This window comes from Oncorhynchus masou, chromosome 31 (genome assembly GCF_036934945.1).
Source record: "Oncorhynchus masou masou isolate Uvic2021 chromosome 31, UVic_Omas_1.1, whole genome shotgun sequence".
Taxonomy (NCBI): Eukaryota; Metazoa; Chordata; class Actinopteri; order Salmoniformes; family Salmonidae; genus Oncorhynchus; species Oncorhynchus masou.
In genome coordinates, this window is record NC_088242.1 from 51491614 (window position 1) to 51613509 (window position 121896).

The window sequence follows — 121896 nt, forward strand, 5'->3', positions numbered from 1 at the left end:
GAGTACAACAATACATATATTTGAAATACAGAAAACATAAGAAAGTGGAATTGTCATAAATTACTGATAATCAAGTACCGTCCAGTCATTTGTGTGCTGCATGTATTATTTATGAAAGAGTTTTTACCATACATGCATACAACAAAAATATAGTTCAACCCTAGACCAGAGTTCCCTTTAACCCTGAACGTATACTATAGATGTGCCTTCTAACCTCAGATTCCCTCTCTCTGAATGGGTTCCTCTCAATTCCTCCAGTTTACCTTATCGGCGGTATACACTGTAGGTTAAGTTGCAACTTGTAAAACACAGAAGTGTGGCAGCGTCATATGTCACGCTCAGAAATATGACAGAACGACATATACTGTAGAAGACACAGAACAAACAACAGCACAATCCCTAGAGCTTGTACGTCCACACTGAGGTAGTAAAAAACGAAATCAATTAGGAATGGAAAAACAACAAGTGGTCTTTCTTACGTAGAAATACTGCCGTAACACACACAACTCTGACCAAGACCACACGACAAATTCAATGTAGAAACCCATTTCTGTGTCGTTGAGTTTTTGTAAGTCCCAATTGTCATTGTATCTGCCAATAAATGACTAATCATGGGACCTGTAATTAACTTTGAATGGTTTGGACCTTTGCCGTCATTGTCTATCTTTTTGATGCCGAGACACAACTCTGACAAACTTGGGCCAGCAACTTCTTTCAAAGTAACACAAGTAAGACGAGGACATGTACTGCACAACCATTGCCGCACAACAATAACTTAAAAGCAGTGCAAGATCCATTTGACGTTTAAAAAGAAAATGTTCTCCTCTCAAGACACTTATAGCAGCGCACATTCAATAGATTTAAAAAATAAAATAAAATAAAAAAAGTCATTTTTTTCATGTTCCCTTTCTACGTAATTCCACTTTCCCAAAGTATAAAAAGTCTCAAGAATCATAAATAAACTATTTAAATATCTCACTCTAGAAAAACCATTTGAAAGTGCATTGTTTCCTCTCTCTCTCTCCTCTGCCCTCTGTTGAAGGCACAGTCTGTCTGGAATCATTCAGATCCTCGGTAAGAAGTGTGTCACTGTCATTGCTGGTGTTACCCGGTTTCCTTTTTTGGTTTTACCAGTCTTACTCAGTCCAATATACATCCCTGGGTGGGCTGCAGATTCATACGCGTTGTAGTTATTTGCCAAGAGGCTTTCCTTGAACTTGCACTCGTCATTGTAATGACCCTAGAGAAAGGATGAGAGAGGAGAGGTTACGGTCTACGTTAAGAGACAATAAAATAATGCAATGAACAGCAGGCTATATGGAAGCTGATGTCGAACCTCTGTTGGCAAATGACCCAAATCACACAGATCAATCTCAACACTTGGGATTTTGTGGCCAATTCAACTTTACTTGGAAATACCATATACTGTACATGGACTCTAAGGAAAGGACAGGTTATATTGAACGCACCTGTGATGTAGCTTATAAAGTACATAAAGTACATTGAAGTACATAAGCTACAAACATGTAAAGGCCCGCCAAGACATTGACAGTCATTTTGCTGTGGAGACCTTTCATGCAATAAAGTATGTTGTGACCCAGAAATACGTCCCAGAAAACACATCATGTACACTTACAGAGCCATAGAGCTTCCCTTTGCTGTTCATGGCTAGAAACAGACCACTTCGGACTCCAAAGATGGTCACAATCCCTCTCTCCACAGGTGATATCTCAAGGAGACCTGAAATGAGATAAAGAATATTACTGAAAGGTTTATTCTGTACACCATAGCAAAGTTGTGTATAATCCATTGTTTATGCCAGTCTTGTAAAATAGATCCAGTAGATAAGGAAGTCTGTAGTTGACACAGATCTATTTAGATCTATTTTCAAACTGTTACTAAAACACCCTGCAAGGAAATTGGTGCATTTCTCCCTTGGCATTAGATGACAACTAGGCTACATATGATATAGACTTCCCTCTCACTAAAATTCCCAGTATGAGTTCCTGGCAGTTTGAAGTTCTGAGAAAACTTCAAACTGTTATTTCTACGGTTTACATAAGATCAATAATAATAATAATAATAATAATGTTGTCTAGTCTCTGTTATTCTCTTGGATGAATGTATCAAATGTATGTATCAAAATACAAGACTAATGTGTTAGGTAGGAAGAAGAAAAAAAAGTCGAAAATTGTCCTGACTTTATACTGGACAGTCAGTATTGAATAACTAACCCAATTGCACCCCAATATACTGGTAACCAACAGTTATCGTCAAGTCCAAACCCCCAGATCTGGTACTATCCGTGATTTATTTTGACTCTTCAGAAACATGTACTAAAGCCTTGTTTGTTGTTGTCGTTGAAACAGAGCCGCAAACAATTTTCAATGTTGCGCAAAGAAGACGAAATCATACTTGGCTAAAACACTCCTTCCTCTGTCCTCATGGCCATCGGACGAAAATACTAACACGTGATGTCAATTGGCTAGTAGCATAATCTAAACACAATACTATGTTGAAGTTGGCATGGTGCCCATTCACACAACCCAAACTCTCAACATGAAGTTCTAAAGTGGTGGCACATGGCACAAACAGGTTTCCAGACGAAGAGAGGGGCGTCCAACACGTGTGCCCAAAGATGCTGGTTTAAATAAAAGTATGAAACTAAACTTACTGTATCTATTTTCGTTATGTATTCCAGTTATCTTTCCGTCTGGTAAAACTTGAATATGAAACCCAATGCCGACGTTGCAATAGAGACGCCTAAGTCTTTTGATGCCCATAAGATATTCACCATCCCGGGTGATTTCTCTCTTTTCCCATGGGTTCCGAGCCAGTGATCGAGAGTAGAGCGTTTCCCAATGCCGCTCAAGAGCGCCGTTCTGCATACCCGCTAACGGGGCAGTGCGCACTGAGCTGCAGACCAGTCCCCACACCAGCAGCGGTACTGGTAGCCAGGACGCGTGGACAGACATCCTTGTGTGGTCAGTGCGGTCTCACGTGTTTGAATTTGTTTTACAATTTTGCCCAAACCCCTCTTTCCCCTGTCCGTGGTGCTCACAGGTTGACGGAAAAGTTGTGGAGACTGTGGGACTGACTGAGCCTCCAGTGAACTTATTTTTGAGTCTGCATTAAGTATTTTCTGTAGGCTACTTCAAATGGCTCCGCTGAATTACTCTATTCCGAGATGCTTTTAGATCGAGTTGTAAATTGTCAGTCGTGTTGCAAGACATAGCCATGTCCCTCTCCTGATGATACTTATATGTGCCCCGAAATGACATCACACGCCACCTACTGTAACAAAAGGTTGCTCTCAACTCAATCCACATGCACGCTAGTTAACTCCGACGCAAAGTCACTCAGAAATCCACCTCCCCTTGTGCGCTCTGATCTCGAGTGGCAGGGCGCACCATGCACAACATCTCAATGAACTCAGTAGTTGCCACTGTAATTTTAGTGTGAGCTGACACATGTAGCCTCTACAACGTGTTTTGCTCATCCTTTATTTAGTCTATTGTGTCTTTACGCCGCGCAAACTTCTCAGACTCCTCAAGATGTGTCCTGGCGACAGGGAGGACTACGCATGAGATCTTTGTCTAAAACTTCATCCAATATCGACTGAAATTAAATAAAATAATGTATTGCAGGATGTAGAAAAGTAAGCTGAAACGCCAACAGACTGTTACACAGGGGACAGTTCTATAAGTGAATCCATAAGTAATTCAACCGCTTTCTTAATATGAATTTCTACTTTTTGACTACCGAAAATATAATCATGAGACAAAATATAACATGGTGCACATATCTCAAGATTACAATATCAACAAAATGTGTAATATGTTGATGCAAGGCTAAAATACTTTTAATCTTAAAACAGTTAGTGGCCTTATCAACCCAAGCCTCCTACTGTTCCATGAAGATGAGCTATATAAATTAATCGGATACAGTTCTCTTTTGCCTATCTGATCAACTGAACACAATGTAATACCCGTAGACTGTACCAAGCACTTATGTACAATGTAGGCTACTAAGTTGTTACGCATAGGATGTTGAAAATGTCCGTTATAAGACTGAACTTCTGGCCCACGGTTAGTGAAGTACCCATGCGTAAAACACCCATATCAAAGGTTCACTCGAGATTTGAACCCCATGTGTGACCATCCACACCATGAAAAGCCTATTGTCACTTAGCCAGTGTAATACACAACCACCAACCGAGATAACATAGAGGTATCAAGTGACACGCAAGGAGCAACGACTTTTGCACCTGCTCACAAGTTTATTCTTTTCTTTCGAACTGGGGAATTACTGGTGGAAACAACGCGGCTAATTGTTGTTAAATTATACCTACAACTAACCATTTCGGGAATTTGTGTGGCAAATAATATCAAATTATAGACGTCTTCTTTCATTTGATGTTTCAAAATATTACATTTTTTATTCAATAGATTCAAATTAATCGTTATTATTTGGGGCTGAACGTTGAATACTTATATATATGTTTTTAAATAAAAGCTAACTTCTACACTCTCAAGTAGACTAAAATTAATACATTATCATAAATATTCTATAGCGTTTGTTGACAGTAGAGCCTACCCATCTTTTGTATCAATGAAGAGCCAATATCGCAATAATAATTTAAGATAGGCTATTGAATTCCTGATAGTAGCGTCAGAGTTTTCTCATGTGGGCCAGGCTACCTGTTCTCAGCCGCTCTCCAAGGTGCTGCATTTCAGTCGCGTGGTTTTGCGTTATCATCACCTCACTGTGTTGGCCAGGGTGCTGCATCAGTGACGTCCTTGTTACATTTTGTAAGTGATAATACCTTACTGAGATTAACATATTAACAGGCCCTACAACTTTCTTACAGTATCATTACAACAACAAAAAACAAATTACCTTTATGTTTTTGGTGTCATTGGGGAACAATAGTTTTAGATTAAAGTAATGTTGCTCTCATGGAATTGTCATTTCTTGGGTACAGAACCTCTGAAGAGAGAGAAGATGTTTGACTTGCTGCCTCTAGAGTGCAGTGTCGACAAAGGAACAGAACAGATCCAATCCTATGCTTAACTCCGAAATCACACAGCCCACATGCCAATGAAACGCAATGGTAACTGACACAACATGCTAGCAGCAGCCCTGTGTTCAGAAAAATCTCAGCACTGCATATCCCAACACTTTCAGTCTGGTAGTCTTTATTATTCAATTGTCATATAGATATTCTTACTATTTATTTTAAGAGAATTCTTCAAAAATGTAGGTTAAAATACATTGGGAGACTGAATAATGAATAATGAAATTTGAGCTTCATAGACTAAAAAACAATATACAAAAAGACACAGAAAACGTGTTTATGATATAACAAGTAATGGAGGCAAATAAACAAATTAACAACACAATGGCAGTCTATACACAGTGCATTTGGAAAGTATTCAGACCCCTTTACTTTTCCCACATTTTATTAGGTTACAGCCTTATTCAAATAGATTAAATTGTTTTTCTTTCCTCATCAATCTACACACAATACACCATAATGGCAAAACAAAAACAAGTTTTTATAAATTTTAGCAATTGAAATATCACGTTTACATTTGGAAGCGATTACAGCCTCAAGTCCTCTTGGGTATGATGCTACAAGTTTGGTACACCTGTATTTGGGGAGATTCTCCCTTTCTTCTCTGCAGATCCTCTCAAGGTTGTCAGGTTGTACGGGGAGTGTCGCTGCACAGCTATTTTCAGGTCTCTCCAGAGATGTTTAGGTTCAAATCTGGGCTCTGGCTAGGCTATTCAAGGACATTCCGTTGCTTGTCCCAAAGCCACTCCTGCATTGTCTTGGCTGTGTGATTAGGGCCATTGTCCTGTTGGAAGGTGAACCTTCACCCCAATCTGAGGTCCTGAGCACTCTGGAGCAGGTTCTCATCAAGGATCTCTCTGTACTTTGCCCTTGGCATTCAGGCCAAAGAGTTCAATCTTGATTTCATCAGACCAGAGAATCTTCTTTCTCATGGTCTGAGTCCTTTAGGTGCCTTTTGGTAAACTCCAAGCGAGCAGTCATGTGCCTTTTACTAATGAGTGGCTTCTGTCTGGCCACTCTACCATAAAGGCCTGATTGATGGAGTGCTGCAGTGATGGTTGTCCTACTGGAAGGTTCTCCCATCTCCACAGAGGAACTCAGGTTCTTGACCATCGGGTTCTTGGTCACCTCCCTGACCAAGGCCCTTCTCCCTCGATTGCTCAGTTTGGCCAGGCGGCCAGCTCTAGGAAGAGTCTTGATGGTTCTTCTTCTATTTAAGAATGATGGAGGCCACTGTGTTCTTGGGAACCTTCAATGCTGCAGACATTTTTTGGTACCCTTCCACAGATCTGTGCATCTACACAGTCCTGTCTCGGAGCTCTACGGACAATTCCTTCAACCTCATGGCTTGGTTTTTGCTCTGAAATGCACTGTCAACTGTGTGACCTTATATAGACAGGTGTGTGCCTTACCAGATCATGTCCATTCAATTGAATTTACCACAGGCGGACTCCAATCAAGTTGTAGAATCATCTAAAGGATGATCAATGGAAACAGGATGCACCTGAGCTAAATTTTGAGTCTCAAAGCAAAGGGTCTGAATAGTTATTTAAATAAAATAAGGTATTTCTGTTTTTTTTTAATTAGCAAAAAATTATAAAAAGCGGTTTTTGCTTTGTCATTAGGGGGTGTTGTGTGTAGATTGATGAGATTTTTTTTTATTTCATACATTTTTGAAAAAGGTTGTAACTTAACAAAATGTGGAAAGGGGGCTGATTACTTTCTGAATGCACAGTATATATATACTGTATATATATATATATATCTTTGCAGATGATTTCAAAGTGACTTACAATCATGCTGGGATTCATATAGGTGGTCCCAGCTGGGATCGAACCCACAATCCTGGCGTTGAATGCATCAAAAGCTACTAACTGAGCTACAGAGGACAATTATTAGAACAAAGTGCTTTTTGTACAACATATTATTGAGTAATCCACATGCATCCTTCCAGACATCTTTGTATGGAATGGTCCTCAAGAATAATTACACAGGACATTAACTGCATGTATTTCCGATAATGTGAGTTAACAATAACAGTACAAAGATACATTCAAGACATTGACCACTTTATTCACAAGACAGTATGCTGCATGCATTCTCTATATAAGGTTGTACATTATTCCAACAGTATCATTATGCCAGTTTAAAGGAGGGAAAGGCGTGCTGGTATCTCTCAGTCACCAGGTAGGTAGTCAGGCTGTGGGCAGTGTGGAATGACATGAGTCAGACTAGTCATCAAACTGCCTGGATATGGAAACATGTCTCTGTCTCCGTGGCCCTGTCTTTCCTGCAAGTCTGAGGGCAGTCTGCCTGTACCCGAGACTACTGTTGAACAACAGGTGAACCATGTCATGGTCCTTGTGGCCAAGGACCCTGGGCAGGAAGAGGGAGGCCTTCTCTGTCCTGCGAGTCTTCAGGCCACGCTTTGGCCGGCCCTTTCCATTGATTGACACGTACCACAGCCTCTCAGCGCTCGCCCTTCGCCTGCTGCTGCTTCCTGTTGAGGTGGAGGGAGGGGTTGTCTGGTAGTTGCGAGAGGCGTACGTGTTGTAGCCTAACTCATGGATCCGCTCCATGAACTCACACTCCTGGTTGAAGGCAGCCTGAGAAAAGAGACATTTAGTTGAAACCAAATGCATTACAACGAAAACATTATGAAGATGTTATATTAAAATGAGACTGAACATGAATGGTAGTCAATTGTCCAATTAGAGAGAGAGTGAGAGGGGGAGAGAGAGAGAAAGAGGCAGACAGACAGACAGACAGACAGACAGACAGACAGACAGACAGACAGACAGACAGACAGACAGACAGACAGACAGACAGACAGACAGAGAAAGACCCCAGCGATCATGCCACATTTACCGATGCATATAGTCCTCCTTTTTCGTTCATGGCCAGATATCTATCAGAGAACAGTCCTTTAATCACCACCACTCCCACATCCACTGCTGCTATCTCCAATATGCCTGGACGGAAAAAAATGTATTCATTCTCATTTCCTGCGACACCAAACGTCATGGCAATGTAATAACAATGCCATTATAATGTAGAGTTGTAGAGTCTCTACAACCATGCTTCTGTCTTCACTTTTTGAAGTTGCCTTCTGATCACTCCAATTTACCAATGCATTCGTGATGGGCAGAAAAACCAACAGCATAATAACGTGCGCAATTGGTAAGAAGTGTTCTTGTTTACATGATCTATCCAGGCCTACTTTAAAAGTGTTTCTGTATAGGCTAATCTTATTCGGCTATAGCCTATATAGTGACTGAACATAAACTTCAAATGCATAGCATATAACAAGGCATAAATATACGAGAGTAAGTTATATTGTACTCACTGAAAGGGTTATTCTCCTCCAGGGTCCCGTCTATTCTCCCGTTGGGATGTATTTGTAAGTGATACTTTGTGGCACAGTACAACTTTCTGTGTCTCGGTGCTCCACCAAGGTGCTCGTACACTCCCCCACGCCCCGCAGCATCCCTGCGCTGCCTCGGGTTAAAGCTCTGATGCTGTGGAGTAGATGTCCTAAGCGTCATAGAAGAACGGGGCTTTTGGTGACTGGGATGCATCAAATTCAACAATAACAAAACCAGTATTATAACCATTATGGCATGGCCGAAAATAGTATTTTAGTCCTTTTCCATGAGTGCCAAAATCGGAATCAATAGTTTCCATCGAAGTCTTATTAGGTCCATTGATTAATCCACCCCGAAAAAATGGGTACTTTTCAAACATCTACTTTTGATTGAAACAGCCTCTCGTGACAAATATAGCGCGCAAGAGAGAATGCCCAAGTTGCGCGCAAAAATCAAATTATCATCATTCAAGGCAAGGTACCGTTTTGTGTGAGCTGTGTGTGCAGTATGCTAGCCTATGGATGGATAAAATTACATGACATTACACACAGAGGCTCATTGCTGAAAGCCGCATCACAAAGGGCGAGCCCGCCATCTAAGGGCAGGGCTCTCCTCTCAGCTTTACTTTTGATGGACCAAAACGCCAATTAGACATTCCCAAATTAGACACTGGGTTTCGACATAAATATTCTCTTGGTCAATTCCATTCTTGGCCACTTGGTGAGAATAAGCTTAAACGAGGACATGGGCTGCGAAGATAGCAGAAATCGTTTGAAATTCTAAACGTTATTTAGATGGCAGACATAGTAATACAGTATACAAAGAATGCATAGGCTAGACCCCTAACACGATATTGGTAAATGTTATGACTGATGTCTGTCTGCTTGTTTTTCAGTGTCAAATACATCTGACTGAATAACAAATGTATATTTCGAAGAGTTGGATGTATAGAGTAGAGTAATGGGTTATGCCATACAGTAACGATGCGTGGTTAAAATCACTGGGGAAGCCAGCGTTGTTTGCTATTAATGCATATACCTTGCGACCATGATATATAGGCCTAAAGTCAGAGACAATAATAAGACAGTGGCAGAATAAATTCAATCACACCTTTGGTTTATCACAAAACCGAATAGCAACCTCTCTCCGGTGAAGTCCACGATGCATATTGCATGTACCAGACAGTTGTTTCCGACATTTTCGGACCACCAAACAACTATTGATTTAGAACCATAGCAAGTTGCAAAGAAAACAGCAGCTGCCTGAACTATTCCAGCAACTTCCACATTTCGGCATCACCAAATCACCCCTGCTTAGTCTAATACAGTGAAACTAATTTAGTCCTATCAATATAAACTAAATATGACGTGGCTGTCCATGGTTCTGATTTCTCCTTGCGTGTGTGCATGCGTGCGCGCGCGTTCTGCAAGTAGAAAAACATGTTGACCCAGTCTACTTGTAGAGAACCGCCAATGCCATCCTCCTTGCTTTCATGTTGAGGAAACATCTACCACTATGCCATACAGTACATACAGTACACATCTATATTTTATGTGTCCTAGGCTACCTTTCTATGCTTGCTTGCTCACTTCTATGCAATGCTTGCTCACTAGAAACCCTAGTTAACGTTAGTCTGCTACTGTACATCCAGCTACTGTACATATTGAACTTAAATCCTCTCAGGAAAGGGGCAGGACAATGTATGAATTAATGGTTGGATCAGAATTGCTATTATAATCATTGGCCAGTATGGATAATTAAGTAAAACCACAAGTCCAAATCCCTATCTGTGTCCTTGGTTAATTTCGTAAAGGGACAATTTTAGCTAGCTAGCCACCGGAAGACAACAACAACAACGAGATGCAACAATTCAAGTTGTTTCTGTTAATGATGTATGCCCATCAAAGAAATTTGATAAGAGTGATTTGATAGGAGTAATGCCAAATCCAAGCTGGCTTCCCATGACACTTTTATTTTCCCCGCCAGGACCATTCACAGTTGAGCTCGCTCAGTTTAACTCAACGCAGATTGGCACATTTTTTCTACTTTTTTTTTGTCAGAAGTGGCAAAATACTCGCTGGCTTTCCTTGCATTCAACGCTACAGGCGGCAACAATGTCGTACTTTTTTGGACCAGACAGTATCAGATAGATGGCCTACACGTAGAGAGACAGGGGGCGCTGTTCCTCTCGCTCGGATGCTTTCTCCTGTGAGATACATTCACCCTCTTGCGAATTGAAGGGAAATTATGAGACACGGAGAGATGAACGATACATTATTTATGTTATTATTGTTTGTTTTCTTGCATTCCTTTGTGGGAAGCCTGGCTTCCCTCGGCGCGCATGAATATACGCCACTGATGCGATATTGACTGCAAGTGTAAAGGACGTCACGCTGCTTTCTTGGCGAGTACCGCTTCCTCCTGATTCAGGTCATACTGAGGCTTGAACACAGGATCTCTGCTTCTCAAACACATCTGACCACCTTCCTGAAGAATCTGAACCAGTCGCTCCGCAAAAAAGCTATCTATCAAGAATCGCAAGTGGAGACAGTTCAGGGTGATGATTGAGTTTCACAGATCCCCATCTGCTACACAAGCCAGTGTTACTAAGATTGTCCCTGGTCACCAGGATAAGGCAACACATGATCAGCCACAGAGCAATGCCCCTGAAGCAAGTTAAATGCTTTGCTTAAGGGCACAATGGTAGTTGGTGGCACCTGATATAGTCAGATTTATACTGATGGCAGATTCAGTTAGCAGCTCACTCCCACCAAATATATCCAGTCAGCACTGGGACTTGAACCGGCAACCCTCTGCTTACTGGCCTGTTTCTCTAAGGCTCATTGTTACTGTCATTTCACCTCACTTGGACATTAGACCGAGGATTGGGACTCCATGTTCTCTCCATTCTTTCTCACACGATCCTAGTTCACCATAAGATATTGAAGTTCGCTGAAGCCAAGATTTGAACCCGCAAATTACTCCTGCTAAAATTGCTTCCATCTCGACAGCGTTGTGGTCACAATCTTGATAATTAGCACCCCATCGTTAAGCTAGATATACATCATGCCCTAGGCGTTATGTGAGAGTGGGGCGCTTGCTCACAAAGCCATAGATCCATGGCATATTGCACAGAGCGTACTCACTGGATGGTGTCGATAATTTGTCCGGCCCTTTATAGAATGCCTGTTGGCCACACTGTTTACCAGGGAAATCTGTTGTGTAGTTTGTTCCACTGTTTAGCTCATAGGCCTTAAAAACTGACTATCGTCTCATGTTTTTGCTGGTGACTGTGTCTCTTTGATGTGGTAGGACTGAGAGTATAGTTAGATGAGGCACTTTGAAGTATTTTTGATCTGAGGGCCCGGTTAGGGTTGTAGAGAATCAGGGCTGTTGGGCTTCAGGGTTGGAAAGTTGTGAGGCTGTAGGGTTGGAAGGCTATAGAGTTGTAAGCCCTTCTGGCTATTGAGCTAGGACTGTATAGGGGTTGTCTGTCTTTGAAAGAGAGTAATGTCATTTCTTTGTAATTTTCTGTGCTATTCATCCGGTCAGTCTGGATGACGGACAAAACAATATTTTTCTCCTTTACTGAAGTCTGTCATTGGAGATTAATCTTGAGAGAGAAGTCAAAAGTGCCTACGTCGAGTCGAATTGTTTTAACGGGTTCCAGATTGCAAGAGATAAACACTTGTTGATAGAGATCGCCGACCTCACAGATTAGCTAGCTGAAAATACTTACCACCCTCAGGGCACCGCAACAATTATCACTCGGAGTAGGAAATCACCTGAGATAAAAGGTTCTGAACGGGTCTATGTATGAATATAAACTGCAGGCAGGCTGTGGAAACACGACACCTCCAGGGTTAAAGGGTTAAATGTTGTTAGCTTGTTATAGAGCTTTGGCCCTTGGCCCTGAATCTAATGATTGGTATACATCTTGCGTATTCATCAACTTTGTCCAAAGTAGAGATGATCCCAATATCAACAAAAAAATGATATCAACTGATTCCCTATATTGTCTCAGAGAATGACACCCCTTAACAATAAACCCATGCAATGAACATACAGGCAGATCATCGACCTTGCAGGTTATCTCGCTGAAAATGCTCACCAGGGCACAGTGACAATTATCTTAAGGAGCAGGAAACTATACAAGTGTAGCCTAGTACATCACTTGGGCCAAGCTTCCTGCCATCCAGGACCTATATACTAGGCGGTGTCAGAGGAAGGCCCTAAAAATTGTCAAAGAGTCCAGTCTCCCAAGTCATAGACTGTTCTCTCTGCTATCGCATGGCAAGCGGTACCGGAGTGCCAAGTCTAGGTCCAAAAGGCTCCTTAACAGCTTCTACCACCAAGCCATGAGACTGTTGAACAATTAACCAAATGACCACCCACATTATTTCCATTGACCCCCTTGATCCCCTTTTGTTTTTACACTGCTGCTACTTGCTGTTTATTATCTATGCATAGACACTTTACCCCTACCTACATGTACAACTTACCTTGACTAACCTGCAGCCCCGCACATTGACTCGGTCCCAGTACCCCCAGTATATAGCCTCGTTATTGTTATTTTATTGAGTTACTTTTACATAATTTTTTACTTTCCTTTATTTCGTAAATATTTTCTGAACTCTATTTCTTGAACTGCGTTGTTGGTTAAGGGCTTGTAAGTAAGCATTTCACGGTAAGACCTATTGTATTCGCATGTGACAAACACAATTTGATTGGATTTGATTTGATTTTAGATAAATGACTCTGAAATGGTCGATGAACTATTTGTTGCCTGAGAAGTTTAGCTTTGTTCATCTTCAGGTCTATTGATTATGATAAATTATTTATGGATATTTGGCCTTTGACCCTGGATCAAATTTTTAGTATAGCTTACATATAATTCTTCCATTTACATACATTTTAATATGATGTGATGATCCATACATTTATAAAGATTATCAATATGAATCTTTGTTGCTTATAGACTAACACCTCTGCTTTGGAAAAAAAAAGTAGTGAAACAATCAACAAACCTGTACACAGCTCATATAGAGGCAGTTGATTTGGATGTGGTAAATGATCATATCCATCTGGTCTGCTCCTTCAGGCAGATCTGATCTGAGCTACAGGGAGAATGCAGGGAGCATGCACCCAGCATGGGGGGAGGACAGACATTAAATAAGAAGCAGAACATTGTTCAATGAACCAGATGCTTTCTAATCTGTAATTAAGGAAGTGTTACATTTTGATGCTCTGCGTACTCTCAACCGGTTGGTTGGCTCCTCTCTCTGAACGTCATCTGGAAAGGAGAAACGATGACACATCCTGGTGTCCCTACAGTATTATCAGAACATTATAATGGTTTTGGAAGTGAGAATTCTAACAGATTGTCTCACAAATCGCAGCAATGCAACATACAATATAAATAATTCCAGGAGGGATCTTTGATATAACAGATATGAGTATGACTGAAAGGGGTTTGTCATCAGGTTCACTACTCAATCATGGTATTATACCTCCTTGATTTTTGTCTCTTGAAGTCATCCGTAAACATAGCATAGCCATGATACAGTCGGGATAACTATTGCCTCCACAGTGGCCCTCGGGGGCAAAGTACCTCCCCACCCGGCACCCCCCCCATAGACTTAATTGGTACGTAGAGCACCGAACCCCTCCATTCTCAATGCAATTAAGATCACTCAATGTTCAAACAGTATTAATTCACATGCCAACCAAGCAGGCTTAAGTACTGCATACACAGTCCATTATCATCCACTCCAGCTTTACAAAGACACTGCCTTTGTCTCCATAGTCTAAGTGCGTGTCCCAAATGGAACCCTACTCCATATGGGCTCTGGTAACAAGTAGTGCACTGTATAGGGAATCGGGCGCTATTTGGGATGCATCCTAAGTATGGAGAGGCTCTACTTATCAGCTCAATAGAGATCCGGTGTTCATACTTACTACAGAGCCCTGCCCAATCTTAATTACCCCATTCACTGATATTTTTAAAGCATTTTATAGCTTCCCATTGATGTCTTAATTTTGATTATGGCTGATAGCCTATGTGCAGGAGAGAGAGGCAGAAAGAGAGGCGCAGCTGCATCTACGACCCTCCAGCCCAACTCCTTCCACTCTTCAGTCGGGAGGTGCACGTGTGTCAGGGCAGGAGCAACACAGGTAGTCTCGACTCTAAATAACCAGCATATAGTCAAATATCCACACAAGCCAGGAATATATCATGTGTCAGAGAACTTTAGGAATATTTCTGTAACAAATTAAACATTTTGGATTCAATTCTCCCATCCTTTAACAAAATAAACTAAGTTAAAGAATGGAAATCAAGCTCGTGGCACAGAACTATCCAAGCTGTAGATACATCTCCTTTAAATGTTGTTATTTGGTTGTGTTGTTAACCGAACATAATTGAATATTACTTTTGGTAATACAGTAAATAGCAGAACGTAGCGTAATGTTACAAACTATGTGACATTCAACTTTAAAATGAGTAACACATCCATGGGCACATTTTGAGATTACTGTAACTATACATTTATTCTTATGTGATCATATAAAGCGTGCATGTTCAAGATAGCATGCATAGGTCGTTGCAGGTCTGCGGAGACCTTTATAATTGCTGTAATAGTCTGTGCAGAATCTCGAACAGACAGCATTGATCACTTGAACCATGTATTTCGAATGTAATCTCAACCCCAATCCAGGTCCTTAGAAGAAGCACTGTGAATAAACGTCAATCTGCTGTATAAATACACAAACTATCTGACATTGTATTCCCGTTTGAATTTTGCTGTGCTTTCAAATGGTTGAAAAGCATAGTGATAACACATTGGAAATGAAACTAACTTTTGGCTGTCTTTTTGCGTGGGGGAATGCAGGTTTCATTGTAGTCTCATTGGTCAACGTCTCAACCAAATATTACACAATTATCCACAATTATCCCAATTATCCAATTATCCATTGAAATGACGTGGTGTGCCCAGTTGATCTGCTCTTTCAGTCTGCTGAGAATACCGAGCCACCTACAGGGATTTCTATACTGAGCCACCTACAATGGTTTCTGGTTGGTTGACAACAGCCACCTACATAATAGTTGGAACAATATGCCTCACACAGTCTCTCTGCTTCAGCAGCTGTAAGCGAGAGAATGACCCTCTTGGCTACACTGAAAGAAGAGGAGGTTGAATGCAAGTACGCATGCCAGAAATTGTTCACAGCTTTCAAAGGAAGCCACATTTCACAACAGTGTGCTAAGGTCTACCATTCTGCGGTTTGAAGTATTATGGTTTTATTTCACTCTGCCTCGGATTCCACAAATGGTTGGCACAGAAAACGAACATAAACAACGATAGTGAATAATACGGACCATATTTAGAAAATGTCAACAGCAGCGTAGGGAGTCTTCTGGATTGCTGCCCTTTCTTGTCAGGACAATAGAGACAGTACTCTTTGTCAAAATCCAGCTGTTAAATCACTTGCTTTTCTTGTGAGATGGCACATTTCATACTCAACATGCTGCTTCATACTCCCCGTACATACGACTGTAGTTTACTGTATGCTCCCTCATGACCTTTTATTCTGGCACGTTTCGTACCAAGGAATGTTGAGGACTGAAAACAGATCACTTCATCTAAATCTTCACTGCAGTCACCTTCGTGAACACTTGTGGGTGGTGACCTTTGAGGACATTTTTTGCTCTTGGACTTCATCACTTGTCGTGTGGCTTCAGTTCAACGACCCACGACCCAAGATTCTCCCAGCTGCTCAATTCAATCTGTTTTGGATTTAGGCTTTATATTTGAAGTGTAATCAAACGTTTTTTACTATTTCCATTGATTTATATTCAGTGACTCTCCAGCTAACATCAAATCAAATCAACATTTATTTGTCACGTGCGCCGAAAACAACAGGTGTAGTAGACCTTACAGTGAAATGTTTACTTACAGGCTCTAACCAATAGCGCACAGAAGGTATTAGGTGAACAATAGGTAAGTCATGAAATATGTATTGACACAATGCAAATAGTCCAGGTAGCCAACATGTGGCTTAGCAACAAAAAAACACAAAATATTGGATTGCTGATTCTTCGGGGAAGACTACTTTCTAGGCACGTTAATGAATTGTGTGAGCTATCCCTTTAACACCAGTTGCATCTCAAATATTCCAGAACTGCTCCCTAGTGTCTGCCATTGCTATGGAGAGAGAGGGAGTGAGAGAGAGGAAAACAGAGAGAGACGTCCCTGTACACGCAGTCTTAATGTGTTATTGGTTTGGTTCTTGGCTCTCTCTTTCTCTCTCTCTCTCTCTCTCTCTCTCTCTCTCTCTCTCTCTCTCTCTCTCTCTCTCTCTCTCTCTCCCTGTGTGATAAAGTGTGCAGAAAGCCCCAGGCACCCTGTATCCACTGACAGATGTTTATCCACTCGTGTTATTTATTACTCATTACACTAACAGCGCACACATTTTAGATTTCAACTTTCAAGTTTTAATGTCACGTGCACAAGTACAGTGAAATGCCTTCCTTGCAAACTCAAAACCCAACAATGCAGTAATCAATATCAATGTATCACTAGAAAAAAACACATGAGAAATACACAATCAAGTAGGCAAGCATACTATATACAGGAAATCATTTTTTAAAGTAAGTTCCAATACCATATGTACAGGAACACTGGAGTGATGGAGGTAGATACTGTATGTAGAGGGGTAAGGGGACTAGGCAACAGGATGTAAGATACACAGAGTAGAAAGCAGCTTGTATGTCAGTGGGTGTGCAGGTGTGTAGAGTCAGTATTTTTTTATTTTACTTGGCAAGTCATTTAAGAAAAAATTCTTATTTTCAATGACGGCCTAGGAACAGTGGGTTAAGTGCCTGTTCAGGGGCAGAACGACAGATTTGTACCTTGCCAGCTCGGGGGTTTGAACTTGCAACCTTTCAGTTACTAGGCCAACACTCTAACCACTATGCTACCCTGCTACCCCTATACATGTATGTGCATATTATGAGCAAGTGGGCAAATTATGGTGTGTTTGTGTGTTTGTGTGTGTGTTGGAGTGACAGTGTGTGTGAGTGTGTAGGGCCCTGTGAGTGTGTAGGGCCCTGTGAGTGTGTAGGGCCCTGTGAGTGTGCATAGAGACAGTGCAAACATTTAAATTAAAGGTCCATAAAGATACGTTGTTAACTCAGATAGTCCATGTAGATATTTTGTTAACTATTTATCAGTCGTATTGCTTGGGGATGGAAGCTGTTCAAGAGCTTGTCAGACTTGATAAACCGGTACCTCTTGCCGTGTGGCAGCAGAGATAATAGTCTATGGACTGGGTGGTTGGAGTCCTTAACAATTTTTGGGGCCTTCAATTTACACCAGCTGATACAGAGGTCCTGGATGGCAAGTAGCTCTGCCCCAGTGATGTACTGGGCTGTCCACGCAACCTCCTGTAGCGCCATGCAATCGAGGGCGGTGCTATTGCCATACCAAGCAGTGACCAGTCAGTCAATGTGCTCTCAATGGTAGTGCTGTAGAACCTTTTGAGGTTTTGAGGGCCCATGCCAAACATTTTCAGCCTGGCACTGTCCCACCTTTTTCACGACTGCGTGTGTATGTTTGGACAATTTGAAGTCTTTAGAGATTTGGAGACAGAGGAACTTGACGCTGTCTACCTGCTCCACTGCTGCACCGTCGATTTGGATGGGGGCGTTGTCACCCCCCCCCCCCCCCATTTCCTATATGTCCCGATCAGCTCTTTGGTCTTGCTGACGTTGAGGGAGAGGTTGTTGGTCCGGCACCACACTGCCTGGTCACTTACCTCCTCCCTTCAGGCTGACTCATTGTCGTCGGTGATCAGGCTTACCATCCACGTATCGTCAGCGAACGTGATGGTGGTGTTGGAGTCGTGCGTGGCCATGCAGTCATGGGTGAACAAGGAGTACAGGAGGGGACTAAGCACACACCCCTGAGCGACCCCTATTTATGTGTCAGTGTGGCAGAGGTGGTGTTGCCTACCCTCACCACCTGGGGTCGGCCTGTCAGGAAGTCCAGGATCCAGTTGCAGAGGGAGGTGTTCAGACCTCGAGTCCTAAGCTTGATAGCGAGATTGGAGAGGACAATGGTGTTGAACGCTGAGCTGTAATCAATGAACAGCATTCTCACATAGGTATTCCTCTTATCTAGGTGGGTGACGGCAGTGTGGAGAGCAATTAAGATTGCGTTGTCTATGATCTGTTGGGGCGGTATGCAAATTGCAGTGGGTCTAGGGTGGCTGGGATGGTGGAGTTAATGTGTGCCATAACCAGCCTCTAAAAGCACTTCATGATTACAGAAGTGAGTGCTACAGGGCGGTAGTCATTGTGGCATGAAGCCTTCGAGTTCTTAGGAAAAGGAATGATTGTGGTCATCTTAAAACGTGGGGATTACAGACTGGGACAAGGAGAGGGTGAAAATATGCCTGCCAGCTGTTCTGCGCATGCTCTGAGAACTCGCCCTGGAATACTGCAGTTGCCTTGCGTGTGTTGACCTGATTAAAAACTCTTCTCACGTTGACCTCAGAGAGCGAGATCATTCAATCCTCTTGGTCGGTGACAGTCCTCACACCCCAGGCTCGATGTTGTTGTTGTCAATGCGTGCATAAAATGACTTGAGTTTGTCTGGCAGAGAGGCATTGTTGGACAGATCACGGTTGAGCCTTCCTTTGTGATCAGTAATGGACTATAGTCCCTACCACATGCGGCTGCCATTGGAGCCTGTGTAATATGATTCCACCTTATCCCTATATTATCCATTTTGCTCATTTGATGACTCTGCGTAGGCCATAGCAGGACTTATTGTACTTATTCCTGTCCTTGGCTGTGGCATCAGGGTTGTCTAAGAAAGCTCTGTGTGTGGTAACCTTATTCTTTACTTTAGTGCCATACTCTGTGTTAACCGAGGGCTTTTGATTGGGGAAGCAGCGAACCGTCACCGAGGGCACAACGTTGCCTATGCATTGTCTAATGAAGCCGGTGACGGAGGTGGGGAGCTCGTCAATGTTATCAGCGGAGTCTTGAAACATATACCAGTCAGCACGAGCAAAGCAATCCTGTAGAATAACCTCTGATTCTGTTGACCATTTCTCGACTGAGAACTTCGGGTACTTCCTGTTTCAGCTTCTGCTTTTAAACAGGAAGCAAGTGAACGAAGTCATGATCTGATTAACCGAACGGCGGATGAGGGAGAGCCTTGCATGCTTGCTTGTGGGTAGAATAGCAGTGGTCTATAACTTTATCGCCCCTAGTGACGTTGGAGAGGTGTTGATGGAAGTTGGCAACCAGAAGGCAGCCTCTGGGTGTAGGATTTCCTGCTTGTTTGTAGCCTTGTACAGTTTTTAGGCACCTGCTTCTTATTTTTACTGTCCTGAGGTGGAATGTATACACCGGTCACAATAACAGCTGGAGGTAGAAGGGTCGGCATTTGCTCATCAGGAATTACAAGACAGGTGAACAGTGGGTTGAAACTTCCACCGAGCTGGAATTAGCACACCAGTTGGAGTTGATGAAGAGGCAACCCCCCCCCTCGATTTCCCCGACTCCACTGTCCTGTCCGCCCGGTTAACGGACAATCTTTCGAGTTGGATAGCCGTGGGGGGGGGTTATCTAGTCCGAGAGCCGTGTTTCTGAAAAGCAAAGAATATTGCAGTTCCGAGAGTCCCGTTGGTAGCACATCTGCGATCGGCGGTCATCCATCCTATTATCAAGTGAATGGAGGGAAGAGGTGGCCGGTTTTCCCTCCGCCTTCCCCCTCTCTTGCCTCTATAATGCCAGCGTTTCCTCTAGGGTAGGCCAAAATTATTGGGTTGGAATTGCAGAGAGAGCCCCGGGCAGATGAGTCAAAGCCTAAGTAGAACTGGGGCAACTTCCGATCTAATGTTCAATGGTTGTTGTCGGTTATACAAAAAAAATATTAGCGTATACATTCCATGAAACTAAAGTAAAAATAAACCACAAAATAATCACAAAAATCAAATCCAATCAAATCAAATTTTATTTGTCACATACACATGGTTAGCAGATGTTAATGCGAGTGTAGCGAAATGCTTGTGCTTCTAGTTCCGACAATGCAGTAATAACCAACAAGTAATCTAACTAACAATTCCTAAACTACTGTCTTATACACAGTGTAAGGGGATAAAGAATATGTACATAAGGATATATGAATGAGTGATGGTACAGAGCAGCATAGGCAAGATACAGTAGATGGTATCGAGTACAGTATATACATATGAGATGAGTATGTAAACAAAGTGGCATAGTTAAAGTGGCTAGTGATACATGTATTACATAAGGATGCAGTCGATGATATAGAGTACAGTATATACGTATGCATATGAGATGAATAATGTAGGGTAAGTAACATTATATAAGGTAGCATTGTTTAAAGTGGCTAGTGATATATTTACATCATTTCCCATCAATTCCCATTATTAAAGTGGCTGGAGTTGAGTCAGTGTCAGTGTGTTGGCAGCAGCCACTCAATGTTAGTGGTGGCTGTTTAACAGTCTGATGGCCTTGAGATAGAAGCTGTTTTTCAGTCTCTCGGTCCCAGCTTTGATGCACCTGTACTGACCTCGCCTTCTGGATGATAGCGGGGTGAACAGGCAGTGGCTCGGGTGGTTGATGTCCTTGATGATCTTTATGGCCTTCCTGTAACATCGGGTGGTGTAGGTTTCCTGGAGGGCAGGTAGTTTGCCCCCGGTGATGCGTTGTGCAGACCTCACTACCCTCTAGAGAGCCTTACGGTTGAGGGCGAAGCAGTTGCCGTACCAGGCGGTGATACAGCCCGCCAGGATGCTCTCGATTGTGCATCTGTAGAAGTTTGTGAGTGCTTTTGGTGACAAACCGAATTTCTTCAGCCTCCTGAGGTTGAAGAGGCGCTGCTGCGCTGAGCTTGGAGGGTACTATGGTGTTGAATGCCGAGCTGTAGTCGATGAACAGCATTCTCACATAGGTATTCCTCTTGTCCAGATGGGTTAGGGCAGTGTGCAGTGTGGTTGAGATTGCATCGTCTCTGGACCTATTTGGGCGGTAAGCAAATTGGAGTGGGTCTAGGGTGTCAGGTAGGGTGGAGGTGATATGGTCCTTGACTAGTCTCTCAAAGCACTTCATGATGACGGAAGTCAGTGCTACGGGGCGGTAGTCGTTTAGCTCAGTTACCTTAGCTTTCTTGGGAACAGGAACAATGGTGGCCCTCTTGAAGCATGTGGGAACAGCAGACTGGTATAGGGATTGATTGAATATGTCCGTAAACACACCAGCCAGCTGGTCTGCGCATGCTCTGAGGGCGCGGCTGGGGATGCCGTCTGGGCCTGCAGCCTTGCGAGGGTTAACACGTTTTACTCACCTCGGCTGCAGTGAAGGAGAGACCGCATGTTTCCGTTGCAGGCCGTGTCAGTGGCACTGTATTGTCCTCAAAGCGGGCAAAAAATGTATTTAGTCTGCCTGGGAGCAAGACATCCTGGTCCGTGACTGGGCTGGATTTCTTCCTGTAGTCCATGATTGACTGTAGACCCTGCCACATGCCTCTTGCGTCTGAGCCGTTGAATTGAGATTCTACTTTGTCTCTGTACTGACGCTTAGCTTGTTTGATAGCCTTACGGAAGGAAAAGCTGCACTGTTTGTATTCAGTCATGTTACCAGACACCTTGCCCTGGTTGAAAGTAGTGGTTCGCGCTTTCAGTTTCACGCGAATGCTGCCATCAATCCACGGTTTCTGGTTAGGGAATGTTTTAATCGTTGCTATGGGAACGACATCTTCAACGCACGTTCTAATGAACTCGCACACCGAATCAGCGTATTCGTCAATGTTGTTATCTGACGCAATACGAAACATGTCCCAGTCCACGTGATGGAAGCAGTCTTGGAGTGTGGAGTCAGCTTGGTCGGACCAGCGTTGGACAGACCTCAGCGTGGGAGCTTCTTTTTTTAGTTTTTATCTGTAGGCAGGTATCAGCAAAATGGAGTTGTGGTCAGCTTTTCCGAAAGGGGGGCGGGGCAGGGCCTGATATGCGTAGCGGAAGTTAGAGATAAAGTGATCCAAGGTTTTTCCCCCCCTGGTTGTGCAATCAATATGCTGATAAAATTTAGGGAGTCTTGTTTTCAGATTAGCCTTGTTAAAATCCCCAGCAACAATGAATGCAGCCTCCGGATAAATGGTTTCCAGTTTGCAAAGAGTTAAATAAAGTTTGTTCAGAGCCATCGATGTGTCTGCTTGGGGGGGGATATATACGGCTGTGATTATAATCGAAGAGAATTCTCTTGGTAGATAATGCGGTCTACATTTGATTGTGAGGAATTCTAAATCAGGTGAACAGAAGGATTTGAGTTCCTGTATGTTTCTTTCATCGCACCATGCCTCGTTAGCCATAAGGCATACACCCCCACCCCTCTTCTTACCAGAAAGGTGTTTGTTTCTGTCGGCGCGATGCGTGGAGAAACCCGTTGGCTGCACCGCTTCGGATAGCGTCTCTCCAGTGAGCCATGTTTCCGTGAAGCACAGAACGTTACAGTCTCTGATGTCCCTCTGGAATGCTACCCTTGCTCGGATTTCATCAACCTTGTTGTCAAGAGACTGGACATTGGCAAGAAGAATGCTAGGAAGTGGGGCACGATGTGCCCGTCTCCGTAGTCTGACCAGAAGACCGCCTCGTTTCCCTCTTTTTCGGAGTCGTTTTTGGGTCGCTGCATGCGATCCAATCCGTTGTCCTGTTTGTAAGGCAGAACACAGGATCCGCGTCGCGAAAAACATATTCTTGGTCGTACTGATGGTGAGTTGACGCTGATCTTATATACAGTAGTTCTTCTCGACTGTATGTAATGAAACCTAAGATGACCTGGGGTTCTAATGTAAGAGATAACACATAAAAAAACAAAAAACTGCATAGTTTCCTAGGAATGCGAAGCGAGGCGGCCATCTCTGTCGGCGTCGGAAGTACTGAGGGCAAAGTTGGGTTGGAGCTTGTAAAAAGACGGCCATTCAGTACGGCTCCATCTTGAGCCATTTTCCCTCACATCAAAGACAGCCTGCAAAGCTATTGCAATACGATGAAACATCCTATGATGAACATTTCTTAGCAAATGCAATTTCTCAAGCAACATTTTTGCTCGGACTGTTTTGGAATGGTCTGAGAGCGGCGTCTAATTGGAGGAGCCGAATGGGAGGCATGTGTAACCTGAAAAACCAGCTGTTATTGGCAGAGAAGAGGGAAAACCCTCTTTGTTATTGGTCTATAAACTTATATCACCAGGCGATGTCACCAGGCCGGACGTTTCTGAGATACTGGAATAAAGTCACTTAGGTCACTGGTTTTGCCTTTTCTAACATTTAATCGAACAGTAACTGAATGCCTCTCTGCCTGTATTATATAGCCATGGCCACGTGACTCACTATCTGTAGAAGCAAACCATTTTCGTGAACGGGGCGGCGTACCTAATAAACTGGAAATCACATTTTCGACTGCACCGCCACATTAAATGAGCCACAAATCCCCTTGTGACATGGGGAATGGAAGCTTGTTGTGTACAACAGGGATGGGCAATTGAATGCAAGTTTCAAAACAAAACCAAACAAAATTCTGAAATGACTTTGTCAAAGCAACAAACTTGTGGAAATGTGGGGTTAAGTGGGTTCAAATCTTCCTAGACGGAAAACATGAGGAAGGACATTTTTTATAATATAAATATCTATATAAATATCTATATTACAGGGCACTTAATTAAGTATGAAATTCAATATTGTTGCACAATTTCTACTGAAAAAAATCAAGGTGACTCAAAAGGCACTCTTTTCATGGAAAGACCAAGTTATTACGCTCTTGTTGATCAAATTTGCACTTGCGAAAAGTCAATCCAGTGTTTTTTTCATTCAAGTTATAAGATGGATGTCAAAAACAGTTATAGCTGTCTTTACAAGCAAGTGTAACTCACACTACAACAATCCATTTATGAAATCCTACAACATCTGTGCTTTGAAAGTGAAAGTGAAAAGTAAAAACACTGCCATCTACTGTGTTTTTGTTGTTGTATTGCCTCACTTTGTAGTTGGCTGCTCTGCCAGCTTTAATCCATTTTTTTGCACACCATTATGAACTGCCTCATGTTGCGAGTTTATAGAATATGTGACTGTAGGATGTTAGATATGAAACTGGAGATGGGGTCCATATTCCACAGTGAAAAATCCAGAGAACCTTGTAAAAGGAAGCCATCAACACAAAATTAAATCAAATTGTGTTTGTCACATGCGCCTGTGAAAGGGCAGTGTGGAGTGCAATAGAGATTGCATTATCTGTGGATCTGTTGGGGTGGTAAAGCAAATTGGAGTGGGTCTAGGGTTTCTGGGATAATGGTGCTGATGTGGCTGCAGACACGAGTGCTATGGGTCGGTAGTCATTTAGGCAGGTTAAACTAGTGTTGCTGGGTACAGGGACTATGGTGGTCTGCTTGAAACATGTTGGTATTACAGACTCAGACAGGGAGAGGTTGGAAATGTCGGTGAAGACACTTGCCAGTTGGTCAGCGTATGTTCGGAGTACACGTCCTGGTAATCCGTGAATGTTGACCTGTTTAAAGGTCTTACTCACATAGTCTGCGGAGAGTGTGATCACACAGTCGTCCGGAACAGTTGATGCTCTCATGCATGTTTCAGTGTTACTTGCATCGAAGCGAGTTAAGAAGTCATTTAGCTCATCTGGTAGGCTTGTGTCACTGGGCAGCTCTCAGCTGTGCTTTGTAGTTTGTAATAGCTTGCAAGCTCTGCCAAATCCAACGAGTGTCGGAGCCAGTGTAGTACGATTTGATATTAGTTCTGTATTGATGCTTTGCCTGTTTGATGGTTCGTCGTAGGGTGGATTTCTTATGAGCTACCTGATCAGAGTCCTGCTCCTTGAAAGCGGCAGCTCTACCATTCAGCTCAGTGCTAATGTTGCCTGCAATCCATGGCTTCTGGTTGGGGTATGTACGTACGGTCACTGTGGGGATGACATCATCGATGCACTTATTGATGAAGTCATTGACTGATGTGGCATACTCCTCAATGCCATCGGATTAATCCCGGGAACATATTTCAGTCTGTGCTAGCAAAACAGTCCTGTAGCGTAGCATCTGCTTCATCTGACCACTTTTTTATTGACCGAGTCACCTGTGCTTCCTGCTTTAATTTTTGTTTGTAAGCAGGAATCAGAAGGATGGAATTATGGTCAGATTTTCCAAATGGAGGGCGAGGGAGAGCTTTTTATGTGTCTGTGTTGAGTAAAGGTGGTCTAAAGGTGGTCTAGAGTTTTTTGATTGCACATTTAACATGCTGGTAGAAATGAGGTAAAACTGATTTAAGTTTCCCTTCATTAAAGCTCCCGGCCACTAGGAGAGACGCCTCTGGATGAACGTTTTCCTGTTTGCTTGTGGCCATGTACAGCTCATTAAGTGAGGTCTTAGTGCCAGCATCGGTTTGTGGTGGTAAATAGACAGTTACGAAGAATATACGCTCTAGGTAGATAGTGTGGTCTACAGCTACAGCTCTGCCTCAGGTGAGCAAAACATCAAGACTTCCTTAGTTATCGTGTACCAGCTGTTGTTTACAAATATACATAGACCGCCACCCCTTGTCTTACCAGAGGCTGCTGATCTATCCTGTCGATACAGTGTATCACCTGCCAGCTGTATGTTATTCATGTCATTGTTCAGCCACGACTCGGTGAAACATAAGATATTACAGTTTTTAATATCCAGTTGGTAGAATATATGTGTTTTCAGTTCGTCCACTTTATTATCAGCGATTGTACGTTGGCCAATAGTACCGATGGCAAAGGCAGATTAGCCGCTCGTCGCCGGATCCTCACAAGGCACCCCGATCTCCTTCCATGAAACCTCCGTCTTTTTCACCTGCGAATGACGGGGATAAGGGCCTGTTTGGGTGTCTGGAGTAAATCCCTCTCGTCCGACTCATTAAAGAAAAGTTCTTCATCCAATTCGAGGTGAGTAATCGCTGTTCTGGTGTCCAGAAGCTCTTTTTGGTCTTAAGAGACAGTAGCAGCAACCTAATGTACAAAATAAATAACAATGCAAAAAACTAACAAAATAGCACGGTTGGTTAAGAGCCTATAAAACGTCAGCCATCCCATCTGGCCATCCCACCATCCTATCAAGTACAACATGTTCAGTAGAGGTTTTATGTTAGTTTGAAGTCTTTCTGCAGTTTGTGATGGTGTTATTTAGGTCAGTTTAGGGGAGAAGACTTTGCTAACATATTCCCTCAGTGCACAGGACAGGTAATGTGATTGGTCAATGCACTCTAAAAATAGAGCGCTTATGAGTCATGAGCCGTCGGCTGTATGTGTCTTAAAGTGGACCCAATTTTATTTTATTTATTTATTTAACCTTTATTTAGCCAGGCAAGTCAGTTAAGTTCGTATTTGCAATGATGGCCTCGCATTGTGACACCGTAGCTTTCACTGCTGTCATTTAGACTTTGGTGATAGTCATTTTACAAAGTGTAATTATAGTTAGAGAATGTGCTCGTTCGATGAGCACAGGAGCTTCAGAAATGTGATGACGTAAAACACAATTTGAAATGAGTCTGGTGAGAAAGTTGCAGCGCATCAATTTGGTCCCTGATATTTTTTAAATGTCAGCAGTGAATCATTTTAACACCTTCAGCCCCTGTCTCTGTATGAGGTGATATTACCTGCGGCTCAGAGACACCGTGAAAGGGGAATGAACCTGCAGACCTGGGTTCAAAAAGTATTCAAAGAGACAGGCTTAGATCAGATGCTCAAGTGAAATAAAAAATAATATTTGAACCCAAGTTTGGAACCCTGGGCAGTTCAGGCTGCAGCACTACATTGGAGGAAATGGCAGGAAATGACCTCAGCGGGTTACAGAGAGCCTCAGGGCGCTCCATGTCCACTCTGCTGGCATTAGGACTGTTCGGTTGGCCAAGCCACTCTGGTCTGCCACCATTTTGTATAGGTCAGTGCACCAGGGTGGCTGACGGTGGCTGTGTGTGCTTCTGTGTTGTACGTATATGTGTGAGGAGAGGAGAATGTAAAGCTGTGCTGTGGGAATAGTGACTCACCACCAACCAGTGTTGGGCATTAGTCACCCTCCATGTGCTCTGAATATGTACCAATGCTTTAGTACTAAATGTGTGTATATGAGTAAATGTCTCTTGAGTTTGTGCATAGGTGTGTGAGTGTAAAGAATGTCAACATTTTGTAGAAATTATATTATCTTAGATTTGCACATTATTTAAATAAAACGTTTAAATAAACATGTCCCCCCCCCGTAACATTTCTACAAATAGCTTTCTCTGCAATCAAATGATTTAACATGCATCACGAATGCAATATGATCAAACCGAACATTCAGGTTTCGTGTTCGGTCAGTTGGTCAGTGAGCATGTTGACCTGTTACATAAGACCAGTGGCTTTGCTAACACTGGAGTGACGTGAGTCTGTAGGGGGAAAGTGTTTATGAAAACCCCAGCAGCTTCGATCGTCACCAAAACTGTATCTACAGTGTCCATATTAGGACAGCTTCAGTCTCAGCAGGAACTCCCCCATCGGTGTCTGTCCTTATCATCTCTCTGGTCTTTATTTGATTTATTTAACCTTTATTTAGCTCGGCACGTCAGTTAAGAACACATTATTATTTATAGTGACAGGCTGGCCTGATCTGTTTGATGTTATAACACAGTTCCCATCCTGATGCTGTCGACCCGCTCAGGAGGACCAGCCCTCCCCTGTCAGCCTTCAAATGGAAGTCCCAGGGAGATGTGAGGACCTACCGCTGCTCTTTACCCCTCTCTGACGCAGCCCACGTCTGGGAAAATCAGCCTCTCCCTCCTCCTGGTGCATATATTTATTTGTCTGACTCAATTTGTTGGTGGAAATACGTATGCTCGAACAGACTCAATACAGCCACAGGGCCCACGTTATAGGACATAGTTAGTCATTCACAGTCACTAGGTTTCAAAGAACTGGAAATAGTTGAGGATGAAAAAGTTGCTAAGTTTTAGACATTGATATTGTACACACAGCATAGCAGCGTTGTTCAATTAGGGTCCTGGAGGGTTGGAACACTTCTGTTTTTTTTTCTGATTGTTAATTGTTAATTGTTAATTGCAATCACCTGGTGTCCCAGGTCTAAATCAGTCCCTGATTAGAGGGGAAGAATGAAAACCAGAGTTCTACTGTAACTGGATCAGTATAGGCTATTGTACCGTAGTGGTGGTCGTCAATAATACGGATCTAGACGTTATTAAGTATATCTCTAGCCCAGTGTCGGTCGGTGCCGTTTAAGATGAGGGAGGACAATTTATTTTTTCATGAGAATGGCCTTATTTCTATTACAGCATATTGGATGGCTGTCACTCATGTTCCATTCACCCAGTTCAATGTAATAACGATAAGTTTAGGCTACTACATGATACTCAAATTTTCCCTATACCCATCATGAGGTTGCTACAACCTAGCCTATGAATGAAAGTTTACAACGTGGGTGCACATAGGCCGAGAGAAAAAATTTGAGGTGACACAGTGACACATTCAATACCGCCTTGCACACTCTTGCCTGCACTTAGCTGATCTAGGGTGTAATCACTAGTCCAACAGTTGAAAATGAGAGTTTCTACTAGACAAATTCCAGTATGTTTGTCCCCATTTCGTTGCATTTCCTTACGTTACATCATTTTTTTTCAACAGCATTGATAGAATTAATACACCACCCATCACACGTAAAGACAGTTCACTATCATAGCAGCGATGTTGTATTGCTTCTCGCATCTATGCACTCTCCTCCTCTCAACTTTTCCCTTCGCTTGTGGGCTTCAATGCACAACACATCAGCTGTATGTGACCAGATGAAAAAACCTTTCCAAGCCAAACAATATCATAACCACTACACACAGCCTACTTTTGTCAACATAGCTACTAGAGGCCTCCTGGGTGGCGCAGTGGTTAAAGGCGCTGTCCTATCAGAGTCCCTGGGTTCGCGCCCAGGCTCTGTCGTTACCGACCGGGAGGTCCGTGGGGCGACACACAATTGACCTAGCGTCGTCCGAGTTAGGGAGGGCTTGGTCGGTAGGGATGTCCTTGTCTCATCGCGCACCAGCGACTCCTGTGGCGGGCCGGGCGCAGTGCGCGCTATCCAAGGTTGCCAGGTGCACGGTGTACCCTCCGACACATTGGTGCGGCTGGCTTCCGGGTTGGATGCGCACTGTGTTAAGAAGCAGTACGGCTAGTTGGGTTGTGTATCAGAGGACGCATGACTTTCAACCTTCGTCTCTCCTGAGCCCGTACGGGAGTTGTAGCGATGAGACAAGATAGTAGCTACTACAACAATTGGATACCACAAAATTGGGGAGAAAAAAGGGGTAAAAATTCAAATTCAAAAAAATACAAATAACAACATAGAAACTATCTACAGTCATGCAGTAATGTTACAATGAACAGTCATTAAGCAGTTTAGCACTAAACTAGTAATACCAATAGCTTACCTTGACTTGGAAGAGTTCCAGGTGTTGTGTTGGATTGTCATAGCCAGCTAGCAAACATAGCATCCCTCTGTTTGAGAAGCTGCATTTGCTAGCTAAGTAAGTGAAACTACAAGTGAAAAGAAATGATGAAATCTCTCTATCTTGCTTCTCCTTCATTTTGGAAGAACTATTGTCTTTCTCCCTCTTTGAGTTAAGTACACACCACATTTTATGCAGTGCTAGCTAGCTGTAACTTACTGTATGTTTTTTACTAGATTAATTCTCTGATCCTTTGATTGGGTGAACAACATGTCAGTTCATGCTGCAAGAGCTCGGATAGTTTAGAGGACGTCTTCCAGAAGTTCTCATAGTTACTGTGTAAGTCTATGGAAGGGGTGAGAAACATGAGCCTCCCAGATTTTGTATTGAAGACAATGTACCCAGAGGAGGGCAGAAGCTAGCTGTCCTCCGGCTACACCATGGGACTACCCTACAGAGTGCTGTTGAGATAACTGTTGGCCTTCATTGCAAAATAGTGTAATATTGTTTTCTATAATCCATGCACTGGACACAATGGATTGGAAGTGGTCCTTTGTAGATCAGTTGGCAGAGCAAGGTGCTTGTAACTCCAGGATAGTGGGTTCAGGACTTGTAAAATTAAGCAGACATGACTGTTGCAAGTGATAAAAGAGTCTGCTAAATGGCATTTGTTATGCTCTTCACATGGTTTAGAGGGAATCTTTGGATAACTCCCGAATAGAAAACTAGCCTGACCAGATCCAACACTACCCCACGCCTCCACATTTCCACTTACAATAATTGGTGGCAGCGGTGAGATCTGAACCCACCCCTCCAATGACTCCCTAGGAAGACATACTGGCCTACATATTCTCACACAAGACTCCAAGGTCTTCTCCAGTAAAACGTCCTAGTTACGCAGTCAGGACTCCTTTGTTATCATACACAGGACTTACCTTACCTACCTTCTCAGTCATAGGACTCCCTAGGTCTTCCCCTCCATGACTCCCCTCCTACATGGTCAATAAAGGGACTCCTTTGTGCTTTCACTGAGGACTTCCTATCTGGTCAAAACATGACTCCCTGCCTTTGTGCTGTCTCTGTACTACCTAAAGGAGTCAAAGGACTCCCTGTGTGCTCTCAGGACTCTGAGGACTCACACAGGGAACTCCTACCGTGTCATACCAAAGACTCCCAACCTACTTGCATGCTCAGTCTCAGGTCTCCCTATGTTGTCATAAACACAACTCCCTACGTGCTCTGTATCAGAACTCCCTCTGTGTCATCAACAGAGTAGAGGCAGGAGCCGGAGGCGAGGGTTGCACCTCACTATGAGATGCAGAGAACCACCCAGGAGGCCAGCGAAGAGCACCGGCTGGGGGTATCCCCACCATGGCAGCTTGTCACCCCTGATCTGAATAGGCCCCATCCAGGCCCCATTTGGTCGGTCACCCAGGCCAAGTTTTTGCCCACTGGTCTATCTTCAGAGGGGCCTTCTCTCTCTGTGGGTGATGGATGATGTATTGGGAATAGGTGTGTGCGTGTGTGGTGTGTGTTTGGGGGGGGCTATGGAAGGAAGTACTCAGCCCTCCTGGAGATTCCCATGAGGGGGCACAACAAGTGATGCGTCATAAGGAGCCTCTTCGATGGACCAAGGAGCATCTACCTGGATGCTTTGTAGGATGATTGGATGAGGACCCCTACTGGTAAAATAGGTGAATGCAGTTTTCTGTTACTACAGTGTTATACATCTGTTCAGCGACAGAACTATAGAGTTTCAACTGTACTTTGTTCAATTAAATATGGTGACAATACCTAAGAAAATATTTGCATAGTAAATTATTTAATAATCCTAAACAGAACTGGAGATATACATAAGCCTTTTCAGAATGCTAAACTATGGCTCAGATTCCAACACATAGACATATAGGTAACTGCCAAAATAAAGGAAACACTTGGGTAAATGAGGGATGCAAAGTACATTGAAAGCAGGTGCTTCCAAACAGGAATGGTTCCCGAGGGAATTAAGCAATTAAGGGGCTTGTATAAAAATGTCCAGTTGACCATTATTTTGGCTACCATGGCTAGAAGAAGAGATCTCTGTGACTTAAGCCCCTTTCATACCGGGCGCTGACATGGGTTCTCTGTCCTGAACTTGTCTACATTCTGATCGTGCCCACATTTCCAGAAATGTGTATACACATGGTATTAAAATGTGTCTGTTATCTGTCCACTATGTCTGCATTGTGACCAGATTTCCTGGTCCCTTCCGTTATGCAAATTATTTCACAGCTATTCTTAAAAAATGGTATTTGTTTATTTATTGTTAGACACATAATATGATTTTAGAGTGCAGAATAAGGATGATTTAAATGGTTTCTCTGTCTACACTCGTAAGATATCCAGACACAATTGCGTGTCTGACTACCTCCGGAGGTGGGCAGGTTGATCTGATCACAATCAGATCACAATGTGTCTTTTGATTATCTACATCAGTCAAAAGATGTGGGCACAATCAGAATCAGAACCAGATCAGGACATAGGATGCAAGTTAGAACCAGGTATAAACGGGGCTTCCGTAACCAGATCTCAACCCAATTGAATACTGGGAGATTCTGGAGCAGCGGTTTTCCACCACCATCAACAAAACCCCAAATTGTGTCGCATCCCTCCAATATAGTTCTAGACACATGTAGAATCTATACCAAGGGTGTTGAAGTTGTCCTGGGCTTGGGGTAACCCAACGCCCGACTAAGACACTTTATGTTGGTGTTTCCTTTATTTTGGCAGTTACCTGTATGCCCCACACTGGCAATGATGAAGTGATTACTGTATAAAGACCACTGTTACCATCTAGTGGTTATAAGGAATAAAGCAGTACATACACAGTACAGTATATGCATTGTGCCAGCTGTGCACAGAGGACCAGGTAGTGTGTCATCCAGACACTTGGCCATAGTGAGTTAGATAAGCCACCAGACACTTGGCCATAGTGAGTTAGATAAGCCACCAGACACTTGGCCATAGTGAGTTAGATAAGCCACCAGACACTTGGCCATAGTGAGTTAGATAAGCCACCAGACACTTGGCCATAGTGAGTTAGATAAGCCACCAGACACTTGGCCATAGTGAGTTTGATAAGCCACCAGACACTTGGCCATAGTGAGTTAGATAAGCCACCAGACACTTGGCCATAGTGAGTTAGATAAGCCACCAGACACTTGGCCATAGTGAGTTAGATAAGCCACCAGACACTTGGCCATAGTGAGTTAGATAAGCCACCAGACACATGGCCATAGTGAGTTAGATAAGCCACCAGACACTTGGTCATAGTGAGTTAGATAAGCCACCAGACACTTGGTCATAGTGAGTTAGATAAGCCACCAGACACTTGGTCATAGTGAGTTAGATAAGCCACCCTAACATACCACATGGGTGCAGGAATATTGAAAGAATGTTTTTTTTAAAGCACACACACAAGCAAAGAGATATTTGCTTTCATTCAAAGATGACTGTTACTATACCATAAGGCTGAGCATTAGGTTTTGGCAAAACATTTGAAAGCATAAATATTTTGGAGCTAAATTAGTACTGGCAGGTTTCCATCCAACCTTTTCATTACAGTAAAGTACATGTTGGATAAAAATTGTTACAACAGCCCTGATGGAAATAGCAAATTTGTCAATAAACTTTCCAAATGTCTACAAAAACAAAACACGCTAGACAAGGTGAGATCCTTTTGTGTCGGTAAAATGAATAATGCCGGATATTGCGGTAGAAAAATTGATATAATATCCATCATATCGAAGTAAAGCTGGAGTCTTGTGGTCCTCCCATTACGACTATGGAAAGCATACAGTTTATTAGGCTACATATGAAATATGCTGAACAAAAATATACACGCAAAATGCAATGATTTCAAAGATTTTACTGAGTTACAGTTCATATAAGGAAATCAGTCAAATGAAATCAATTCATTAGGCCCTAATCTATGGATTTCACATGACTGGGAATAGAGACATGCATCTGTTGGAAACAGATACCTTTTAAAAAAAGGTAAGGGTGTGGATCAGAAAACCAGACAGTATCCGTGACCATCATTTGCCTCATGCAGCACGACACATCTCCTTCACATAGAGTTGAACAGGCTGTTGATTGTGGCATGTGGAATGTTGTCTCACTCCTCTTCAATGGCTGTGTGAAGTTTCTGGCTATTGGCAGGGACAAGAACACGCTATCGTACAGGTAGATCCAGAGCATCCCAAACATGCTCAATGGGTGACATGTCTCATGAGTATGCAGGCCATGGAAGGACTGGGACATTTTCAGCTTCCAGAAATTGTGTACAGCTCTTTGCGACATGGGGCAGTGCATTATCATGCAAAAGGAGTTGGTGGCGGATGAATGGCATGACAATGGGCCTCAGGATCTCATCATGGTATCTCTGTGCATTCAAATTGTCATCGATAAAATGCAATTGTGTTCGAAGTCAGTAGCTTATGTCTGCCCATACCATAACCCCACCGCCACCATGGGGCACTCTGTTCACAATGTTGACATCAGCAAACCTCTTGCCCACACAACGCTATACATGTGGTCTGCGGTTGTGAGGCCGGTTGAACGTACTGACAAATTCTCTAAAACGATGTTGGAGGCAGCTTATGGTAGAGAAATTAACAATCAATGTTCTGTCAACTGCTCTGTTGGACATTCCTGCAGTCAGCATACTATTTGCGCGCTCCCTGTGTTGTGTGACAAAACTGCACATTTTAGAGCGGCCTTTTATTGTCCCCAGCACAAGGTGCACCTGTGTAATGATTATGCTGTTTAATCACCTTCTTGATAGGCCACAACTTTCAGGCGGATGGATTATCTTGACACAGCAGAAATGCACACTAAAAGACATTTGTGCAAAACATTTTAGAGAAATAAGCTTTTTGTGAGTATGGAACATTTCCGTGGATCTTTAATTTAAGCTCATGAAACATGGTACCAATATTTCACGTTGCGTTTACATTTTTGTTGGGTGTAAGTTATGATACTCTTTATTCGGTCCACTATCTCATCACACAACAAGTCAATTCGATGGAACATTTGCATATTTAATTTTTTCGGATTTTAGAAAATCCACAGGAAAATCTGAAGCCAATTGGATGGAAACCTAACTAGTGATTGAAAAAAACAACTTCTGGGAAGATCCAGAATTCTATCAGTTTGCTTTATTTCAGAAAATATTTTGTATTTTCCTCCAAAAAGTAAGTTTAGTCTAAAGTCTGAAAATATATATCTCTTCACAGTCCGTTTCTGATCTTTGGGTATGATTTCCAGTAAAAGTTGCTTATTTTGTCTCGTCTTAAAAAATGTCATGAGTGCTATCAAGCCAAGGAGAGGAAGTTCCGTTGTAAGCTGAAATGGAACATTTCCCTTTATTTACATCAAGAAGTGCTTCCTCTGAGTTCCATCTCCTGAAAGCTCCATTAAAACTATCTGTCCTGTCCTGGGTCAGGCCTGGCCTTTCTCAAATAACACCGGTTCCAGAACACTGCAAAGTGTCTAGGATCCTTGACTGGCTTGGCAGGATAGTAAGTTACAATAGGATTTGGTAAACACCGTTTTGATTATGTTATCAAATGATGTACGGCACTCTTACATTTACAAATGTTACTATATATAGCAGGTACACTCTATGGCCAAAAGTATGTGGATGCCCCTTCAAATGAGTGGATTCGGCTATTTCAGCCATACCCGTTGCTGACACCTGTTATATGACAGGTGTATAACATTGTGCACACTGCCATGCAATCTCCATAGACAAACATTGGCAGCAGAATGGCCTGTACTGATGAGCTCAGTCACTTTCAACAGGACACCATCATAGGATGCCACCTTTCCAGCAAGTCAGTTCATCAAATTTCTGTCCTCCTAGAACTGCCCCGATCAACTGTTAGGGCTGTTATTGTGAAGTGGAAACGTCTAGGAGCAACTCTCCAAACTGCCTCTGGAAGCAACGTTAGCACAATAACTGTTCATCGCTTCATGAAATGGGTTTCCATGGCCGAACACAAGCCTAAGCACTATGCACTATGCCAAGCGTCGGCTGGAGTGGTGTAAAGCTTGCCGCCAATGGACACTGGAGCAGTGGAAAAGCTTTCTTTGGAGTGACGAATCACGCATCACCATCTGGCAGTCGGACGGATGAATCTGGGTTTGGCGGATGCCAGGAGAATGCTAATGCCTAGTGCCAACTGTAGAGTGTGGTGAAGGAGGAATAATGGTCTGGGCTGTTTTTCATGGTTCGGGCTAGGCCCCTTAATTCCGGTGAAGGGAAATCTTAACACTTCAACATACAATGACATTCTAGACAACTCTTTGCTTCCAACTTTGTGGCAACAGTTTGGGGAAGGCCCTTTCCTGTTTCAGAATGACAATGCCCCCGTGCACAAAGCGAGGTCCATACAGAAATGGTTTGTCGAGATCAGTGTGGAAGAATTTGACTAGTCTGCACAGAGCCCTGACCTCAACCCCATCGAACACTTTTGGGATGAATGGGTATGCTGACTGTGAGCCAGGTCTAATCACCCAACATCAGTGCCCGATTTGACTAATCTCTTGTGGCGGAATGGAAGTAAGTCCCTACAGCAATGTTCCAACATGTAGTGGAAAGCCTTCCCAGAAGAGTGGATGCTGTTATTACAGCAAAGGGGGGACCAACTCCATATTAATGCCCTTGACTTTGGAATGAGATGTTCGATGAGTAGGTGTCCACATACTTTTGGCTGTGTTGTGTATTTGAACGTTGAATGTCGAATAAAAAAAACTGTTTAAACAAACTGGATTCAAAGAGATTCTATTGCATTTCACACCGATACTCTATTTTTAAATTCTAAGTTACTGCAAAGGCCGCAATCCTTTTTGGAATACATTTCTCTTCCAAGCTTAAGAACATGACAGCATTCAATAGCCATACCACGTTGTTGTTTACATTCAATTTAATGCATTATTTATTCAACATCACATCAAAATGATTTACAACATAGTCAGTATCAATACAGTAAAATATGCTGCTATGAAATTACTCTCATTTTGAATGAAGACATTAGTTTGACATATAAAAGGATCAAAGTGTCCTTGTCCTCTGAAGAAAGGCAAGTAAAGAATGAGAAATATTATGTTTCTTAGTATATCCAGTAGACAGAAGTAAGTGTAAACAATATACCATTTTAAGTACAACTGAAAGGTTTCATTTTTATTGCTCCACATGTAAAAGAATATCCTGATTGGCTTTGAAGCGTAGAAGTCACATAGTATAATGTATGTATTTTGGCAGAGAAAGATTTGCCTGAACTGTACATGTTACAACAGAGGTATATTCTTACAACACTGCTAAGTCATATATATTCTGAACTAAAGTGATTCAAAGTATTTTGCTATGTTTAGCAGCATTCTAGTCATCATATAGTGCTATTTTACTTGTATACTGTAACGCAATAAAATACTCTACTATCAGCTTTTGCTATATGATAGCATGGGAGCCCACAACCAGGTGATGTATCAACCATGCTCAACTGTGTGCTTGGTAGCTAAAAACATTTGAGATTTTTGAATCAAAGACATACAAAAACCTGTCACCCATTTAAGATGATATCCTTTGCTCTACACACATACATTTCAAGATATCCAAGTGAGTTTTTTTTAATAGTTAAAAATACAAAATAAAATAAAAATCTAGGTAAAGAAAATAATTGTTCATTAGTGTTGTGTAGCAATTGAATACAAAGTTTAGCGTTTATGAGAGTGGTTATTCGCACGGTTGCACCATGGATATGGTTGAGTCATAAGAGTAAAAGGATTATGTATTATCTACATCCTGTTTATAAAGAGGCAAACATCGAAATACCTTGTGTGCCAGATATGCTGTAACGTAAAGCACGTAAGGAACATTTTAAACAAAAATTTTCTCTCTTCTCTGGCTGCTCTGAATATGGTATATGGTCCGCCACATTTAAGATCATCCCTCAAAACCATGACCCCACTGGCTGGCAGTTCGTTAACTGGTTGGCAGATAGCTAGTTAGTTATTCACTGAATGGTTTGACAGGAAGGCATTGTGCACGGGGACTGTTTCTGTTTCTCGTAGTTCGGCCTCCGACAACATCTTGAAGGGAACACTTCTCCCTTGCTACGGAATGTCTGGACATGGATAAAGACACAGAGAGTAGTAACCCTTGGCTTAGCTAGCAAGGCTACACCTTATAGTAGCTGCTAGAAGTTGTTGGCATGCGTGTGACTGTGTGTGTGTGGGATGGAGCGCGAACGGGATATAGGGGCGTGGTTGTTGCGCCCCTTGCCGTCGCAAGGAGTCATGCTGTCTATGAACTGCATCTTGCCCTGCTCCTCCTTCATGAACAGCTCCACCATCAGGATCTTCTCCTTGTGGATCTGAAGGCTGATGTCTTTAGGGATGTCTGGGATCAACCAGTCTACGATGTCACTCATCAGCATCACCACGTTCTACAGGGAGGGAAGAGAGGTAAACTTTTCAAATATCTTTTGCCGAAATAATATTCACTTTCTTTTCCCAAATAATTGTAAATGTGTTAGCTAACATATTTTCTATTGACGCACTAATGACATCAATATAGAACATCCATATTTGGTCGGTCCACTAAGTCACTCATCAGCATCACCACACTCCACAGGAAGTGGAGAGACAGCATGTCATTGGTCAACCAGCAGGAAACAGGAAGTATACCAGGGTTCCCCAACTGGTGGCCTGTGGGTGTGGTTGTATTTGTCCCCCCATGTTTTTGAGCAAAAACTTGTTAGAAATAAAAGACTGTAAAAACACCAGGAAATCATCTCCAAGTGATTTTAATTCGGGAAATCTGTTCTCAGGGATTCCCACGCATAATAGAGAAACACATGCGATCATATACAAATGTAAGCAAGATGCGAAATGATGTTTAAGTTGCATATTATGTCTGTTAGGCCATCTTGCGGTCAATTTACAGTCTACAAATGATTTGTAATTATGTTCCGGCCCCCCAACCATCCACTCAAGAAAGGAAAATTGACCTGTGGCTGAGTCTAGTTGATAATCCCTGCTGTATACTAATCTCACAAAGCAAAATGAGTGTGTCTTTGAATACCTCATACACATACACTGTAGCTGTAAAATCTGGCACTAATTGTACACTTCCATCAACTGCATTCTTTCTTTTTTCATGCTATATTTAAACAGTTCAGGTGGAGTAAGATGAAGAGGGGAGAAGCAGTGGGAAGGGGGGGGTGGAAACAGGGATCGAACTCCGGTCTCCGGTGGGGAGGCATATAGAAGTGCTTGCAGACAAGTGTGTTACCAACTACAAAGAGACTTCTCCTCCACTCACCTGAAAGACTATGACGAAGGCCAGTCGGGCGGCCAGGACCGCCCAGAACTCTTTAGAGACCACATAGGGTGTGTTGGACCATGGAGGCTCCCTGTAGTCCTTATACCTAGAGTCAAGAGTCAACTGATCAAAGACTAAAGCAGATAGCAGAGGTCCGTGGAACAGACGACACCGCAACAACTATTTATTTTTTATGCATGACAAAAACTGGTAACACTTTTTTTTTACAGTACAGAAAATGAAGACATTACATGGTCATTACACTGTAATTACAACAATTGAAGTTGTTGACCCAGTGCTGTGTGTTATCTCACCTACACATCTCCACCTGGTAACCCAGATGATGAGGATCCATAGGTTCTTTACCATCCTGGAAGTCTGAGACGTTAAAATAGGACATGGTGTGGTTGACAAAGCCGTGCATGGAGCCATCTGGGCTGTACATGTACTGGTAGACTAGCCTCGGGATGAAGTCTGACGTGAAGGAGATCACAAACGCCTGGCGAGAGACCGACAGTGATCAATGAGAAAGCACCTGAAGACAAGTAAGAATGTAACAAATGTGACCCGTCTCAAGAACCTAGGCGTATGTCACACATCGCTTCTTCACATTTGAACGTTTTAATTTAAAAAAAATTCATATATGCTGGCTGTGGCAAGCTACTCACCGTCAAACCACCATGCCTACTCTCTCTCACATTGTGACTGAAGGCTGAATGATGTTCAATGAGCTGCTGGTAGAGCCAATGGTTTCTTCTTCAGAAAACCATTGAACATAACCAAAAAAATACAGCAAATGAGCAGACGTATTTGTTTATTCAGTACCAGTCAAAAGTTTGGACACACCTACTCAGGTGTATTTCTTTATTTTGACTATTTTCTATGTTGTAGAAAAGTAGTGAAGACATCAAAACTATGAAATAACACATATGGAAGCATGTCGTAACCAAAAAAGTGTTAAACAAATCCAAACATGTTTTATATTTGAGATTCTTCAAAGTAGCCACCCTTTGAGCCAATCAGTTGTGTTGTGACAAGGTAGGGATGGTATGCAGAAGATAGCCCTATTTGGTAAAAGACCAAGTCCATATTATGGCAAGAACAGCTCAAATAAGCAAAGAGAAACGACAGTCCATCATTACTTTAGGACATGAAGGTCAGTCAATCCGGAAAACTTCATGAACTTTGAAAGATTCTTCAAGTGCAGTTGCAAAAACCATCCAGCGCTATGATGAAACTGGCTCTCATGAGGACCGCCACAGGAAAGGAAGACCCAGAGTTACCTCTGCTGCAAAGGATAAGTTCATTAGAGTTAATTAAGAAATTGCATCCCAAATAAATTCACATCTCAACATCAACTTTTCAGAGGGGACTGCATGAATCAGGCCTTCATGGTCGAATTTCTGCAAAGAAACCACTACTAAAGGACAACAATAAGAATAAAGTATTTGCTTGGGCCAAGAAACACGAGCTCAGGACAGACAAAGTAGGTGACACAGAGTAGGTGAACGGATGACCTCCACATGTGTGGTTCTTTGACCAAGAAGGAGAGTGATGTAGACCTGGCCTCCACAATCACCTGATCCCAAACCAATTGAGATGGTTTGGGATGAGTTGGACCGCAGAGTGAAGGAAAAGCAGCCAACAGGTGCTCAGCATGTGTGGGAACTACTTCCAAACTGCATCAGATGACCTGGCCTCCACAATCACCCGATCCCAAATCAATTGTGATGGTTTGGGATGAGTTGGACCGCAGAGTGAAGGAAAAGCAGCCAACAGGTGCTCAGCATATGTGGGAACTACTTCCAAACTGTTGGAAAAGCATTCTAGGTGTGTCACGTTGGTATAAATGGGTCGGGAGACAGGCGCAGGAATGCATAATAGGGTTTTTTATTTCTCAAATTAAAGTGTGCCGTGTAAAGGCATGGGGGCGAAGACCAAACAAACACGTAACAAAACACAGGGTAGAAACCAAAACAAAAGAGCGAGGAGTACATCGAGTAAATACACAATCGCACAATGATTTTCAAACGGGACGAGAACCGCAATCATCTGCATAATATACGTGGCACCAAAGCCAAAACAACATAGCACAGGTACTCACACGAACCAACAGACATTGTAACAATAATCGACAGGACAATGATGAACAAAGGGCACACTTATACAATTACTAATCAATAGGGGCCAGGTGTGCGTAATGAAAGTTCCGGAGGGATCCGTGACAAGGTGAAGCCGGTTGAGAGAATGCCAAGAGTGTGAGCTGTCATCAACGCAAAGGGTGGCTACTTTGAAAAATCAAAAATCAAAACTATATATTTGGATTTATTTCACACTTTCTTTGGTTACAAAATGATTCCATGTGTGTTTTTTCATAGTTATGATGTCTTTAGGGTAGCCTAGTGGTTAGAGCGTTGGACTAGTAACCGGAAGGTTACGAGTTCAAACCCCTGAACTGACAAGGTACAAATCTGTCGTTCTGCCCCTGAACAGGCAGTTAACCAAGGCCGTCATTGAAAATAAGAATTTGTTCTTAACCTGTTACATCTATGGGGGCGCTATTTCATTATTGGATAAAAAACGTGCCCGTTGTAAGCGCAATATTTTGTCACAAAAAGATGCTCGACTATGCATATAATTGACAGCTTTGGAAAGAGGACACTGACGTTTCCAAAACTGCAAAGATATTGTCTGTGAGTGCCCCAGAACTGATGCTACAGGCGAAACCAAGATGAAACTTCAACCAGGAAATGAGCAGGATTTTTGAGGCGCTGTTTTTCATTGTCTCCTTATATGGCTGTGAATGCGCAAGGAATGAGTTTGAAAAATCAAAAATCAAAACTATATATTTGGATTTATTTCACACTTTCTTTGGTTACAAAATGATTCCATGTGTGTTTTTCATAGTTATGATGTCTTTGGGGTAGCCTAGTGGTTAGAGCGTTGGACTAGTAACCGGAAGGTTACGAGTTCAAACCCCCGAACCGACAAGGTACAAATCTGTCGTTCTGCCCCTGAACAGGCAGTTAACCCACTGTTCCCAGGCCGTCATTGAAAATAAGAATTTGTTCTTAACTGACTTGCCTGGTTAAATAAAGGTAAAATAAATAAATAAAATATTCTGCAAAGTAGAACATAGCAAGAGCAAAGAAAAACCTCTGAATGAGTAGGTGTGTCCAAACGTTTCACTTGTACTGTATAATATTTGCACGTTATCTGTGGAGTAAATACTGACACAAATGTTTCTGTTAAAGGCAAATTTCAGCAGATAATATCGGCCAACGGCTTTATCGGTTGGGCTCTAGTAATGCTATATTGGTTGAATATAGGGGTCAACTTCAGCAAAAGGAGCGCTGTCTTCAGTGTGCTTTATACCATCTACAAAAATGGAATCCCATTTTATTGGTCACATACACATATTTAGCAGATGTTATTGTGGGTGTAGCGAAATGCTTGTGTTCCTAGCACCAACAGTGCAGAATTCACAACAATACACACAAATCTAAAAGTATATTAATGGAATTAAGAAATATATAAATATTAGTCGGAGTCGGAGTGGCATTGACTAAAATACAGTAGACTAGAATACCATAATACAGTATATACATATGAAATGAGTAAAGCAGTATGAAAACACTATTACAGTGACTAGTGTTCCATTATTAAAGTGACCAGTGATTCCATGTCTATGTATATTAGGCAGCAGCCTCTAAGGTGCAGGGTAGAGTAACCTAGTGATTGCTATTTAACATTCTGATGGCCTTGAGATAAACTCAGCAAAAAAAGAAAGTCCCTTTTTCAGGACCCTGTCTTTCTAAGATAATTCGTAAAAATCCAAATAACTTCACAGATCTTCACTGTAAAGGGTTTAAACACTGTTTCCCATGCTTGTTCAATGAACCATAAACAATGAATGAATATGCACATATGGAACGGTCGTTAAGACACTAACAGCTTACAGACAATAGGCAATTAAGGTCACAGTTATGAAAACATAGGACACTAAAGAGACCTTTCTACTGACTCTGAAAAACACCAAAAGAAAGATGCCCAGGGTCCCGGCTCATCTGCGTGAACGTACATTAGGCATGCTGCAAGGAGGCATGAGGACTGCAGATGTGGCCAGGGCAATAAATTGTAATGTCCGTACTGTGAGACGCCTAAGGCAGCGCTACAGCGAGACAGGATGGACAACACATGTAACAACACATGCACAGGATTGGAACATTGGAACATCACACCTGCGGGACAGGTACAGGATGGCAACAACAACTGCCCGAGTTACACCAGGAACGCACAATCCCTCCATCAGTGCTCAGACTGTTCACAATAGGCTGAGAGAGGCTGGACTGAGGGCTTGTAGACCTGTTGTAAGGCAGGTCCTCACCAGACATCACCGGCAACAACGTCGCCTTAGCGACCGCAGCTGCAAACGCAGGTTAGGAAGGAACAGACAGAGTATCCCATCTACCACACAACGGTGTTCTACCACACAACAACGTTACTAAAACTTATTCAAGTGACCACCAGAGACATTCTTCAAAGGACAAAGGACTCGGTTTGGCAACACGGCCTTCCGTCTACCACCAACCTACTGAAGCGCAGCTCAGAGTAAATATTTATTGCATTTTCCTTTTCCAAATGGCCGGTAATTTAGAATGCATAAGATACTGTATTTACGATAGCACAGCTTCTTCCCTTTGTTCCACAGTCTCCCGCTCTTTCACTCAAACCCAGCCCCTTTTCCTTTGTGTAACAAGCTGCCATATCTGTTCCGGCCGCTAGGGATGTTTCCTATGAAGTAAAGAATTATCCCAGTATAATTAATTCTTTGTATATGTTATTCTGTGTGATTAGTTAGGTATTTAGTAAATAAATAATTAAACCCAATTTTGGTGATTCAACTTGTTAGCCAGGATTCTTGCAGATAACCAAGAATTTACAACTTTCAGAATATGAGACTGAAGTAAGATGATGATTAATGTTGACTGCTATTGATGTAAAATATTGCTAAATCTTTAAGAGTTTATTCGGAAGATAACAGCTCTATAAATATTATTTTGTGGTGCCCAACTCTCTAGTTAATTACATTTACCTGATTAGCTCAATCAGGTGATATTAATTACAGAGAAAGTATTTTACAGAATAGCATGTCATAGCAATTAATCCGGCATAGCCAAAGACACGACAACAGGAATGTCAGTGTTCTGCCATGGCCAGCGAAGACCCCGTTCTCAATCCCATTGAGCACGTCTGGGACCTGTTGGATCGGAGGGTGAGGGTTAGGGCCATTCCACCGAGAAATTTCCGGGAATTTTCAGGTGCCTCGGTGGAATAATGGGGTAACAGCTCACAGCAAGAACTGGAAAATCTGGTGCAGTCCAGGAGGAGGAGATGCACTGCAGTACTTAATGCAGCTGGTGGCCACACCAGATACTGACTATTACATTTGATTTTGACCCCCCCTTTGTTCAGGGACACATTATTCCATTTATGTTAGTCACATGTCTGTGGAACTTGTTCAGTTTATGTCTCAGTTGTTGAATCTTGTTAAGTTCTTACAAATATTTACACGTTAAGTTTGCTGAAAATAAACAAAGTTGACAGTGAGAGGACGTTTCTTTTTTTGCTGAGTTTAGAAGCTGTTTTTCAGTCTCTCGGTCCCAGTTTTGTTGCACCTGTACTGACCTCGCCTTCTGGATGATAGCGGGGTGAACAGGCCCTGGCTCGGGAGATTGATGTTCTTGATTATCTTTTTGGTCTCCTGTGACGTCGGGTGCTGTAGGTGTCCTGGATGGCAGGCAGTGTGCCCCGGTGATGCGTTGGGCCGACTGCACCATCCTCTGGAGAGCCCTGCTGTTGCGGGTGGCGCAGTTGCCGTACCAGGCGGTGGGTGATACAGCCCGACAGGATGCTCTCAATCATGCATCTGTAGAAGTTTGTGAGGGTCTTAGGGGCCAAATGGAATTTCTTCAGTCTCCTGAGGTTGAAGACGCACTGTCGCGCCTTCTTCACCACACTGTCTGTGTGGGTGGATCATTTCAGATAGTCAGTGATGTGTATGCCGAGAAACTTGAAGCTTTCCACCTTCATTGCGGTCCCGTCAATGTGGACAAGGGCGTGCTCCTTCTGCTTTTTCCTGAAGTCCATAATCGACTCCGCCAGGGCCCTCGCCTCCTCCCAGTAGGCTGTCTCGTCATTGTTAGTAATCAAGACTACTACTGTTGTGTTGTCTGCAAACTTTATGATTGAGTTGGAGGCACCAGAAGCGGGAGCCTTTATTCATGTCTGTGGAATGTACTGAGAACCCAGCTGGCTGAATGGACGGGGACAGTATATCCAGAGAGAACCATGATTCTCTGAAACAGAGTATGTTACAGTCCTTGATGTCTCCCTGGAAAAATATCCTCACCCTGAGCTCATGTACTTTATTCTCCAGATAGTGAACATTAACAAGTAAAATACTCGGAAGTGGTGGATGGTTTACCCGCCTCCTGAGTCGGACTAGAAGTTCACTCCGAATACCTATTCTCCGCCGGCAGCATCTTGGAGCAGCCTCTGGGATAAGTTCAGTTGCCCTGGGGGGTGCAAACAAAGGATCCAATTTGGGAAAGTTGCATTCCTGGTCGTAGTGCTGGTGAGTTACCGCCGCTCTGATATCCAAAAGATATTTCCGGCTGTATGTAATAACACAAAAAAAGTTCTGGGCTAATAATGTAAAAAATAACACAAAAAAACAAATACAGCAAAGTTGCTTAGGCGCTAGAAGCAGAGCTGCCATATCTGTCAGTGCCATCTTGCTGTTTCATCTGCAACTCTCTGCCTGCCAGCACATAGGGTGACTGACTGTTAACAGAAATGTTAGCCCTAACCCTAACCTGTGAAGTTGGCCAGTACCCACGTGATATTTGGTTCTGGGTTCCGCGATTTGTCAGCACATAAACCTACAGTGAATCCAAGGCCTTAAAGTAAAAACACATTGACATCCTGTACTGTTGAAAACCTTATCAATAAGAGAATGGAGGTGATGAAATCCCTCCCTCCCTTCCATCTTGATTGAATGTCATAAATAACCCAGATCTGGATCTCAACTCACCATTGCCATGACGATTGTGATCCCTTTGGAAGTGAAGTGTGAGCCCGGTGTCGGATTTATAACCAAGCTAGCTCTCTTTCTGACCAAGTATGGTCTTCTCTGCACAGAGGGGCAGGCATTTAAAAGCCATATTATGAACTTTTACAAGTAACCCCCCAAAAGTGGGGGTAAATTCCCAGTAAATGTTGTGTGGACCAGGGCTGAGCTTCAATGAAATATGTTCTAGTTTTAAGTGCAGACTTGTTATTGTTGAGGGGGTTGTGGAATGGATAAGATGGAATAAAAAAACAGTACCTTTGGCAGAACATTCAAAACAATCAAAACAGTATATGTTAGTCAGATTTCTTTTACATTTTTATCATTTGGTCACTGTTATGTTTTGCTGGGATTACAGGAATGACTTACGTTTATGATGACGGCCACTTTAGCCACACCTCGGAGAAGGTTGTACCATATACCTAGAATCAGAGAAGCAGAATCACATGAGAGTTAGAACTCTTGATGGTAATTGATATTACAATCTTATAACAAATATATTTGTTAATTAAGGCGATTATAATCACACAGAGTTCCATTCATTGGGTTCCATTCCTCAACAATCATTCTCTTCGGGTACATTTTAAACATGAATAGCCCCATTTGACATGGATTTTCGTTATAATTTAATTGTTTTATCAAGGAATATCAAGGTAATTTGCTTATAAATGGTTTCACACCAGTTCTGTCTAAAAGCCCAGCTTCCCTACTTCAAAACACTTGGCCTTGAATGACTATGGGGTATCGGGTTACAAATCCACAGCCATTAGAGGCTCGGGAGTCCCGCCTTAATGGTCATTTGCTGATTGGACGGTCTGTTAATTTGTGACGAAATGGTACGTTACAGGTACAGCGATAGGAAACAGTCGCATCGTTCTATGACAAACACACATCAATTTATATTGAATCAAATAAAAATAAAAACGAACACAATTGCAAGATACAAAACCACTTTGTCTTCATCAAAAAAAAGGACAAATCAACTCATTCACAGGGCTAGAGACAGCAATGATTAAGAGCAGTGCACCACAAAATAAGTCAGATTTTCCCTTACCGGTAACTAAATACAAAATTATTACAGTATTAAGGCAGCTGAAATCTTACATCATGTCAACTTCATAGTTGATTGTGAGTATATGTATATTATATGTAGATGAAATGTTTCAAGCCCTTTTCCCCCATGTTTCATGGGTAGGTTGATCATAGCATACGAAATTTGCCTACCGCCCTGACTGATCCACGTACGATGCAATCGCCATTGGCACTGCACACTGCCCTCACCTACCTGGGCAAAAGGAACGCATATGTGAGGATGCTGTTCATCATCTACAGCTCGGCCTTCAATACCATAGTGGCCTCTAAGCTCACCACAAACGGCAACTGGGTCCAGGACTTCCTGATGGGCCGCCCCCTTGGGTGGTGAAGGTAGCCAATATTACCTCCTCGACACTGATTATGAACATGATAGCCCAACAACAGTGCGTCCTCAGTTCCATCCTGTACACCCTGTATACCCACAACTGTGTGTCCTCGCACAATTTGCTGATGACACTTCAGGAGGAACCAGGCTGGGCACACCCCCATCCACATCACTGGAGTCGCCGTGGAGACGGTCTGAAATGGTCAAACCACATGGACACAGTGGTGAAAAAGGCACGACAGCGACTTTTCAACCTCAGGAAGCTGAAAAGAAATTGGCCTGTCTCCGAGGGGCCCTCAGGGCAGGCCACATTTTTTTCATCTTCCTGAGGTTGAAAAGTCGCTGTCGTGCCTTTTTCACCACTGTGTCCATGTGGTTTGACCATTTCAGACCGTCTCCACGGCGACTCCAGTGATGTGGATGGGGGTGTGCTCACCACGGTGTTCATGTGGTTTGACCATTTCAGCTCCTCGGAGATGAGTATGCCGAGAACCTTAACATTTTTGACTGTCTCCACGGTGAGAGCAGAGCACCAGAGCACCATCGAGAGCATACTGTCGGGCTGAATCACAGCCTGGTACGGCAACTCCACTGCCGCGGACCCCAAGGAAATACAGAGGGTTGTACACTCAGCAAAACTTACCTTTCGGAGCACACTGCCTGCCCTCCAGGACACCTACAACACCAGGTGTATCAGGAAGCCCAAGAAGACCATCAGGGACCCCAGCCACCTGAGCCATGGCCTGTTCTCCTCATTTCCATCACTCAGATGCGGGCAGTAGAGTAGCATCATGGCAAAAACTGTAAGACTGGCTAATAGCTTCTACCCCCAGACCATCAGGCTGCTGAATAGCCACCACTAGTCAGCCACAGTACCTACTCCCCCCCCAAAGAATCTGAGCTTTCTAACCGCTTAAAAGTACAGGGCTATGTTTTATATGTTTTATATGGTCATCCACTTAACATTCACACTCCAGAGCATTTGTGACTATGTGCTATACATCCGTCATTCATTCATTCCTATGATAATTGATCTCCTGAAGAAGCTATCCATTTCCTTTCTTTCTGTGCGCCCAAATGTTTGGATATAATGGTCAAGTTATCAGGTTCTTAGCTAGCTAGCTAGTTAATGAGGTACCATACATGACGGAAAAAGGTGTAAAACAAATGGTTAACATTCCCGCAAACAGTTTTAGAACAGCACCCCAACATGGTTTAAAATGACATTTGGGCTAGAAAGATAAGTTTTCACTGTAGTAATGCTGCAAGCATTACGCTAACGAAACTGCGCTTGTGAAACAGCGGTACTGCGAAGCCTTATAATTCCAACCATTATTATAAAAAAATTATAATCCCAAATTCAAACTACAGGTCGCAGAGCAAGATATCGCACACCAAATTGGTCGCACTGTTGAAGCCCTGGGTTACATGGTAAGGAAAAACTCAAGGGACCGAAGAATCCCAAAGACAACAAGTGTTTTTTCCCCTTCTTTGTAAATTACTTGTATTGGAGTGACTTCAATATTGTGTTTAAGGAATCAATATAGGAGTGTAATAAAAAAAACGAACCTGTGTGCAGACAGAGTTTGAACAGTAAACCCACCAATGTCTTTTGCCCTCGCAGCAACCGGCCTCCTGAGCTCAGCCACAAACTTCTTGGCATCCAGGCGTATCTCGATGATGTTGTTGAGCAGGGCGAACAGTGGGGCCAGAGGAAACGACGCCACGAACAAGGTCACAAACCCAAACTGGATTACTGCAAGGACACAGATATACATCGCCTTCATAAAGTATTCACACTCCTTGACTTTCTCCACATGTTGTTGTGTTACAGCCTGAATTTAAAATGGATTCAATTGAGATTTTGTGTCACTGGCCGACACACTATAACCTATAATGTTAAAGTGGAATTATGTTTTTAGACATTTTTACAAATAGATCGAAAATGAAAAGCTGAAAGCTATCTTGAGTCATTAAGTACTCAACCACTTCGTTATGGAAAGCCCAAACAAGTTGAGGAGTAAATATGTTCTTAATAAATCACATAATAAGTTACATAGACTCACTCCATGTGAGTCTATGTAGGAAACTGCTCAGCAACTTCACCATGAGGCCAATGGGGACTTTAAAACAGTTACTGAGTTTAATGGCTGTGAAAGGAGAAAACTGAGGATGGATCAACATCATTTGAGTTACTCCACAATACTAACCTAATTGACAGCATCAAAAGAAGGAAACCTGTATATGCATCCTGTTTCCAACAAGGCAATAAAGTAAAACTGCTAAAAATGTGGGAAAGAAATTAACTTTATGACCTGAATATAAAGCCTTATATGTTTGGAGCAAATCCAAAACAACACATCACTGACAACCACTCTTCATATTTTGAAGTATGATGGTGGCTGAATCATGTTATGAGTGTGCTTGTCATCAGCAAGGATTAGGGAGTTTTTATTTAACTTAAATAAATGGAATAGAGCTAAGAAAAGGCAAAATCCTAAAGGAAACCCTGGTTCAGTCTGCTTTCCAACAGAGACTTAGAGACAAATTCACCTTTTATCAGGACAATAACCGAAAACACAACACAATGGAGATGCTTACAGTACCACGATGACATTGAATGTTCCTGTTTGGCCTAGTTATAATTTTGACTTAAATTGGCATGATCAACAACCAATTTGACAGAGCTTGAAGAATTTGTAAAACAACAATGTGAAAATATTGTAGAATCCAGATGCAAAGCTCTTGGAATCCCAGAACGCCTCACAGCTGTTATCACTGCCAAAGGTTTTCAATATATTTTCTAACATTTCTAAAAACACGTTTTTTTTTTACTTTGTCATTATGGGGTATTGTGTGTAGAGGTGTGTATGGTGGATAACTTTTTTTTTTTAATACATGTTGAATTCAGGCTGTAACACAAGACATGTGGAATAAGTCAAGAGTTGTGAACACTTTCTGAAGGCACTGTAGAGAGACATCCTATGAATACAGGCTCTGATCACTCGACAAGACTAAACAAATCAATCAAAAGAGATTCTCTGAACCTCACATCACACTGCAACGAGCACTGAAACATGCTCATGTTAAAGGTTTCTGCCCTCATCACATGTAGGATAACAAGAAACACTTGAATGACCCTTGTAAATGTATAAATAAACTAAATAAGAACATTTGTTACGTAGTAACAACTTTGACCTTTAGGTAATTCAAAGCAACATCATCCTCCTAAGTGGTTAACTTATTGAAGCAGCTGAAGATAATTATGGGAGTGGACCAGACCAGAGAGAACAGAACAGGGAGACTCTTCATTGGTCTTGCAGAGAGAGGAGACATAGGGAGGGGGCAGGCAGGGAGTGGACATGGTGAGGGAAGGGGCATGGACATTTGAGGGGGAGGAGAAGGTGAGGGGCAGGGAGAGGCAGGGATGAGGGAGGGAGGGGCAGTTACCATGGAGTAGAGACAGTGAGGGGATGGAAAAGGGATGGGGGCAAGAGGGAGCACGCAGGGACCTGAGAGGGGGTAGACCGGGACGCAGGCCAGAGGAAAGCTGATCGGACCAGAGACCCAGGCTTTAATCTCTACTGACATGGAGCCAACGCATGACCAAGCCCAGAATGCCACTCTCTCATAAACCCAGTTCTACCCCTGTACCCCTAGTACTCTGTAATGTCACATCACAACCTCAGTAGTACCCCTCATACTCTTTGATCCACACAGCAAGGGTACATTGAAAAACACTTCAGACAGGTTTTGCATTGTAGTGTTTTCACTGTTAAATGTTCTCTCTCTCTCTCTCTCTAGCCACACACACACACACACACACACACACACACACACACACACACACACACACACACACACACACACACACACACACACACACACACACACACACACACACACACACACACACACACACACACACACACACACACACACACACACACACACAGTTCTCAGTTGAGTTTGAGAAGCAGGTGCTCTTCAAAAGCCATCCTAGGGGAAATCGAACACCACAAGGTGCAGCATTTTGTGAAATTTTGACAACCCTTATAATAAATGTGTGGAACTTGGGTGTGCCTGGTGAAGGTTTGGACTACTAGACTCAATGCCTGCAGGTTAGGAACATTGGATAAGAACATTCCTCTTACAATCTCTTAATACCCATAATGTGGGAGCGTGAAACATATGCGATGCCATGAAAATGAAGTTAAGTCTTGAACTCTCTGAGAATAGACCTACTCACCGGGCATTAACTGAGAGTCACTGCATCTTCTGAGAGTGACGTAAGTTAAAAAGCCCTGGAACTGGGGTCTCCTATTGTTTAAGACATTCTCAAGATTACAGAGAGCAGACAGAGAACAAACAATGTATGTCTTAAGAGCTGTCTCAGCAGTTCTCTTAGATTGCAAACACACGATAATCTGAGAGATACAGATGTAGGATCTTCATTTGAACCAGTTTGCTACAGCAGGAAAATAATCCCGCAGCAACAGGAAATGTTAATTGTTATGTAGATTATAATTCATGGGCATTTCGGTAAAAGGGTTGAAACATTTTTCTGTGAAGGGAAAATCAAGTCTGAAATTTCTAAATGGAAATTACAAACTTCAGAAGCCTTTTTAAACCTCAAATACACGACACATTTCACATTTCCTGTACCGCAGAAAAGTTCTCCTGCTACAGGGTTATCAAAATAAGATCCTACATCTGTAGATCTTGAAAGAGAGAGAGAGATGGAGTATCGATACAGTTGAGAGAGATAGAGAGAGAGAGTGAGAGATAGATAGAAAGATGAAGCAATCGAGACACTTGAGAAAGAGAGAGAAGAAGACAGGCAAAGCAAGATGAGGGCCACAGGACCAGGGCCATTTTGACTAAACTATGGGACAGAAGAGGTGTGTGCCAACAGGAGGATCTGCATAAAACACTGCTGTCTGTCGTTGAGGAGAAGGCCCATGGTGTAGGTTTGGTACAGAGTAAGGAAGTAATTCATTCAATTAGTTATGTGCTTGGCTTAGGAGCAATTCAATTATAAAACGGTAATGAGTTTCCAGGATGAATAAAAACAATATTCGTCTAACTCCCACACGAAGAGGAAGTATGTTTCTTTTAAATACTGTATCTTGATGCTCCAGATATTCTTGTTTCACTCAATGAACATGAGCATCAAGTGCATTTGGAAAGTATTGAAAACACTTGACTTTTTCCACATTTTTGTTACATTATAGCCTTATTCTAAAAACATTTTTTACAAAATAATTATCTTCCACAATCCTTCACACAATCCTTCACACAATACCCCATCATGACAAAGCAAACCAGGTTTTTAGACATTTTTGCAAATGTATTAAAAATCAAAACCAGAAATACCTTATTTACATAAGTATTCAGACCCTTTGCTATGAGACTCGAAATTGAGCTCAGGTGCATCCTGTTTCCATTGATCATCCTTGAGATGTTTCTACAACTTGATTGGAGTCCACCTGTGGTAAATTCAATTGATTGGACATGACTTGGAAAGGTACACAACTGTCTATATAAGGTCCCACAGTTGACAGTGCATGTCAGAGCAAAAACCAAGCCATGAGGCAGAAGGAATTGTCCGTAGAGCTCTGAGATTGTGTGGAGGGAACAGATCTGGGGAAGGGAACCACACAAATTCTGCAGCATTGAAGGTCCCCAAGAACACAGTGGCCTCCCTCATTCATAAAAGGAAGAACTTTGGAACCACCAAGATTCTTCCTAGAGCTGGCTGACGAGACAAATTGAGCAATCTGGGCATAAAGGTCCTTGGTCGGCCTCCTGGGTGGCGCAGTGGTCTAGGGTGCTGCATCGCAGTGCTAGCTGTGCCACCAGAGACCCTGGGTTCGAGCCCAGGCTCTGTCGCAGCCGGCCCATGGGGTGACGCACAATTGGCCTAGGATTAGGGAGGATTTGGCCCGTAGGGATATCCTTGTCTCATCGGGCACTAGCGACTCCTGTGGCGGGCCGGGCGCAGTGCACACTAACCAGGTCGCCAGGTGCACAGTGACACATTGACCCGATGGTCACTCTGACAGAGCTCTAGAGCTCCTCTGTGGAGATGGGACAACGACCCAAGTCTCTGAACGTCCTTGAGGGGCCCAGCCAGAGCCTGGACTTGAACCTGATTGAACATCTCTGGAGAGACCTGAAAATAGCTGTGCAGCAACGCTCCCCATCTAACCTGACAAAGCTTGAGAGGATCTGAAGAGAAGAATGGGAGAAATTCACCAAATATATGTGTAGTGTCATACCCAAGAAGACTCACTGCCAAATATGCTTCAACAAAGTACTGAGCAAAGGGTCTGAATGCTTTTTTAAAATGATAAATTAGCAAACATTTCTAACAACTGTTTTTGCTTTGTTATTATGTGTGTAGATTGATGAGTGGAAAAAACAATTTAATCCATTTTAGAGCAAGGCCGTGACCTAACAACATTTTGAAAAAGTCTAGGGGTCTGAATACTTTCCGAAGGCACTGTACAAGTGACTCTACACACACGCACACCCACTCACATACAACCATCATATACACTGCTGCTACTCTCTTTATCATATATCCCGATGCCTAGTCATCTTACCCAATATACATATTGACCTCTATCACATCCTCCATGCCTCCAGCACCTCTGTACTGCAAATATGGTACTGGAACTTACTAACCCTGTATATAGTATGCTTACTTACTTTCTTGTGTGTTTTTGTTTTACTTTATGTAATTTTTTGTATTACACTGTTATAGATTTCTGCATTTTTAGGTTTAGTACTTAAAAGAAAGACATTTCACTGCACATTAAAAACTGGAATCTTGAACATTGCTTTTTTTGAGTACTTTACTCTAAAATGTCCATACTTATAGTGCAGGAAAAATTATGTCTTAAATAATCGATATTCTACTCAATCAATGTTACTTTACAGTAAACACAAATACAGAATTTGAATAATAAAAAAACTTAAGATCCTATCCCCAAATCTTTTTTCCCCCCATACAGCCTTTGCAACACATTATCCAATACCCTGTTAAATATTTAAGTCATACATATCTTCTACCAGCTCATCAAAAGACATGGGCTCTAATTACCTAGCTGAGGAAAAAGGCCTGTGGGTCTCTCATCTATTAATTGTGTCTATCTTTGACATTTGCCAGCCACCTGAGGTTTCATCAGCATTCAAGTCAATACAAAATAAAAGCCATCTCCATCTAATTCTTGAATCAATCTATTCACATCTGCCGGTTTGAAGCTGGAGCCAAACTCAGTACAGTGAGACTAAAAAGCTTTGCTTATTTGATGCAATTAATTGACCATCATTTCTAAACCAACATGAAGGCCTATCAGAATTCTCTCACGACGGGCTACATCTAAAGATCTCCATAACAACAAAAACAAGGATATTTGTTTTATTCATCACAGGGTCTCACTGGTCCTCTGGCCAACAGAAATAAACCCTGAGTTTACTCAGTAGAGACCCCAGTCCTCACAGTTTCCACAACTTTACTGTGCCACTTCCTGTTGACATGACAGTGTTCCAGGCCGAATACACTGCTGTCACACTGCACGCATCAACCAATGGCTGTGTGGCACGTCATTGACTGCTTAGTCGGGCACCTCGGCATCAGATTGCTAGATCATATGATGTGGTCAGCTGATTTGTTAAACACCTATCCAGGTGCTATGTGATCCGTCATGCGACTGCAAAATAGTCTACCTAGAATGCTACCATTCTGCTGACCTTGAAAGGGACCTTCTTCCACCTGCTGTGACACTTGTCTTTGAATGAAGGTGCCAACTAACCAGCTTGTGGATTGTGCTACCAGTGGTCCTTCACATGTTATCACCTTTTGAGGATAACATGTATTAAAGCATTTATAACAGTGATATTGTCCTACACTCTTGGAAAAAAGGGTGCTATCCAGAACATGAAAGGGTTCTCCGGCTGTCCCCTTAGGAAAACCATCTGAAGAACCCTTTTTGGTTCCAGGTAGAACCCTATTGGGTTCTACATAGAACCCTTTCCCCAGAGGGTTCTACATGGAACACAAAATAGTTCTATGGGGACAACCAAAAAAATTCAAAATTCAACATGGGAATGGAACCTTCTTCACAGTACAGTACAGCTATTTTGGACCAAAGCCCACTCGAATTACCATAGCAGTGGTGTGCAGTGTGAAATATCTACCATACTAAAAACATGTCACAGTCACAGTGCAGCAGCAGAATGGGTTTGGTTACCTCACACCTAGAGGTCAGGCAACAGTTCCCTCACATCTCAATTGGAACATAAAGGAGAATCGGAAATGCTGTTGTTACCTTGCTTTCAAACCAAGGTGCATGAAAATGGAGAAAACAAGCAGAGAAAGAAGAGGATTTTAAAATAAACTGGACAATGTAGACAAGACATGCATATCCAGTTTACGATTTGCATGGCATTGAATGTATTTAAAGTCGACATTCTATATTCAAAACAAATAATTGAGAATAGGGTCTGTCTGACTGATTGGCCTTGCTACCGAAGGTCTCACAGGGTGCTCTGGCAGTGTCAGAGGGTTCAACAAACGCACACATAAACGCGCGCACGCACACATAAACGCGCGCACGCACGGTCGCAAGCACGCACACTCGTACGCACGTCCACACACACGCGCACACAGAGAGAGAGACTCACTCATCTCCATGTACTCTGGAGTGAGGCCTGCGAAGGGCTCTAGGAAGTGGTCCGTCTCATAGCGCTGTAACTTCTTCTCCCTCTCCTCTTCCTGGAAGGACCTTCTCTTAGACTTGATGTACCTGATCAACTTCTTCAGCTTCCTGCACACAAAGGATCACAATCACAAGACGCCATACAGCATATAGGGCAGTTACAGACAGGGACACAGTCACAGACAGGGACACAGTCACAGACAGGGACACAGTCACAGACAGGGACACAGTTACAGACAGGGACACAGTTACAGACAGGGACACAGTTACAGACAGAGACACAGTTACAGACAGAGACACAGTTACAGACAGGGACACAGTTACAGACAGGGACACAGTTACAGACAGAGCCAAAGGCAGGCAGTGGCACAGGAACATAGTCACAGTGGAGGGACAGGGACACAGTCAGTCATGATTTGGGATCAAATCAGCATAGAAAAGTACTTATGGGCCTGGCATTTGCATCCTTGATATTTATTTATATAATGTATTTAACCTTTATTTAACTAGGCAAGTCAGATATGAAGACTTTGTTTTGTGGTGTGTGTAACGAGGCTGGCGTGTGCGCTTGTGTGTGTACTAACGGGATGCCGATTTCAAATAAATTGTTCTGGATGAGTTGCTTTCCCAACATGGTGATACTGAGCTGAATACACAACTCCATCAGACATCCTCCATGAGCACACTGCAGAGAAGAAAAACACTAGTTAAACACTTCTGTACTGTAACACACTTCCATTACAGAAAGACTAACATGATAAAAGACAAGTACTAAGGACGGGATTCGAACAAACCCAGATTTACGACTTCCTCACAGCAAAAGGCAATTTCCCTGACATTCAAAGAGATCGAAGTTCACTGCAAACGCTGCGTATCGGCTCAAGAGAGACAATCGTAGCCGTTTATCTATGTTTGATTGAATCCCAGCCTAACACTGTTCGTAGCGTTTTGATTGACAGCTTCAAGAGAGCAGCACTTGAATTCTACAGATTTATTTTGAATATGTGAACTCCTAATTTATGTTCCTAGGTTAACTAACAGTGTTTAATTCGTAGCCACCTGCTCTTAATGACATTATACTTCACTATGCAATATGATAACACGTATGAAAATTAAATATACCTGTATAACATGGCAAATAATGTGATAAATCTTTAATAAAACTCTAAAATTACTGAGTTTTCTCAGAGACTGAGGAGGGTTTATAGTGAAAAAGAGTTTCACCTCTTCCATGCGGTACGACTCAAACACATACAGATAACTTCCAGGTCGTCCAACAAGCCTGTATGAGGAGACATGAGGAAGGAAGTCGGGAGAGGCAACACCGAGAGAAACTCTACGACCTCTCACTGACATAGACTGTGACATTAAAATGGCACGACATAAGAAAGCATAGCATAGCGGAAAAGCATTGCATAACACCACATTGCGTCACACCCCACATCGCATCACAAGCTCACACAGAACAATTGGGGGTGGAGAAAGCAGGTGCGGGAACTCACCTGCCTCTGAAGAATGCTATGTATATGATGGGAGTAAAGGCATTCACAAACTTTAGGACGAACGTCTTGAATATCAACCTCTCCTCAAAGCTCCTGTCTGTCTTTGGGACCTCTGAGAAAACAGACAGGAGATGAACAGACGTTAATGAATAACTTAGAAGGCCATTGCTGCTCAAGACTTGACTCGAAAAGAGAATATTAGGATCAGCACGAGGCCTATAGAGGAAGAGGAGTGTTAGAGGGTTTCCGCATAAGCGCTTTGTGACCTCTGCTGATGTAAAAAAAAAAGTACATTTGATCGATTAGATCATTCATTACACCTAAAGACGGTACGTTTGTTGTCACTTCAATGCAAATACATTTTGGAGCTATATTCAGTGGGAAAAGTCGGTGGCACAGTGACGCAGTACATTGGCCTGTTGTTAGCAATGGCCAACGGAAATCCTTGCTAGCGGTGACACAGCTAATAGGGAAGTTGGCGGACTGTCAATGCAAAATGCACACTTTACTTTCTGTAAATGGGTCTTGCCCGAGGAATTCTTCAAACAAGTTGTCAGACTGACCTAGGACACTGATAAATAGAACCCAAAATGCCTTGTTGATAGCTTGGGACAGTCTTTAAAAGCACATTAAATGTGCTATATGCATGTATTATTATTATTACAGTATCGGAATTAGGTTGTCAGGCTGACATCCCGAGGACATGCAAAGATAGGGAATCTTTCTTCCATGACTTGATTTTGTATACCATGTACTGTACTTGATGGTTACTGGATGTGCATGCCCTACTTCTATACAAGTTGCCAGACGTACCGAGGACAGTGAGCCAGCGGGCCACGGCTCCGTAGACCTCGTCCAGGATCAGAATGACCACCAGGTTGATGATTGCGGCCGTTGTTTTTACCATCAGACGGACGTTGGATCGCGTCGTGGGGTTGTTGCTCATGTGCAGCGCTGCCGTGATGGAGATCCGGTAGAGGATGACCCCGAACACTATAGCAAAGGTCACCCCGATCTGGAAAGAGGTGACAGGGATAAGGCCTCCCGACAAGGTCAATACTGGTAGGTTTGGTTTTGAGAATCTTTTCCAGCGTGCCGTCAAACGCTTAGGTACAGTATCATCTGTTACACAGTTTAGGAATTGTAGGTCTAAGCCCTTAGATTAAAATATCTACTAAGCTAACGTATGGAATTCTTTTAAGATGGTAATAAAATTCAGAATTTATCCATTTGATTTAGAATTTTAGGACCACTGTAGGTATAAAAATATATACATATAAAATATTTGATGAAAATTTGACCTTTACTGCTTCAGCCCATAGAGACACATTGAATAACACATCTGTGCATGGCAAAACAGACAGTCAGAAAATAAATGATAAGGAATAAGGTTTCAAAGTGTCTGTCCCATATCTGAGAGATAAAAAAAACGTTGGAAAAATAATGTTTCGACCCATGTTTACTCACGTCATTCATGGCACATTTCACCCCCTATACACTTTTTGACATTTTTAAAGCCCGGTACTGTTTTACCTTCAGACCACTCCTCTGAAGCCGACACCTTTGTGAGAGTCCCGCCTTTCAATATTGGTCACATATTACTTTGTAGTTCCGCCGGTTCGGTCTGGAGAGTCAGGTTTGTGAGAAAACCTCTTTGAAATGAGGACATCCACGACAGAGAGTTCAGATGACTGCCGGAACGTTTTTGGATGTCGTAGAGCCAAACCACCAACACTGACTTGTTTATGAGTCTCATCTGTCGATGGCGGTGACATATTAGTTTGTAGCTCAAAACGGTTCAGGTTTTACAGACAAGTTTGTGACGATATTTCTTGTCTGGATCCTCTCACGTGTAAGAAAACACCGCTTTCACAAGCCCCATGTTATGGAATAGGCACAAACTTTATATCGTCGGAAAGAGGGGATTGAGATGCAGCCACTACAAGAAACGGTACGTCTATAGAATAAACACACAGGGAGCTATTCAACATTCAAAATGATGCCATTGTTGACGCACGGGTTTATTTTATGAACAATGTACAGTATTAGAAGTCTGTACAATGCATGTGGTTCAATCTTAAATGCCCCTTGGCAGTTGTGCTTTGCTAAATGGGTTGGACTCACCATCAGAAGCATCATGACTATGTTGGCCATGTATGCTGGGAACCGGTCTCTGCAGGTCAGCTTTTCTTTTTCAGTCTAAAAGAGGGGAGAAAATATTAAGATCTATGGGAGGTGCAGCCATGTCTACTGTTACTGTTTGCACGTGGAAAACATCGCAGCCAGTCAGCAGAAGAATCCAAACAGCAATGGAGGAGGAGGGGAGAGAGGAGAAAAGCTGGTGTTTTGATGCTGACAAACCATTACGCCGAAATAAACGTTTCAAACTGAATTATTCAAGCCTGGAAGTCAAGACGACAGTGTTCCAACAGTTTATTCACTGTATTTCAAGCATTTAGTCATTCATCGTTCTCATCATTCCATTCTCTATGCAGCTAATCTCAGGCAGAACATGACTAGTGTCTAAAATGGCACCTTATTCCCTACATACTGTAGTGCACTATTTACGACCAGAGCCCCGTAACAAGCCCTACGGCATCGGTCAAAAGTAGGGCACAGTATATGGAATGGGGTGGCATTTTGGATGCAACCAAGTCAATGAAGGGGTCAGCACCTTCCAGCAGCCATTTTGGAACAGAACAGGCTAACATGCTGTCCATGGAAGTACAAGAAAACAAACCATACAGTCTCCATCTCATTACCAGGACATTTTCAACATGCACCAAGCACCAGGCACTGTCACTATGGCGATCCAGGCACTATCGCTATGGAGAATTCAGATTTATTTACACAGAATAGAACAACAACAAATAAAAGAACAAGAAAGAAGTGCACTGGTTCTGACAGACGGCGACAGTGTGCGTATGTGCATGTGTGTGTGTGTGTGTGTGTGTGTGTACTGTGTACATGGTCATTTGTGTGTGTGTGTGTGTGTGTGTGTGTGTGTGTGTGTGTGTGTGTGTGTGTGTGTGTGTGTGTGTGTGTGTGTGTGTGTGTGTGTGAGATAGTGTGAGTGTGAGTGTGAGAGAGAGAGTGTATGTGTGTGTGTGGGGGGGTCTTAGTGAGGGGGCTGTTTAGGTCAAATGGACAGAGATGTCAAGTCACATCTTATACTCTATTTGTACTTTGTACTGGGAATTGTTGTGAAAATGTGCAACATGCTTTACAGACAAGAGAGCAGTTTCTCTCTATTCATTGAAATAGGCCAGGAGGAGGAGGCGAGGACACTAAAAGTACCAGTTTAAGCCCAGCCATGGCAGATTGAACCGTTTGCTTCCATTTGTTTGTTGGTTCTTCTGCTATCTCTGTAGGCTTCATAGAGTCAGAGGACACAAACACAACAAACCACAAGACAAAGAGGTAAAAGAAGACAAGACAAAACACACGCTCGTCATGTAAAGGCGTAAAGACTGTTATAAGACATACAATCTCACTGTAGTCTTTTAAGACCCGTGTGGTACGAGTGTCACGTCAATCTACCACAGGAGAGGATAGAATCATTATGTAAGAGGCAAACACTTTTCCAAACATCAGGAGTCAAGAAGAGACTGCAAATCAATTTACAGAAGAAGTTGGATGACAGTAAAAACCCAGGAATAAGCAATCAGTACCTTCTGCGTCTTGTGTTCTTTCTTCAGGGACTTCTGCATAACGCAGAGCTCGTACTCAGCTCTCGGGTGGTCCTAAGGATGTAATAGAGGCAGAAGCACTTAACACTGTATGAGGACTGACTGGGATACATAGAATCATCCCATCAGGTGCAGAATTTAATACAGCCGTTAAGGAATGTCACTGTCCGTCCAACTGGGTCAACAAACCCGGCGTCGATGTGAGGTCATACAGTCAAGTCAAGTTCTACAGTATAAAGTAGGTTGAAGATTTAAAAAGACTACAGTTGTCTACAGTTGCTGGTACCCAGTCAGGTTCTAGCTATTTCTACTGAGATGGAGAGGACATTATCACAAAGACAAGGCTGCAGTTGCTGCTGGTCTGGAGCAGGATGGATCTTTGCAGAGGGGACAGGTCAGGGAGACAGAGAGAGACAGAGAGAGGACTGGCCAGGCCAGGAGATTGTGGGCTGGTGAGCTGGACCTGGCATCCGACTCCAAGGAGATAGGATGTGTCAGGTGCTGTAAAGCAGGCCAGAAGCAGTGGCCATTAGGGTTGTAAAATTCCCAGGTATTATACAGCAATCCCCAGTTGGATGTTTGCAGAATTTTGTAACCCTAGATGGCATTCAGAGAAGGAGTAGTGGTTCAATGGGTCGTGGTAGTTTGTGGGTGCTTTAGGAGGGCGTGAAGGTGTCCATGGACAGTCTGAAGAAGAAGAGCCAGTGTGGGGGGTAGCAAAGCCAGATGGTGACCGAGGGGGAAAAGGATATTTGTGTAAAATGAAATGTTCCAAACCTTCAGCTCTTCCTGTAGGTACCCACGGGGGAAAGAGGAGGACAAGAGAGTTACAAAAATCTCTCAACCTTGAAATCTTTTTGAAAATGGACTTGAAGAAAAAAGAAATTCTGTCATAGTCTATTGTGACAGTTAATATTACTGTCTCCAAATAAAACAACACTGACAAGACAACTGAAATGTAGTTACACCACATTTTCTCTTCTATTCAGTTTTCCATGGCTCGTGATGGAATTATGAATAATTAACTATTTGTGGAGAAAATATTACTGGGAAGTAAGAGCAGTATTTTGAAACAAACAACAACTCGCGGCGTTATTTGGTCAGTCTACAATATGGCGCTCCCATTCACAAACAAATAGCAGTGAATTGCAAGACACCGACAGGAGAGCACTCACCTCCTCCTCCTCGAAGCCGGTCAGATCCCATTCGTAGTTGAGGCGCATCTGTCTTCTCTTCCAGTGCTCCATGAACATGGCAGCTGCAGAAACACGACGCGGTTCAGAGTTAACGCTAAGAAACCCTTTGAACGCACAAAGAACATTATCCACAATATCAACAAGAGTGTCAGTCCCTCCATCTAGAGTGCTGTCTATGAACTTTGAGAAGGGTCACACGTCCAAAAGCCTCATCCCCCAGCTGTAAGCACCAACAAGGTGATGCGGCTGCTGTTTTGATGTTTTTTCAAATCCCGGATGGTACAGTTTGCGCTTAAGCTGTCAGGGTTATGGGTTCAATTCCTGGCGCCACCCGTAACATAAAACACACGCATGCATGACTGTACGATGCTTTGGATGAAAGTGTCTGTTAAATGGTATATTTGTATTAGTTATTATCAGTGACTCTGGCAGTCCAATTATGGCTCCTCAGCCAAACTAGAAGGATAATTAGTGCGGCATAATAAAGGTGCTAAAATTAAGATTGCAGTGATCAATTATTACATGTATAACGAGCAAAATGATCAATTGCCACGTGCGTGGGATGAGGGGCTAAACGTGTGAAACTCAGTGTGGAGATGACATGGATTGAAGGTAGGTATTTTCTAGTCCAGTGGAACAGCAAGGGCGGTGGCAGTCTATATGCAGACAGGCACCTGGGGCGATAGCATGTTCTACATTTCCTCCGTATAATGGTCATCCACGATAGCGTCTTGGCAAGAGTGGATACGCCGAGACTGGATGAGTGACCCGGGATGAAGGAGCCTGGATGAGCGAGACGCCACGACTATACTGTTTCCCATAGTGTTGACGTTGAGCGACTGAATGAAAAAGAACCCCTATGTGGAGGATGACAATGTGTACAGGTATCTGACTACAATAGGGATGCTGGTATGTACATTTGTGGATAACCAAAACATAATTTTTGTGCTCACAATATTGACTCTGACAACAGAGGCAGGGAGGGCATACAGACAATTATTTAAAATATGCATCATTTATTTGACTTCAGTTGGCCTGAAACGCCCTTCATAATGGCACCTTTAATCCTAGTAAATCGGTAATGCCGTACGTCCTACTTCCAACAGTGAGGGACCCCAGTTGCATCACTCTTTCCCGAGACACAACATACTGTACTACTTGAATCGTGTTCTGTGCTGTATCCTACAAAGCCTCATCCACGCCTGTCACATCACCGCCAGATGATAACGCCCAGTAGTGAAAATAACACACACAAATAAATCCCAGGGCTGTACCTGTGCCCTCATACAGTGCTCCAGTCTATTGCTTCCTCCCTTCAGTCTCAGGCCACACAGGCCCATCGTTACTGTGACACTGAACAGAGCACAGGAATGCATCACCAAGGAGTCCGTTTTTTAAAGTGAATGTGGTTTAATTGACTTCAGTAAGACACTGTACAGTCTAGTCTACAGGGCTTAGTGTTGCTCGGACAGCCATAGAGGAAAGAGAGAATAGTGGATGCAGATGGTCGGAAATGAACGGAAGAAAGAAAGAAAGAAGACAACCCGGGAGACTAAACATCTGGAAGAAGAAAATAGATGGAGCTGAGAAAAAGGAGTTTGTCCTATTGTTTCGAGGGGTCCTGTGTGGCTCAGTCGCTACCGACGCCGAGGCCGTAGGTTCATTTCCTGCAGGGGTCACATACACACACTAAAAACATATGCACTGTACTGTCAGTCGCAGGTGGGAAGCCGTACAGAGGAAATAGTTTGTCTAACTGTGCCCTCTAAGCACACAACTATCTCCATGTTTGAACACTTTGGATAAACACATCTGCTAAGTGGCCTATATCATTTTTGTATTTTTTTTTTTACAAAAGTTGAGATGCACTTCGGATAAAAATGAACTGTCTAGCTCAGTCCGGAACTGTTACATTTTCGTATCATCTTGTCCAAGCAAGAACGGCCCATTGGGCAATAGCCTATTTCCTGTTTTTGTAGTGTGCGGCAGCTTGATGTACAAGTACACCCCATGGACAGGATGCTAGTCTATCGCTGGGCTTCACAGTATCGTCCAAGTGGTTGATTATTGAGTATTTGTCCCTGTTAAATAAATCCTACAGACACAGAAATAAAGTTGTGCTGTTCTGTTATGTGGTGTAGACGAGCCTCAGCCTCTTACCCCAGAGGGCCATGAAGATGGAGAAGAAGACGGTGGCAGGGTTGTCAAAGAGGTGGCTGGCCCGGGCTGTCCCGCAGGCTTCCTTCAGTTTCCAGTAGTTACAGGCTCTGTCACACAGCGGGCACATGGTGATGTTGTTCCTGGGGTGGCAGATCTCCATGCTGTAAAGAGGGAAGATGGTAGGAAGGAGGTGTAGAGGGAGGGGGGGTAGACAAACAGCCAGCCCTCTTCATCTCACTACCACCAGTGTTATTAGGCCAGCCTGTCAAGCCAGTGTTTCCCCTATATTCATTTAGCAGCTGTGTCCCGTCACTGCTAAATCGTTGCCGCCACTCCCCCAAAAAATATGTATTTGTATTTTTTACATATACAGTGCCTTGCGAAAGTATTCGGCCCACTTGAACTTTGCGACCTTTTGCCACATTTCAGGCTTCAAACATAAAGATATAAAACTGTATTTTTTGTGAAGAATCAACAACAAGTGGGACACAATCATGAAGTGGAACGACATTTATTGGATATTTCAAACTTTTTTAACAAATCAAAAACTGAAAAATTGGGCGTGCAAAATTATTCAGCCCCCTTATGTTAATACTTTGTAGCGCCACCTTTTGCTGCGATTACAGCTGTAAGTCGCTTGGGGTATGTCTCTATCAGTTTTGCACATCGAGAGACTGACATTTTTTCCCATTCCTCCTTGCAAAACAGCTCGAGCTCAGTGAGGTTGGATGGAGAGCATTTGTGAACAGCAGTTTTCAGTTCTTTCCACAGATTCTCGATTGGATTCAGGTCTGGACTTTGACTTGGCCATTCTAACACCTGGATATGTTTATTTTTGAACCATTCCATTGTAGATTTTGCTTTATGTTTTGGATCATTGTCTTGTTGGAAGACAAATCTCCGTCCCAGTCTCAGGTCTTTTGCAGACTCCATCAGGTTTTCTTCCAGAATGGTCCTGTATTTGGCTCCATCCATCTTCCCATCAATTTTAACCATCTTCCCTGTCCCTGCTGAAGAAAAGCAGGCCCAAACCATGATGCTGCCACCACCATGTTTGACAGTGGGGATGGTGTGTTCATGGTGATGAGCTGTGTTGCTTTTACGCCAAACATAACGTTTTGCATTGTTGCCAAAAAGTTCCATTTTGGTTTCATCTGACCAGAGCACCTTCTTCCACATGTTTGGTGTGTCTCCCAGGTGGCTTTTGGCAAACTTTAAACGACACTTTTTATGGATATCTTTAAGAAATGGCTTTCTTCTTGCCACTCTTCCATAAAGGCCAGATTTGTGCAATATACGACTGATTGTTGTCCTATGGACAGAGTCTCCCACCTCAGCTGTAGATCTCTGCAGTTCATCCAGAGTGATCATGGGCCTCTTGGCTGCATCTCTGATCAGTCTTCTCCTTGTATGAGCTGAAAGTTGAGGGACGGCCAGGTCTTGGTAGATTTGCAGTAGTCTGATACTCCTTCCATTTCAATATTATCGCTTGCACAGTGCTCCTTGGGATGTTTAAAGCTTGGGAAATCTTTTTGTATCCAAATCCGGCTTTAAACTTCTTCACAACAGTATCTCGGACCTGCCTGGTGTGTTCCTTGTTCTTCATGAAGCTCTCTGCGCTTTTAACGGATCTCTGAGACTATCACAGTGCAGGTGCATTTATACGGAGACTTGATTACACACAGGTGGATTGTATTTATCATCATTAGTCATTTAGGTCAACATTGTATCATTCAGAGATCCTCACTGAACTTCTGGAGAGAGTTTGCTGCACTGAAAGTAAAGGGGCTGAATAATTTTGCACGCCCAATTTTTCAGTTTTTGATTTGTTAAAAAAGTTTGAAATATCCAATAAATGTTGTTCCACTTCATAATTGTGTCCCACTTGTTGTTGATTCTTCACAAAAAAATACAGTTTTATATCTTTATGTTTGAAGCCTGAAATGTGGCAAAAGGTCGCAAAGTTCAAGGGGGCCGAATACTTTCACAAGGCACTGTACATACTTTATTTCTGCAGAGATGCTCTTTTAAATGAATAGTGTGAGATTTTGGCAGAATGGATACTCATGGACACCGTTTATGTCTCTACATGCAGTTCAAAGGAAGTAGCTAACTCGCATTAGTGCAATTGCTAATTAGCACAATGACAGCTATTAGCTGTTCCTGTTGACTTCCAGTTATTGCGCTAACTTTAGTTAGCGATGTTCCTCGAAAACTACCTTGAACATCCTCAAACCACACACAGAGACATACAAATGGTCTCCATGAGTTCATATGCCTCTGGGTAAGTAATAAAATAGCTCAATTGCCAAAATCTTGCATTATCCCTTTAGGATTATATTTAACATTATCTCTTGCGTTATCCCTTTAATATCAGTGATTAGTTACATCATATATTTGTAACAAACAGAGCACAGTGCAGTGGCACGCGGTAGTTATATTTCAGATGGTGTCAACATACAGTAATTCCATTTTCATACATTTTGGAGTAGAATGTCTTTAAAACAATATCACCAGAAGTGACCTTCTCATAGTCATTCTACAACATCCAATCCCCCTCCCTCGTTACCTTATCCACCACCGCTGAAAGAAATCCTAGGAGAACCACTGCAAGCTATAGGGACTTTTGACTTCTATAGATCTAATATACAGTATTATAATATTATAGTGAGTATTGAATAAATCATTGTAAATGTGGTGAATGTACACCTGCTCAGAGTTCGCTGAAGCGACTATCGATGAAAATATTTACACAATAATGTCAGGGATCTGGATTGTGTAGTTGAGTTTAGCTCTAGTCTCACGAGCCAGGCTCTCAACAGAGTAGAACGCTGGAGCACGAGACTAAGTCTAAGTATGTTCAGTTCCTGTGAACTCCAGTGGCAGAGAATTGAGACACAGAGAGCAGTGTTGAACTATCCTGACTGAGACGAGAGACGTTAGCCAGGGGTGAAGCTTCAGCTCGCCTTGTCGTCTATTCTAACATCAACCAGATGTTGGTCGTTAGAAATCACCCATTCTGTCTCCGGAGGAACACGTTTCCTTGTTTCCTTTTTATTGTTCTGGACTGCCAAACCAAGACTAAGCTTAAGGCAGCAGGCAGTAGGAAGTGACCTGGTCTATCTTGTCAATGCTTTATTAAACTGCATTATTTATGCTAGCAGGAAGTGAAGATGATTGAATACAAATCGTTTACATGTCTGTTTGTTCTATCTTTGGCCACGGCCTCAAGTTGAGCACTTGTCAGTTACAATGCCACAGTTCCTCTCTACTGTGTGTCACCATCCCACTGTTTACCACTCTACAGCCTAAAGCTGTCTGTCTGTCACAATATTTGAAACGATTCAATTGGATGTCTGATTAGGACGTGAGGTCATACCTCTACTTGAGCTATGTCTCCGGAGGACACTTTATGGGCTTTCCATTTGGTTTCAATGGTTCTCGGCCCCTTGCACACAGTGAATGAATTGTGTGTATCGTAACCTCACGTAGACATGCCCTATGATCCTGTCTGCTAGAACCTATGACTATTTCCTTGGTTTTCTGACAAGCTGTGTATGGGGCCTTATGTTGCTAACCTCGGAATGTTGTTGTCTACAGTGGCACAGCCGTACAGGAACACGATGACTCCCACTAGAGAAGCAGGGATCAGCATCTGGGTGTACAGCCCCAGCCAAGCAAAGTACAGCCCTATCTTCTCCCCAAAGTACTTCCTGCATGGGAAGAACAGAACAATCTCAGCTTTTGGATAGAATAGAGTAGAATAGAACACGTATAAAGGACTTCCTGCATGATGAACAACACGCTGCATTAGAAAGTAAGGTCCAACACTTTCTCCATTCCGATTTTTTATATATTTTTTACATGTAGATTAAAACATATTGTGACGTTTCGATCTGAACAGACATTAACCAGACAGAGATTGAGAAAGAACAGAGCAATCTAAGCTTTCAAGATCCTGTTCAGAATTTGAAACATTAACTCACCTCACTAGCCCGATAGGCTGGTATTTGTAAAATACACTGTAACTCGCCCACTCCTCATACAAGAGCTGAAACAAAGAACAACGCGATGGATTACTTTGAAACCATCACATGCATTAGAGGGTCCACACTCAAAAGAAAGTTTAAAAGTTTGTTTTTTTTGCTTGATCTCTTCATTCAAGAGGCAAACAAGTGTAGATGAAATATGTTGGCTGTTAGTCCCCCGTCAGAGATATTGCTTTCAAACCAACATGCATTCACTTCAATCTTTCAGCATTGGACCCATCTTCCCTATGACTCTCACTGACAAGTATATCCGTCTCAGCTCTAAGCATGATTGCTGGAGAGAGTGTGTGATAACTGTGAATGGGTCTTTTGACTTCAGAGGGCTAACATGAGCTGCAATTAGAGACCCGCAGGCCAACGGGTGAGAGATGGTGCGAGAGAGTGAAAGGCGTTTGAAGCCAGCTCCTTTTTCTTCCTTCAACTGACAACAGATGACAGGGGGGACGAATAGAGAGACAGTGCTACCGTGGTAAAGTACAGACGAGTGAGGTTGTTAAGGGGGAGGTGGGAGTTGGGAGGGCTCAAGGAGTAGGCGAGGCAGAGAGGGGGAGGGGTGAGGTGGTGAGGAACAGGGTGGAGAGACTGGGAGTAGGGAACGTTGTGACTGGTGGAGTTGGAACACGGTCTACAGTATTGGGGGTTGGGGACACAGGCTGTGTTCCTTCCATCAACCACAGTTACTGTAGGTTACAGTCCTCCCTCTCCTCTCCATGACACCACTGTGTCTCTGATCAACACCCTTCATGCTGGTGTTTTGCTGAGTGACTGCTTTTGTGAAGCGCTAGAGTAGAACTGTGAAGCTGAACATTCCAGCGTAACGATGTCCTTATCTACTCCTGAAAGACTGATTTATTTTTGACTCCGTCACGTCTCATTCATCTTCGTCTAATTCATAATCTCGTCTAGCCTCTTATGTATCCTTTATCATTTTATCAACCCCCAAAAAACAATGGTTCTCTTGAAGTAAATCTGAGAGGCTGTCTTTAGAGTAAAGAAGACATGCTGTCCCCCGAAGACCTCCTCTGTTTCTCTCTTTCTCAGCCCCCCCCCCACCAAAAAAGTGTTAAACAAATCAAAATAGATTTTATATTTTATATTCTTCAAAAACCACCCTTAGCTTTGATGACAGCTTTGCACACTCTTGGCATTCTTTCAAACAGCTTCAACTGGAATGCTTTTCCAACAGTCTTGAAGGAGTTCCCACATATGCTGAGCACTTGTTGGCTGCTTTTCCTTCACTCTGCAGTCCGACTCATCCCAAACCATCTCAATTTGGCTGACGTCGGGGGATTGTGTAGGCCATGTCATCTGATACAGCACTCCATCACTCTTCTTCTTGATAAAATATCCCTTTAACAGCCTGGAGGTGTGTTGGGTCATTGTCCTTTTGAAAAACAAATGATAGTCCCACTAAGCCCAAACCAGATGGTATGGCGTATCGCTGCAGAATGCTGTGGTAGCCATGCTGGTTAAGTGTGTCTTGAATTCTAAATAAATCACACACAGTGTCACCAGCAAAGCACCCCCACATGCTTTACGTTGGGAAATACACATGCGGAGATCATCCATTCACCCACACCGCATCTCACAAAGACACGACTGCTGGAACCAAAATCTCTAATTCGGACTCTAGACCAAAGGACAAATTTCCAACGGTTTAATGTACATTGCTCATGTTTCTTGGCCCAAGCAAGTCTCTTCTCCTTATTGGTGCCCTTGGTGGTTTCTTTGCAGCAATTCAACCATGAAGGTCTGATTCACACAGTCTCCTCTGAACAGTTGATGTTGAAATATGTCCGTTACTTGAACTCTGTGAGGCATTTATTTCGGCTGCAATTTCTGAGGCTGGTAAATCTAATGAACTTGTCCTCTGCAGCAGAGGTAACTCTGGGTCATCCATTCCTGTGGCGGTCCTCACGAGAGCCAGTTTCTTCATAGCACTTTTACCAAATATCTCCTGTATGGCCACCCCCACAACACAACTGATTGGCTCAAACGCATTAAGAAGGAAATAAATAAATAAAATTAACTTTTAACAAGGCACGCCTGTAAATCTACATGCATTCCAGGTGACTGCCTCGTGAAGCTGGTTGAGAGAACGCCAAGAGTGTGCAAAGCTGTCATCAAGGCGTAAGGTGGCTATTTGAAGAATCTCAAATTGTATATTCCCTCATGGACGAGGACCCCTGGTATCGGGTTGTGCCTGGGCGGGTCACATAGTGGATCTCACAGCCATGCAGACATCAGTAAGTGATCTGTGTGCGTGCGACCCAGTTTTCAAGTCTCAGAACACACAAACATTCCTTCTAAGACTCCCGTCCCCAACACCTCAGTGTCACTATAGGTGAGGCAAGGTACTCTGAAACCAAGCCATCATATTTATACCACATTCAGACAATACATGTAGAGATAATCCAACTAATGAAGAAAACAATGAGTAGCCTCAGGGAGAGAGAATCTCTCTCTCATATATATATAAAAAAAAGAGAGAGCGAGAGAGAAGATATATATGTATATTCTAGCCACATCTTCTGCCCAAATACCCTGGCTAGTGCTCAGATGTTGACAATTCTCTGATGTGGACAGAGAAGTGTGGTGACACACGCTTGGTGCCAGGGCTTTGTTTTCCTCCCTTTGCTCCTCTCGTCTCCTCTGCCTCGGGTACATCATGCTGAGGTTGGCTGGGCCATTCCGGTGGCAGTGCAGGCTCAGAGTGTTGGAACTGTCCCCTCCTGATGTCCTGCCACTGTCACAAGAGGGTGATGAGGCTGTTCTTTCTCTCTCACTTTCTCCCCTCTACAGGCAGGGTCTCTCTGTCTCTCCACCCTCCACAGGCAGGGTTTCCACCACAACCATCCTACTGAAATACTGCAGAGGCCATATCAACATAACACACAATACTTTTCTCTCCACAAAGCCTAGTTAATCAACAGGCTACAGACAGGCAGCTTCTTCTCTTGTTTTGTCACCACTCAAAACTACCCTCCTCCCCCCTCTTCCTCCTCTCCTTTCTGAGAGACACTTATCCTTTGTGAACTATATTATGCTTGCATTGATTTTATCAGTGTGATTATGCTAGCTATAAGAGTGTAAACAGTTGGATAGTTAGACACATTTTTGGTTATCGTGGGGATGGGACAGATGGTGGTGGTGATAAGTGATGAAACATGAAAAGGCATCTGGCTGAGGATGTGGCAGCACACACACACACATGCACGCACACACGCACACACTAGGAGCTATGTAGATTCCCTCTGTTGCCAAGCTGAGCTTATTGTAATCGTTCCCAGGGGGAGGAAGATAAGAGACTTTGAGACGTCTGCATTCAGAGAGAATTCCTCAATTACATGTCGTTATTCTCTTTTTCAATGATGGCCCATACAGCACCACACCACCATTAACACACACAGCAGCCTAGCGAACAGCTGTGAAGATGCTGGATATTTCCTACTTTTCATGTTTTAACTAATTTATAGGCAGAATTATGCATTACTGCTTTCTTATGTTTTAGGGCATCATGAATGCCCTTTACCAGATTGGTAAAGACAAAGCACTCTTCTCGACTAGCCAATTTCCAGACTTCAAAGCACTGTCCAGACCTCAATTCCATACGACATCTGAGGTGTAAACTCAAGGACCCTAGCCCATTAAAGAACAGAGGACCAAAAAATATGAAGGTGCTGAAGAACAGGAATGTCTGTTGGAAAGCCAAACAAACCTTTGAGTCTGCTCTAAACTAAAACTGGGTTCAAATACTATTTAAAAAAAAACTTTTATATATTTTATCTGTGCTGGACTCTGTTCCAAATCCACTGTACATATTTATATTCCAGTCAATGTTGTTATACTAAGCTGAGCGTTTCATATTTCAGATGCAATTGGAGCCCATAGAGTTGCAAAGTTAGAGTCTGATGGCACTGGCACCTACTGTACATCGCTTATAACGCTCCTATTGGCGGCCATCTTAGGTTGTACCGCTACGTCATCTCAATTGCCAATTTCTCAGATTCTGAGTATCACAGAATCAACACTGAAACAGAAATATGTTTGTGGCAAGTTGCTATAGATGAAATTGGTCAAAGCAACTGTTAAAAACATTTTAAAAAACATACAAAAAGTTATATTTTTTAAATATCAAATTTGACCATAAATGTATGAAAATTTTCAAATACGTGCTTATTTTGGTGGGATTAAAACCAATAATTTATGTAACCAAAGAGTCTCTTTTACAATCATGACCAATTTGGGATAAAAAAAATAAAATAAAAACCCATGTTGGCACTTTATGAAAAAAACATGTTGGCGCTTTTAGGTTTTCACAAACACACACAGCTGTACTCCAATCGATTGTCGCAGCAGCAGAAACACGGCTGCAGTGTGGTATATTAACATCAGTGTCTCCTAAAAGAAAATGTATTCGTTCAGTGTGGTCATGTTTATGTCACTCACCTTCCTATCATTGGGCTCCACGTTTTCACCATCCACATCTCCCTGCATGACAAATGAAACAGAGTTATGTCTCTGTCTTGTGATTCGTCCAGACTAGGGTCACTGACATCTTGACGAAGATGAGCAAATCATTCAAAATACTGAGCCATATTGTGTGCTCCAAAAGAAACAAAAGGGAAATCATATTATGTTATACTAATACAATTTCTCAGAGAAAGAGATTTTATTTAACAAGTAATAATTGTGTATCTCAAAGAGGTAGTGGTCAAAATTGACACCCCTAAAGATTCTTATACATAAAGTAGTCAAACGTGTAGTATTTGGTCCCATATTCCCAGTATGCAATGACTCTACAAACTTGTTGGACACATTTGCAGTTCATCCATTTTTGTTGTGTTTCAGATTAGAAAGTTAAAGGTCAAAGAAGGTCAAAGGTCAAAGATCACACCCCAAAGACATGCTAACCTCCCTTTTTATTGGTAATAATGAGAGGTTAGCATTTCTTGGGGATCTTTGACCCTTTCTCACTCATCATTATTCACAATTTATTCAGGATTAGCGGTAATCATGGTAGCATCCACATTAATGTGAAGTGTTTAAAAACATATTCTATTCTTATTTATAATAAAAGTGACTCCAAAATGACACAATACATTATTAACCATTAATTTCTATTGGGCACAAAATAATCTGACTCAACGAAAAAGAACTGCAAATGCATTCAACAAGTTTGTAGAGGCACAAGCTGTAGTCATTGCATGCTAGGAATATGGGACCAAATACACCATTTTGACTACTTTATTTATAAGAATCTTTAGGGGTGTCAATAAGTTTGACCGTTAGCATTTTGAGATTAAAAAAAAACGTATTAAACAAAATATATTTCTCTGAGAAATTGTATTAGTATAATTTTTTCGTACAATATTGCTCAGTATTTGAATAAATTATTTTATACAGTCATTTTTGCTCATCTCTATCAAGGGTGTCAATAATGTCGGACTCCACTGTACCTCAATTTACTGCAAGCCTAGGCCTGTAACGCATGACCTATTTGACTGGACTCAACAACACCTATTAAAATATTAAGAATCATATCCATAGACAGTCAAGTTGGAAGTTAAATGTATCGTATAGTCAGCACTCAAGAGTTGAATTGACTGCTGATGTCTCAAAAGTCATTAAAACAGCAACACATGTGATGTCCAGGTGGTTGGGAATAACAAAATACTGCAAAAAGACACATTTCAGATACAAATTGTACAATCTAGTTTCATTGTAAACACACATGCTGATTGCAATGAGTACTCACATCATGTAGCGGATAGGCAGCTGTGTAGACTCCACTACCTAGCAGGCTGGTGATTCCTACAGGCAGAAAAATAAACCAGTTTCAAATCCAAATGAAATAGCAGGTCATTCTGTTGATCTTTAGTCACTGCTTTTGGCATATCCAAGTACATGAACAAATGCCCTTAAAAGGGGTTGCACCTCGGGTACTAGTGACAACTCAGAGGTACCATTTCAGTCTAAAGGACCATTTGAGAATCAGCATTTTTTCAGGCATATAGGTTATAAAACACACACACACACACACACACACACACACACACACACACACACACACACACACACACACACACACACACACACACACACACACACACACACACACACACACACACACACACAAGGAACAGACTATTGTCTACATTCTGCATACTTACTGCATTCTTGTGCATGATACATATGCACTACATAAGCACAGATATAACACTCCAACTAACCAGTGACGGGAGAACCCCTCCTAGACGACGGGTATATAAAACAAGGCAGACTGTTATGACTTACCCATACTATACTTAGCCTTTGTGCATTTTGTACGTTTCAATACTTCAAAAACCTGATAAGATAAGAAGTGAAGAATAAGTGAATACAGAACAGCACATTCCTATTACATTTCCCGTCAATACACTGAGAACATCTAACCAACGGTCATAATGACTGCAGTCTAGAGTCTACTGTAATGGAGGATTTGGCCGACACAATGAAGAAACACTTACTATTGAAGCTCTTGTTTTACTGTCAAAGAAGGAGTCTCTGTCTGATAAATCAAACCTGTTACAGAAAACGCACAGAGACTGTTGTGTTAACTTGGGGACATACAGGCAATTGGTCTTTGAAGTCATATACCCACATTATAAAGAGAGACACTCTTTCCTACTGTTGTACCAGCACACAATAAAGACCTTCCCAGAAGTGCTTTACACACAGACGTGGAATGAAACCAATTATAGAGAGGATGTCAGTGGTTAGGCACCCCGGACAAAGCCTGGTCCCAGATCTCTTCCTACTGTCTTGCCAACTCCCATGGCTATTGTCACGCGACGTGGAGTTGGCAAGACCGCAGCAACAGATCTGGGACCAGGCTTGCCCATCCAGGGACTAGAGGGCCTAAAGGTCTTTAAAGGTCTTGCAAACCTGTAATAGATAACCCATGGGAGATTGTTTTGTTTAGCATAGGTACATCTACACCAGATGAACAGAGAGCATGGATGGAATAGCATAGACTCCAGCATTAGGCCAGCAGCTAGAGATAGACTCCCACCCAATCTCTAGACAAAACAAATCAACAACAAACGCAGGCAGAAATAACCCTGTTTATAGCTTATGCCCTTAGACAAATACTGTTGTGTGTTGTTTGAGTAAGAGTAAAAGCTGACAAGAACTTTTTTTTTTTACTTTCTTTTTTTACATTAAACAAAACATCAACATCATGTTTATTTGACTTCTGCTTCTGGGCTAGATCATGTGTGAGCTGGTATGTCTGTCCTTCCTGGTAATGCTTTCCTGGAAGAGTTACAGAATAATGGGTTCAATTTCAGCTCTCAGTAGAGTAACTCCATCTTTTCAGGAAATTGTTTACCATACCATATCTTTACGTGTATTGTCATTTGGCAGACACTCTTATCCAGAGTGATTTACAGGAGCAATTAGGGTGAAGTGCCTTGCTCAAGACCACATCAACAGATTTTTCCCCTAGTCAGCTCTGGGATTCAACCTAGCAACCATTCGGTTACTGACCCGACGCGCCTAACTGCTAGGCTACTATTTATAACTAGCCTTTTTGTTTTTTTGCTCTTCCTAAACTGTGTCACAGTTAATATTGATAGTCTCTCGTTGTTCAAGCCCTCAAACCTTCAGGCATTTAGCTATTTTTCTGTTCGGCCTTCAGTGTGTGGCAATAGGTATGCCACATGTTATACCATATGCTGCTACAGTGGTCCATTTGAGGAAGTTGATGAAATGCTCATTAAACACAGATGGATAGGAGCGGCAATTGGGGCTTTAGAGAACAATCTTGTATACATAATCGTAATACTCATATACTCACGTATACAAGCCTTTAGCTGTTTCTCTTGCCTGTCTTTCGATGTGTGCCAACAGGCATATGCCACCACATGCCATACCATATGCCAATACACGTATACATTAAAAGTGCATTAAATGTCCTTGAAACCAAGATGGATTGGAGCAGGATTCGAAGTCCATATGTTACCGTACATGTACACAGTCTATACAGCCTTGTACATTGCATATCACCATAAGACATACAGTTGTAAACTCACAAGTGTTGTTTTTCTCTGGAAAACGCGTAGGAGAGATGCTTAACGTGTTGTCCCCTGTTCTCTTCCACGTTGGGGTGAAGTGGTTCAGTGGCTTTGTTTACCAATGTGTTGATCTTCGCCCCAACACCACTGCACTGCTTCACTTCATATACCTAGAAGAAAACCACCAGGAGTTTAACCAGGGCACTATAGAACGGATCATCGGTGATAACAATGACTAGCAGGAAGTCTGTGTCTTAAAAGGTTACTCGTTGTCAAAGCCTTGCTTCCTCCGTCCTCGTTTCCCTCTCAAAGCTCATTGGAGGAGGAGGTCCAAAGGAGAAAAACGAGGACGGAGGAAGCAAGGACTTGACAGCCGGTAACCTTTACATGTCATTCAACAGTTGACGTACTTTTTTCGTGGGCATCTTGAGCTTCATAAACTCTGCCTCTCGACAGAGCACATGCCATGGAGCGTGGATCTTCACAAAACCCACACCTGGAGTTTTAGTCTGAAATAAACAGAGCGGATTCATTTCAGAAAATCAACGTTTATTTTTGAAACAATACCATGTAAGTTTAAGGTTTGTTAAGAGCAAATACATCTGAGTTTCCAACACTTTGCCCATATGGCCCTTTCTATGCTAGACCAACAAACAGTACATGACATGGGGACATGGATAAACATCAGAGGGAAATAAGGTGAACGAATTAAAGAATTAAAGAAATGCATGCATTTATCTCGTGCCATTAAAGGAAAGCAATACATTCATCTGGATAACAGTTGGGTAAACAATAAACGGGACTCTCCAAACAAATCCCTCCTCCTCTACAGTAACTTCAATCAAAACAACGTCTGGGAACGGAAGGCTACTTACGTGAGACACAGAGGGAAAGACACCATGGGAAATGACGAGAGAAATATGCTACCATTCTTTAGAAACATATCATCATTATCATTACAAACAAGTCTCTCAACGTAAGCATTTCAATTTGATTTCATTTATTTCACCATTATTCATTTACAATGACGACCTGTCAGGGAGCGATCGCAGCACGTCGAGCACACAACGACAAAACAAAAGTGAAAAGTACTACCAACACAAATATTCTTTCGCAGTGTGTCTGTTCATGAACATCCACACAGGAGGGATTCACTGTGAAGACTTTGATGCTGCTGTCACTCAGTTAGCCAGTTATGACCCACAGGATATCATGGTTAGTTAGTTGTTTATTTACATGGAATCAGTGGTTACTGAGCTGATCGTTCATGGTACAGCACAGAATATCTGATTCAATGTGCATCTCCTCCTGTGACAAGGCAACCATCACCAGCAGCAGGGAATGGCCTTTAACTTTGATCTCAAATTCTAAACAACCAACTCTAACAGACTTTCTCAGTTTATATAGTCTCCAATAGAGCTGCGACAAGCATCGTTAGCAACAAGGGACGCATAATCATAAAACAAAACACAGTCTCTTACTTGGATCTCAAACTCTGGAACCACTGACTGTCTTAACAGCTTTGTCACTTCTTAAGATGTCTTTCCCTTCCATTTCAGAGCCAGCATTTTGTTTTTGGTTGTGATACAGATCATCGGTCTTTGTATAATGTCTTGTCAAAGTATCTTGGACTTGACGTGCCTCTGTGCTGTGTTCTGCACGTCAAAACACAGATGTCACACTATCCAAAACATGAGGAATTGACATTTCCTACAACTCAAGACATGGTGGAGTCGTTGCTATCAAAAGGCTGTATGTCTGTGAGTAATCGGACCGAGAATCATTTTGGAATGCAACAACTAGTCTGTGAGACTGCATTATGTCTCCTGTTCCCACCATCACATAGCAAAACATACAGACGCTCCTGGACAAAATTTGAGCTTTTGATAGAGCCAGTCTTGGATCAAAATGTAGTTCTGTATAGATAGGATCTTAATTTGATCAATTTTGTTGTTGAGACTTACCCTGCGAACCTAAAAGGGTTCTTTGGCTGTCCTCATAGGAGAACCCTTTGAAGAACACTTTTTGGTTCCAGGTAAAAACCTATTAGGGTCCCATGTGGAACCCTTTCCACAGAGGGTTATACATGGAACCCAAAAGGTTTCAAACTGGAAACAAAAATGGTTCTCCAAGGAACCAAAAAGTGTTCTCCTATGGGGACAACAGAAGAACCCTGTTGGAACTCTTTCTTTCTAAAAGTGTAGCATACGGTTATATTAGCATTATTACACTTTTCATGCAACCTCATTTTGACCTGCTAATAGCCTAAGCACCAATCAAGCAACATTATGGATTAAAATCCTGTTGCTGCAGGATTATTTTGCTGCTACAATACAGACCAAATGAAGATCCTACAACTGACCTTATTAAGGGTTTGTGGAGGAGCAATCGTGTGTGTGTACTGAGAACAAGTTCTAATTTACAACTGTGACCTGGCCAAGATAAAGCAAAGCAGTGCAACAAAAACAACACCACAGAGAGACACATGGGATAAGCAAACATACAGTTAATAACACAATAGAAAAATCTATGTCCAGTTTGTGCAAATGTGGCGAAATAATTACAATTTAGCATTAAAACTGAAGTGATACAGTGGGGCAAAAAAGTATTTAGTCAGCCACCAATTGCGCAAGTTCTCCCACTTAAAAAGATGAGAGGCCTGTAATTTTCATCATAGGTACACTTGACAGACAAAATGAGAAAAAAAATTCCAGAAAATCACATTGTAGGATTTCTAATGATTGTTTTTTGCAAATTATGGTGGAAAATAAGTATTTGGTCAATAACAAAAGTTTATCTCAATACTTTGTTATATACCATTTGATGGAATAAAAGAAGGTCAAACGTTCTCTGTAAGTCTTCACAAGGTTTTCACACACTGTTGCTGGTATTTTGGCCCATTCCTCCATGCAGATCTCCTCTAGAGCAGTGATGTTTTGGGGCTGTTGCTGGGCAACACAGACTTTCAACTCCCTCCAAAGATTTTCAATGGGGTTGAGATCTGGAGACTGGCTAGGTCACTCCAGGACCTTGAAATGCTTCTTACGAAGCCACTCCTTTGTTGCCCGGGCGGTGTGTTTGGGATCATTGTCATGCTGAAAGACCCAGCCACGTTTCATCTTCAATGCCCTTGCTGATGGAAGGAGGTTTTCACTCAAAATCTCACGATACATGGCCCCATTCATTCTTTCCTTTACACGGATCAGTCGTCCAGCCCCACAGCATGATGTTTCCACCCAATGCTTCACAGTAGGTATGGTGTTCTTTGGATGCAACTCAGCATTCTTTGTCCTCCAAACACGACGAGTTGAGTTTTTACCAAAAAGTTATATTTTGGTTTCATCTGACCATATGACATTCTCCCAATGTTCTTCTGGATCATCCAAATGCTCTCTAGAAAACTTCTGACGGGCCTGGACGTGTACTGGCTTAAGCAGGGGGACACGTCTGGCACTGCAGGATTTGAGTCCCTGGCGGCGTAGTGTGTTACTGATAGTAGGCTTTGTTACTTTGGTCCCAGCTCTCTGCAGGTCATTCACTAGGTCCCCCGTGTGGTTCTGGGATTTTTGCTCATCGTTCTTGTGATCATTTTGACCCCACGGGGTGAGATCTTGCGTGGAGCCCCAGATCGAGGGAGATTATCAGTGGTCTTGTATGTCTTCCATTTCCTAATAATTGCTCCCACAGTTGATTTCTTCAAACCAAGCTGCTTACCTATTGCAGATTCAGTCTTCCCAGCCTGGTGCAGGTCTACAATTTTGTTTCTGGTGTCCTTTGACAGCTCTTTGGTCTTGGCCATAGTGGAGTTTGGAGTGTGACTGTTTCAGGTTGTGGACAGGTGTCTTTTATACTGATAACAAGTTCAAACATGTGCCATTAATACAGGTAACGAGTGGAGGACAGAGGAGCCCCTTAAAGAAGAAGTTACAGGTCTGTGAGAGACAGAAATCTTACTTGTTTGTAGGTGACCAAATCCTTATTTTCCACCATAATTTGCAAATAAATTCATTAAAAATCCTACAATGTGATTTTCTGTATATGTATACAGAAGGGTGTCGTCCGTGTAGAGGTGGATCAGAGAATCTCCAGCAGCAAGAACGACATCTTTGATATATACAGAGAAAAGTCGGCCCGAGAATTTAACCCTGTGGCACTGCCAGAGGTCTGGACAACAGGCCCGCCGATTTGACACACTGAACTGAGAAGTAGTTGGGGAACCAGGCGAGGCAGTCATTTGAGAAGTCAAAGCTATTGAGTCTGCCGATAAGAATGCGGTGATTGACAGAGTCGAAAGCCTTGGCCAGGTCGATGAAGACGGCTGCACAGTACTGTCTTTTATCGATGGCGGCTATGATGTCGTTTAGGACCTTGAGCGTGGCTGAGGTGCATCCATGACCAGCTCGGAAACCAGATTGCATAGTGGAGAAGGTACGGTGGGATTCGAAATGGTCGGTGATCTGTTTGGTAACTTGGCTTTCAAAGATTTTAGAAAGGCAGGGCAGGATGGATATTAGGTCTACAACAGTTTGGGTCTAGAGTGTCTCTCCCTTTGAAGAGGGGGATGACCGCGGCAGCTTTCCAATCTTTGGGGATCTCAGACGATATGAAAGAGAGGTTAAACAGGCTAGTAATAGGGGTTGCAACAGTTTTGGCGGATCATTTTAGAAAGAGAGGGTCCAGATTGTCTAGCCCAGCTGATTTGCAGGGATCCAGATTTTTTTTCAGAACATCAGCTATCTGGATTTGGGTGAAGGAGAAGCCGGGGGGGCTTGGGAAAGTTGCTGCAGAGGGTGTAGAGCTGTTGGCCAGAACACTCCTTCTGTGGCCTCCAACTGCTCTTAAATGCTAGTAAAACTAATTATCGTAGATTTATCGGTGGCGACAGTGTTTCCTAGCCTCAGTGCAGTGGGCAGCTGGGAGGAGGTGCTCTTATTCTCCATGGACTTTACAGTGTTTACAGCTTTCCGGGAATTAGTGCTACAGGAAGCAAAGATGCATTTATGTTTGAAAAAGCTACCCTTAGCTTTCCTAACTGAATGTGTATATTGGTTCCTGACTTCCCTGAAAAGTTGCATACTGTTCGATGCTAATTCAGTACGCCACAGGATGTTCTAATACTGGTCAAGGGCAGCCAAGTCTGGAGTGAACCAAGGGCTACATCTGTTCTTAGTTCTACATTTTTTGAATGGGGCATGCTTATTTAAGATGGTGAGGAAGGCTCTTTTAAAGAACAACCAGGCATCATCTACTGATGGGATGAGGTCAATATCCTTCCAGGATACCATTGCCAGGTCGATGAGAAAGGCCTGCTCGCTGAGGTGTTTTAGGGAGCGTTTGACAGTGATGAGGGGTGGTCATTTGACCGCGGACCCATTACGGACACAGGCAATGAGGCAGTGATCGCTGAGATCTTGGTTGAAGACAGCAGAGGTGTATTTAGAGGGCAAGTTGGTCAGGATGATATCTATGAGGGTACCCATGTTTACGGATTTAGGGTTGTACCTGGTAGGTTCCTTGATAATTTGGGTGAGATTGAGGGCATCTACCTTGATTGTAGGATGGCCGGAGTGTTAAGCATTTCCCAGTTTAGGTCACCTAACAGTATGAACTCTGAAGATAGATGGGGGGAAATCAATTCACATATGGTGTCCAGGGCACAGCTGGGGGCTGAGGGGGTCTATAACAAGTGGCAACAGTGAGAGACTTGTTTTTGGAAGGATTTTCAAAAGTAGAAGCTCAAACTGTTTGGGCATAGACCTAGATAGTATGACAGAACTCTGCAGGTTATCTCTGCAGTAGATTGCAACTCCGCCCCCTTTGGCAGTTCTATCTTGTCGTAAAATGTTATATTTAGGGATGGACATTTCAGTATTATTGGTGGCCTTTCTAATCCAGGATTCAGACATGACTAGGACATCCGGATCGGCGGAGTGTGCTAAAGCAGTAAATAAAACAATCTTAGGGAGGAGGCTTCTGATGTTAACATGCATGAAACCAAGGCTTTTACGGTTACAGAAGTCAAGAAATGAGAGCGCCTGGGGAATGAGTGTAGTGCTGGGGGCTACAGGGCCTGGGTTAACCTCTACATCAGAGGAACAGAGGAGGAGTAGGTTAAGGGTACGGCTAAAGGCTATAAGAATTGGTCATCTAGTGGGTAGGGAACAGAGAATAAAAGGAGCAGGTTTCTGGGCATGGTAGAATATATTCAGGGCATAATGTACAGACATGGTAGGATGTGAGTACAGTGGAGCTAAACCTAGGCATTGAGTGACGATGAGAGAAGTTGTGTCTCTGGAGGCACCAGTTAAGGCAGGTGAGGTCTCCGCATATGTGGGGGGTGGGACAAAAGAGCTATTTAAGGCATGTTGAGCGGGACTGGGGGCCCTACAGTGAAATAAAACAATAATAACTAACTGAAGCAGCAGTAGATAAGGCATATTGACATTAGGGAGAGACATGTGTAGCCGAGTGATCATAGGGTCCTATGAACAGCAATAGGTGAGACAGGGAGCCGTATGATAGTCGCTACTACGCTAGGTGAGCGGGAGACACGGCGTTCAGAAATCTAGCGGGCCGGGGATAGCAGATGGGTCTTCGGCGACATCGCAATGAAAAATCCTGTTGAAACCACATTGGACGATTACATCGGCAAACCAGTCGTAATGGATCGGCGGGGCTCCCTGTCGGCAATAAAGGGTCCAGGGCAATTGGCAAAAGAGGTATTGCAGCCTAAGAATTAGCTGGTATGCCTCTTCGGCTAGCCGGGAGATGAGCCTAGCTTGAGACTAGCTCAAGGCTAACTGGTGCTTGCTTCCGGACAGAGGCGTTAGCCAGCAAATAGCCACTCGGTTGAAGCTAGCTAGCTGCGATGATCCTGTGTAATGGTCCAGAGCTTGCGGCAGGAATCCATTGATGTAGTAGAGAAAAGCAGTCCGATATGCTCTGGGTTGATATTGCGCTGTGCAGACTGGCAGGTATTGACCGAGCTAAAGCTGGCTGGTGTCCGAGCTAACGGAGAAGACCACTAGCAGTGGCTAACTGAGTATAAAAATAGCAGATCCTTACAACATTGGGTCAGGCAGGTTGCATGAAAGTATATTCAGCTCGACTATTTACAAGGGACAGGACAAACACGCGTCCGACTGCTACGTCATCTTGGAATTCATGTATCATGAAACATGAAATAAATGTTTCAACAAGTAATGAGTTTAGGCCTGCGGATCTGAAAGACGTCCAATCAGGTATTATGTAGTCTTGCTCTGCCAGATATTACCCTGCATTCTCGTTCAAGGAGTCTGAGAAATATTCTGGAGCGGTTGTGGTCAGATTTAGGTAATGGGTTTCCTAGCAGAAGTTTCCATCACTGTTTCAGTCTCAAACATTCACACTCCTCCACATCCCGTTACCACCTCCGCTTTGTCCCTTCCCACTGCAGTCCCATCCCAGTATTAGATCCACTAAGTGCCTTCTATATACAGATAAGTTTAAGTCAACAGCACTTTAATGATCTATAATACTTAGGGCGCCTGTTTTAATCAACTAACTCCACAATGGACGGTCGATGAGAGGAAACGATAAAAAACCTAAACATTACTCCCTTCTCTCCACTCCACTAACATGATAAGAAAGAGATTATTCAGTATGTTTTCCCCCACAGAGAACACAAACAGTTGTAATAACAGCGGTATCTATGAGGGGAATAAGCTTCAGTACTAGAATGGTGGCTTTAATGCAATTTGGGGACAAAGTGGAAATTATAACCGGATGGTTTATAGATGAATCACAATTAATCTTGGCACCCAGAACCAATTCTCGCGTGTACACTGCCTGTCACAAATTCCCAAAGAACACTTGGCATACGTCTCTTTTTCTCACACACTTACTTTAATGATATCAATAGGACATCAAGCTTGTGAGAAATGTGCCCATTGTAAGTGTGAGAATGTGCAGGAGTGTATGTACAGTCAAGGTATTCTGTGTTATCTTCTAGCTGGCTTTGCCACATTGCTTGTCTGGAGTGTGTGTGTGTGTGTTTGTCTGGAGTGTGTGTGTGTGTGTTTGTCTGGAGTGTGTGTGTGTGTGTTTTTGTCTGGAGTGTGTGTGTGTGTGTTTTTCTGGAGTGTGTGTGTGTGTGTGTGTGTCTGTGTGTGTGTGTGTGTGTGTGTGTGTGTGTGTGTGTGTGTGTGTGTGTGTGTGTGTGTGTGTGAGATCCTTCCACTGGGCCATCCCTGTCCTGCCCTGTCCTATCCTGCCCTGTCCTGCCCTGCCCTGCCCTGTCCTGCCCTGCCCTGTCTGGGTAAAGAGATCCACCATGGCAGCTGTCATCTTTGCCATCATCAGCACTCGGACCAACTTGATAGTCTCAGATTACTGAGACTTCACCCTCATGTCCTTCTTACTCCCTATTACAGATTACAGTTGGTCAACACACCACAAGCATACTGAAGGCTATCACTAGAAGTGCACAAAGTTTTCCCTTTTTCATTCACTCTCACTCTCTAGTCCAAAACGTTGATTTGATGAATCTCTTGATCCTGATCAGTGATTTTGATTTCAAAATGCATTGGCTTTGAATGAAGAAAAATAAGATTACATTGAAATTACTGACGTAATGTTGAAAGGATTTTGAAGTCCATAATGGCATTTTCAAAGACAGCCAAACATATTGTCAGGTGTGAGAAACAGAACCCTCTTCAGAAAACAGACTGATGATGCAGTTGGTTCTGTGATGCGGTTCTAAATAAATCCAACAAACAAACCAATGACAGCAGCCAGACAAGTTGACGCAGTTAACCCACCCCCCTGCTAGTCCAGCTAGCTTTCTATAGGCCGGTTTCAGCTGGTGCTGTGCCAAACTACAATGTATATTTTGTGTAATGTTGCATGGTGGGGTCAAAAATAACCCTGATCCACCAGCCTCCTGGAAAACTCGAGAGGGGCAACAGTATTGTATGTGATGTTCTCCCCTCTTCCCTAAGCTAACGCTCGGCTAACACTAGCTAATGCTAGACCTGGCCGGACATATAGTATATCACAAAAGTGAGTACACCCCTCACATTTTTGTAAATATTTGAGTATATCTTTTCATGTGACAACACTGAAGAAATTACACTTTGCTACAATGTAAAGTAGTGAGTGTACAGCTTGTATAACAGTGTAAATTTGCTGTCCCCTCAAAATAACTCAACACACAGCCATTAATGTCTAAACCGCTGGCTACAAAAGTGAGTACACCCCTAAGTGAAAATGTCCAAATTGGGCCCAAAGTGTCAATATTTTGTGTGGCCACCATCATTTTCCAGCAATGTCTTAACCCTCTTGGGCATGGAGTTCACCAGAGCTTCACAGGTTGCCACTGGAGTCCTCTTCCACTCCTCCATGATGACATCACAGAGCTGGTGGATGTTAGAGACATTGCACTCCTCCACCTTCAGTTTGAGGATTCCCCACAGATGCTCAATAGGGTTTAGATCTGGAGACATGCTTGGCCAGTCCATCACCTTAATCCTCAGCTTCTTTAGCAAGGCAGTGGTCGTCTTGGAGGTGTGTTTGGGGTCGTTATCATGTTGGAATACTGCCCTGCGGCCCAGTCTCAGAAGGGAGGGGATCATGCTCTGCTTCAGTATGTCACAGTACATGTTGGCATTCATGGTTCCCTCAATGAACTGTAGCTCCCCAGTGTCGGCAGCACTCATGCAGCCCCAGACCATGACACTCCCACCACCATGCTTGACTGGAGGCAAGACACACTTGTTTTTGTACTCCTCACCTGGTTGCCGCCACACACGCTTGACACCATCTGAACCAAATAAGTTTATCTTGGTCTCATCAGACCACAAGACATGGTTCCAGTAATCCATGTCCTTAGTCTGCTTGTCTTCAGCAAACTGTTTGCGGGCTTTCTTGTGCATCATCTTTAGAAGAGGCTTCCTTCTGGGACGACAGCCATGCAGACCAATTTGATGCAGTGTACGGCGTATGGTCCCACCCCTTCAACCTTTGCAGCAATGCTGGCAGGACTCATACGTCTATTTCCCAAAGACAACCTCTGGATATGACGCTGAGCACGTGCACTCAACTTCTTTGGTCGACCATGGTCTTGGCCACCATGCTGCAGCTCAGTTTCAGGGTCTTGGCAATCTTCTTATAGCCCAGGCCATCTTTATGTAGAGCAACAATTATTTTTTTCAGATCCTCAGAGAGTTCTTTGACATGAGGTGCCATGTTGAACTTCCAGTGACCAGTCAGTATGAGGGAGTGTGAGAGCGATGACACCAAATTTAACACACCTGCTCCCCATTCACACCTGAGACCTTGTAACATTAACGAGTCACATGACACCGGGGAGGGAAAATGACTATTGGGCCCAATTTGGATATTTTCACTTAGGGGAGTACTCACTTTTGTTGGCAGAGGTTTAGACATTAATGGCTGTGTGTTGAGTTATTTTGAGGGGACAGCAAATTTACACTGTTATACAAGCTGTACACTCACTACTTTACATTGAAGCAAAGTGTCATTTCTCCAGTGTTGTCACATGAAAAAATATACTCAAATATTTACAAAAATCTGAGGGGTGTACTCACTTTTGTGATATACTGTAGCTAATAATATCGGGTGGGTTTGAGGCTGTCAAAAAGAACAGAACAGAGAAGCCATAGAGAAGCAACTCACATCCTCATCCTTCTCCAGCTCCAGGCCCATATCCCTCAGGTTGCCCTCAAACTCTTCACGGCGGTAGCGCTTGTCGTCCTCGTGGTAGTCCATGCTGTGGTCCTGAGAGCCACCTCCGGGTCACCTCTGGGATGCGGAGGCGGGGGTCGTCCCAGCCTGGCCGTCCCGCGGCGGAGGCTCCGTGTGAAGGCATTGTCGGTGAAGCGGGAGGACTGTCGGTTAGAGCGGGAGCTGCTGGGCTTTTTGATGTGGTAGGTGAGGATGTAGTCCACCCTCCTCTCTCCATCCTGGAAGTATAGGCCGTGCTGGCATTGGGTGTTCTCCTCGGGTGTCAGGGAGTTCAGGAGCTGGGGAGAGAGGGGAGGGCTGTGCATTAGAGAGGGGAGGGCTGTGCATGAGAGAGGATTAGCTACCTACCTGAACCATGTTCATGTGTGTGTGCTGTGAAGCTTTTGCCATTCGACTGTTCAGTGAGCCAGTTAGACTACAGGGGTCAAGTTGGGAGAGTCACCTAGTCCCAAAGGGGTTCCTGTGCATTTCTGGTTCCCCTTGGGAGAAGTGACCACTTAGTGACTTTGAACCTGAATGCTGATTTGCAAGGCAAGCACTATTGAGAATTATTCAGTAAACAACAAGTTATTAAACAAAATTGCATCCAACAAAAGGCTAGTGTTGCTACTATGTATGCGTGCAAACAAACGATTAACCAAACACACCTGATTCTTTCTTTTATGATATATCATTCATTTATATGAATGGCATCTATAGGTATGATATTATAATTTCTTATTGTAAAAACTTTGCCGAACATCAATCACAACATTTTTTTAAATACGGTAGATCATTCAAATCCCTGTGATCTCTCTACTCTTTCTAAGTTTGCTGGCATCCACCTGAATATCTGGTGTCACAATTCCAACTAGGTTCATCACATAGGCATATGTTTGATCCGGTCAGAGCTGGACATTTCCATGGAGTTTTCAGACGGATCGGCGAGTCAACAACTGCTCTCGGACATCAAGCTTATATGACCAGGAAGGTTTGGCTGACTTCAAAACTCATTGCTTATTCCTGATCTGCTGGCCTTTTATTGTATCAATAGTTGGTATTATCGTTGGAGACATCCAACAGTCCCATCTCTCAAACATCTGTAACTACTCAAAGACAGAAAAAACATTTGTTTTGGTAGACTGATGAAGAACCGCACATACCGGTATTCTGTGTGCCACTATCAATACAGTATTATTTACCTTAAAGGCAGTTGCACGAGGCACCTTCAAGACACCCTTGAACTGTTTTATTATGGGTAAGAGTGCCAAAATGGTTGATGATTGTTTTTTGTGTGTGTCGACGTGGGTGTTTGGATGTTTGGGTGCACACAAGACGCCATGCTAGGCATATACTGATGGTCTTGAGAGGTCTGGATTGGTTGGGTCCAGCTAACTACAAGCTGCTGTTCACAGTGTCCAGCCCATTGACCATACCAACATACTTCAAACTGTGTGACTTATCAGTTGGAATAATATTGTCCAATATTCCTGCAAACTATTTTAATAGCACAGACTGACCCTACCGATTCTCTATTTTTAATCACAATATTTAAAAAGTGGATTGTGGCCCGCCCCACATACACAATCATTTTGACCTAATTTGACAATTCCACATTCTACCCTCACTTGACGGCAAGGAAAACTGAATACAGGGTTCCATTTGTACCCCTGGTTGAGAAGGTTTCAGGATCCACTCGCTACGAGCCGAACGTTATGTGTAAAACTGGAAACACAATGGTCACAGACCGCAACATGATGAGGGAGTTGAAAAAGAGTGGTGCGTGATGACGTCATCGGATATATACATTTCACTCATTTCACACACACCCCTCTCTTGTATAGTACACGTCTTCATGTGTAATGTGGAACGAGACAGACATTACAAAGTGTCAGACGTGTACGGTTGATACTTGTTCTGTAATTAGGCTACGTGATCCTTTTCTCTCCGCAAGCTGTCAAACCAGGTCAAGCCATCTCTCAACTATATTGAGATTAAACAATCCTAGCACAACAGTTACTAAAAAGGGATTTACGACAGACAAAATGAATGTATTCATGACTTGACCAAGTCGAAGTGGAAACTACATTTCCACAAGACAATCATGTCTGACTTCCACCGACAGTATTATTTTCCAGCAAATCAAAGTTTCAAATCATAGGCAAAGTGAAATAACTGCCAAATGAATCTTCACTCTAAAAACCAAATACCAAACTACAACAAAGCAGCAGTCTCCCTGAGATTGTTCGTCTCAGTTTCTACTGAAGTACGAGTACGTTAACACGTGATGTAAATCCACACATGCTGTATCTTCGTCATTCCACTCACTTGAAATTTGCCATGAAAAACCACATCCTTTAAGAAGTGCCTGGGCTTGCTAGCTGTGTCTGCTGAGTTATGAAGCAGTGAAGTCCCTGAGCTCTCTGGTGTTTCTTCTGCCATCTTCCCATCACTAGGCGAGCGCCACCGCAGACTACTGTTATTAAACAGAGCTCTCTCTCTCGCTCTCTCTCTCTCTTTCCCTCGCTCGTTCTCTCTCCAGCTTTCTCTGTCACCGTCCACAGGGGTGAACAAGCCCAACGCCTCTCTGCTACAAGACCCACTACTTGTTACTTGAGAAGAGTCTGAGACGCCAAGTAGCTAATATTAGCCTTGATCTGAAAGCGACAAGGTGCCCTCTCCTATCTCAATCCCTCATTACATATAAAAGCCATACCAGATATTCAGCATTATTTCAGGGGCTGCTAATCATTCGGAGGTCAAGGTTAAGCCTCAATACATTTAAATATAAACTGGGTGGTTTAAGCCCTGAATGGCTGTATGACAAAATATGTCTTTTTACTGCTCGAATTACGCTGGTAACCAGTTTACAATAGCAATAAGGCACCTTGGAGGTTAGGGATATGTAGCCAATATTAGCACGGCTAAGGGCTGTATCCAGGCACTCCGCATTGCGTCTGCCTAAGAACAGCCCATAGCCGTGGTATATTGGCCATATACCACACCCCCTCAGGGCATATTGATTGATTAGAACGTAAACATTGGCCCAACCCAGATGTGACTCCACAGGTCCCAGGGTGGTTTGGTAGAAAAACAATTCTGGAACCTAACCAGTTAAAACTAATACGGTATGATGCGATTAATCTGCTGTCAAAAGGTTTAATATGGCTATGAGGCTATGATGGGACCAGAGTTTTTCTAATCGGGTTGGTTTAAAAATAGCCTTGGGGAGGATGAAAACCCTGTCAAACTGCAGCAACCTTGTACTTGTTCATATGCATTATATTTTAAAGAAGGACTAGAGGTGGTACCTTTACGCAGACACAGAGAAAGCAACATGATTGGACAATAAAACTCACAGGACTGAGCTTGCGTTCTGCAGGTGTGCATCGCCCAGTCCTGCTCTATGTTAGCTATTGTGTTTATTGATTCATTCCAGTTCATCATTTTAGATTGAAAAAGTCTAGGTAGCCTAGCCAGCCTAAGTTTTAATATAAAACAAATTTGATCCCACTCACAAACGGGCTATAAATACACAATGTTACCACTTTGTTTACCCTGGCCAGAGGGACGCAGCCTACAGATTAGAAATGTTTTCTTTTGTCTATGCAATATAACATGCATGCAAGACCGCTAATGTTTAGGTGTGTAGGCTGCAGCATGTATTGAAGAGTTTTTGCTTGTGTCTGTCTGAGTGATGTGTTATCATGGTTGCTAAATAAATACCGGAGGAAAGCGGCGAGCGCCCACGACCAGCGATTTCCGTGAATCTGATTTGCATGAGACACGCAAACAGCCTGCAACAGCACTCTGATGAGAAGGACAAAGAAATTCTTCGCAAGTTGACATATCATAAGGCAAACCTGATTGAAAAGTGCTGTGGCAAATGCTGCCTCACCACATGTTTTCCGGCGGCCTTTGCCCAACCAGTACAAACATTCCCCTGAGAGGGTCCTCGGTGACATCATTTCTCATCGCAACACAGAGATGGAACTCCACTTCAGATGTGGCACAAAATACGCAGTGTTGAATGAGAGGTCATTAAACACATGAGAAAATGGTTTAAGCAGCAGCCAATTAAAATCATCGACGTAGTGTCACGTGATAGAACGCTACATTGAAGCTGGTCCCATCATAATATGTCACATGTTAGCCCCTATGCTAACCTCAACAGGTGGCAGTGAATATTTCCTGTAAGAAATTCCTCATCATCCTATTAAAGATATTACATTTGTTCTCCAGAAACCAATGGCATTTCTTAAAACGGGTCAACTCGGCCACCAGAGGGATAAATGCAAATCTCCAAATGTAAATTCAACCTTCATTCAATTCTCCAGCCAGCATTTCCCAAACGGCTTGTTACAGAACTGTTCCATGTCTACATAGACCCAAAATATCCAACACATAGCAGACATCGGTTTACATTATACAGTATCAGTCAGTCCAGTCCAAACTCTTGTCACAGTGTTGAGTGGGACATGTGCAGACGGAGGAGAAAAATGTGTAACACTCAGATCGTTTATTTAGCTAAGACAGACATCTCGTGACTTGTCATACGTACATCTGTGACATACAACAATTGACAGATAAAGTCGCTTTTAATGAAAAGGCCATCAAGACAAAAGCAAACAACCATTTCTGTATGGACCTCACTTTGTGCTCGGAGGCATTGCCATGCTGACACAGGAAAGGGCCTTCCCCAAACTGTTGCCACAAATTTGGAAGCACAGAATCATCTAGAATGTCATTGAATGCTGTAGCGTTAAGATTTCCCTTCACTGGAACTAAGGAGTATAGCCTGAACAATGAGAAACAGCCCCAAACCATTATTCCTCCTCCAGCACACTTTACAGTTGGCACTATGCATCGGGGCAGGAAGCGTTCTCCTGGAATCCGCCATACCCAGATTAGTCTGTCAGACTGCCAGATGGTGACTCCTCACTCCAGAGAACGCATTTCCACAGCTCCAGAGTCCAATGGCTGTGAGATTTGCACCACTCCAGCCGACACTTGGCAATGCGCATGGTGATCTTAGGCTTGTGTGCGGCTGCTCGGCCATGCAAACCCATTTCATGAAGCTCCGAAAAGTTATTGTGCTGACGTTGCTTCCAGAGGCAGTTTGGAACTCGGTAGTGAGTATTGCAACTGAGGACAGACAATTTTTCCACACTTAGCGGTCCCATTCTGTGAGCTTGTATGGCCTACGACTTCGTGGCTGAGCCATTGTTGCTCCTACACATTTCCACTTCACAATAACAGCACTTACAGTTAACCAGGGCAGCTCTAGCAGAGCAGAAATTTGACGAACTGACTTGTTTGAAAAGGTGGCATCCTATGACGGTAGCACGTTGAAAGTCACTGAGCTCTTGAGTAACGCCATTCTACCGCCAATGTTTGTCTATGGAGATTGCATGGTTCTGTGCTCGATTTTGTACACCTGTCAGCAAAGGGTGTGGCTGAAATAGCCAAATCCCCCACTAATTTGAAGGGGTGTCCCCATGGTTTTGTATATAGAGTGTACAGAAATTGACAAATAAAGTCAGTTAATAAAAAGGCCATCAATACAAAAGGAAACAAACAATACAGGAATGACGTACCCCCAATGTCATCTAAACTTATCATCGGGAAAACCAACCAATTAGTCTTGCATGGGTGTTCGACACTGTCAACACTAGCTTTACTGTGCTGGATGTTCTTTCCAGGAATCCGATGTTGCTATGTGCTAGCTACTATGTGCTGTGGACTGTGATTTGCCAGTTGCTGAAAAGTAAAGGTGGCTTACTATGGAATCCGGCTGGACATAGCCTATGTCCTCAATGCCCTTGATGTTGATGATATCCACCTCTTTCTCTTTGCCAGGGATGGGGGTGGACCTCTCATTCTTCTCCATGGCTTCCCCAGACTGATGGCCAGTCTCTTGGGGCTCTCCTGACGGGTCTGTGTCCTGGGTCAGGTGGGCTTTACCTGGGGAGACAAACAGCAAGGTGCACCTCTCAAGTCTCAACACATACATTCTGGATTGGTTGTAAAGTAGCATAGATGATGAATAAGCTTTTCTGTAGGCTATAATATAGGCCTATGTGAGTTCAAATGTATAGGCTCATATAATGTAGAGTATGTGTCCATGATATGTTTCCGGTGCTAAAATTGTAGGAGCATACCTTCAGGCACTCTTTATGCATGTTTCCATCTAGTTCAGGCCATGTTTCAAAGTTACAACTGTGAGTTATCACATGCAACACTGACAGCAAGCAGTAGATGTACTGGACATATAGTAGGCCATATCACAGAAATGATCTAGCTCATGGATGTTTGGCTATATGATTGTTTTTAGTGTTGTAAACTCAATTTGGGGTGGTCCACAATGTGGTTTTTAAACATCTTTATTTTGTATTGTTATATCATTGCGGAGTGACAATTAAATCAATTGTTCTAACTCTAACTGGATTTGCATGCATATCAAATAAGGATATACTGGCTAAATAATATCAAATAAGGACATACTGGCTAAATAATATCAAATAAGGACATACTGGCTAAATAATATTAAATAAGGACATACTGGCTAAATAATATCAAAAAAGGACATACTGGCTAAATAATATCAAATAAGGACATACTGGCTAAATAATATCAAATAAGGATATACTGGCTAAATAATAACAAATAAGGCTAAATAATAACAAATAAGGGCATACTGGCTAAATAATATCAAATAAGGATATACTGGCTAAATAATATCAAATAAGGATATACTGGCTAAATAATATCAAATAAGGACATACTGGCTAAATAATATCAAATAAGGACATACTGGCTAAATAATATCAAATATCAAAAGATTTTTCATCCCCCTTGTGTAATTAAGTTGCTTAATAATCTATGCAATAACAAAACGGTTATAAACGTGTAAAGTGCTATTGTTTGTTTTTCATGGTCATCCATAATTAAAGCATCCAAAAGCAACATTTATATCTGTGAAATCCTCCCTCTCAATCTCCCGCTAGCTGCCCAGGCAGGCAAGGGTCCGGCTCAGACGACATCTGAGAGTTTGCAGCTGAGCGTTGTTTATTTTTCAGACATACTGCACTATGTGAATTGCTCCTTGGACTCTGTTGAACCTCACCCGGATGGTGCTTTTCCTCAAGTCAAAGGGAAGATGTGCGTGCATCTTCACTAACATAAGCTACTGTCCAGCTGGTCTCCATCAAGTCCCTGACTATCTCTGACTCAGGGCTCACTTCTCTGCAACATGAATTATCTGTTAGCTTCAAAACATTGGGCTTCCACCCAGTTGTGTGTTTGGCAGTTTAAATAAGCAGACCCGAGGATTAGAAGGAGTCTCCGTGGGAATCATTGTTTTGTTTTTTTAAAGAATGAAGAGGAAAAGAAAAAGGGAAAAAATAACTTCCTCTCGTTCTAATATTAGAATGGTCTCTGTGGAATTTGGACAAGCTACACTTCAATTAATATCAAGTTGACCATAGGTCAATCTTTCTACACAGGATACTACAAAACATGTTAAATAAAAGAGAAACCAAAGTGCTGTGAATTCACAATTTGTGTTCAATAACCTGATGAAAATTAAATGCATTTAATATTACATATATAAATCAGAATAAAGGAGATCTAATGATAACCATAATGGGTCCACAAACACACCCACACATCTGAAGTCCTATAGACTGTATCCAAGTGAACTTGATAAATGGTTAAATATTGCTAAATGCTGGTTCTGTTATGATAATGTCATGATGTTATAGGTTATCTTAAACATATTAAACACGACTTTAAATTAACAATGGACTACACGGACAAATATTTGTACTAATAAAATGTGTAAATTCATTGTCATCGTTCATTCTTAACATTTCCTTTGTTGTTGTGTCCAGTCCCATTCTCATCCATTCTGTTCTTCTTGAACTCTAAAACTCTACGAACTGCAGTATCTCGTCAACTCAAACGGAAACACTCAACTCGAAAGTAAAGTTCGAAAAGATTGCCAGAGTTCTCTTTGACCTGCTTTGAAAAAGTGTGACACTAAGTTATACATATACAGAGAAAAGGTTATACATTTATTTTTGTTATCCAGCACAAATCAGTAGACTCTCAACGGAGGTGCACTGTTAGATCTCCCAGACCAGACACGATGCTACTCCAATTAGAACAACCTTGCAAAGTCAACGGATCACAACAATCTCTCTAGACACACACGGTACTAGACACAGAATCAGGTTATCCTTCCACCACAAATTGTAATCCAACACCAAACACTACTCAAAGTGTGTATCTAGCTCCATCCCGGTCCCTATAAGACAATGGAAGAGGAAGTATAGGATCAATATAGGAGCAGAGATGATGACATCATGGGCTATTGGGGTAATCAAATGTGTTTTATGCATATATTTTTGTTAGTAAAGCAGGTGTTGACTGAGAGCCAAACGCCTAATCAGTTCCGAGGTCAATGCTCGTGACTCTTCCAGTTTGACAAACATATTAAGAGTTTAGTTCCGAAACGCTATATCCACAAATTTTTCACATTTGTGTTTTTTAAAATCAGAAATGATTGGTCATCGGTACCTTCTTTTGTGCGTAAAATATTACTCTTCTCAGATGTTTCATTCATAGTTTTTAGATGTGTATTAAAATGGGTTTTTGTTGCAAAACACTATGTTGCACTCCTGCCATCATCATTACATTCACCTGCCCCCCCCCCCCCTCATGCGCATCAGCGATTATTGGACTCACCTGGACTCAATAACCTCTGTCATTACCTCCCCTATATATGTCTGTTCCCCCGCTCTGTTCCCTGCTTCTGCATTGATTGCCTTATGTCCTTGTATACCCATCCCCGGCATCTGTCTTTACAATATACTGATCTCACATTACTGTATTGATTCATAAAAACACAAATACAAAAATAAATATTGATGTCACAAATGTATCATTTGCACTAAACTTTATTAAAAATGTGGGTTATTTAATACATTCTACTGTGTAAAACCTAGCAGTTACAACTTATTTCTCTGAAAGTGAGGCGGATATTTTGCGTTTTGCAACAAAACAAGATTATTTGTCTCTCTGAAATGATAGATTTCAAACAAATACATGTTTATCATTGACTACACCATGCCGTGGTTAAATGGTGAAAAGACACACCAACCTCTTTTATACGTTCTTTAAACGATAAAGGCTACTTCACCAACATTTCTGAAAATGGATATAAAGAGTTTTGGAATGAAACTCTTTATTTGTACACTAAACTGAGGAACTATCTGGCCGTGATTGGCAAATCAAAATAAATGTTCTACCACATCGACCATGTTATTTATTTTTGAAACCCCTTTTTCAGTGATATCCAATTGGTAGTTTTACAGTCCTGATCCATTTCAGCAACTCAGGGTATGGACTCGGTAGAGGTGAAGGTCAAGACCCATGTGTCCTCCGAAACACGACCCTGCCAAGCCGCACAGCTTCTTGATACATGCTCGCTTAACCCGGAAGCCAGCCGCACCAATGTGTCAGAGGAAAAACCGTGCAACTTGTGACCAAAGTCTGCGGGCATGCGGCCAACCAGCCACAAGGAGTCACTAGAGTGCGATGGGACAAAGAAATCCTAGCCAGACAAAACCTCCCGTAACCCGGACGACACTGGACCAATTGTGCGCCGCCTCATGTGTCTTCCGATCGCGGCCGGCTGCAACACAGACTTGGATTGAACCCAGGTCTGTAATGAGGCCTTTAGCACTGCGATGCAGTTCCTTAGGCCGCTGCGCCACTCGGGAGGCCCCCGACCATGTTATTTTTGGGAAGTATATTTGATTCTGAGTTCGGAAATATAAAGACACATACATTCAGTTTTTCCGAACATAGTTTGCTAGCGCTAAAGACAGAGACTCACTCGGCTGGGGGTAGAACATGCGCAGATCAAATACAGAGCTGAAACGCCAATTAAGGTGTTGACATGTCCTAATAATTTGAATGGCTGCTCAGAAAACAAGGCGTTTAAGTCGGCGCACACTTACTTCAATTAACATTAGCAGAGTAAGGTGTTTACATGACTATTGCATAATATGCCTACTGCCATAATCAGTTTAATATCAAATTATTCCTGTTCATGTAAACATACTCAGTGTAGCCTACCCCTTCATCTCAAACTGGTGCAGCCGGGAAAAGCCTGGTTCCTCTCCAGGTCTTCCTTCTAGAAGTATGTTGTGGTCTATGATACTGTAAAAAGCACTTTACGACAACTGCTGACGCAAAAAGGGTTTTATACAATTGATTGATTGATTGATTGATTGATTGATTCGATGGGATACCATAGGTCATAAGACAACCTAGCAAAGTGAACGTGACCACAGTGTGTTGACACTACATGGTCACTGCATTTCATGCCACATCCCAAAAAGCATCTGCCACATGACGGTCCCCAAGGCAGGAAGTAGATGGGTGGTGTAGCAGCGAATCTTTCTGGAGACCCTGAGCTGATGACATTGCAGGTTCCAGGGGCCCTACGGTTAAACTTGTATGTGATGTGTGTACACACATAGTAATTACAAAGCAGATATTGAGTTAACGATGCGGTCTCTAACCTATGTCTCATTTCAAACAGAAGTTTTGAAAGTGGTGCTCACGAGCCAAAATGAGTCCCTGTTTTTTGTTTACTGTGTCATCCAGTTGTACACTAGGTCATCCATTTCATGTGATATGTTACAAATTTAGCAATGTATATGATATCACCCTAGATTCAGTACAATTTGCATGCCACCCCAACAGATCCATGGATGATGCAATTGCCATCACACTGCCCTATCCCATCTTTGAAAAGAGCAATACCTGTAAGAATGCTGTTAATTGACCACAGCTCAGCCTTCAACACCATAGTGCCCTCCAAGCTCATCACTAAGCTCGCTGCCCTGGGTCCTAACACTAAGCTCGCTAAGTCCTGGATTTCCTGACGGGCCAAACCCAGGTGATGAAGGTAGGCAACAACACCTTCGCTATGCTGATCCTCAACACGGGGGCTCCACAAGGGTGAATGCTCAGCCCCCTCCTGTACTGCCTGTTGACCCAGGACTGTGTGGCCAAGCATGTCTCCAACTCAATCATCAAGTTTGACACAACAGTGGTAGGCCTGATTAACAACAACAACTAGACAGCCTACAGGGAGGAGGTGAGGGACTTGAGGAGACAGCAGAAGGAGCACGCCTCCATCCACGTTAACGGGGCCGCAACGGAGAGGATGAAAAACTTCACTAAGCAAGAAGGTGGTGAAGAAGACCTCAGGAGGCTGAACAAATTCCATTTGACCCTCACAAACTTCTACAGATGCCAGATTGAGAGCGCCTGGTATGACAACTGCACCGTCCACAACTACAGGGCTCTCAAGAGGGTGGTACTGTCAGCCCAACACATCACCGGGGGCACACTGTCTGCCCTCCAGGACATCTACAGTACCCGGGGTCACAGAAAGGCCAAGAAGATCATCAAGGACCTCGTTGAACCACCAGAGCCATGGCCTGTTCACCCCTCTACCATCTTGTAGGTGGAGACAGTACAGGTGCCACAAAGTTGGGACCGAGAGACTGAAAAACTAACTTTCTAGCTCCAGGCCATCAGACTGTTAAATAGTCACCACTAGCCGGCCTCCGCCCAGTACACTGCCCTGAACAATAGTCACTGTTACTAACCACCCGGTACCTGACCCTGCACCTAAGAAATTGCTGTCCTATGTACATACTGTAGTCATTGAACACTGGTCAGTGTAATAATGTTTACCTACTGTTTTACATACTTCATATGTATTTACTGTATTCCAGTCAAGGATCATCCTATATACAGTCAAAGTCGAACACCTTAGCCAAATTCATTTACACTCAGTTTTTCACAAGTCCTGACATTTAATCCTAGTAAAATGTACCTGTCTTAGGTCAGTTAGGATCACCACTTTATTTTAAGAATGTGAAATTGCAGTAGTAGAGAGAATGATTTATTTAAGCTTTTATTTCTTTCATCACATTCCCAGTGGGTCAGAAGTTTACATACACTCAATTAGTATTTGGTAGCAGCATTGCATTTAAATAGTTTAACTTGGGTCAAATATTTCAGGTAGCCTTCCACAAGCTTCCCACAATAAGTTGGGTGAATTTTGACCCATTCCTCCTGACAGAGCTGGTGTAACTGAGTCAGGTTTGTAGGCCTCCTTGCTCGCACACGCGTTTTCAGTTCTGCGTACATATTTTCTATAGGATTGAGGTCAGGGCTTTGTGATGGCCACTCCAATACCTTGACTTTGTTGTCCTTAAGCCATTTTGCCACAACTTTGGAAGTATGCTCGGGGTCATTGTTCATTTGGAAGACCCATTTGCAACCAAGCATTAACTTCCTGACTAATGTCTTGAGATGTTGCTTCAATATATCCACATAATTTTCCTTCCTCATGATGCCATCTATTTTGTGAAGTGCACCAGTCCCTCCTGCAGCAAAGCACCCCCACAACATGATGCTGCCACCCCCATGCTTCACGGTTGGGATGGTGTTCTTCAGTTTGCAAGCGTCACCCTTTTTCCTCCAAACATAACGATGGTCATTATGGCCAAACAGTTCTATTTTTGTTTCATCAGGCCAGAGGGCATTTTTCCAAAAAGTACGATATTAGTCCCGATGTGCAGTTGTAAACTGTTGTCTGGCTTTTTATGGCAGTTTTGGAGCAGTGGCTTCTTCTTTGCTGAGCAGACTTTCAGGTTATGTCGATATAGGACGCATTTTACAGTGGATATAGATACATTTGTACCTGTTTTCTCCAGCATCTTTACAAGGTCCTTTACTGTTGTTCTGAGATTGATTTGCACTTTTCACACCAAAGTACGTTCATCTCTAGGAGACAGAATGTGCCTCCTTCCTTAGCGGTATGACGGCTGTGTGGTCCCATGGTGTTTATACTTATGTGCTATTGTTTGTACAGATGAACGTGGTACCTTCAGGCGTTTGGAAATTGCTCCCAAGGATGAACCAGACTTGTGGAGGTCTACAGTTTTTTTTCTGAGGTCTTGGCTGATTTCTTTTGATTTTCCCATGATGTTAACCAAAGACGGGCTGAGTTTGAAGGTAGGCCTTGAAATACATCCACAGGTACACCTCCAATTGACTCAAATGATGTCAATTAGCCTATCAGACGCTTCTAAAGCCATGACATAATTTTCTGGAATTTTCCAAGCTGTTTAAAGGCACAGTCAACTTAGTGTATGTAATCTTCTGACACACTGGAATTGGGATACAATGAATTATAAGTGAAATAATCTGTCTGTAAACAATTATTGGGAAAATTACTTGTGTCAGGCACAAAGTAGATGTCCTCACCGACTTGCCAAAACTATAGTTTGTTTACAAGAAATGTGTGGAGTGGTTGAAAAAAATAGTTTTAATGACTCCAACCCAAGTGTAGGTAAACTTCCGACATCAACTGTAACTACGGCTGTACACATCTTTTCTATTCATATACTGTCCATAATGTGTATACACACCATTATATACATGCACATTATATTTATATTCCGGATTGTGACATTGCTCGTTCAAAACATTTATATATTTCTTAATTCCTTTCTTTTTCTTTTTGGGATTTCCGTGTATTGTTTTGTATTGTCAGGTATTACTGCACATTTGGAGCTAGAAACATAAGCAGAAACATAAGCATTTCACTACACCTGCGATAATATCTGCTAAATATGTGTATACGACCAATAAATAACATTAGATTTGATTTTGATCTGATGCGAATTTTCCAATTTGTGTGATATGTTATAAATTATGTTCCAATTCGTACAATATCTTATGAATTTGTTGTGATTTAGACACAGGATGTTACGGCGTTCTTCGTTTGTCGAAAGAGAGTCGGACTGAAATGCAGCGTGTTGGTTACTCATGTTTTTAATAGACAAATGACGATACATGAAATAACAAAAACAACAAACGGAACGTGAAAAACCTATACAGCCTGTCTGGTGAACACTAACACAGAGACAGGAACAATCACCCACAAAATACAAAGCGAAAACCAGGCTACCTAAATATGGTTCCCAATCAGAGACAACGAGAATCACCTGACTCTGATTGAGAACCGCCTCAGGCAGCCAAACCTATGCAACACACACCCCTAATCAACCACAATCCCAATAACTAAAAAAACCCACTAAGAATTACAACAAACAATAAACCCATGTCACACCCTGGCCTGACCAACTAATTAACTAAAACACAAAATACTAAGACCAAGGCGTGACACAGGAGTGCATTTTTAAGTAATTGGACTGGACTTAAGTAACAATCCCAATGTAACCAAACCAAAATGTATTTCATGCACATTGACAGCACATAGGGCCCAGACCTCATGACACTTTCGATTTGAGGGGGGCCCTTGAGTTTAAGAAAATATGCAATGTGTGAGCACATATTAGTCCAATTGTACAGTAAATATTGACAAGAAGACCTAGTGCAAACCAAACCAAAATGCAATCAGTCTTGTTGTCTTACATGATAAACCAAACACATTTATCAGTTACAAGTTACTCAAGTCTCTCACTTACCGTGTGGATAGCAGCAACCTACACTACGAACTTGATAGGCTGCACTGTAAAACTTTTCTCTCATAATTTACAGCATTATACTGGCAGCAGAGTTGCCAGGTAAATACTGTAATTTGCTTTACAGCCGGGATGCTGTATAATGTTTTACAGTAAAAAAAATAGTGGTGTCTAATACAGTTATACAGTTATAGTAATATGATGGCAACTCTGATGCCAGTATAATGCTGTCAATTTACAGTACAGCATGTTACCGAAACCAGTTTTACGGTACTAATACTCTTATTGGAGTCTTTTTTTCTGGAATTGTACTGAACTAATGAATTCATTAATGGATGGATGAAATTTATTTAGGGGGGGGCTGGGAATGCAATTTACAGTTTTACTGTAATTGCATGGGATTGTGTCAAGAACTGCAATGCAGGTCCTAAAGTTTTGTACACTCAGTATATATTAATATTTGGTCTTTAATATCACTTGTACTTCTAATGTCCTTAACGAAGGCTTCCAAACCTGCAGTGACTACAGGACAAAACAGACCAAGGGCATGGCAAACACTCAACCATTCTAGGTTTGAGAGTTGCTGCTCCTTTACTATCCCCCCTATACACATTTCATTGTTGGGACACTACTAGCACAAATCAGTTAAATCGGTACAGCACTCTCACTCAGAGATGCAACAAATGTAGCCTCTTACAAGGCACACCTCAGAATATGTTCATGAGCCAGAAATAACAATACCATGCAACCACCAAAAATACGGTAGGGTACTGTATTTTGTCGGGTGTAATTATAGTACCATTTGAAATACAGTAGATCTTTACAGAAATGTATACTGTTAAACCAATGTTTCATATGAATTTAAGGTACAATTTACCAGTTCCACCTAAAATCACATGTTAGTTGTATTGTATAATACTGTAAAAACAACAAGATCTTTTAACAGTGTACCCAGAAGGTGCTAATAATATTTGTCCACTTCACCGCCGCTTTGAGAAGATATTTACTAAAATGGTCTGAGCTTAATGTGTCTCACCTAACAGCATGAGGTTGGCCCCTGAAACTGAATTTTTTTGTCTACAGTATGTATACATAAGCAATTACTGTAAAGCAATACAGGGATGGAAATCTTTGATGGGGGTGGGGGCCACCAAAAACCTGAACTTATCATGAGGGGCCGCAATTGCTAATATCCATATCCGCCCATGTCCCCAATCGCACACAAAAAAATTGGCCCCCCTCTTGACAGTAGAGATTAGTTTTAGACAGTAAAACTTAGTTTTGGAGTCAATTTCGTGCAATTCTACACATTTTGCCATGGGGTGTAGGGAAAATGTTGCAGTTTAAAAGCAAGTTTTCTGCAATTCTACACATTTTGCCATGGGGTGGAGAGAAGATTGTACAACACATTTCAGCTCATTTGGAAATCAAAATCCTATCTAAAAAATGTTAGCTGACATAGGTTAATTGACTGACTATCAGTGACTGACAAAACAAGAGAAGAACTGCTGATCCACAACCAAGTTTACATATTGCACCTTGTGTATACTACTATTCTAACTTGTAACAGTAAGTTGAGACCCATAGTGGAAATTGATCAGAGGGCCCATCCTTCAAATGCAGTGTGTTAAAGTAATTGTCACAAGAGGCTACCAATAATAGGCTACCAATAAAAGTATTTTTTCTGCATTTTACCCATAATGCAATGCAATTTAATTCTGTAAAACCTGTAAAGTATTTTACTGTATGTTCTACAGTGTTTAACTGTTGAAATTACAGAAAAGTCTTAGTGTGTAACGACTGAACACGCAATGCATGCAGCATCGACAACATAACCTTCTGAGAGCCTTGCACAGTGCACACCGACCTGACTGACAAAGACAGGTGAGGGTTTTGCGACAGGGAAACTACTTTCTCACAACATGATCGTCATACTCCTGGATTAGTTTGTACACCTGACACCATAGAATAGAAATTGGCTTCCCCTCCTCGAGCTCGACTGTCACTAAATCACATCCAAACAATAGGAAAGATACGAGTTTATGTTTCTGCTCCTGAGTGGCGCAGCGGACTAAGGCACTGCATTTCAGTGCTGGAGCTCCTGGTTCTATTCCAGGCTGTATCACAACTGGCCGTGATTGGGAGTCCCATAGGCCCAGCGTCGTTAGGGTTTGACCGGTGTAGGCCGTCATTGTAAATAAGAATGTATTCTTAATTAACTGACTTGCCTAACAATGCGCTCCAAGTCAGACTTTTGTTGCTTCTAATTTTAAACGGTCAATGGGATTGCCTATTGTTTGTATACCAAATCATATACTCACATTTTGTACAGGTACATACTGACGCCTAGTTTCATGTCTGTATAACACAACTTTTTTAACGCTTGCTCAGACTCAAAAATATGACGCCTTTCCCTGCTCTCTCTGCTTGAATTCCCTTTCATCTAGCGGAGTCCGACCGATGCAAAGCGCCGCAGGTTAACCAGCTCTCTTTACAGTTCAAGTTAAAGATGCAAAAGACGAAAGTAAATAATTAATTCTCTGCATTTTATATCACACTCATAATTACACCATTGTATCAATTCACAAAACAATCGAAAAATAGATACACGTCTCGTTGTATGTTTATTACATCGTTATTACGCATGCAGATTAAAGGGTGTTATTGTCCTGCGTGAGAAATTGAGTTGACATGTATCATTTTGAAATACGCATTTAAACACGAAAAATAGCAGTTTGCTGTGACAATGACTTAGGCTAGTCTTGTCATTGTTTCAACATCGCCACATAGCCATACCAACTGAAAAACATGATACAGAGATGTAGCAGCAACTTTATACCTGCAGTGGATGAAATAAAAAGCCTCCGGTCCAACCTGCTGAGAAGGTTTACAGAGAACTTAAATCCATAGTGACCATCAAGCAGTCTGCCTCTCCTCGTTCTTCCCGAGGACAGTCGGTGCGCGCTGCGCTCTTGTCAGCCCTCCTTAGTCGAGTCGCGCGAAAAGTGTGAGGCAGAGGAATATGCACGAAGATCTATATCTGAGGCAGTCCCTCTTTTCCTCTTTGACATTGAAGTATCAGCCCATTTTTTATGGCGTAGAGTAAACCAATTGCAATTTAGGAGCCAAACATGCCCAACTCAATAATTTAATTCGCTAATACATTTAGGCAGGCCATGTATTTAGGCTGTATTGAATTAGCCATTGGGGTTTGTTCCATATGCATGAGACTACTTCACTTGATTGGGCATTATTATGTCCCACAAATACCATAACTTACCACAATGTAATAATGAGGTGCTTTGAAACACTAAAACTAGTGGCAACTGAGCTGCCACCACCTTAAAGGAGACAAAACCTTTCTTTTCCTGGAGTATTGAAACATATGGGTGTGAGGGTAGTGGGACAGATTTAAGGTGTACTGAAACATGACAAGGTGTGTTTTAACCAGTGGTGGTCGGTGCTGTTTAAGATGAGGGAGAACACTTTTTTTTCATGACCATGGCTTTATTTCTATTACAGCATTTCAGATGACTGTCATTCATATTCCATTCACCCATTTCAATGCAATAACGATAGGTTTAAACTCACATTTCCCCTATACCCATCATGAGGTTGCTACAACCTAGCCTACGAATGAAGGTTTACAAAGTAGGTGCACACAGGTCGAGAGAAAGATTTGAAGTGACAGTGACACATTCAATACAGTGACACACTCTCCTGCATCTAGCTGATCTAGGGAGTAATCATTAGTCCAACAGATGCAAATGAGAGTTTCTACTGGAAAAAATCAGGTATGTTTGCCCCTGTTACGTTTGCTTCCGTTTAAGAAAAGTTGTTCAACAGATTCGATGGAATGAATACACCCCTGATCACGCGAAAACACAGTTCGCTTTCATAGCAGCCGCATGGTATTCCTTCTCGCATCAATGCACTCTCCTCATCACCTTTTCCCTTCGATTGTGGACTTCAATGCACAACACATCAGCTGTATGAGACCAGGCGAAAAAACCTTTCCAAGCCAAATCATATCATAACCGCTACACACTGCCTACATCGTTGACCCCATATTAGCTAAAGTAACGCCATAGCCAACATGGCTAATAGATGTACTGTGTTAGTAAACCAGCTACAATCATGCAGCAACGTTAGTGTTCAGCCAGTAAGCAGATTAGCACTTACACCGGCGGGCCCTGGTGGCAATAAATTAGTAAAACCAAAAGCTTACCTTGACTTGGAAAGTTCCAGTGTTGTGTTGGATTGTCATAGCCAGCTAGCTGACATAGCATCCCTCTGTTTGAGCAGGCTAAACTAGCTAGCTAAGTAAGTAAAACTAAATGTTAAAAAATGTATGAAATATCTCTATCTTGCTTCTCCTTCATTTTGGAAGAAATGATTGTTTTCAACTATTGTCTCGCTCTCTCTTTGAGTCAGCTACTCACAACATTTTATGCACTGCAGTGCACGCTAGCTGTAGTTTACACTTTCAGTACTAGCTTAAATTCTCTGATCCTTTGATTGGGTGGACATGTCAGTTCATGCTGCAAGAGCTCTGATAGGTTGGAGGACGTTCTCCGGAAGTTGTCATAATTACTGTGTTAGTCTATGGAAGGGAGAACCATGTATTGAAGTCAATGTACCCAGAGGAGGACGGAAGCTTGCTGTCCTCCGTCTACACCATGTTGCTACCCTACAGAGTGCTGTTGAGGCTACTCTACTCTGAGGAGGATGGTCCTCTCCTTCCTCCTCTGACGAGCCTCCACTGGTTGTAACAGCACTTAATAAAGAGTTGTGCAACACATTGCCAGAGACTGGGAGCACTAACCCGGAAAATAGTCTTTATATTCAGAAGAGGGTACATGGCATGGTAGGTTGTTCTGATGGATTGAATCCCAGTACAGTTGAGTTAGATTATATGATTGACAGTTGACAGTTCAGTTGACATTCCGATTCTTGTCTTGATTGGTTTGGTTAGAATTGACCAGCCCGTGTGTTATGTAGTTTGTATGTACAGTATGTTTTACTACAGGGAGACAGAGAAATAGCAAATAATAACAAGCAATAATTAAAGTTTATCAATGCATAATTAGGTTAACTTAACTTCTATAATATTAATACATTGCAAGACCATTAGTACACTAAATTGGTAGTGGCTATTTAGTGTACCATATAGCATGTGTGGCATGCATCATCAAACACTAGATGAAGCTTATACAGTTAGTAGGCAAACAAGCCAGCACTATTAACTAAATAGCAACATTTGCATGAAAAACAAGTGCACGAAAGGTGCAAACAAAGACACGTGTCGATTAACAACTACACGTAGCATCAAGAAAACTGATGAATGAATCAAAATGTTTGTTTGACTTCAACTATTAGCGCACGTTTTAATTTACGCATCATCTCTTGGGTTGTTTTGGAGAGTTTCGTCTGAGCGTTTGGTGCTCTCACCTGTATGAGTTCAGGAAGAACCCAAACACAGGGGAGGTGCCTGCAAACGTGTTTGATACTTTACCACCTCCATGCCTCAGACTGGGGTAATGCTGAACAGTACCGCAGCACAATGTTTGAAGTTCACATTTTTCCGATAATCTAAACATTTGTCTTCCGATATGGGGGCCCACATTCTTCATTCGGCATGTGGCTGTGGTTGAGAGGGTTAAAATTCAGAAGAAATGTGCCATCTTACTTACTTCACCCAGCAGTCTGGGGCTCAATTCCCACGTCCAACTTTCATTCCTGTTTCTTATCTGTCTAAACAAAGCACTGAAAAAATAAAGGTGGGATTTTACAGAAAAATATTCTCCTTAGGCCTTATTCAGACTTGCGATAAGTTTATTTAACATAGACTTTAAAATTGTTTTTACTTAAGTCTATGCTTCATTGAGTCCCTGTTAAAATCTACTTATCTCAAGTCTGAATTGGGCTCCATTTGCTCAGTGTTACAAGGGTGATTCAGCACAACAGTTCAGCCTTGAACACTGGCTGAGTACACTAAGGCATGTTGTTCACAAGTGGAAAACCAGAGTTCACATCCACCTCTCACACAAGGCCCACTTTATACATGTTACCTCTGCTATAACTTACATAGCCCTAAACATTTTGATTGTTACATTATTTAGGATCTCACAATGGGCCTGCCTATAATTAGTGGCATTTTCTACCCTAGGAAAAGTATTACATTCCCCTGTGTCTTCTTTAAAATGTTAATCAAAATATTGACTGAAAATCATCATCAATCAACAGTTATACCTTAAACCATTGGCAATTTAGAGAACCCTGACGTATCCCCCACCTTTGATATTTGTCTCAAGTGCATTCCATTAAGGGTAACTATGTAGCAGGTCCTTCATTCAACTCATACACTCAACTCTAATTGATTGCACTAGATCTGTCACCTCAACCTTTGGTGTGATAGAATCAACTATTTCAGGAAACCCTTGTTAGTCACGCATAATGATTACAATCATCATCGTTAAGGCCGCCCTTGTTAGTAGAGAATCTCACTTGCTTACGGCTCGTCATTAGTTATATGAGTTCACCTCAAATACTAAGATAGAGCTTTTCTTGTCCATGCGACCTGACCAGGTAAAACTCTACTTGAGTATTTGAGTTGTCATTGAACTCGCATGACTTCAAGCTAAACAATGCAAGGGAGATTCCCACCTAAAATGATTATCCCCAAGGCCTGAGGCTTAACATTTGGCCAACATTCTTACAATTAAATGGCAATTGAATAATATGATTTGCCTTCACATACGCAGTTCAAGTAGACAAAACACAAGTGAACAATTAGAACAAGAATTCAGTGGCCATGCCACAACATTATTAAAGACTGGAACTTTAACACTTTAGAGTGAAGCAATCTGATAGTTTATTGTTCTTTGGTGCAATATTAAGTGGTTATACAATCAATAGAGCCACACAACACATTTTGTGACATGGTAGAGTGAACCCAAGAGCAGAGGATGAACCAGACCAGGAAAAAAACCTAAATACTTGAGAACGTAACAATACAGGAAAAAACTCAAAACTCAAAACACACTCGAAAACTAATGTGGGGGAAACATTCAGGGAAATGAATTCAAGAGCTAACAAAGGCAAACAGAAAAGAAACCTCTCTTAAAGGGGAAATAATGAAATGATAAGACACACCTGAGTAACAAAGTATCTAGGGCAGTCTCTGATGCCAGGAGGAACCATGACAGTACCCCCCCCCTTCTAGGAGCAGCTTCAGGTGACCGGGTTGATGCGACTCAGGATCTTGAATGGTCCTCCGTAGAGGAGCGAGCTTCCGCGAATCCATCTTTAAGGGAAGATCACGGGTGGACAGCTGCACTCGTTGACGAGGTCTGAAGAGCCGAAGAGGTCTTAGGTGCCGGTTTGCCTGATGTTGATGTCGAGCATAGGAGCGGAGTAAGGAGGATCGCGCTCTGATCCAGGTGTGGCTGGGTGGGGTGGGGGGGCAGTGTGTTATGAGCATACTCCGCTCAGATGAGGTACTTGCTCCAGTTGCTGGTCTGAGTGGAGACGAAGCGACGGAGGAACTTCTCTAAGACATGGGTAATCATGAGATCAGCCGTCTCCACTGAAGGCAACTTGGGTAAGGCGATGAAATGGGCTACCTTGAAGAACCGATCGACGACCACCAGGATAGTGGTAAGTCCTTGAGATGGAGGTAACCGATTGATGAAGTCTACAGACAAATGAGCCCAGGGCCGGTTGGGATGGCAGAGGTTGGAGCAACCCAGCCGGTCGCTGACGTGAAGTTGGGTGAATTTTGGCCCATTCCTCCTGACAGAGCTGGGGTAACTGAGTCAGGTTTGTAGGCTTGTTGCTCGCACATGCTTTTTCAGTTCTGCCCACAAAATGGCTATAGGATTGAGGTCAGGGCTTTGTGATGGCCACTCCAATACCTTGACGTTTTTGTTCTTAAGCCATTTTCCCACAACTTTGGAAGTATGCTTGGGGTCATTGTCCATTTGGAAGACACTTTTATGACCAAACTTTAACTTATGTCTTGAGATGCTGCTTCAATATATCCACATACTTTTCCCGACTAATGATGCCATCTATTTTGTGAAGTGCACCAGTCCCTCCTGCAGCAAAGCACCCCCACAACATGATGCTACCACCCCTGTGCTTCACAGTTGGGAAATACTTATTTTCCACCATAATTTGCAAATAAATTCATTCAAAATTATACAATGTGATTTTCTGGATTTTTTGTTCTCAATTTTGTCTGTCATAGTTGAAGTGTACCTATGATGAAAATTACAGGCCTCCTCATCTTTTTAAGTGGGAGAACTTGCACAATTGGTGGCTGACTAAATTATTTTTTGCCCCACTGTATGTATATTTACCCCCAAAATATATGGGGGATTAGAAAAGATGCAGACAATTACATTGATGGACAATTACATTGATGCAATATTAAAGCTGATCCACCCCTTTAAAAATAGTCTCACAGTGGTTCACTCCGAACCTGCAGTAGAATGAGCTTGATCTGACCCCTGACCAGAGCTAATGGGGCGTCCATCGAGGGCTTGAATCTGCAGAGGGATGGGACATTTCACACAAGGGGATTTGTAAATCTCTTGATTCATGAAATCATCTGCGGCCCCGGATTCCACAAAGGCTTGAATCTTGTGCTGACGTTTGTCCCAGTGGAGGATTGCAGGTAGTGACAGACGGTGCTTGGGTTGCCGGGAGGTAACTGCACAGCTCACCAGGGTCTCTCCCGGTCCTGGCAAGCTCTGGTGTTTCCCGTCAGCTCTGGGCATGTAGCACGGAGATGGCTGAGACCTCTGCAGTAGACACAGCAGCCTTTGCGCATGTGCCTGTCACGCTCCTGTGGACTCAGACATGTGCGACCCAGCTGCATGGGATCATCCATGCTGGACTCGGTGGGCTTGGGGTGCTCAGGAAACCGGAATGCTGGAGTGTTGTCAAAAGGGCGATCTCTCACCCGTTCTCGGATGCGGTTGCCAATCCTGATTGACAGCGTTATCATGGACTCGAGATCCTTTCCCAGTTCCCGAGCGGCAAGTTCATCCATGATGGAGTTAGACAGTCCCTGGTGGAAAGCAGTAACCAGTGCCTCCGTATTCCACCCACTCTCGGTGTCGAAGGTGCGAAATGCAATGACGAAGTCACCCACTGGTCTGGCCCCTTGGCGGAGGTTAAAATGGTGAACATAAGAACACAGGGAAACAAAATACTCTAAACAACAAACACCAACACTCGAAAACTCACGTGGGGGAAACATACAGGGAGCTAAATTCAAGAGCTAACAAAGAGAAACAGAAAACACACCTCTCTTAAAGGGGAAACAATAATTAAATAATAAGACACATCTGAGTACCATAAAAAGTCTCTAGGGCGGCCTCTGCCGCCCTCTGGTGCCAGGAGGAACAATAAAACATTTAGAGCATTCAATTCCCACATTTGGTTATTTCCGTTGGTTTATCTAAATCAAATCAAATCAAAATCAAATCATAATCTATTTATTTTTTTATTTTATTTTTTTATTTTTATTTTTATATAGCCCTTCGTACATCAGCTGATTGTAGCTCCCTTCAGTAACCACGAGCACAACCGTTCCTTGATTTTAACTGGCGGCTTTATTCTGTAGTTTTAGTCAGAATTATCACCTTCCGTGAGAACTATAAAGTAAATGAAAAATACAGTTAAGCACACTCTTACAACCTTATCTTACGAGTGACTTATTAGCTTGGTAGAACTCTGAAGTGCTTACATGCATAACAGTTTAACCGGCGTTATAACGGGTTCAGATTAAACACATGAATAAAGGAAAAAATACCTCATTGGCTGCTTATACAGAAGGGAGGAAATCAAACTTCACACGTATTATCACTGGCATGAATTCACACTTCATCCTAACATACACTCTTCAACCTTTATGAACTACACCCGATGACTTGAAAACTTAGCTAACTAGCAGCACAGGATTGCCTTCCCTCCAACAGTGTGTTGCTACAATAAGGATCCCTGTTACAACAGTATTAGCTACGTGGTTCCGCTTGTATTATCATTTCCCCCACACAGCGGACACGTAAACAATTCAAACAAAAGACAACGACATAACCTGTAAGTCTAACTGTCAGTTACACTCCCACCAATCACCGGTGATTTCTGTGAAAGGGGTCTGCAGGTTTCTTCACATGGGAATGAAGAGTTGCATAAGCCAAGCGACCTCCCACCCTGAGGATACCTTGCTCATCCAGAAATGGACTCAATTTATGCAACTTGCTTGCTTTATCTTTGGTCTTGATGTCTTTCTGGTGCCTAAGGTTGTGTATCTCATGGGAGAAGGCTGCTTCTTGAACCATCTTTATAATGGTGAGCTCTGCCTCTCTCCTTTCTTCTATGCTTGTAGCTTCACTGGACCTCAATTTTAAGCCTATGGCTTCCTTGATACGTCGTTTGAGCCTGGCAATAGCTTTTACCACTCTTGCCCAGTCTGAGAACTTATGAAGGTGATCTAGTAATGATCTTTCTTCCTTTGCTTGGGTATCATGGACCAGGGATTTCAGCTCTGGATCATTGTCTGAGAACTCTTCCCCCTTGACTTGTCCTTTGGGAAGTTCTTCATGCCAAAGAAAGTCTGGACCTGTGAACAAGTTGGAAGCCATGAGCTGTTCTGATGTGAGACCTCTGGAAGCATGATCCGCAGGATTCTCTTCAGAGGTCACATATCTCCATTGTTCGGGATCTGTGCTTTGCTTAATGCGTTGAATACGGTTAGCTACAAAGACGTGGAATCTTCTGGCTTCCTTGTTGATGTAGCCAAGAACTACCTTTGAGTCTGTCCAGAAGTATTCCTGTAGACCTTGTATCTCTAGCTCCTTTTTGAGCATGTCACTGGTTTGAACAGCTACCACCGCTGCTGAAAGTTCCAGTCGTGGTATGGTCGTAACCTTGGAGGGGGCGACTCTCGACTTCCCCATAACTAGGGAGCAATGAACTTCTCCTGCGGTGCTGATTGTTCTGAGGTATGAGCACTCTCCATAACCTGAGGTACTAGCGTCAGAGAAGTGATGGAGCTCATAACTCTGCACCTCCTTGAAACTTGATGGCAAGTGGCTTCGTTGGATCCTTACTTCAGACAAGTTTTGTAGACCTTGGAGCCAGAATTCCCACTAGGAACGTAGGTCATCTGGAAGGGGGTCATCCCAGTCGATTTTGTCACGACACATCCTCTGCAAGATCTGCTTCCCTGCCAGGACAAAGGGTGCCACAAACCCAAGCGGATCATATACAGAGGCTACTGTAGACAACACTCCTCTTCTTGTGAGTGGGCGTTCCTTGACAACTACTCTAAACTGGAACTCATCTGATGCGACACACCACAGTACACCAAGCGCTCTCTCCGTGTGTGGTTCACCCAGAGCCATATCCAGGTCTTTGGCACCCTCGGCACGTTCTTCCTTGGGAATTGTGGCTATAACTTCCTTGCCGTTAGAGATAAACTTGTGCACCCGAAGTTTGCCGATGCTGCAAAGCTCTCTTGCTTCTTTCACCAGCTGGGCCGCTTCAGCTTCAGACGATACGCTCGTCAACCCATCATCAACATAAAAGTTCCTTTCTATGAACTGGATAGACTTCTCGCTGAAGCTTCCTCGTCCTTCGGCAGCAAGATGTTTGAGACCATAGTTGGCGCAACCAGGAGATGAAGCTGCGCCGAACAAGTGGACCTTCATACGATACACTGAGGGTTGAGACTCTAGATCTCCGTTCTCCCACCAAAGGAACCGTAGGTAATCTTGGTCTTCTGTTTTCACATGAAACTGGTGGAACATGCGCTCTACATCACACATGATTGCAACTGGACCCTTACGAAAACGACAAAGGACGCCCAGCAATGTGTTTGTCAACTCTGGACCAGTAAGGAGATGATCATTCAAGGGCGTCTCTCGAAACTTAGCTGAGCAGTCAAAGACGACTCGTATCTTCCCAGGCTTTTGTGGGTGATAAACCCCATGGTGCGGGATGTACCATGCTGGATGCTTGTTAATTTCCTCTTTAGAGACCTTCTCAGCATATCCACAAGCTATAGTCTCTTCCATGAATGCTGTGTAGTCCTTGTAGTACTGCTTGTCTCTCCTTAGCCTCCTTTCCAGGCACTTGAGTCGGTGAACTGCACATGTTTTATTGTTCGGCAGATTGGGTCTTGGCAGCATTTAGTTTCTTGAGCACTTCAAGGCGCTCTAACTCTCTACGCTTGTCTTCTAGCGTCCTTCGTCTGGCAGCATTTTCTACCTCTAACTTGACTCGCAGTCTAGCTTCTTCTAAGCTGCGTTTCACAGCCTCAGCTTCTTGCTCCGCTGTCCTCTTCTTATCTTCATCTTCAAGTCTCTGAAGCTCTTCTAGTTGGCGTTCTTGCTTAACCATTACTTCTAAAGCTGCTTGGTTAGCAGCAACTTCCGCCGCAGCCTCTTGTCTCTTGACAGATTACACGCTTGAGCGTCTTGAGTTGACCTTTGAGTTGCTTTGAGACTGGGAGGAAGCACTTGAGTGCTGATAGTTGAGACTTGACTTATGTGAGAGTTCGGACATGCACAAGGAATTGCTGTCCTTCCAGTGCAACTCTATCTGGTTACTTTGACCTTCTTCCCTGCCTTTTAAATGACACCTTACAGTGTTGATAATAGACATTGTAACTGCTTCACAAGTATCAACTCTGCGTCGTATATCGTTGTCTGGAATGTCGATTTGACGCAAATTTACATAGACAAGGTTTAGCTCTGTAGAAGTATGGCTAATCTTGTTTAAGAGGTCTTCTAGTAGGTCTTCAGAGCAACAGCCTGTCAGCGACAGCAAGCAATGCAGGTGTAGAAGCACGGTGGTTAGGAAAAACTCCCTAGAAAGGCCAAAACCTAGGAAGAAACCTAGAGAGGAACCAGGCTATGTGGGGTGGCCAGTCCTCTTCTGGCTGTGCCGGGTAGAGATTATAACAGAACATGGCCAAGATGTTCAAATGTTCATAAATGACCAGCATGGTCGAATAATAATAAGGCACAACAGTTAAAACTGGAGCAGCAGCACGGCCAGGTGGACTGGGGACAGCAAGGAGTCATCATGTCCGGTAGTCCTGGGGCATGGTCCTAGGGCTCAGGTCCTCCGAGAGAGAGAAAGATAGAGAATTAGAGAGAGCATATGTGGGGTGGCCAGTCCTCTTCCGGCTGTGCCGGGTGGAGATTATAACAGAACATGGCCAAGATGTTCAAATGTTCATAAATGACCAGCATGGTCGAATAATAATAAGGCAGAACAGTTGAAACTGGAGCAGCAGCACGGCCAGGTGGACTGGGGACAGCAAGGAGACATCATGTCAGGTAGTCCTGGGGCATGGTCCTAGGGCTCAGGTCCTCTGAGAGAGAGAAGGAGAGAATTAGGGAACGCACACTTAGATTCACACAGGACACCGAATTGGACAGGAGAAGTACTCCAGATATAACAAACTGACCCCAGCCCCCCCGACACATAAACTAATGCAGCATAAATACTGGAGGCTGAGACAGGAGGGGTCAGGAGACACTGTGGCCCCATCCGAGGACACCCCCGGACAGGGCCAAACAGGAAGGATATAACCCCACCCACTTTGCCAAAGCACAGCCCCCACATCACTAGAGGGATATCTTCAACCATCAACTTACCATCCTGAGACAAAGCTGAGTATAGCCTGCAAAGATCTCCGCCATGGCACAACCCAAGGGGGGGCGCCAACCCAGACAGGATGACCACATCAGTGAATCAACCCACTCAGGTGACGAACACCCTTCCAGGGACGGCATGAGAGAGCCCCAGTAAGCCAGTGACTCTGCCCCTGTAATAGGGTTAGAGGCAGAGAATCCCAGTGGAAAGAGGGGAACCGGCCAGGCAGAGACAGCAAGGGTGGTTCGTTGCTCCAGAGCCTTTCCGTTCACCTTCCCACTCCTGGGCCAGACTACACTCAATCATATGACCCACTGAAGAGATGAGTCTTTAGTAAAGACTTAAAGGTTGAGACCGAGTTTGCGTCTCTGACATGGGTAGGCAGACAGTTCCATAAAAATGGAGCTCTATAGGAGAAAGCCCTGCCTCCAGCTGTTTGGTTAGAAATTCTAGGGACAATTAAGAGGCCTGCGTCTTGTGACCGTAGCGTACGTGTAGGTATGTACGGCAGGACCAAATCAGAGAGATAGGTAGGAGCAAGCCCATGTAATGCTTTGTAGGTTAGCAGTAAAACCTTGAAATCAGCCCTTGCTTTGACAGGAAGCCAGTGTAGGGAGGCTATCACTGGAGTAATATGATCAAATTTTTTGGTTCTAGTCAGGATTCTAGCAGCCGTATTTAGCACTAACTGAAGTTTATTTAGTGATTTATCCGGGTAGCCGGAAAGTAGAGCATTGCAGTAGTCTAACCTAGAAGTGACAAAAGCATGGATTCATTTTTCTGCATCATTTTCGGACAGAAAGTTTCTGATTTTTGCAATGTTACGTAGATGGAAAAAAGCTGTCCTTGAAATGGTCTTGATATGTTCTTCAAAAGAGAGATCAGGGTCCAGAGTAACGCCGAGGTCCTTCACAGTTTTATTTGAGACGACTGTACAACCATTAAGATTAATTGTCAGATTCAACAGAAGATCTCTTTGTTTCTTGGGACCTAGAACAAGCATCTCTGTTTTGTCCGAGTTTAAAAGTAGAAGGTTTGCAGCCATCCACTTCCTTATGTCTGAAACACATGCTTCTAGCAAGGGCAATTTTGGGGCTTCACCATGTTTCATTGAAATGTACAGCTGTGTGTCATCCGCATAGCAGTGAAAGTTAACATTATGTTTTCGAAAAACATCCCCAAGAGGTAAAATATATAGTGAAAACAATAGTGGTCCTAAAACGAAACCTTGAGGAACACCGAAATTTACAGTTGATTTGTCAGAGGACAAACCATTCACAGAGACAAACTGATATCTTTCCGACAGATAAGATCTAAACCAGGCCAGAACTTGTCCGTGTAGACCAATTTGGGTTTCCAATCTCTCCAAAAGAATGTGGTGCACGAGGACAGATGCAGAGCCTCGGTCCGATGCCATTAAAATGTCATTTACCACCTTCACAAGTGCCGTCTCAGTGCTATGATGGGGTCTAAAACCAGACTGAAGCATTTTGTATACATTGTTTGTCTTCAGGAAGGCAGTGAGTTGCTGCGCAACAGCCTTTTCTAAGATTTTTGAGAGGAATGGAAGATTCGATATAGGCCGATAGTTTTTTTATATTTTCTGGGTCAAGGTTTGGCTTTTTCAAGAGAGGCTTTGTTACTGCCACTTTTAGTGAGTTTGGTACACATCCGGTGGATAGAGAGCCGTTTATTATGTTCAACATAGGAGGGCCAATGATAGAGGCCATGATTATTTTCATCATTGTGTCAAGAGATATAGTACTAAAACACTTGAGCGTCTCTCTTGATCCTAGGTCCAGGCAGAGTTGTGCAGACTCAGGACAACTGAGCTTTGAAGGAATACGCAGATTTAAAGAGGAGTCTGTAATTTGCTTTCTAATAATCATAATTTTTTCCTCAAAGAGGTTCATGAATTTATCACTGCTAAAGTGAAAGTCATCCTCTCTTGGGGAATGCTGCTTTTTAGTTAGCTTTGCGACAGTATCAAAAAGGAATTTCGGATTGTTCTTATTTTCCTCAATTAAGTTAGAAAAATAGGATGATCGAGCAGCAGTAAGGGCTCTTCGGTACTGCACGGTACTGTCTTTCCAAGCTAGACGGAAGACTTCCAGTTTGGTGTGGCACCATTTCCTTCCAATTTTCTGGAAGCTTGCTTCAGAGCTCGGGTATTTTCTGTGTACCAGGGAGCTAGTTTCTTATGAGAAATGTTTTTAGTTTTTAGGGGTGCATGTCACGCCTTGGTCTTAGTATTTTGTGTTTTAGTTTATTAGTTAGTCAGGCCAGGATGTGACATGGGTTTATTGTTTGTTGTATTCTTAGTGGGGTTTTTTAGTTATTGGGATTGTAGCTGATTAGGGATATGTGTTACTTAGGTTTGGCTGCCTGAGGCGGTTCTCAATCAGAGTCAGGTGATTCTCGTTGTCTCTGATTGGGAACCGTATTTAGGTACCCTGGGTTTCGCTTTGTATTTCGTGGGTGATTGTTCCTGTCTCTGTGTTAGTTTCACCGGACAGTTTCGGTCACTTTTGGATTTTCTTTTTTTCTTGTATTGGAAGAGAAGAGTACGAGCGCCATTCTCCTTGCGGAGATGGTGCTAAATACATCATCACGGTCGATCCCTGAGATTGGGCTGGCTAACACGATTCGTTTTGCTTGGAAGGAAAAGGAGTTGGAGCCGTTAGCACGAGAATCTTTGGAAGAATTATATTGATGGGGATTCTAAAGCTGACGGTGAAGGACGTGTTTTGTTTCCAAGGCAACTCGTTGGAGGGAGCATACGACGTCGCGCTATATACGGAAGAAAAACATGATGATATCCTTAGAAGGGCAAGAGCAGTGGGAGGTGAGAGGCCGATGTGCCACTACGAAATATCAAGTCTGGCGAAGAATAACTTTAGGGTTGTAACTGTTAACATTTACAACCCTTACGTTAAGGATGAAGAGGTGAGGGCTTTTCTGGGGAGATACATGGATAACGTTTCCTCAGCTAGGCACCTCAAAGACTCCCTTGGGTTTTGGAATGGGAGGAGAGGTTTCCAGGCCCTCCTCAGGGAGGACCCAAAGGGACATGGTGGATACCTTCATCCTCCTGCTATGTTCTCCCTTGGGGCTGACAGGGGGACATTGTTTTATGCACGTCAGCCCCCATTTTGCAGGCGCTGTATGGCCTATGGACACATTTTCGCCTCGTGCAGCATGAGAAAATGCAGATTTTGTGGATCTGAGGATCACGAGGCGAGGGATTGTGACAAGCCTAAGACATGCCATGGGTGTGGCTCATCAGCACACCTGTGGCGGGGGTGCCCGGCCCGTCAGAGGTCATATGCGTCTGCGGCTGGGGGGGAGCAGGAGCGGGGGATGGGGGAAGAAGAGGAGGGGAAGGAAACATGCCTCATGACAAGACTACAAGTCCAGAGGGGAAGGCCACAAGGAAGGAAGAGGAGCAAGAAGCGGCGGATGGAAGAGAGAAGGAAACGGAAGGCACGGGAGTAGGAGAACCAGGAAAAGCGGTGGAAGAAGGCAACCGAGTGGAGGAGAATGAGAGAGAAGAAAGTGAGGGAGGAATGGTAGAGAAGAAGACGGTGGAAGAGCAAGTGGACTGGGGGGAAAGTGACATGGTGGAAGAGATGAGGGGTATGGTGGAGGAGCTGGCGGGGGGAGGGGGTGGTATCTCTCCACTGCCGCCATCACCAAAGAAGAGAATGAAGAGGAGGGTGCGATTGGCCGACAGTGAGGGGGAGGGGATGGCCAAGAGAGTGATGGGGGTGGGAGAAACCTCTGGGTTGCTGCTGGTTTCCCAAGACTCTCAACTTCATTTGGGTGGGGACACACCTAACAAGACTCAGGACTGGGTACAGGAGGAGGTGGGGAGTTTTTTGTTTGGGGACTCAGCCTCCCCAATTTTTTTCCAAACCAGCTGCAACACTGGGGAGGGGGAGGATTGTGGGGGTAGACCCAGGGTGCAGGGCACCCCGAAGCCAAACACTATTCCTGCATCCTGGGATGGTGTGATGGAGGAAGAGGGGGGGATGTCGGGATTACAGATGGTGTTCTCACCGGTAGATATGGAGCAGGGGAGCATCGGGTGAGTCTCCTGTTTTTTTTTTTTTTCTGTCTGAGTTTATAATTTGAGTGTATTACATGTTTTATTTTTATTTTTTCATGGAGTCTAATTTTACTTTTGTTAGTTTAAATGTAAGGGGTTTAAGAGATATTGTTAAGAGGAGGGTGGTTTTTAGTTATTTGGAGGGTGTGGGTTTTGATTTTGTTTTTTTACAGGAGGTTCACCTGAGGGATGGAGGGGATGTTAGTAGATTTAAGAGGGAGTGGGACAAGGGAGAGTCGGTTTGGGGTGTAGGGGGGGGTGCACTCATCGGGGGTAGGGATTTTGTGTGGGCACAGGGAGGTAAAAGTGGAGGATTCCTTTGTGGTAATGCAGGGGAGGGTTATAGAGGTGGATGTCATGATAAGGGATTGTAAATTTAGATTAGTGGTGGTGTATGGGCCACAGGTGGTGGCAGACAGGAAGGAGATGGTGGACTGTCTGACGCCCCTGTGTGTTACAAATAGGAAATTAGTGATAGGGGGGGATTTTAATACAGATTTAGGAAGAGGGGGGATAACAGTGCAGGCGCCATTGCTAGGCTAATGGCTTGCCATGGTCTGGTAGATGGTGGTATGCACACTACTCCGAAAATGGACGGTCCTACATGGCGTAACTCCAGGGGGGTTGAGCGGAGGCTCGATTATATTTTTGTACCCAGGTCTTTGGGAAAGTTGTCTGGGCGGCTGTTGCCTGTTTTCTTTTCAGATCACGACGGGGTGCTCCTGCAGGTGGGGTCGTCGGTCTGCCTCTTTGGTAAGGGGTACTGGAAGCTAGATCGGGATGTGCTGGAGGAGCAGGCTTTTGTTGACGGGTTTTATGTTTTCTTTAGGAGGCTTGAGGGTCTCCGGTCCATGTGCGAGGGGTGTTAGAGTGGTGGGAATTAGTTAAGGTGAGGATTAGGGCTTTTATAATAGGGTATTGCAAGAGGAAAAAAAGGGAGGAGAGGAGGGAGGTGGATCGTATCCAAAGGTTAATTGAACTCAAATACGAGGCAGGCAACCTCGGCGGGTCGTTTGACTGGGAGAGATCCTCAACCCTAAAGGCGCAGCTCAGGGAGTTGCAGGAGCGGAAGGCTCGAGCTTTCCTGGAGTGTGCGCATAGCGGCTTTCTAGAACATAATGAGACTTGTTCTGCTATGTTCTTTAAGTTGGTTAGGGCAAGACAGAGTAGGAAGGTAATGCATGGTGTTAGGGAAGAAAATGGTAGTATAGTTAGAGAACCAGAGGATATGGTCAGGGTGACAACTGATCATTTCCAAGGTTTATTTAAGGAAAGGGAAATAGATGTAGAGCAGGGAAATGTGTTTTTAGAACACTTGTCCAGGCGGTTGCCGGAGGACATTAGAGAAGTGATGGAGGCCCAGATTTCACTAGAAGAGGTTGAGAGCGTCTAGGAGGATGGGAAAAGGGAAGGTGCCTGGGATGGATGGGCTGCCGGCTGAGTTTTATCTCAAGTTTTGGGGTATACTTGGACCAGTGGTCCTCGAAGTCTTGAAGGCCATCCTTGAGACGGGGGTCCCGGG

The 121896-nt window shown here is 43.0% G+C and overlaps 3 protein-coding genes across 3 annotated transcripts in view; all 3 read right to left on the reverse strand.

Annotated features, from left to right (window-relative positions):
* Window positions 1–3254, reverse strand: part of LOC135525228 (fibroblast growth factor 4B-like) — a 3578-nt gene extending 324 nt beyond the window's left edge. The window contains exons 1-3 of the mRNA XM_064952953.1: window positions 2675–3254; window positions 1637–1740; window positions 1–1240 (exon numbers count right to left, since the gene is read on the reverse strand). The exon at window positions 1–1240 is cut by the window's left edge and continues 324 nt beyond it. Coding sequence (XP_064809025.1) covers window positions 1064–1240; window positions 1637–1740; window positions 2675–2975 — 582 coding nt within the window. The 5' untranslated portion in view covers window positions 2976–3254 and the 3' untranslated portion in view covers window positions 1–1063. The remainder of the gene's footprint in view (window positions 1241–1636; window positions 1741–2674) is intronic.
* A 3893-nt stretch (window positions 3255–7147) lies between these two features.
* LOC135525227 (fibroblast growth factor 3-like) lies at window positions 7148–9009 on the reverse strand. Its single transcript, XM_064952952.1, has 3 exons — window positions 8424–9009; window positions 7946–8049; window positions 7148–7683 (listed from the first exon to the last, which is right to left on the reverse strand). The coding sequence occupies exons 1-3, from the start codon at window positions 8689–8691 to the stop codon at window positions 7309–7311; spliced, it is 747 nt and encodes a 248-aa protein (XP_064809024.1). The 5' UTR covers window positions 8692–9009; the 3' UTR covers window positions 7148–7308.
* Window positions 9010–36943: 27934 nt separating this feature from the next.
* Window positions 36944–105614, reverse strand: LOC135524096 (anoctamin-1-like). The gene is given in 26 exon segments (XM_064951299.1): window positions 36944–38476; window positions 39355–39460; window positions 39669–39853; window positions 46856–46908; window positions 49510–49662; window positions 56598–56740; window positions 57217–57317; window positions 57857–57914; window positions 58135–58246; window positions 58948–59149; window positions 60259–60333; window positions 61806–61877; window positions 62999–63081; window positions 65180–65340; window positions 68758–68892; window positions 69166–69230; window positions 73678–73719; window positions 74987–75042; window positions 75526–75577; window positions 75738–75792; window positions 77304–77455; window positions 77696–77794; window positions 87960–88066; window positions 88069–88306; window positions 93790–93971; window positions 105429–105614. Coding segments are annotated over 25 exon segments (2862 nt in total). The 5' UTR covers window positions 93898–93971; window positions 105429–105614; the 3' UTR covers window positions 36944–38227.
* Between the last annotated feature and the right edge of the window lie 16282 nt (window positions 105615–121896).

Bases quoted from the DNA above. Each gene is read 5' to 3' on its own strand.
- LOC135525227 (XM_064952952.1), bottom strand. From the start codon at position 8,691: ATGGTTATAATACTGGTTTTGTTATTGTTGAATTTGATGCATCCCAGT. The intron at 8,050-8,423 runs GTGAGTACAATA...TTTTCCGTCCAG, and splicing joins GGAGGAGAATAACCCTTTCA to GCATATTGGAGATAGCAGCA. The intron at 7,684-7,945 runs GTAAATGTGGCA...CTCTTTTCTCAG, and splicing joins AAGGAGGACTATATGCATCG to GCTGCCTTCAACCAGGAGTG.